At 43.9% G+C, this 127,057-nt stretch overlaps 4 protein-coding genes, 1 non-coding gene and 1 pseudogene across 6 annotated transcripts; 2 read left to right on the top strand and 4 right to left on the bottom strand.

Moving 5' to 3' along the window:
* Nucleotides 1-9,051: 9,051 nt before the first annotated feature.
* On the bottom strand, nt 9,052-9,945 carry LOC101553345 (selenide, water dikinase 1-like; annotated as a pseudogene).
* Nucleotides 9,946-11,795: 1,850 nt separating this feature from the next.
* On the top strand, nt 11,796-29,260 carry RMDN3 (regulator of microtubule dynamics 3). The gene is made up of 13 exons (XM_004609773.2): nt 11,796-11,941; nt 12,285-12,490; nt 14,582-14,774; nt 15,169-15,312; nt 23,453-23,732; nt 24,456-24,558; nt 25,617-25,677; nt 26,971-27,046; nt 27,205-27,282; nt 27,492-27,590; nt 27,979-28,032; nt 28,255-28,335; nt 28,571-29,260. The coding sequence occupies exons 2-13, from the start codon at nt 12,292-12,294 to the stop codon at nt 28,622-28,624; spliced, it is 1,422 nt and encodes a 473-aa protein (XP_004609830.2). The 5' UTR covers nt 11,796-11,941; nt 12,285-12,291; the 3' UTR covers nt 28,625-29,260.
* A 578-nt stretch (nt 29,261-29,838) lies between these two features.
* RAD51 (RAD51 recombinase) lies at nt 29,839-46,375 on the bottom strand. Of its 2 annotated transcripts, XM_055132583.1 has the most exons (11): nt 45,888-46,375; nt 42,697-42,772; nt 42,263-42,365; nt 40,626-40,763; nt 38,654-38,771; nt 36,525-36,616; nt 35,143-35,237; nt 32,549-32,662; nt 31,934-32,063; nt 31,638-31,759; nt 29,839-31,202 (listed from the first exon to the last, which is right to left on the bottom strand). In XM_055132583.1, the coding sequence occupies exons 3-11, from the start codon at nt 42,347-42,349 to the stop codon at nt 31,079-31,081; spliced, it is 1,020 nt and encodes a 339-aa protein (XP_054988558.1). In that variant the 5' UTR covers nt 42,350-42,365; nt 42,697-42,772; nt 45,888-46,375; the 3' UTR covers nt 29,839-31,078. The 2 variants fall into 2 exon arrangements, with proteins under 2 accessions (XP_054988558.1, XP_004609628.1); XM_004609571.2 differs by lacking the exon at nt 42,697-42,772.
* A 7,749-nt stretch (nt 46,376-54,124) lies between these two features.
* On the bottom strand, nt 54,125-111,288 carry KNL1 (kinetochore scaffold 1). Its single transcript, XM_004609772.2, has 26 exons — nt 111,196-111,288; nt 108,766-108,818; nt 104,061-104,100; nt 99,875-99,934; nt 99,225-99,286; nt 98,967-99,019; nt 98,474-98,507; nt 96,036-96,073; nt 94,971-95,023; nt 88,063-92,601; nt 85,859-85,982; nt 85,404-85,471; nt 82,446-82,544; nt 77,673-77,788; nt 75,213-75,303; nt 72,976-73,092; nt 70,929-71,016; nt 69,339-69,416; nt 68,575-68,614; nt 66,303-66,404; nt 65,508-65,608; nt 62,188-62,256; nt 59,369-59,478; nt 58,964-59,082; nt 55,515-55,637; nt 54,125-54,266 (listed from the first exon to the last, which is right to left on the bottom strand). Exons 2-26 carry the CDS (start codon nt 108,798-108,800, stop codon nt 54,125-54,127), a joined length of 6,501 nt encoding a protein of 2,166 aa, XP_004609829.2. The 5' UTR covers nt 108,801-108,818; nt 111,196-111,288.
* A 316-nt stretch (nt 111,289-111,604) lies between these two features.
* Nucleotides 111,605-111,686, top strand: TRNAS-GCU (transfer RNA serine (anticodon GCU)). Its single transcript has one exon. It is a non-coding gene; the product is annotated as a tRNA-Ser (tRNA).
* Nucleotides 111,687-121,946: 10,260 nt separating this feature from the next.
* RPUSD2 (RNA pseudouridine synthase domain containing 2) lies at nt 121,947-126,534 on the bottom strand. Its single transcript, XM_004609771.3, has 3 exons — nt 125,869-126,534; nt 124,203-124,499; nt 121,947-122,890 (listed from the first exon to the last, which is right to left on the bottom strand). Exons 1-3 carry the CDS (start codon nt 126,472-126,474, stop codon nt 122,156-122,158), a joined length of 1,638 nt encoding a protein of 545 aa, XP_004609828.3. The 5' UTR covers nt 126,475-126,534; the 3' UTR covers nt 121,947-122,155.
* Nucleotides 126,535-127,057: the final 523 nt, after the last annotated feature.

The following is a 127,057-nucleotide window of genomic DNA, read 5'->3' as shown; positions in this document are numbered from 1 at the left end:
TCCCAAGACGCATCCTCCAGAGAATCCTCAGCGCGTGGGACACCGGCTGAGGCACCTGGCTAAGAATGAAATCCCACCTCGGGGGTGAGGCGCATTCCCCCGCTCTCCCCGACTGGGATTTGCGCCACACAGCGCGACTCATGGCGTGCCTGTGGGTTTATCTGCAGCGGAATCCAGTGCTCTTGCACGTATCCCGCCTGCAGCGACTTGCACGAACCGGTATCTCCCCCACACTGTGTCCCCCAGCCCCCACCCCCATCTTTCTCGGGGCAGAGGCGACACCTGGGACAGCTGCCGCGCGGCAGTCTCGAGTTCGTTGCAGGGGGTCATCAGAATTTGAGTGTTATCAAAATCAGACAACTCCACATTCTTTCCCTCTTGTGATCTTTCAGAGTAATAAAGCAAAATTAGCCTTGACCCTAGCCCTTGAAAAATCATCTCCAGGGAGCATTCCTAGGGTTTACTAGTCTGTGACAGATCCAGGGAGAGCTGTAAGGGACGTAGGAAATTGTAATCCTAAAGATTTACTTGGTTGAGTCGTTATTCTGTAGTCCCTGCTCATTTTCTGTGCCATCAGGGCTAACGTTTAGCTAGAGATTTATTTATGCTTAACAGAGGATTTGTTAGACTGACAAAGGATGAATGTCAGAAACTGGGAAGATGATGCAAAGAGCTGGACCACATGCTCTGCATGTAGGAGCCCCAAGTTGGATCCCCAACACCACAGAACTGCCAAGGAGAGACCCCTGAGCGCAGTCAGGAGCATAAACCCTGAAAACCACTGGGTAAAAAATTAGGCAATTACTAAAATGGGCTTTAAAATTATCTTTTAAGTTAATTTTATTTTATTTTCTGCACTTGTGTATGTTTATTGGGCTGCAGCGATAGCACAGCTGGTAAGGCATTTGCCTTGCATGCAGCCAACCTGGCTTTGGTTCTTCCACCCCTCTCGGAGAGGTTGGCAAGCTACCGAGAGTATCTCGCCTGCACGGTAGAGCCTGGCAAGCTATTCGTGGCGTATTTGATATGCCCAAAACAGTAACAAGTCTCACAATGGATACGTTACTGGTGCTCGCTCAAGCAAATTGATGAACAATGGGATGACAGTGACAGTATGTTTATTGCAGCACTGTTTACAATAGTCAGAATCTGGAAAAAACCCGAGTGCCCGAGAACAGACGACTGGTTAAAGAAACTTGGTACATCTACACAGTGGAATACTATACTATAGCTGTTAGAAAAGATGAAATCATGAAATTTGCATATATGTGGATGGACATAGAGAATATTATGCTAAGTGAAATGAGTCAGAAAGAGAGGGATAGAATGACTGCACTAATTTGTAGAATATGAAGTAACATAATAGAGACTAACACCTAAGGACAATAGAGATAAGGGCCAGGAGGCTCGCACCATGCTTAGAAGCCAGCCTCATATGCTGGGGGAAAAGGCAGCTGGGATAGAGAAGGGACCATTAAGTAAATGATGGTTGGAGGATCATTCGGGATGGGAGATCTGTGCTGAAAGTAGACTATGGACCAAATATGATGGTCTCTTAGTAACTGTATTGCAAACCATAACACCCAAAAGGAGAGAGAGAGTAAGAGGAAATGTGCCTGCCACAGAGGCAGGGGGTTGGAGAAGGTGGGGGTGGGGGGAGGGATACTGGGAACATTGGAAGTGGAGAATGGGCACTGGTGGAGGGATGGGTGCTCCATCATTGGACCGAAACGAAATCATAAATAAGTTTATTTTATTTTATATATTTATTTATTTTGCTTTTTGGGTCACACCCGGTGATGCACAGGGGTTACTCCTGGTTCTGCACTCAGGAATTACTTCTGGCAGTGCTCAGGGGACCATATGGGATGCTGGGATTCGAACCCGGGTCGGCCGCGTGCAGGGCAAACGCCCTACCTGCTGTGCTATCACTCCAGCCCCTATTTTATTTTTAAAAAATTATTTCAGGGCCAAGATGTGATCCCGGGGGCTGCACGTGTGCGGCCTCACCACAGCTGCACGAGCATGATTCCAGAGGCCAGCTCAACTACTTTTGATACCAGCAGCTCCTTGCAAAGTGTCTCCAGACTGGGAACTAAGTCTCGGCCCCATGCCTGCACAGCAGGGGAAAGGTTTTTCTCTCTTACCTTTTCCTTGCTGGGGGGTGGGGAGGGGAGAGTGTGGTGACTGCCATATTATGAGGACCACAGATGAGAATTACAAGCTTGCAATGATCCAATTTCTGGAAGAAATTTCCCTGGACTTAGTTGCTAAAATACAGAAATCCAAAACCGCGCGGCCGCTATTGCCTCATTTCTCTTCACAGCAGGTCTGACTCTAGTAGGGAACTCCTAACAATAATAGTGAGTTTTTTTGGGCTGGAGTGATAGCACAGTGGGTAGGGCGTTTGCCTTGCATGCGGCCGACCCGGGTTCGATTCCCAGCATCCCATATGGTCCCCTGAGCACCGCCAGGGGTGATTCCTGAGTGCAGAGCCAGGAGTGACCCCTGTGCATCGCCAGGTGTGACCCAAAAAGCAAAAAAAAAATAGTGAGTTTTTTGTTGAAATATTGAATGTAACCAAAGTAAATAGAAAGTAAAGTGGAATTTATCAGTTACACAGGTGGGGGGTGGGGGTGGGGAGAATGGGAGGTATACTGGGTTTTTTTTTGGTGGTGGAATATTTACACTAGTGAAGGGATGGTTGTTTCAGCATTGTATAACTGAGACTTAAGCCTGAAAGCATTGTTATTTTCCACATGGTGATTCAATAAAAAAAAAATTATTTTAGGCGGGACTGGAGCAATAGCACAGCGGGTAGGACGTTTGCCTTGTACGCGGCTGACCCGGGTTTGATCCCCAGCATCTCATATGGTCCCCAGAGCACCGCCAGGGATAATTTCTGAGTGCAGAGCCAGAAGTAGCCCCTGTGCATCACCAGGTGTGACTCAAAAAGAAAAATAAAAAGTTATTTTAGGCACCATGGTTTACAAGACTGGTAATAGTAGGGTTTCAGGCACTGAAGAGATAGTATAGCGGGTAGGTCACTTACCTTGCAAATAACTGACCCAGGTTCAATACCAACACCCCATGTGGTCCCCCAGCCCGCCTGTGAAGAGCCAGGACTAATCCCTAAGCACCACCTTGTGTGGCCCCCAAACAAAAACAGAATACTAGGGTCCCATCCACAACACATTCCAGTACTGTACCCATCACCAGAGTCGCTTCCCTCTACCACTGCCCCAGTCCTCCCCTTCGCTGCTTCCCCAGCACCGCCAAGCTTTCCACTGAAGGCTCCTCTCTTTGGATGGCTTCCTGCTCCTCTCCATTCTGGCTGCCTTTGGTGCTGCCTGTGAAGGAGCCTACCTCTGAAAGCCTTAGTCTTCCTCAGGCTGGCAGAGAGCAGTGGCCCAGCCAACACAGGAAACTGATTGGGCCGCAGAGATAGTACAGGGTGATGCTTGCATGCCAATGACCTGGGTGGAGACTTGAGGACCCCTGAGCATTTATCAGTGTGGTCCAACACCCCCATCCCACCAAAAATCTACTACTGTGGATTTTTTTGTTTGTTTGGTGGCCACACCCAACTGTGCCCAGGGCTTTACTCTTAGATCTGAGCTCAGGGACAGTCCTGGTGGGTTCAGGGGACCAAGTTTTTTGTTTTTTGTTTCTTTTATCAAGTTCAGGGGTACCAAGATCAGCCTAGGTTAGTTTTGTGCAAGGCAAGAACCTCCCCCTCCATACTGTCTCTCTGTGCCACCACCCCCCAAAACAACTCTTAACGATACCGTGATGATTAGAAAACTAAAAATAGTCCTATGTCTGTCAAAAGTGAATATATTTGGAAAGATTCATTCAGACAAAGGCCACAATGGAAGGCTGAGTGAAAAACCTGATCTTGGGAAAAAGTTTTTTATAAAAAAAAATCACAAAAATGCAAAACTAGGAATTTTGTCTAGGAATTAAAACATCAAATTTTATAGAAAAGGGAATAATAAATATAATATTCGGAGGATGGAACAGCTCTGAGGGTGGGAGGGGTCAGACACGCAGGATTGTTCAAAGGTAAGGATATGCCTTCTTTCATAGCCAGGATGTGGGTGAAATACACTTTTTGGGGGGTGGAGGGATGCATCTCCCTGGCCCCATATGAATGTTTTTTGTTTGTTTATTTTTATTTTTATTTTAAAGTTCATGTTCATTTGGGGCTGGAGCGATAGCATAGCGGGTAGGGCGGTAGGGCGTTTGCCTTGCACGTGGCCAACCCAGGTTCGAATCCCAGCATCCTATATGGTCCCCTGAGCACCACCAGGAGTAATTCCTGAGTGCAAAGCCAGGAGTAACCCCTCTGCATCGCTGGGTGTGACCCAAAAAGCAAAAAAAAAAAAGTTCATGTTCATTTATTTATTATTTATTTTATTTTTTTGCTTTTTGGGTCACACCCGGCGATGCTCAGGGGTTACTTCTGGCTCTGCACTCAGGAATTACTCCTGGCAGTGCTCAGGGGACCATATGGGATGCTGGGAATCGAACCCAGGTTGGCCACGTGCAAGGCAAAAGCCCTACCCGCTGTGCTATCACTCCAGCCCCTGTTTGTTTATTTTTAGATCACACCCAGCTTGGTGCTCCCAGGTCACTCCTGGTAGTACCAAAAATCAAACCTGGGTCTCCTACATGTGCTCCAGTCCTTTGAACTATTTCCTTGGTCCATTATAAATGTATTTGAGGTATAGGGATATTTGGCATTATCTGGCAGTGAGGGGCTACTCCCAGTTCTGTGTCTGGGTATTGCTTCTGGAGGTGCTCAGAGGACCATGTGGTGCTGGATCAAACCCAGACCTCTTGCACATAGACTTTCTCTTCAGTCCTGTAAGTGTATTATTATTATTATTATTGTTTGCTGGGGGTGCACATCCTGCAGTGCTTGGCTTACTCCTAGCGCTGCACTCAAGGATCACTCCTGGAAGGCTTAGGGGATCATTTGGGGTGCTGGGGATTTAGCCTAGGTCAACAGCATGCAAGACAAATACCTTACCTTATTCCAGCTCTCTACCAATGTATTTTTTTTCTGCTTTTTGGGTCACATCTGGCGATGCACAGGGGTTACTCCTGGCTCTGTACTCAGGAATTACCCTGGTGGTGCTTGGAGGACCATATGGGTTTCTGGAAATCGAACCCGGGTCAGCCGAGTGCAAGGCAAACGCCCTACCCACTGTGCTATTGCTCCAGCCCCTACCAATGTATTCTTTTTTTTTTTTTTTTTTGGCTTTTTGGGTCACACCCGGCAATGCTCAGGGCTGACTCCTGGCTCTGCACTCAGGAATGACTCCTGGTGGTGCTTGAGGGACCATATGGGATGCTGGGAATCGAACCTGGGTGGGCTGCGTGCAAGGCAAATGCCCTACCTGCTGTACTATCGCTCCAGCCCCTACCAATGTGTTTTTAATCTTCATCCATGTGCTATAAATATTCTTTTGTAACCACTAAATCATAACAATAATTAAGATATGTTGCTGTTAGTTGAATCCTGTTGAACCCATGACTCAAGCTTGCAAGGCATGAGTCACATCCCCAACCCAACAAGAACATTTTTTTGTTTTGTTTTGGTGCCACTCCCAGTGATGCACAGAGCTTACTCTCAGCTCTTTGTTCAGGGGTCACTCCTGGGCGAGTGTACACTCTCTCCAACCTTCCAAAAAAGAGCAATATGGTTTTTTGTATTGTTTTTGGCTATACCCACCTGTGTTCAAGGCTTACTTCTGGCTCTGTGCTCAGGGGTCAGTCCTGTCTGGGCTCAGGAGACCACATAAAGCAAGTACTTTACCTGCCTTACTATCTCTCTATCCTCAGAACAATTTTGTTGAATGTGCACTGGTGGAGGGATGGGTATTTGATCATTGTGTGTTTGTAACTCAAACATGAAGGCTTGTAACTATCACGGTGATTCAACAAAAAGAAAAAAGAAAAAAAAACAGCGGGTAGGGCGTTTGCCTTGCACGCGGCTGACCCGGGTTCGATTCCCAGCATCCCATATGATCCCTTGAGCACCACCGAGAGTAATTCCTGAACGCACGAGCCAGGAGTGACCCCTGTGTATCACTGGGTGTGACTCAAAAAGGAAAAAAAAAACTAACCCAATTTTGTTTATTTATTTTTGGGTCACACCCCGTCATGTTTAGGAGTTACTCCTGGCTCTGCACTCAGGAATTGCTCCTGGTGTCCACTGGAGACCATAAAGATGCTGGGGATTGAATCCAAGCAGGCCACGTGCGAGGCAAGCACCCTATGCACCGTACTATCTCTCCAGCCCAGAGAACAATTTTTAGAAATAATATCAAGATTTTTTTTCTCACATCCAGCTGTGCTCAGACTTATCCCTGGCTCTGCATTCAGGGATCACTCTTGGCAGGCTCAGGGGACCATATGTGATGTTGGGGATTATGCAATGCAAGAACCCTACCAGCTATATTCTCTCTCTGACCCTATTAAGAAAGTGTTTTTCGTGTCAAGTACTTTAGAAGTTAGGCACAGAAGCAAGCCCATCGTGCCACAGCTGTGACACCACTTTGTCACCTCTCTCGGGAGCCTGCAGATGAGGTTTTCTTGTTCTGAGCAGGACTGGGGCAGGGATGGGGGTTGTCTACTCAATGCCCCTCTCTCAGGCTGGGTTGTGGAAGGGACACAGCAGCACAGGCTGCTGGGGCTTTATTGCATTTGCAAAATTGGTCTGCAGATGCAGCTGAAGATAGCATGCTCCTTCCTGAATCACCCACCCTTGATTGCCTGGCAGCCACAGGCCTGCCAGATAACATCTTTAATATCCAGAGGGAAATGAAATTCCCCTGCTTGGTCTGAACATCTTCTTTTGCAAACCACAATCAATTTATCTGATATATTTTCTTCCTCTGTATAAAGCACATACATACAACACACAACACATACAACACACTGTTGTAGCACTGTCGTCCTGTTGTTCATCAATTTGCTCGAGTGGGCACCAGTAACATCTCCATTGTGAGACTTGTTACTATTTTTGGCATATTGAATAAGGCACAGGTAGCTTGCCGTGTGGGCGGGATACTCTCGGTAGCTTGCCGGGCTCTCCTAGAGGGACGGAGAAATCAAACCGGGTCGGCCACGTGCAAGGCAAACGCCCTACCCGCTGTGCTATCGCTCTGGACACACACATATATGAAAAATGTTTTTCTTCATTATGAAAGCACTGCCCAAGAGACAGGGCATTGCTTCTTGCTTCGGCTTTTCCAGTGGCCTCTTCATTAGAAACATGCTAAGCACCAGAGGGTGGAGACTAATTGAGCCTGGACCGCACCCTGAGAGCATGAGAAGAGGGGGTGCGGGCGGGGGAGCTTTTATTTGTATTTAATTTTTTTAATTTAATTTTTTTCCTGTTTCTTAGTCAGAGTGTTACAACACGTTTTATTTTGCCGACCACTGCATGTTGCTTTGGAGGGCGGACAGCGGGCTCAGTTGCTACAAGTGTCCCTGCACATGGATGGGGCCCCGGCCGCTAGGGGCGCTGTGCTCTGGTTTAGGGCTTTGAGTTTCAGTTCCACGTGAGCTAGGCGGTGATGGGTCCTGCAGGAGGCCTGCCAGAGCCGGCCCCCACCCCCGCAGGCTCGTCTCCAGGGGCTGCTTCCTTTGGTGAGTGACTGGGGCGGCGGCCAGTTGCGCTGATGCCACGGCAGGCTCCGGCCGTCTGGACGGGCTTGTGCTTATTGCCGAAAGGAGTTGCTCCTCGGGCTGGGATGAAGAAGAAAGCCTCCGTTCTGGGTGACAAATAAACACCTGTGGACAGCGCCTATTTGCGCTAGAACTACATATTTTAATTCAAGAAAATATAGGTCCCATGAGAGACTTAAAAGTTTTGTGAAACTAAAATCTAGTTTTTCCCCCAATAAATTATATTTTAGTCAAAACCCTCCCCACGCTTCTAAAATAATATCTGATTATACAAAAGCAATAAAAAATTAAATATTTGTTTGAATAACAAGCTTCAGTTCAGACTGCTGGCGATGTAGTGTGGTTGTTGGGTTATTTATTTTTTATAAACAGATCATAGAAGAATTGTGCACAAAAATTGCAGCGTAAAGGATAATAAAAAAAAATGGTTAAGAATCAAGCGAAATGGCAACTGATTTGAAGGAAAAAAAGGCCTGCAAATCACTATACAAAATATAAAGGGCATTTTTAACACTACCATCCATTGGACAGTCCTTATCATAGATTACATTAAAATTATTGGAGTAATTAATTATCTTGAATGTGAATGAGAATTATACAGGACACATGAAAGGCAATACTTGTACTATAGAGCATCTAATCACAGTTACAAAATGTATTCTTTTTTGCTACCAATAAAGACAATGGTGTTACTGTATAACTGGTTAATGGTATTACTGTAAATATCAGGAAGGCTACAAAGTGAGGAATGACTTCTTTCCCCCTGTCTTCAAGGTGCTTCCCATGCAGGATGAAGCACTGGTCACTGAGCAATGAGTAGACCTTGAGAGATGGGCTGGCCTCAGATACGATGACGATGGATGGGGCTTTACGCACCAGAGATGGGAAGGAACCATGCAACCTTCCTGTGGACCACTGAGCTAGCGTGTCACTGGCCTCTCCTGTCTGTCCAGAGTGCCATCCCAAACGCTGATGTGTGATAAATGTGCACTGAGTGAGAAGACGGGGGCTGCAAAAGGCACTGGGACCTGTAATGTCTGTTGTGGGGAAAGCACCGTTCGGAAACACCTGTGTTTCAAGAGATTAAGTGTCTAAAGATTCAAAATGAATCAACAGTATTGGATAATAATATCATTCTCAATTCAGAAGCCACCTTGAGAAGGGGTGCAGCTTCAGTTTAATAAAACAGGAAAAAAGAAAGAAAGAAAAGAAGGCAATGGATTCTATTCTGCCACTCGCATCTGTCTGCACTGACCCAAGGTGCCAGCTGTGCTGTGCAGTACAGTGAGATTTTGCTGCTGCTGCTCTTGTTCATAGTCTTGAACCAAAGGGACGAGAGAGGAAACAGATCTACTGAGAAACCAAACAGCAGAGACGTGGGTCTCGATTTAGAAGTGGCACTGGTGTGGGGTTGATGTTCTGCGTGGCCACCTGGGGGGTGACCTCAATGATCTGAGGCTTGTCTATGATCCTGGCCGTGTGGTTGTCCTTCTCATGCCAATGACCCATGCCTGATAACCCTCCCCATACTTGGACGACTTGATCTCGTGCAGGAAACAGATCAGAAGCACTCCTGAGGTCTTGGAGCAGGTGCTGTGCATGAGGCCAACCATGTGGTTGTTTTTTTATCTTTATTTATTTTGCTTTTGGGGGCACACCCAGCGATGCTCAGAGGTTACTCCTGGCTCTGCACTCATGAATTAGTCCTGGTGGTGCTTGGGGGACCATATGGGATGCCGGATATCGAACTCAGGTCGGCTGCATGCAAGGCAAACGCCCTCCCCGCTGTGCTATCTATCTGGCCCAAAGGTCTAAACATGTTGCCGTAGGCCTTGCTTATGGCCACCATCTTGGCCAGCACAGGCAGGTTGTGAATGACAAAGGACAGCTCGTTGTGTTGCTGCCTGGTCAGGTTCTGCGCGTGGCCCGGGATGTCCAAGCCTGTGATGTCCGTGGCTGTGTGGGTGTTGAACATGTGCATGAGGCCCTGCAGCTGTCCTGTTGAGCCTGGCCATGTTCATCATGGCCTCTTGGTACACCAGTCCACATTTTCCTTGTGTGACCACCAGCTTTATTTTATTCCACTTGTCAGGGATGTCCAGCCACTGATGCACGGCCACGGCCACTTGTGTCTCTAAGGGACTTGATCAGCAGGAGCACATCGCTGGGTACGGTGTTGTCTGGCATGATGAACTCATTGGGTTCAGGGGAGCTTTTAGAGAGACTTTGAAAGCAAATAGTCATAGGACCAAATGCAATAGAGAAGCAACGAAAGCAGAGAAAGATAAAGAGATTAACTCCACAAAGGAGGTGGTCTGAAAAAGTTTCTCAGCGGAAATAAGTTTCTGTTCCCAACAATATAAGGTTAATATATTTATTACAATAGAAATGTTTAATTCATAAAAGTGAGAAAAATGTGGGGAAATATGTTAAAATCATCTACACCTAAGAGGATCATAATTTTTGTTTTTTGAAAAAAGTTATTTTAAAATTGAACTGCCATGAAATACACAGTAACAAAGTTATTCATGATTGGGTTTCAGTCAATGTTCCAACATGATTCCTCGAGGATCTTACTCTCACTATAGCTTAAGGGATGCTAATTGAGGGGCTAGAGAGATAGTACAGTGAGTATGACACATCTCCAGCACCCCAGGTGGTCTCCCAAGGCCACCAGGAGTGATCCCTGAACATGACAGGTTTTGAAAAACCAAAGAGAGAGCTTGAGAGAAAGATAGAAAGACAGACTAATTGCACTGAATGTTTTTGCTTACTTATCCGTCACACCCTGCAGTATTCAGGAGTCACTTCACAGCCTCATGCATACTAAGCACATGCTTCACCTCTCTCTCAGGTCCTAAACAGAAAGACTGGCCTGAATTCAAACCCAGTGCTGCCAGCAATTGCTGAAGAAAACCTGACAGCTAGAGTCTGCATTGAGCAAGTGTGAGGTTCAAGTTTAAACTTTGATGCACTGAGTTCATGCTAATAGGACTGTGGTCTGGGGTTCCCTGGGAGGCAAGAGAACACAATTATTATTAAAGGAATATTTTTTGTTAGTTTATGTTCTTTGGGCCATAATAGGCAGTGCTGAGGGTTTGCTCCTGGCTCTGCACTCAGGAGGCACTCCTGGTGGAGTTCGGGGGACCATATGGGGTGCTGGGGATTGAACCCAGGTTTGATATGTGCTCTGGCCCTAAAGGAATAAATTTATTGACTTACTGGAAATAGCTTATAACCCTGTCCTGATTAATGTGATAATTGCAACAAAAGTCTTAAACTTGCTTTAAAGGTGCTAGAGAAATAGTTACAGTGGGTAAGGTGCTTTCATTCATCCAACCAGGGATCAGTCCCCTGTACCCCATATGATCTCCTGAGCCTGCCAGGACTGATCCCTGAGTGCAGAGCCAGGAATAAGCCCTGAATACAGCCAGATGTGCCCCTTCCCAAGTAAAAACTTGTTTTGGAGCTGGGATATGCATCTGTGTGTTTTTCTTATTTTAAAATTTTTATTTTGGGGCCACATCTAGTGGTGCTTGGGTGCAAAGGGTGTTCAGGGCACCAAACCCAGGCACTATCATACCTACTCTCAAGGCCTGTGAACCCCAGTCTTTGGGATAAGTTTTGTTCTTGTTTTGATTGGGGGATCACAGAGAAGTCCGGGATCAAACCAGTCCTCTTGCATGCTGAGCTGTTTGCACGATCCCTCTAACCACCTTTCAATGAGTCTTCAAGAGTCAGCTGATGGAATTGTGGACAGTCAATGACTGATTTTAATTTGAATCGCCAATGACATTATTGTTTAGTGCTTAGTATTGTTAGAGTTAAAAGAAATGGACACTCTATAAAATTAAGCCATCATCAAATAAAATGAGCTGTGGCAGTGTTCAGGGAAAGAGCAGGCGTGTGTAGACGCGAAGGTAGATAATTACATATTCTGGGAACAGCATGTAATCTTGTATGACTGGTGGGCACTAGAATTTAGAAATGGCCAAACCTAGTGGATTACCGCTGGAGCACGCGGCCCAGTAAGTCTCCCAAGCTCTCTCCCTCGCTTTCCTTTCCCTCTTCCAGCCGACCCCGCCCTCCGGCGGGAGAAATCGACCGAGGGGCGGAGCTTCTGTGGTCATCTCCCTGCGCCAGCCTCACGGAGCGCGGGGCTGGTGGCGCCGTCTAATGACGTCACGATCATTGACAGCATGAGGCGGAGGCTGCTGCCATGGTGGTGGTGAACGTCCAGGTAAGGGTCCGAATTCTGCTGGGACCTGGCGGCGTCAGAACGCGTGGGGGGAGCCGGGATCTGTTGCGCGCAGTGCCCTGAGGCGGGGCAGCGGGAATTAGAGGCTCAGAAGCGAGGCTGTGGGGTGAGGACCAGGGGTCGTGTGGAAGCGGCGGGCGCCCTGGGCTAGGTGAGAGATAGGGGCTCAGGGGGGCTGTCGGAAACGTGACCGTCGGCACAGGGGTCAGGGCCTCCTGGGAAGTTGGGAGCTCAGGCTTTGGGCAGAGGGCGACCTCCGGGGGTTCGGCTTTAGGGGTTGGGGTCGGCGCTCACCAACCTCTCCCTGACCCGGCGCGGGCTGCAGGTGCGGCATGTCTAGACTGGGGGCCTTCGGCGACGGCCGCGTCCGACTGGGACTGTTGTTGGGCACAGCCGCGGGCCTGGGAGCCCTGTGTGCCCTTTACAGCCAGCGGTGGAAACGGACCCAGCGCCATGGCCGGAGCCGGAGCCAGAGCCAGAGCCTGCCCAACTCCTTGGACTATGTGCAGACCGTGGAGCCCCGACGCCAGGGTAGGAGGCCCGCGAGCATCTGTGGGACAGGACCAGGAGGGGGTCACCTGAGCGGGGGGGCACCCTTTCTGAAAAGTTATTGGAAAGGAAAACAGCCTTCTGTGCCCTTTCCCTATAAAACCTGGAACCCCAATGGTGAAGGAGTTTAACTTTCACTTTTAGTTTTTGGCTACACTTGTGCGTGGCAGTGTAAAAGGCACATGCTTCATACTGGGTGAGGCGATTACTATTAAGCAGAGGAAGAGTCCGACAGAAAGGGAAAGGAATAACCAGTTTCGTGGGAATTTGTAAAAACAGTACGGTGGGGTAGACTTGCCTCCCACATAACTTTCCAGGGTTGGGTGCACTGACACCGCCTATGGTTCCCCGAACCCTGCCAGGAATGATTCCTGAAGTCAGAGCCAGGAGTAAGCCCTGAGCACTAATGGATATGGCCTGTCCCACCCCAAAAATGTCTTAAGATTTGGGGCCTGAGGGACGGGAGTGATAGCACAGCGGGGAGGGCGTTTGCCTTGCACGAGGGCGACCCAGGTTGGATCTCTGGCATCCCATAGGGTCCCCCAAGCACCACCAGGAGTACTTCCTGAGTGCAGAGCCAGGAGTAACCCCTGAGCATTGATAGATGTGACCCAAAAAGCAAAAAAAAAAAAAAAAAAAAAAAGATTTGAGGCCTGAAAGAGGACTGAATTCTATTGTACCATCACATGGTTTTCTGAGCACTGCCAGATGTGAGCCTAGATCAAAATTAAAATAATAGTCATATAATTAAGATTTACAATTACATATCAGAACTAGAAAGAACCTTGGACACTGTCGACTAGTCTTTCTTTTTCCCTTTATGAGGAAATCGTAATTTAAAAAGATTGTGTAATTTTCCTGAGATTGTCACAGAGCAATTCAAAGGCAGGGTTGAGCCTGGTCACGGAGGGCAGTGGACTTTCCACAATCCGGGTTAGGCCTGCTCTTAGCACGGCTGAAACCGCTGCTGACTGGAAGCCAGCCACTGCCACAGCAGCTTAAATGCCTGGTGCTTTAAGTGTGCAAAACATTTTCTCTGAGGTGGGAGTCACACCCAGAGATTCTGGGGGCCATTCCTGGCTCTGTTACTCCCAGTTCTGTGCTACCCAGCGGTGGTATACCCATAGTACAAAGGATTGAGCCATGTCAGCTGCACACAAGGTCAGCACCTTCACCCCTGCATGTTCTCTGACCCCTGCAAACCTTTCATGTTAGCTCATTAGAGTAGAGCATCTACAGCTGGTTCAAATCATCCCTGCAAGTTCCTATAATAGAGTTTCATCCAGCAACTCTCACCCCATGTTTATTGGGAGTGAATATTTTTCTCTTATTACAAAGCCAGATGGTCTGGAGGTTAGTTTTACGAGAGGCTGCAGCTCGGATTGCAGCGCCTTGTCAGTATTTTTATGACCTGGTAGTAGCTTGTTTTCCCTTCCTTTTCCTTCTCTTTTGTTCACTTGTTTGTAATTTCCTTGCAGTAGTCTTTCTTCTCCTGAGGCTGGGAAAAGTCACTGCGTTCCCAGGGATCTTCCTTGCCCTGTGTTCTGAAATATTCTTGCTCATCTGGCCAAGGTTGCTACTAGATTTTACTCACAGATCTATGCTCACCTCCACCGTGCACACTGTTTCCTGGTTTCTTTCTTTTACAGTTTGCAGTCCAGTTGCCTGAGGCAACAGTACTAGCATTGCCTTCAGGGTAAGAGTTACCAGCTCAGCCCTTGCCCTGAAGGGCTTGGAATCCATATTTGTCCAGTGGGGCTGGGATGGAATTTTTTCCAGGGTAGCTTTTCTCTTTGCCCCCTGTCTGATGACACTCAAGTTTTCTTTCAGCTTGGTTTTTTTTTTTTTTTTTGGCCACATCTTCTGGTGCTCATGGTTTACTCCTGCTCAAGAGTAACCCCTGGTTGTGCTCCGGGGACCCTTTGTTTGACCCTTGGATCAGACAGAGCTTGGCACATGCAGGGCAAGCCTTGTCACTGGACTCTGGCCCCAGCAGCGTGTGTTTCTTTTTGGTGCATGAGTCTTTCCTCCGCTCCCCCGCGGGTCTCACCTCTCCTGTTCTCCTTTCCTCAGTGCCGCAGCTGCGGGGGGTCCCCGGGGAGGCCGGAGATGCCGCCGTGCTGTCCAGCCTCTCAGAAGCGGGGCAGGTTCAGGTGCTGGAGCGCCTGGACTTCGTGCTCAGCAGTCTGGTGGCCCTGCGGCGGGAGGTGGAGGAGCTGAGGAGCAGCCTGCAGGGGCTCGCAGGGGAGATTGTTGGGGAGGTCCGGTGAGTCACGCAGCCCCTCTTCCCACATGGTTCCCTCTGCCCCCCAGCTCAAACCTCCTCTACAGCTTCTTCAGCTCAGATGACTTCCAGCCTTTGCTGTGTGTTTCTAGGAAGAAGCCTTTGGAGCACCCCATTGGCTTGGTCCTTGGCCTTCAGCAAGTTCTTTGCTGCTTTGGGGTCCTGTAGTCCGTAGTTGCTGCTAAAGTGCCATATTCTAACTTGCTCTGCTCCTCCTGGCTGGGGCCTGGGTTCTGTCCTGCCTGCTTTCCCGGGGGCAGACACCCGGGGTTGGCTCCTCTCTCGTCCCTTTGATGAGAAGACTCCCCTTCTATCAGGGACAGAGGCTGGGGGCCTGAAGGCACCCTCTAGAAAGGGAAGGGGGCTGTTTTTTCAGATCCCACTTGGAAGAGAACCAGCGAGTGGTCCGGCGGAGAAGATTCCCGTTTGCCCGAGAGAGGAGCGACTCCACCGGCTCCAGCTCCGTCTACTTCACAGCCACGTCCGGAGGCGGGTACACAGATGTGGAGAGCGAAGGCGGGTGAGTCGCATCCCAGGAGACCTCAGGGCCTCCCACCTGCTCAAGGCAGGAGTGTGTGTCCATGGAAAATGCAGAACAGGCTGCTGTAAGCCATACTGGGAGGGAGGTGTGACAGAAGCAGATCACCTGAAACCAGGACCGCCATTTCCCATATGTCAGTTAGAGGGAATGTGGACACGGATTAGTGCTTGCATCTGGCAAGTTCCTCTGCATTGATTTTTTGGCCCTTACATTTACTTGTTATTTTTGTTTTCCCAAGACACTGATGGGCCTATTCCTGGGTTACCTTAAGGTCTGGGTAAGATTAGGATTATGATTGCTTCCTTGGCTGGGTGACTGGGCCAGGTTTGCGGTTTTGTGAACACTAAAGGGCACTGCTTGTGCTCTCTCCGAGGTGCTTGTCTTCCCTGGGTTGGGGGGAGCCCCAAGCTTGTGCATGTGCCTGGCCATCTGTACCGGTGGGTGGGGGGCAGGGACTGTCCTTTGGAGTTAGTGACAAAGCAACTCTGACCACAGGCTTTCACTTCCTAGGAGGTGGTGGGCAGTCTTCCTGCCCAACCAGTGGAAGGGCTTTTATAGTATATAATTGAAAAATATTTTTATTTGGGAGCTGGAGAGATAGTACAGCGGGTACTACTTGCCTTGCACATGGCCAACTCTGGTTCTATCATTGGCACCACATATGGTCCCCCAGTCCTTGCCAGGAGTGATCTTTGAGCACAGAGACTGAAGTAACCCTGAGAGCACTGTTGGGTATGGCCCCCCCAAACAAAAACAAAAGTAAACCAGGGTGATCTGCAGAACTGTCTCTTTAACGGAAATACTTTAGAGTATTAGGCTGCGTAGAGGCTCAGATTCTAAAGCATGTGCTTTGCATCAGGGAGTCCAGCATTCCTCCCTGACCCTTGGGAATCTGACTCCCAGGCACTGCGCCAGGAGCAGCTGGACTTGGTGAGCTTCTGTGCCTTGCTCAGGACTGGGTCCCCTAAGTACGGGCTTCACCTGTCCTGTCTGACTCTGGGTCTTGTTCTCCTGACAGCACAGTTCATCTTGTGCGGATGGGGGAGGGGCTCTGCTCCCAAGGCAGGACTTGGTGGTCAGGCCCAGAAGGGTTTTCATAGGAAGGCAGGTCCTGACAGACCTTGCTTGTTCTTCCCATTGACCAAGAGCTCATGTAGCAATACAGTTTGTTCAGTACACCTTGTGATTTTGGCCACACCTGGTGGTGCTCGGGGCTTGCTCCTGGCTCTGTGGGACTTGGGGGAACCCTATGGGGTACTCAGGATCAAATCCAGGCTGACTTTGATTGAAAACTCTGTGGCTCAGATCCATAGAGCAAATGCTTTATCCCTGTACTGTCTGGTTCTTAGCTTGTTTTCTTATTTGGGCTGTTATACTTCCTGCCTTTCCTCATTGGTTGGTAAGAAAATTAAGTATTGCACTCTTTTTCTGGGTCACTGCCATTACCCAGATAAGCTCATTGTTCAGGTCCTCTTAAAACACTTCTTGATGAGCTTTAGTCCTCTAGGCGTTAGTCCTTCACACTTGCTGTTTCCTGGGCTGCCTGATCCCTGTTGTATGCTCAGGGGGCAGCAGAAGTAGGGCCGTTTTCTTACCTCCCACCTCGGGCCAAGTTGGTTCCCAAGGGCTGCTAGAGGAAGTGAGCATTGACCGTGGATTGCAGAGAAGGCTGAAGCAGAGAGCAGATTCACAGGCATTGGAGCATCTGTGCGCTAAGGAAGAAGGTCCCTTGGGTGAGGAGTTGACACTGGAGATTTTTCAGAAGGGACAACAGAAGCTGTTACAACTCTGCCCAATTAAGGATGCAGAACTCAAGGCCCTTAAGGACTTTTAAGAATTTGAACAGGGCTGATGTGGCTCAGTGGTAAACACATGCTTGGGTTCAAGTCCTCACTGCATCAAAACAAAAACATATAGTGTTCTAAGTTATCATTTATTTATTTTTTTGGGGGGGCGCTGGAGCGATAGCACAGTGGGTCGGGTGTTTGCCTTGCACGAGGCCAACCCAGGTTCGATTCCTTCGCCCCTTTCGGAGAGCCCGGCAAGCTACTGAGATTATCCCGCCCGCATGGCAGAGCCTGGCAAGCTACCCGTAGCGTAGCATATTCGATACGCCAAAAACAGTAACAAGTCTCATGATGGAGATGTTACTGGTGCCCGCTTGAGCAAATCAGTGAGCAACAGGATGACAGTGATACAGTGACAGTGTAGGGAGGGGGGGTCATACCTGGCTCTTCTCAGGGCTTACTCCTGTCTCTGTGCTCAGGTTCACTCCTGGTGGGGCACAGGGTATCACATGGGTACCTATATGCTGGGAATTGAGCCTGGGTTGGCAGCCTGCAAGCTCCTTACCTGCTGTTCTATTGCTCTAGTGCCCCTTCCCCCATGTTTTTTTTTTTTTCTTTTTGGGTCATACCTGGTGATGCTCAGGGGTTACTCCAGGCTCTGCACTCAAGAATTACTTCTGGTGGTGCTCAGGGGACCCAGCATATGGGATGCTAAGAATCGAACCTGGGTCAGCTGCGTGCAAGGCAAACACCCTACCCGCTGTGCTATCACTCCTGTGGTATCACTCGAGCCCCCATGTGTTTGTTTTTTTGGTAGTGCCCTGGATTGAACCTAGATCTCAGGCATATAGTTGTACAGACTTCTGAATTAGTGAAAACCAGTTTTTAGCCAGGGAACTTGTGGGTGCTTCATTGCTCAGGGTGTTTACCAGGTCTCCCACAGCCTTAAGGCTTAGAACCAGCCCACAGCCATGGAGGATGGGGTGTGTGGAGGGAGGCTTGCTTTTCCATTCTGGAGTACCCAAGCTGCTCCAGATCTCACATACAAAGCATGCCCTGTAGCCCTGAGCTCTTTCTGGCTCAAGGCCTGCCTTTCTCTCTCTCCTGCTCCTTTCCTCCTTCTTTTTTTTTTTGGTAAGGGACTGGGGCCACATCCTGAATGTTCTGGGGTTCTTCCTGGCTCTGTAGTTGTTAAAAATAAAATCGTGCACGTGTGGAAGGGGTGATATGTGTTTGTGGGCTCTCGGGGTGGCGCTCTCTCTCTCTCTCTCTCTCTCTCTCTCTCTCTCTCTCTCTCTCTCTCTCTCTCTCTCCCGCTCGCGTTTGGTGCTCTCGAGCTGCTGTGTATGAACTGGATCGGGATGGCTCCTCCTTTTGCTCTGCTTCTGTGTGTACCGCTGTGCTCTCTTCTGTCTGTCTTTTAATCTCTGACTCTATCTCTGTAGTCTCTTCTCTGGTCTCTTCCGATCTCTCTTCATCCGATCTCTCTCTCTGGAGTCCTTCTGCTTCTCTCTCTGGAACCCTTCTCGCTCTCACTTCTGACTCTGACTCTCACTTCTGACTCTCACCGCTACTTATGACTCTGACCCCCTCCACTCTTACAGTCTTAGTTTACATAATGTGACACAAAGGTGGGTTGAACATTAACAAATCAACAAAGAGGGGTAAGACCACTCCTCTAGGAGATTAACTCAAGGACAAAATCTCATCTAAGGAGATTACTCTAGATTACTAGGAGATCTGTTTAAGGGTGGGATCCCATCCAGAGTGTGTCACTTTTTTCTTTCCTCAGCCAGTAATCCACTTAAATAGTTACAGTAAATTTTCTTTTTAATATTTCTAGCAATGTCATTCTGTATGAGCACAGTAAGAGATATATCAAATTTAAAGTTTGGTTCTTCCTGAGGACATCTCACTGTATATTTCAGACCACAGTCCTTAGGCCAGGTTAGTCTTCCTAACCCCAGCAGGGTCCTAGTCTCGTCGTTACTTTTGGATCATGACAGCATTTGTCCATGACCATGCTCTCAACTTATAGTTGAGTATTGTGGTGCTTTGGCCTGGCCCATATTGATGCCAGGATAGCTCACAGCTTGCCCTGGATTCCCTCCCTGGAGTCCATTCAGTCCCTCATCGGGACCCTGCTTTTGGGGTGCTAGGAACTGAGGGCAACTGAGTTGAGAAAGCAGGTGCCCAGGAGTAAATATGATTCGGAGTCAATCATCTCCCAATTTTACAAAGTATAATATTAACAATCTTCCTGTGTCCATACAGAAAGGATATTGCTTTAAGGTAAACTAAGTTCCCTGAGGCAAGGTTGAAAGGACATACCCAATGTTATCCTACATGTACTCAGGAATCATTTCTGGCTGTGCTTGGGGGAACCATTATTTAAGTAATTTACAGTATTGATAATGGTAAAGTATCAATGTAAAATGTAAAACTTCAGCACACACCCTCTGCCCAGCCAGAATGTCCACTTCCCTCCACCACTGTCCCAGTGTCCTGTTCCCCTTCATCTCCTTTGCAGTATTATACTTCCTACTAAAGATCAATTCTTTTTTGTTTTTTGTTTTGTTTGGGGGCCACACCTGGCAATACTCAGAGGTTACTCCTACCTCTGCACTCCTGGCAATGCCTGGTGTTTCGTGCTTGGGGGTGGGGGTTCGGGGTACCGTATGGGATGCTGGAGATTCTGGCTTTGTGCACGGTAGTGCACTACCCATGATACGATCCCTCTGGCACCTAAAGATCAATTCTTAATTTCTGTTGCCTTTGAGCATTTTGTTCTTGTCATATTTTGGGAGAGGATGGCTCATACTTGGGTGCTCAGGGATGCCCCTAGCTTCGTACTTAGGGGTGTTGTCTGCAGTTGTTGGGTGTGTGCATTTGGGTGGTAGGGGGGTGTGGCTTCCGCTGCAGCTCCAGCACACTAGCTCTGGTGTAGGATTCTGGCTGAGCTGCTGCTCCCTGCGTGGCAGCTGTGCTGTAGGATTCTCCTTGCCTCTCTCAGGGCCCCTGGGTCAGAGGAAATTCTGAGGCAGACACAGGAATGGCTTTGAACATGGGGGCAGGGGAAGGAACTCATCTGAGGGGTACATGGGTAGGATTTGACAGGCTCCTCCACTGCTGAAAGCTGTTGGCCCTTTCCCCAACTACAACAGCAACTCGAGCTCGCAGGGACTCAACACCTGTGGACATGTGAGGCCCATGAACTAGTCCCCTGAGCATTGCAACGACCACGGCTTCCTCCTGGCAAGCAACCTTCCTGAAAGCAGCTCCTCTGCCAGCTTTCCGGGCGCCCCAGCAGGCCACTGCCTGTCCTCTTAGGCATTTAGCTCTCCTCTAGGCTGGTCTTATCTTCCCTACCATTGAGAGTTAGGGTAGGGTTCATGCCTGGTTGTCTTTGATTGGCACAGCCCATTCCGTCTGAATGAGACTTAGAACTGAAAGAGAATTGTCAGGAGGAAATAAGTGATAAGTGCCAGAGAGAGAGAGAACAGCGGGGAAGGCAGTGCCTAGCATGCAGCCAACCCCTGTTTTCCCCCTGCCACTGCAGATGGTCCCTGGGCCCCACCCGGAGTGAGCACTGAGCATGGGCGGGTGTGGAGCAGCTTCCCCACCCCCAAAGGAGCACCAGCGTCCTTTATCACTGACACAGTGTCTCAGGTTGAGTGTGGCACCCTGGTTCCTTGCCTACTGTGGGAATTGTGTTCTTTCTGGGCCCACAGATCTTAGCAGGGCATTCCAGAGACCCCTGCCAGTCTGTGATCACCCCCAAACTACAGGGCATGTCAGACTGAAGGAGCGCTTCCACAGCTGGCAGACTGCTCCTGGGCTGGCTGGGTAGGCAGGGAAACGAGGCAGGTGAGGCGCTCAGGGCTGCAGAGCTGGGACCTGTAGCTGGCCCGCACTGCCTTCCTGCTCACTGTGTTCCAGGCAGCGGTGTATCAGGGAGACTGAGCTCTCTGAAGTGGGACAGGCGATACTGATGGTCTTACTGCTGCTCTCCATGCTCACAGCTCTCAGCGGCAGCAAGTCCCCTGATGCCTGATCCCTGACTCTGTGCTCCCTGGCCCGTGGGACCCAGAGTGTCACAGCATTGTGGACTGTGCTGTCCTTGGCTACCAGACACTGCTGAATGCTGTGAGCACTAGTGGGGCTCCGAGCAGGGGTCCCTCATGCTGGACTCCTCATTAGCCAAGTCAGCCTCCTCTCAACAGGGACTGGGGAGATGGCTATATTCAAGCTTTCTACCCCAACACCCCACTTAGAACACTGTGGACTCTGGACTGGTTTGCACTTGTGGGTCCATGTTCGAGTCTTAGAGGCTGGGCTGGAAACGAGGTGCCCTGTATGGTTCTGCTCAGCTCCATGCAGGGAGCAGGGAGGTTGTAGATTCGGATACCTTGCTTTTCCTTGAGGCTTGATCTCAAGTTTTTACTGAGATGGGGGTGGGGACACTTGGCTAACCTCTTGGAGCCCTCGGAGAGGGGCTTACATCCCAAATGGGCTGCTCTGTAGTGACATCCTTGGGCACTTTGGTTCTGTAGGCCTGGAAGCGCCTCTCTGAAGCACTGCCATGTGTTGGGCACCCCGTCTGCGTGCTTTCAGGGAGTCTGGTTTCCTGGTGAGAACAGTGTTTGTCCTGCATTTCACTGCTGGCTTTAGGTTGTCTTGCTTCCTTGATTCGTACATATCTCCTTCATCTGTATTGTGCTCTGGCCATAGTGCAGAGCTCCCATGCCATGTTGCAGATGGAGGAAGACTCCAACCTAAATGATCCTGCAGTATCTCTTCCCTGTTTCACTTTCAGCCCTGAGGCTCCCCTCTACCTGACTCTGTCCCAGGAAGTCTTCCCCTCTCCCCTCCTGTACCTGTCTGTGCCTGTTCAATTCTTGTGGCAGTTACAAAGTTGGTTGAGGCTGAGATCCACGAGAACCCGGGCCTCCTCTTTAGGGGTACATCAGGGTTGGGGGCCCCTAGGAGGTCATCTGCCATCAGACATTGTGGTAGCCCCCAGAATGCCTTCTCAGGGACTTGTTTACATCTTCCTCTCTTACCTCTGCTGCAAAGGATACCCCTCCCCCCTAATTCCCAATAGCGCCTCGCTTGATTGCTAATTCGGGACAAAGGTACACAGTGAGTTGAGAAAGAAACTGGGTAAATGTGGCTGCCCATAGCCTCAGAGACTGGCACCCATCCATGTTGGTTCTGGCAATCCTTTGATAAAGCAAAAATGATTGGCAAACTCTTCACTCAGATTAGCTCCTCCTGCATTTTTGGCTTGTTTGGCTCTGGGGCCTCACCTGGCAGTGCCCCAGGGACTGTGCGTGCCCAGGAGTGAATGAGGAGCTTCTGCATGCAACGCATGAGTCATTTTTCCACTTTCCACCTACATTTATTTTCTTTTTATTTTTTTTTGCTTTTTGGGTCACACCCGGCGATGCACAGGGGTCACTCCTGGTCCTGCACTGAGGAACCACCTCTGGCAGCACTCGGGGGACCATATGGGATGCTGGGAATCAAACCTGGGTCAGCTGTGTGCAAGGCAAATGCCCTACCCGCTGTGCTATTGCTCCAGCCCCCTACATTTATTTTCAAATCTTAAATGTTTCTTTTTTTTTTTTTTTTTTTTTTTGCTTTTTGCTTTTTGAGTCACACCCAGGGATGCTCAGGGGTTACTCCTGGCTTTGCACTCAGGAATTACTCCTGGTGGTGCTTCGGGGGCCATATGGGATGCCGGGGATTGAACCCGGGTCAGCCTCATGCAAGGCAAAAGCCCTACCCAACTGCTCTATCGCTCTGGCCTCAAATCTTAAATGTTTCCTCTTTTTTTTGCAGGGGTAGAGGGAGTGGGTCACACCTGGTGGTGCTCAGGGCTTACTCCTGGCAGGGCTCGGGGGAATCATATGTGGTGCCAGGGATAGAACCTGGGCCGGCCACATGCAAGGCCAGCGCTGTACCTGCTGTACTCTCTCCAGCTCACATTTCCTTTTTTATTTATTAAGAGTAATAAATGCTCACTAAAGCAATCATATGCACCAAAATCTTAGAGTCTTTGATCTTGCTGAGATGTACTGGCAAGATTTTTATTGGGCATCTTTTCTGTCCTGGCAGTCTTGGTGGCATCTAATCAGGGTTCTCACCATGGCAGCTGTCACACGGCCTCCAGGTGGTCATTCTTACCCCACCGATGGGACCGTTTTCCCAGCCTAGAGTGCCCAGACTATTGATCTTTCAGGAATCCACGTTTGTCCATTAGTGGGGTAGGGGGCAGACTGAGCCAAGCCCCTTCCTTTGACCTTGTTCCTTCCATTTCTCTGCCCCAGCTATACCACAGCCAATGCCGAGTCTGACTATGAGCGGGAGTCTGACCGGGAGAGTGAGGATGGGGAGGATGAAGTGAGCTGTGAGACTGTGAAGATGGGAAGGAAGGATTCGCTGGACTTGGAGGTGGCTTTGGGCCCAGTGCCCGGAGTGTTGGAGACAGGAGACTCCCCTGGCCTGGAGGACGCGCTTCCCCTCCTGCAGCAGGCTGACCAGCTACACAATGGCAACGCGCAGGACAAACGAGAAGGCTTCCAGCTGCTGCTCAACAACAAGCTGTCGGTAAGGCTCCAGCCCTACTTGCAGGCAGACCCCTGCGATTGTTGACCCTGGATTGGCTGTTAGATGCAGCTGGCTGTGCTGCTCCCGGTCAGGGGCACACCTACTCTTAAGTTGTGTGTACTGCTTGGGCCATCGTAGCGCCTGTCCCAGAGCTGCCTCTAGAGGGCACTCTTTCGCCTCCCGAGGCCAGCACAGCCGGAGCCCAACCCCTCACTGCCCCTGGTGAGAAGTCACTGGAATATGATCTTCCTTTTATTTCCCTGAGGCAGAGCCCAAGGGGTCTTCCCAGTTAAGTTTCAAATATGTCATAGGTAACTATGTAGAGGTCATTAAACCAGATTCCTTTTCCTTAAGTTTCCCACAAAAACGTAGACTCACCCAAGTGTACAATAGCCCCAGTGTTAAAAATGTTCATGTTTCTTGGATAATTTTGACTTTTGTCCCCTGGTTCAGCAAAACTGTCCTCTTGCTGAGCCTCATGACAGCCAGGCATTGCCTTTTCCTTAGTGTTAGGAGCCCTTACGTGGTTGTGTGGCCTCTCGGTTGGAGGTGTGACCACAGGTGATTGTACATGAGGTGTATGGTGGGGAGGGCACAAAGCCTGTTGTGATGTTTGGTAACACACTCGCTTAGAAACACAGAGCTAGGCTGTGGGGGGAAGGCAGAGGTCCGAGTCTGTGCAGCTGAAGGAAGTGGGGCCTCCCCCCTCTGTTTGGTCTGCAGTATACGGGTCTGCAGGACTTCCTCTGGCGCCTGGCCAGGGCCTACAGTGACATGTGTGAGCTCAGTGAGGATGTGGATGAGAAGAAGTCATATGCCCAAAATGGTAAGTGCTGATAGCTTCCTGGCTGATTGGCCTGTCCACTGGGGACCCAGTGGAAGGTTCTCAGAGCACTCGTGGCTCAGTTTTTCACTAGGAACAAACCAGCCCCAGGAGACTCTGCTTCCTGGCACAAGGCAGTTCCTTAGTAACAGAAGTGCATGGGTTCTCAAGAGTCATTCACTATAGGAGAGCCTTTTTTGGGCCACACCAGGTGGAGCTCAGGACATACTTCGCTGCTTTTTTTTTCTTTTTCTTTTTTCTTTTTGGGTCACACCTGGCAATGCATAGGTGTTACCTCCTGGCTTTGCACTCAGGAATTACTCCTGGCGGTGCTCAGGGGATCAAATGGGATGCTGGGAATCGAACCCAGGTCGGCCATGTGCAAGGCAAACGCCCTACCCACTGTGCTATCGCTCCAGCCCCTCAGGACATACTTCGGCTCTGTTCTGTTCAGATATCACTCCTGGTTGGGCCTGGGGGACCATCTGTGGTACAAGGGATTGAACCTGTGTAGGCTGTGTGCAAAGCAAGCACCTTACTTACCCCCAATATCGTCGATCCAGCCACCTGCATGATTCCTTCTTAGTCTGGAGGGCTGGTTTGGGTTGTTGCTTGGGAACCTGTTTTTATGGATGGTTGACTATGGGGCAAAAGCTCTAAGGATCTGAGTGCCTGGAGGGAGCATGCTGCTAGCTCAGAAATCCCTGAGGCGTACACAGCACTGCTGCCTATTCCTTGGGTCAGGGGACATTCACAGCTCAGGTTTTACAGCTACCTCTGAAGAGTCCCAGCTGAGATAGTAGAGCAGGTAGGCTGCTTCCCTTTCACGTGGCTGACCCAGGTTTGATCCTTAGCACCACATATGGCCCTCTGAACTCTGCAGGAGTGATCCCTGAGCACAGAGCCAGGAGTAAGGTCTGAATACTATTGAGGTTGGCCCCCAAACAAAACAGGCCTAGCTGGGGAAGGGTTGGTGGGAACTACAGCAGTCCTTCCCACAGCTCTTATGATAAAGCATGAATGGGAGTCCTGATCAACTCTGGTTTTCCTTTGTCCTGCAGGGAAAGAAGCAGCAGAGGCAGCTCTGGAGAAGGGAGACAAGAATGCTGCGTGTCACCAGTGGTAAGAATACCCCACAGGGTCCTGGGAGGAGCCAGACCAGTCTAGCAGGAAGAAGAACCCTTTCCTGTTTTAGCCCTAGGCGCATTGCCAGAGTAAACAAAAGAGGGAGCTCTGGCCTTTATTTTTAGTTTAAGCCCTATACTGGTCCCAGTCAAGATTTCTTTGAGATGCACCTACCTACTTGTGAGGATGTAATGAAGGGGAGTGCAAACTTTTTTTGCTGGGGCTTGGGAAATGAGTAGCTTTTATAAGAGCCATCCTAGCTAAAATTTGTGGGCTTTTGGCTTCTCAGGGAAGCTGGGACAATTTGCAGCTTCCTGCACAAGCATCTTTCCCCCAGCTCTGATCCCTGGCTATCGTGGATATTGGCTTCTTTGCTTAGCTAGCAACAGGAAAAGCAGATATGAGCTCACTCTGGAAAGTTCACAATTAATTAAAATTTATTAAGTTAATTTATTGCTTATAAGACATAAGCCCTGTTTGTGACCTCATGAGGCAAAATTACGACAATTTGCAGATTGTTCCCTGGTTCCACTACCTCAGATTTTAATTTTGTTGGGCCACACCCAGCCCAGCTGTGCTGTGGGCTTGGGGGCCTATATTTGTGGTGCCAGGAATTGAGCCTGAATCAGTAGCATGCAAGGCAAATACCCTACTCACTATATTTTGGCTTTTTGGGTCATACCCAGTGATGCTCAGGGGTTACTCCTGGCTCTGCGCTCAAAGAGTTATTCCTGGCGGTGCTTGGGGAACCATATGGGATGCTGGGGATTGAACCAGGGTTGGTCCATATGCAAGGCAGGTACTCTGCCTGCTGTACTTTCTTTGGCCCAGCACCTCAGGATTTTGAAAAAATGTGTTTTGGGGCCATACCTGGCTGTGCTCAGGGGACTATATATGGTGCCAAGGATTGAACCTGGGTTAGCCACATGCAAAACAAGCTCCCTACCCAATGTACTTATCACTCCGTGGCTCCAGAACCTCAGAGTTAAAATTTTTAAAAAGTTTTTCTTTTTGAGAGAGAGAGAGATCGATCTGCTTTTTAGTTTTTACAATACCTATAGGTATATACAAGATGGGAAATTTGGGTCTAGACTTTGCCTAAAATATTAAAGAGAAATTTACTATGGAAGACCCAGGGTTTTGAACAACTGTGAGCCTATCACTGCTTACATACACGAACTGGGATAGCATTGAGTGATAGACGGGGGAGGTATTTTCAGCTCTAGTTGAGGGGGAAGTGCAGTTAAGCCCAGCCCTTGTCCTTGAGTGTGCTGCTGCTTTTGCCTTTAGGTATGCAGTGCTTTGTGGTCAGCTGGCTGAGCATGAGGGCATGCAGAAACGCATCCAGAGTGGCTTCAGCTTCAAGGTGAGGAAAGGAAGTGTCCCTTGTGCTAGACTATCTCATATGCCTTGGCTCTGTCCTAAGTCCTTGTGAAGGATGCTTCTATGTTTTGATGACTTGTATCTTTTTCAGTCATTCTTTCATCTCTGATGTTAGTTTTGTGTTTGCAATTTCCTCTGCAGGAGCATGTGGACAAAGCCATTGCTCTCCAGCCAGAGAACCCCATGGCTCACTTTCTCCTTGGCAGGTGGTGTTATCAGGTGAGCTATAGTTCAGAGCTAAACTATTGTGTCCTGGAGTGAGTGGCCTCCTTGCCAGGGTCCTGTCTGGCTCACGTACCATTCTTCTATGAACAATTTTAGTAATGACTGGACCCAGGCCCATTTAACTTTGTTTTTAGTAGAGAATATTCATGTACCTAAAGATACTTTTAATATTTCTGTTCACACTTTAATTCTTTTGGTGCCAGGTCTCTCACCTAAGCTGGCTAGAAAAAAAAACTGCTACAGCCTTGTTTGAAAGCCCTCTCAGTGCCACTGTACAGGATGCCCTGCAGAGCTTCCTAAAGGTATCAAAAGGGAGGGAGGGACAGGAGCTGAAAATACCAGGATGGGGGCCAGAGAAATGGTTTCAAAGCTAGAGATCCCGGCACTGCTGGGCCCAAGCAGGATGGCAATGCCAGGGCCCTATGTTCAGGCAGTGACTACAAGAGCCTGATTGGCCAGCTCTTTCTGGAGGTGTTTCCCCTGCCCCTAAAAAGGCCAGGATGGATGATTTTGCTTTTCATTGGGAGGGACTTCCGAGATGGGGATATTGTACATCTACTTGTTGTATGGAAAAGTCAGAACCATCTGGAAGACTTAAAAAATATAGAAACGGATTCCCGGACTGACTTAGTGGGGATCTAGGTTGGGGATTGGAAACCAGTTACTGAGTTCCACCCTCTTTTTTTCCAGGCAGAAGAACTACAGCCAGGATTTTCCAAAGCTGGAAGAATATATATTTCCAAGGTAAACTCACTGGCCTTTTTACAACACAGATGAATATTTTTTGGTTTTTGAGCCCTACCTGCTGTACTATTGCTCTGGCGCTGAGAAAATTACAGATGGTGTTTCTCCTAGGTTTTCTTTTGTTGTATTTTGGGTATTACCTGGTGGTGTTGGGGATTGAACCCGACCTTGTGTTCTCCCAGGCCCCCATTCCAATTTGTTTTCATTATTGTGTCTTCTCAGTGCTATAAAGAACTGGGAAAAAACACTGAAGCTAGAGAGTGGATGAAGCAGGCTCTGGAGCTGCCAAGTATCACTAATGAGGTAACAGGAGTTTTTCTAATACCGAGTCCCATAAATTTTCCATGGAGGTATTTTTGTGTGCATTTAACAAAATGAAATACTATAACAAAGCTCAGGAAGGAAGCAAAGGGCCTTTTGTCTCATGCACCGTGGTTTGGAAAATGTTGACTTAGATTTTGGGTTTTAGTCTTTTTTTGGGAGGCACTCCTGGCAGTGCTTTAACCCCTATACAATCTTTTTCCCTTTGTTTCCCTAGGACTCAGCTTTCCAGAAGGACTTGGAAGAATTGGAAGTACTTTTAGGAGAATAATTATTTTGATGGCCTTTATGTTACTGTTTGCAGGAAGAAAATCAAGTCTTTTTTCCTTAGGCCCTGCTTACATAAGGAAAACGATTAAGAGTGGTTATTGGAGAATCTCAACTCCTGAGTCTTGACTGGTACCTTCTAACATTCCACCAATTTCTTGCTTTTATTATTGATGGTTAATTTATTTCAATCCTTACCTAATTTGAGATTGGGGAAATACTTGCGACCCGGGATTCTGTTCTCAATTCCTTAAGTGAATTTAAAAAATCAAGACTAGTAGAGCACTGAAGACTGCTTTCTGACCTGCTGCTGAGGCAGGTGAACAACTAAGAGCGATAGGAACAAAATACAGAACTTGTACTTTAATATTTAACACCAAAGTATAAAATCCTAAGATAACAGCCTACCTGCCAAGATAAAGATGTAGGCAAATAGCTTGGTCGGGGAGACACGCCCTCTTCTCACCTATCATGTAGAATCTAATGATATTCCTGGACAGACCATTTGGCTTCCAGAGTCCTGGCAGCTTTTGGAACAAGGGCATGTGGTAGAAAGTTTATGAGACTGTGAAATCATATGAAGAGTTGCCTGAAATATATTTTGGTATAAAATGTGAATAAACCAAAGTTGAAGTAATCATATTCTTTTTTTTTTGTGGTTTTGGGGCCACACCTAGAGGTGCCCTGTGGGGGGACTATATGTGGTGTTAGCCACGTGCAAGGCAAGTGTCTTAACCTCTGTACTATCTCTCTGGCCCTAGCTCCTTACTCAACACCTCCATGAATGTTTTCCACTATAGACGCTATTGCACACAAATAGAAAGTCACAACCAAATAATTTTAACTAGAGAATTGTTTCTAATGAAATTCTAGTTGTCATTTGTAAATACAGGCAAACAGGTTGGTCTAACTAGGTCTACTACAGCTAAACTGGTATTTATTAAACCTGACCCCAACTATAAGAAAAATTAAGACAAATATTTTTGGGGGGGGCCACACCCAGCAGTGCTCAGGGCACTATTTGGGATGCTAGGGGTCAGCTGTGTGCAAGCAAACACCCTACCCACTGTACTAACCCTCTGGCTCCAAGACAAATTTCTAAGTCACTTAACTATTTGAGGTGCCTTTATACAAACCAAACTTCATTCCAGAATCTGTGGCTTTACTATACCACCCCAGGTTTGTTTTCTGACGTGCATGCCATTCTCTAAAGAAGTGGTTTCAGTCTGACCCAGACTGGAAGTTGAGAGCCACTGCTCTGAAGGAAGTCAAAGAAACAGAACTTAGAACACTGTTTTCTAAGAAGCAACCTTCTGATAGGCATTTGAAAAGCAAGAATATGGGGCTGGAGCGATAGCACAGCGGGTAGGGCGTTTGCCTTGCACGCGGCCAACCCGGGTTCAAATCCCAGCATCCCATATGGTCTCCTGAGCACGGCCAGGGGTAATTCCTGAGTGCAAAGCCAGGAGTAACCCCTGTGCATCGCCAGGTGTGACCCAAAAAAAAAAAAAAAAAAAAAAAAAACAATGAAAAGCAAGAATAACACCTCAAATCCCTGAAGTAGAGTATCTAAGCAAGTACCATATCTTTAACTCAAGGCTATTAGGATACAAAGGCTATGGTATATAATTATATTACCAAATATGTTAAGTGACAAGTAAACTCAACGATTTGAATATGGGTTTTTCCCTTCTAAATGTTAAAGCAGTAAGAACTGATCACCCAATCAGAAAAGGGCATAATGAATAGCCTAATTTAGCAATATTAAGCTTGGACAATAACGTCTGTACATAGTAATTAACTATTAGCAGTTCCACGCTGAACCTACTAATATGAAAGTACTGAATCTCTGAAATGCTTACATTGCCTTTCATATCTTTTGGACGCCTCCAAACTATCTTGAGTTGGTCTTAGCAACAAAACCAAGCAAGTAGATGCTGATGGACTGGTGGCCAGTATGCCTTAACTAAAAAGAAATTTTTACATGAATTAATTCTGCCATATAAACTTAAAAACCTGCTCTTAATTGGCAGGTAAAGTTTTACTGACAGGAAAAGAACCTGTGAGGCCATCCATTCCTTTTGCTATAGAGTGCAGGCATACTTTTCCAGCTCATTCAGGTGAAATGAGAAGAGACAGATCTCCCAGATTTAGTTCTTTTGAATTGTTCAGTAGACAGCTATTAGTCCTGTGTCGACACCATACTAAAGGTATTCTGTACCCCTCCACCAAACAATTCATATAGAGAATATACTCCAGGAGGTGTAGTAAACATTCCAGGTCAGTTTGTGACTACCGACCTATCTCTTGTTTACACCATCAAAAAGGCTGGTACATTAGCTGTTTTCCCGGAATTTTTTTTCCTGGCAGTCACAAGAGGCGTGTGAAGAACCTGAGGGAGTAGTATCTCCATTAGGCTGCAGTTCTTAAGATCTCTCACAGGAAAAATCTGAAAGATTTAGTCTTTGGCATCTCCTACTCCATCGGCATTGATGGCAAACATAGCTTCTGCCTCAGGAAGACAAGGAGAATCGTAGATTTTGCAGATTCTGGTTTCCCCTCTTCCCTTCCTCAGGTATAGTCTGAACAAAAACAGAGCAAAGCACCAGTTCTTATAATTAAAACAATACTATTTATAGTAGATTTAAAAATATATACCTATATGTAAATTTCTAGAAGGACTCTGGGTTTCTTTCTGTTTTCATTAAGGTATTTCCAACCTGAATAAGTTATTATTTCTGCCCATATATTTCATGTGGAGTTTCCATATGAAATACACTCAGAGAGAAGCATATCTATTGTTTATATACATATTATTTCCTCATTTTAGAGCTCTTAATCCCTTTGTGAACTAAAAGCAAACACTCAAACCAGACAGGGTTAGATTTAGCAAAGACTTCTGGGCCTGATCACACAACAGTAGCTTTAGAGAATTTAGATGAAAATGTATTGCATCTTCATGTCTACTTCAGTAAATAGAACATTCGAAGATGAAGCAATCTATCCCATCACTTTACCTGGTTGTTGATGCATGAGCAATAATATTTCCTCCAATAGGTTTCTTAGGATCTGCGGCAAACATGGCTGCTCCATCTACTTGGGCTACCACCTGGTTGGTTATTACCACGGCTACCCCAAACTGAAGGGAAAAGAATAAGGGTCATTTTTCTGGGGCTGTAGACATTTGAAGAGCCTCATTGCCGCCATCCTTCCCCACTAATATCTCTCTCCATATCTGATAGCTGATAATACCAGGCTCCTAGAGTTCTTGCCCCTGAAAGTAGGTATGCTTTGTCCCTACCACACAACTTACCTCATCAGCAAGTCGCAGAAGCATCCTCAAAAATCTGGCCAAATGCATTTGCCTGGCTGAAAGCTCACCTCGACCCGAATAGTCTGTTCTGTAGAGGGCGGTGGCACTATCTACAATTAGCAGTGCGTACCTACATGGAACAAGGGCTCTATGAAGTCTAGCATATGCGTTTCCTCAGTAGCCTAGTTACTGTTGTAAATAATTTTAACCTATTTGTATTGCATTCATGTCTAAGACACCATACATTAAGGTAAGATTTCTAAGTAGGGGCCAACCATGGCCTTTTTCTTTTAGATACCAGGGATCAAACCCAGGACTTCATACATGCAAGGCAAGATTTCTATAACTGAACCACATCTTCAACCCCAGGTTTCCATACATGCTAAGAATGCACTCTACCAACTGAACTACATTCCTGGTCCCTATTGCTTCATTTAAAAAAAAAAAAAGATTTTTTTTTGGGTCCCAACCTAACCACAAAGCAGGATTGTTAACATAGAAACTGAAACTTCACTCTCCCATTTCTGCATCAAGCTATTATAATTTGAGTCAAACAAGTTATACCAGATTCAAGGTAAAGGTTCTAAAAGCACATTCAATGTTTTTTGCACATACCTGGACTCTACCATCATGGCTGATGCTTGATAAAGGAGCTGGGTCTGATGGTCTGTGTTGAATCCCCGAGCATATGCTACATTATCCAGCACATCACTGCCGGAGAGACCATACCTAGAAGAAAGCACATACTTAACTGCATGTAGAACTTGTATGAGACACTTATCTTTAACAAAATTATCTGGATGGATAGGTAAGAAGTGGTATTTAAAGAGCATAATTCCTTTTCTACTAGAAGACCAGGTAAAGTATGTAGAGATGACAGTTTCGGTTACTTTGGAGTAGGTCTACCTTGCAGAACTTAGGAAAAACCAACACCGTTCTTTGGGAAGTTCTGAATTCTACAGAATGAGTAATTCTCATATAAGTAAACAATGCTCCTCTGGAAAAGCCAAACAGAACAGGACAGAATTGGGATTGAAACAAAAATCCATATAAACTATTGTTATATAGAAACAAACAAAATTTTCATATTTTTTGCTTCTTGGGTCACATCTGGCAATGCTCAGGGATTACGCCTGGCTTTGCATTCAGGAATTACTCCTGGCAGTGCTCGGGGGACCATATGGGATGTTGGGAATCAAACCTGGGTTGGCCATGTGCAAGGCAAACGTCCTACCTGCTGTACTATTGCTCTAGCCCCAGGAACAAAATTTTAATTTTTCTTTTTGGGTCACACCCAGTGATGCTCAGGGGTTACTCCTGGCTTTACTTAGGAATTACTCCTGGCGGTGCTTGGGGGACCATATGGGATGCGATTGAACCCAGGTTGGCTGCATGCAAGGCAAATGCCCTATTGCCTGTACTATCGATCCGGTCCTAGAAACAAATTTTTTAAAGCAAAGACTCAATTTGTGAGGGTGCAGTGACAGTACAGCAAGTAGGGTACTTGCCTTGCATACAGCTGACTGGGGTTCAGTCCCAAGAGTCCTGCCATATATGATCCCTGAATGCCACAAGATATGGTCTGTCCCCCACCCCCAAAACAGTCAAAATTTATACAGGAAGTTCAAAAGCAGCAAATAAGCATATTTAATTTCTCAACTCATTTTTTTCCTCATGAATATACTTACGACTATATTATGAATCTATTATGTTAAATGAGTGATAAATCTTTTTGTTTGTTTTGTTCTTGGGTCACACCTTGCAGTGCTCAGGGGACCAGATGGGGTGCTAGGGATTGAACCTGGGTCAGCTGTGTGCAAGGCAAGTGCCCTACCCACTGTACTATCTCTCTGGCTCCTTTGCATTTAATAAAGGCAACAGATATCCTGTTTTCTTGGAAATTTTCTCACCTTTGAAATTGCTGCATAAAACATGAATGCTCAAGGCAGATTATGACAATTGTTCTCATTAAGAATACTATAAGCCCTGGATGTGTGTGCTCCCTCACCCCCCCCAACCCCCAAAAAATAATCTCCAGAAGGGAAAATCTAAAGACACAATAGATTAGAGGTTACCTGCTATTGGCAGTGGGAACAGGAAATAATGGCAAATCACTTCTCTCCCCACATCTCCCCTTTTGGGTCACACCCAGGGCTTACTCCGGGCTCTGTGCTCAGGGAGTACTCACTGTGAGGTTCCAAAGACCAAATATGGTACTGGGGATTGAACCAGGTTAGTCCCTATCGGCAGTCGTCTCTTAGCCCTGAACTCTCAATTCTGTTCCCTTGATCTTTCTTTTCCCCCATGTGTGTGAAGATAGTTTTTACTGAAACTTACTTAGAAAGTTGTGAGAGGAGAGAAAGGAGAAGTGTGTGTTCAGGAGAGAACAGTCTTCTCTAGAGTGGAAATGGCAAGCAAAGAAACAGAAGCGAGACATGTAGTTCAAGGGGGAACACGGGCTTGAAGAGCAAGCCTGTTCCATTGATCTTATGCCTACCCTTATGCCTGCAACATTTTTGGGGATCAGGGCAGGGTTTGGGCAACTCAGAGGCTAGTTCTGATTTGGTGCTCAGGGGAGCATATGTGGTGCTGGGGATCTGAAGCAGGGTTAGAGCCACCATAGCCAGGAACAAGGCAAGTTCCTTATCTCCTCCTGTACTGTGTCTGACCCTGCACTTAATCTTGAGTGATTATGGATTTACAATAAATTTTTTCATTGAAAAGAAAAAGATGTCCAGTTTTGTTCTTTCTCCCCCCAAAACAGTCACCTTTGGAATGTTGGGACAAGATTTATAGAAGATTTCTCACATGAGATCTGAAGACAGTGGTAGGATATAGTAAACTCAATGAACAAACATCTCACCAAGAATACTTTAGACTCTCAGTCAGATTTGAAGGAACCACACACAACTTCACGTATAAGCAACAGCTCAGGAACTGCACTGAGTTAAAACTGTTCTAAAGGATGTTTAAAAAAAATTAATATTTCCACATAAATTTGATAAGCTTGTTAATTTCTGCAGAAAAGCTTACTGAAATTTCAGTAGGGACTGTTGACCAAACAGTGCTTTTCTCTACTGAAGAAAGTCATTCCTCTGAACCACACACAGAACTTTGGAGTATGAAGCAATACGGTAGAGAATTTCAGACTGTGGCAGTCGCTTCAGAAACACATGCACCCATGTCTCTTACCTAATCCAGTAACTTACCTTTCAGCCACTGCTAGCAGACGTTCAGGCCTAAAAGTACCCTCAGTGTCAATGTACATGGCCTTTCCCTCACCGCCACCGCGATCAATGGGAAGCTAGAGAGAATACAAAGAATAGCTGAAATAGACACTAATTTCTTCACGACCACGACAGGCATCTACTCACTGCTACCTATAATGCAAAAGATACAAGCACTTAATTTTTTTAATTTTAATTTTTTTGGCTTTTTGGGTTATACCCAATGAAGCTCAGGGGTTATACTTCTGGCTCTGTACTCAGGAATTACTCCTGGCAGAGCTCAGGGAACTATATGGGATACTAGGGATCAAATCCAGGTTGGCCGCGTGCAAGGCAAATGCCCCATCTGCTGTTATTATCACCCTGGCCCCAAAGACACAAGCACTTCATTTTTATTTTTTATTTTTTGCTTTTTGGGTCACACCCAGCGATGCTCAGGGGTTACTCCTGGCTTTGCACTCAGGAATTGCTCCTGGCAGTGCTTGGGGGACCATATGGGATGCCGGGGATAGAACCCAGGTCGGCCTCGTGCAAGGCAAACGCCCTACTGGTTGTGCTATCGCTCCGGCCCCGAGACACAAACACTTTAAAGGGACATTTGCTATATATCCCAATATAGCAAAGTTGTAAAACATAAGCCTCACATGTGTGAAGTCCTAGGTTTAATCTCCAGCATCTCAACAAAAACATTTAAAAGAATAAAGTGGCAATCAAAAGTAGGGCGGAAAACATTCCCTTCTGACAGAAATTGTCACACCAGCATGTGAGGTTAGAGTTCTGCCAGAGTTGAATTGCTCAGATATGAAGTCCAAAGTAGAGGTTAAGTTCTACGACTGTATAAACAACACCAGAATGATCAGTTCTTGCAAGTGTACAAATACTTGGACAATCATTTACCTTAGCCTTAACAGATAAGGAACATTTATCCAACACCCAATTAATTTTACCTATACAGACAAAACAACACTCTACTGAGGAGAGTTCATCCCATGGGGGAAGATGGAAAGAGGTGGTCATAATTACTAAAGGGGACTGGCAATACTCCACGTACATTCCTACCTACTTTAAAGTATAAGCAAGAAAATAAAAATGTTGCTCGGTAGTGATTTAAGAACACTTGCTTTGGATGTGAGGGGTTTGACTCTAGTGCCAAAAAGAAAGAAAAGAGAAATGGAAAGGAAGGGAGAAGGGGGAAGGAGGGAAAGAGAAAAGAAAAAAATCAAAGACCTAAAAGTTCTTTAGGAGGGAGTCACAAGACTCTCTCTTTTAACTAATATACCATTCTAAAGGACAGAGAAAGAATCCTGTGTGCCTTTCCCTACAGATTCCTGCTGATTTGATTAGCTAGAACCTCAACAACTCACCTGACATGTTACAGCCAATGTATGACAGATCTGGGTCTTCCCAGTTCGGAATTCTCCAAACATTTCTGTGATTGATCCAGTCTCAATTCCTCCTAGAAGAGCAATAAGAAATATCTCTTAGTGTAATACAATGTTTAGAAATAATAGCACAGCGGGTAGGGCATTTGCCTTGCACGCGGCCGACCCGGGTTCGATTCCTCCGTCCCTCTGTTCCTCTCGGAGAGCCTGGCAAGCTACCAAGAGTATCCTGCCCGCACGGCAGAGCCTGGCAAACTACCCGTGGTGTATTCGATATGCCAAAAACGTAACAAGTCGCACAATGGAGACGTTACTGGTGCCTGCTCGAGCAAATTGATGAGCAATGGGATGACAGTGACAGTAACAGTTATATAAATGTCCTTGGATGGGGCCAGAGCAATATTAAAAATGGGTAGGGTGCTTGCTTTGTATGAGGCTGACCTAGGTTTTATCCCTGGCACCACATATGATTCCCAAAGTATCCCCAGGCATCCCAAAGATCCCTGAGCGCAGAGCCAGATTAAGTACTGGGCACCACTGAGTGTGACACAAAAACAAACAAAACAACGTCCTTGACATCATCACAAAGATGTTCACACTGTTTAGAAATCCAGTTTCTAACAAGGAGCTCCAGTGTTTGGGGGTGACCAGGAATATACTGGCAGTGCAGGTAACAAAGGGTAGAGGAAGAGCATGTGTGCAATGCTGGGAATGAAACTCAAGGACTTGTATATATATATATATACCAGGCATGATATACTCTCTTACTTTGAGCCATATTCCCTGCACCCTTCAACAACAGATTAGTGTATAGAGCAACATATACTAATCTATCTTGTAAGTGAACTTGGAATTGTCTTTTCTTTGGTTTTGTTTTGCCCCTGGGTCACACCTGACAGTGTTCAGGGTTTACTTCTGGCTCTATGCTCAAGAACTGGTCCTGGTGGGGGCTAGGGGGGGGCCTATGGAGTACTGGGGATTGAACCCAGATTGAAAGTATGCAAGGCAAGCAAGTTACCTCACAGCAAGGTATTATGGCTCCAGCCCCTAAACCAGGAATATCTTAATTAGATTTCCAACTTTATGGTAGGTTTCAATTTCTAGCACCAAAAAAACAAATAAAACCTCTATAACCAACTTTGTGGTAGAGTGACTTATAGTTATTTCTTTAGGCAGAAGAAGTTTACCTTCTGTATTCAATATAAAATGGGGCTGGAGCGATAGCACAGCGGGTAGGGCGTTTGCCTTGCACACGGCCGACCCGGGTTCGATTCCCAGCATCCCATATGGTCCCTGAGCACCGCCAGGGGTAATTCCTGAGTGTAGAGCCAGGAATGACCCAAAAAAAGCAAAAATAAATGAAATAAAATGAAGATTAAATTCAATTAGTAGATAATTTTAGTGTTGTGGGGCAATTTTTTTTGGTTTTGGCACTCTTTTGTGTTTGAAGGCTAGTCCCAGTCTGCTCATGGAGCCACTCCAAGTATTGCTCAATTACCATAAAGTACTGAGTTGGGGGCTGGATCAATAGCACAGCGGGTAGGGCGTTTGCCTTGCACACGGCTGACCCGGGTTCGATTCCCAGCATCCCATATGGTCCCCTGAGCACCGCCAGGGGTGATTCCTGAGTGCAGAGCCAGGAGTAACCCCTGTGCATCGCCAGGTGTGACCCAAAAAGAAAAAAAAAAAAACATAAAGTACTGAGGATCAAATTGCAGTCTCCTATATGCAAAGCATATGCCTTAACCTCTATCTCTTTGGCCCAGTTTTACCTTTCTTTTTTGTTTGTTTTGGGGATCACACCAGGCAGTGCCCAGGGCTTATTCCTCACTCTATACTCAGGGATTACTCCTGGCGTACTCGGGGGACTTTATGGGATGGACGTGGATTGGATTGAACCGGGTCTGCAAGGCAAGCATCGTACCCACTTTACTATTGCTCCAGTCCCCCAACTTTAATATTTTGAAAGACAGATCTTATTTCTTTAATGTGATTATCTATCTTAGCTCTCAACCACATCTAAAATGTTACTCCTATCCAAATATTTTAATTTTGTTCTAAGACCTGGACACTACACTGAGGTTTGTAACATATGAGAGGGGAAGATATACCTTGAAGTAGTTTGTCAAGCTCTTTGGAACCAGTGGTAATCTGTATGATCTCTGATCGCCGCTGGTGGAATTCAGTTGCAGTGGTGAAACCCATTGGAACTAACTTAGCTGCTTCAGTCTGGGAGAATTAAAAAAATGTCAGATTAATAAGCTTTGTAAAACAAGAACAAGGAATGTAATATCTAACGAATCTTCACGTGATTTTCTTTAAAAAAGACAAGGGCCCTAACCCACCGTACTATCATTCCGGCCCTCTCTATTTTTTATTACTATCACCCATGATTACATTCTTTCCACCATCCCTTCACTGTTGATGCTGTTGTGATGACAGGTGGTTGCATACATGACTAGCTAAGTGCATGCACATCGAGTTGTGGTTCCTGCACATTCAGCCACTGTGTTCACCCAGTTTTGCACTCCAATTATGCTTGTTGTGGGTTTACCTGAAACACCAAGTTATGGTTATAATCCTTTTTAGGGATCATGCTTCTTAGAGTGGCACTTGTACATCTCTTCAGTGTGGTGTGGTGTTCCCCTAGGCCATACCTTCTGTAGTGTTTAGATACACCTGGCTCCAGAAAGGCCAGAAATTGCTTATAGGAATCTCAGACAGCAGAGCTGTTAGGCTCAAACAGCAGTGCTTTTAAGAATCATAGTCAATATATGTGGTAACACCAGAATTTAATTTACTTGAGGATCATATGGTTGCAAAACAGGCATTCTAAGCCACTGTATTATTCCTCTGAGCTCTACATGTGTTTCTCAGCCTTTTCTGACTATAGCCCCTTCTGACTGTTTTCTTCCTGTGGTCACTCATCAGTTCCCTAGTCTTGTACTATGCACCCCATATTTAGTTGGTTTTTCACTTGTGGTCCTCTTGTAGTATCCTGGGAGTTCATAGGGGGTTTTATATAATTCCTAATCAGTTAATTTTCTGCATTTATCCTGCAGTACTTTTATAGTGTTATTATTCTTTACCCATAAAAGTTTATTTATTTATTTTGGCTTTTTTTTTTTTTGGGGGGGGGCGGTCACACATGGCGATCCTCAGGGGTTAGTTACTCCTGGCTCTGAACTCAGAAATTACTCCTGGCGGTGCTTGGGGGACCTTACGGGATGCTGGAAATCAAACCCGGATCAATCGCATGCCAGGCAAACGCCCTACCCACTGTACTATCGCTCCAGCCTTAACCCATAAAGGTTTATATAGTGTAAAGCAAAGTATTTTCAGGGCCAAAGGGGTTAAGGCACTTGCCTTGCATGTGGCTGATGCTAGTTAAATTCCTGGATCAGACAGTCCCCTAGGCACCACTGGGACCAACCCCTGAGCAATGAACAAGGAATAACCTCACCACCATCAAAACAAACAAACAAAAAGCCCCACTACATTCTCTTATGTTGATTTAAGTATTATCACCTGAATCCAATTTCTCTGTAAAAGTAATCTTCAAAAGCTAAAGAATCTTTGGCACCCAGATGAATTGTGCTGGGGTTTATAGTACCTATCTTGCAAGCATATAGTCTTGAGTTCATCCCTGGTGTCAATATGTCAAGTACAGTCCTGACAGTTCTGATGTCTGAGATCCCTGACACCTGTGGCAATATCCAGGCACAACACAGATTGGTCTATCCAAGTATCACAAAGGGATGTGAACATGGGCAAGCGCTGTGACTAAGATGTCCAAGTGCTAGGCTAGAGATGTGGAAGGATGTGTGTGTGTGTGTGTGTGTGTGTGTGTGTGTGTGTGTGTGTGTGTGTGTGTGTGTGTGTGTGTGTGTGTGTGTGTGTAAGTAGCTGGGGGGGGTGCGGGGCGGGGCTGCGGCAGCTCAAGAAGCCTCTACCCAATTTCCAGATTTGTTCCTGAAACCATCTTTTTGGGGAACAAAAATGGCTGAAGACCACTGCCTTTCACTGTAATCTATTTGTATCATTTCCACTGATAATTTCCTGGTTCACATAAGTAGTACCTACCAGAATTTTATCAGCTTTGGCTTCACTAATTCCCTTAATATTTATTAGCTCCTTCTTTGGTGCATAAGCAACTGCCTCCACCGTATGGAATCCAGCTTCTTCCAGTTTTTTCACATCATTGGCATTTATACCACATTGCTGCAAATGAGAAAAACCATGCATAAACTTAAGCTTCTGTTCTCTTATCTAATACAATATTTACTGACCCACTTCAAAGAGCTTTTAAAAAGAATTATATGCAGAAGTGTGCCCGACACATGAGGTACTTAATAACAATTTCTAACCTTTCAAAAACAATATTTTGGGGTTTTTTTTGGGGGGGGCAGGTGGCCCCACACCTTGGGTTACTACTGGCTCTGCATTTAGGAATTCCTCCTGGCGATACTCAGGGGACCATACAGGCTGCTGGGGATCAAACCTGGGTTGGCTGAGTGTATGGCAAGTGCCCTACCCACCATACTATCGCTCTGACTCCTATATTTCACTTCTTTTTTCTCTTTTTTTGCTTTTTGGGTCACACCCAGCAGTGCACAGGGGTTACTCCTGGCTCTGCACTCAGGAATTACTCCAGGCGATGCTGGGAGACCATATGGGATGCTGGGAATCGAACCCGGGTTGCCCACGTGCAAGGCAAACGCCCTACCCCATATATTTCACTTCTTAAAAGAAGGCACCGAAAGGTAGTTTCTCTGTCTCTCTAAAGCCTTTGGCCTTATTAGCCACAAAAACACTATCTCTGGGGAAGTATGACATTGGCTGGGATGTACATGTATTTTAGAGATGAGGGGAGGTTTGAGAGAAAAAAGAAAATAGTATTTTACCATAGGAACCATGTCTGAAATTAATATTTAAGCAATAAACATGTATAGACATAAGAATACCTTGTTTTATTTTGGGGACCATACCTGGCAGTGCTCAGGGGCTTGCTTTGGTTTTGTGCTTAGAATCAATCCTAGAGGGACTCAGGGGAACCATATAGGGCATTGGGGATCCAATCCAAGTTGGTTGCACAACAGAGCAGGTGCTCTACCCACCGTACTATCTCTCCTGCTCCTAAGAATACTTTTGAGATAGAAATTTTAACTTTATACTCTCATATTTACTGAGAACTCATTTAAGTAACTTTTGAAGTCTTAAAATTTAACTTTGTGCACACAGCTAACTCCAGTTTGATTTCCAGAACACCACCAGGAAAGCACCTGAGCAGAATCAAGAGTGAACCATGAGCACAGCTGGGATGTGGCCAAATCCAATCTCCATTCCCCTCCCCCCAACTTGGCTCATGAGCTGGGGAGATGTGCATGGTCTGCATTCAGGAGTATCCGATTTGATATCTGTTATTACATGCTTTCCTGAGAAACACTGGGAGTAGCCCTCAGTCATCACCAGGTATGTTCTCCTAAATACCCCACCTTCCCGCCCCAATTAGCATGTAATGGGAGGATTGTATGTAAAAAGGTATAAGAATAAGGCTTTCCCTGCAGCCCAAATCAGATGCACTTACACTGAACTAATATGAGTTTTGATGTTAAGTTAAACCAATGGTCAATGTACAAGCTTCAATTTCTCCCATATGATAGAAGACTCTAGTCCAGCATTCTAGTTCCAAAATTAGTAACATAAAATTAAGCATATACCTCTAATCGTGAAATAGGCTGTGGGCCAAAGCTCTCTTCTTCCACTGAAGTATCTGCATTTGCTTCAAGCTGCATCTGCATAGCCATTACTCAATGTTCAATACTGAAAAATAGAGAGGGCATCAGGAAGAAAACCAGAGAAAAGTGCAGCAAGCTTGGTATTACAAAAAAAATGAAATTACTTGATAAGATTTTTCTAATCACTGACTTACCTGTGCAAGAAAAGGAACAAACCTCTTACTAGCTTTCCTTCCACTTAGATCAGAAGAATCAGCACTGTATTTAAATATATCAACTATGTCCCCGTGCTTTATATTTTTTGAGGGTAAAGAGAAGTCTTATTATTATTTTTTTTTTTGCGCAACACGTGGCAGTGCTCAAGGACTGCTCCCAGCTTAACGTCTGGGGAAGCTCCGATAGCGCTTGATACTGACCTCAGGCCTCCCACAGACAGAAAGTGGTCCAGTCCTTTGAGTTATATCTCCTGCCCCCTGGGATTGATTTCTGGCACTGCCAAAAAAAAAAAAAAAAGGAAGAAAAATTTATTGGGCTAGGCAGAGAGCTCAAACTCAAAGGGCCCAACACCATACTTAGCCTGTGAGATCCCGGCACTGCCTGGTTCCCTGAGCACTGCAGGAAGAGACACTCACCACCGAGCTAGAAGCAGGGAATAGAACCTGAACATTGCTGGATGTGGTCCCTCAAATAAATTTGTTTTTTATTTATTTATTTATTTTATTTTATTTTTTTCTTTTTGGGTCACACCTGGTGATGCACAGGGGTTACTCCTGGCTCTGCACTCAGGAATGACTCCTGGCGGTGCTCAGGGGACCATATGGGATGCTGGGAATCGAACCCGGGTTGGCCGAGTGCAAGGCAAACGCCCTACCCGCTGTGCTATCGCTCCAGCCCCTAAATTTGTTTTTTAATAAAAATTTATTAAAATTGGGTATGGCTCTGGTGGCCTCCAAGAATGGCCAGTTGTGATCTCAACAACAATTAATTATGCTGGTCTTCTCTTTTTTTTGGGTCAAACTCGATGGCTCAGGGTTTTACACCTGCTCAGAGGTTACTCTTGGCTCTGCACTCAGGAATTTCTCCTGGTGGTGCTCAGAGGTCCATATGGGATGCCAAGGATCAAACCCAAGTTAGCCGCATGCAAGGCAAATGTCTTACCTGCTGTACTATTGTTCCTACTCCTAGACTGGTCTCTATCTACTGTCAGTTCCTATAGCAAAAGTTTCTTTCCAGCCATATGAACATAGATAGGATGTTGAAGATTTCCTTCACTACATTTTTTTTTTTTTTTTGCTTTTCGGGTCATACCCAGAGATGCACAGGGCTTACTCCTGGCTCTACACTCAGGAATTACTCCTGGCGGTGCTGGGGGACCATATGGGATGTTGGGAATCGAACCTGGGTTGGCCAAGTGCAAGGCAAATGCCCTACCCGCTGTGCTATCGCTCCAGCCCCTCCTTCACTACAGTTTGTTTGACAATCAGAATATATAAAGAACTCATTAAAATCTTCATGAAAGTGGAAAAACCCTCTGAGGCCCAATACGAAGAGCATGTTTCACACACAGGAAATCTGGTTCAATCTCTGGCACTGCCTGGTTCCCCAGAATAATCAAAAGTCACCCTGTATCTCAGGGTGATTAAAAAATAATAAAAATAAAATAAAATTAGCATTCTGAATAAGAAAAAGAGTAATGTGGAGTTCATGCCCAAATCAATCAGCTTAATCAATGGTGGAATAAATAGCAGTACTCCTACATTAAAAAAAAAAAAAAAAGGTTACCCCCAGCACTGCCAAGAGTGAACCCTGACCTGGAAACACTCCCAACCCCCACCCCACACAACCAAGTATGGCTCCAAACACAAAAACAGGGTAATAAAAAAGTAAATTAGCAGAAAAATAACCCAACAGAAAAACAGGTAAGAGCCTTTAATAAGCCAGTAGCAATAGAAAATACTCTATGGGGCAGATGGTGGTCAGGAGTGATAGTACAGCAGGTAAGGTGCTTGCCTTGCACCCACAGCCTTGCAAACACATCCAGGTTTGACCTCTAACACCCTATATGATCCCCAAGCCCCTCCAGGAGTGATCCCTGAGCACAGTCATTAGAAGTCTCAGCACCACTGGGTGTGGCTCCCAAACCAAAATAAACAAAAGAGATGAGATGGGGGTGTTCAGGGTGCTATAGCCATAGACTAGGCACTGTAGCACTGTCATCCCATTGGTCATCGATTTGCTCAAGCGGGCACCAGTAATGTCTCCACTGTGGGACTTGTTACTGTTTTTGGCATATTGAATATGCCACGGGTAGCTTGCCAGGCTCTGCTCTGTGGGTGGGATACTCTCGGTAGCTTGCTGGGCTCTTTGAGAAGGGTGGAGGAATCAAACTCGGGTTGGCTGGGGTTGGCCGAGTGCAAGGCAAACACCCTGCCTGCTGTGTTACTGTTCCAGTCCAGGCCATAGACTAAACAAAAAAGAAAACAGTAAACTGGTCAGTAAACGTGAACAGATGGTCAACCTGCTTGATGATTAGGAAAATTTAAATTAAAAGCAAAATACTAGTCTCTCCCACTATAATTTTCTAAAGACAGATAGGAGCAAGTGTCAGCAAGCAAGTGCAATAATTGAACTGAAACACAGCTGGCTAGAGTGCAAACTGGCCTCAAGTATGGGAGCTGAAGCCTGAGAAGGTAATCTCCCGCTGCTCAGGCTGCATATTAGACAAGGTGGGGCACCCAAATAAACACAGTGGCCGTTACTTATGTATAGTCAGGCAATCCAGTCACTGCACGAGAAGCCAGTGCAGGGGCTCCTTCCAGGCAGGAGAGGCCGTGTGGGGTGCTGACATTATTCTAGATCTTGACTGGATCCTGATCAACTAGGCTCCATTCATTCTGTGATCACTCCTGGGCGTCGAGTTACCCGGGTGGATTTTACCTTCCCTTCAGGGGTTTAAAAAACAAAAGCTCAGGGCTGGAGAGACAGCACAACAGGTAAGGAGCTTGCTTTGCATGCAGATAACGCGGGTTCATTCTCTGGCATCCCATATGGTCCCTGGAGCACCAGCAGAAGTGACTCCTGATTGCAGGGCCAGGAGTAACCCCCGGCGATTGGCCTAACCTCCCCCATCCGCGATAAATAAATAAATAAATAAAAACTAAGAAAGCTGGGGGCAGGGCACTTGCCTCGCAGGTGACTGACCTGGATCCAATCCCTGCCACCCCATATTGGCCCCGCCGCCACCAGGAGTGCTTTCTGAGCACGGAGACAGAATTGAGCCCTGAGCACCGCGGGGTGTGGTCTCAGACCAAAACAAAAGCAAAAGAAAAAAAAGAGACTCAGCAACTGGAGGTGGGAACCACGGAGGGGAGCGGGCTGACCGGAAACCCAGGCCCGCGGCCGACACGCATCGGTCACCGCGTGTGGGAGCATTTCGCGTACCCGCTCGGGTAAACGGGTTGAGTAAAGGTCGCTTAGGGGCCTCCCTGACGCGGAGACCCGGATCCGCTCGCGGGGCCAGCTGGGCCTGAGGACGCCCCTGCCGCGCCCCGCCATCGCGGTGCTCCTCAACGGCCCCTCAGGGACCCCACAAAACTTCCACACTCACCCGGGCCGCCGCGCAGCTGGCTCAGGGAGAGGCGCGCTCAGACGTGGGCCGACGGCCTGCGGCGCGCCCCGGGCCCGGAGGGACCCCAGACCCACTCGCTCGAGGCCGCCCCCTCTGCCTTTTCTTGGCCTTCCACACACAAGCCCCGAGGGCGCCAGCTCTCAACTGCGGGCCTCAGGGTGCGTGTCCGCCGTCTGGCCGCCGCCGCCTCAGATTGCCGGGAGCGCTCCCGGCCTGGCGACTTTCAGAAATCCCGCCAAACCCTCGGCACAGGCGCGGGCACCGGCACGCCCGCGTCGTCGGCGTCACGTCGCCCCCGCCCCTCTCGGAGCCGCCTTCCGGTTGCCTCCGCCGCCGCTCCCGAGGAGCTTGAGCTTGCGCGACAACGTGGATTGACCTCCTGGGTCCCACCATTAGTTTCCTCTGTGAAATCGAATTCAAACATGTGAGAGTTGCTGCCTTCGCTTGACCGGATTTAGGATCACAGGTTCCCGAGACGGTGTGGGAACCGGCCCGAGACTACATTTCCCATGGTGCACCGCGGGGCGGACGCCGCGCTGTAGTAGCCACGCCCCCCTCGGGAAAACGCTAGTAACCCCTGCAGGCCCGAGCCATTTGGTTTCTTGAGTCGAGTCCGGCGCTCAGCTCCTCCGCTCCTTCAGAGCTTTCGGCTGAGTTAACTTCCTTAAGCCAGGATCATTCGTGGCTCAGGAGGTGACGGAGTTTAGGAAATGGATAACGATGGGAAATAGAGGTCGTGGATAAGAAATAATTGGGGAAAAAAAGAGAAATAATCAAGCCATATAACTTTACTGACTGGAGATTTGCAAGACTCCAGCGGGAGGAGGCATTGAATTTGATAAGGTAAACATTGTAGTTTACTTGACAGACTGCCTCTGAGGGCCTGGAGCGACACATAGTTAAGTGGGCAGAACGCTCGTCTTGCACGCCTCTCACTCAGGTTCGGTTCCTGCTATCCCAAAAGGTTCGCCAGGAAAGATTTCTGAGTGCCGAACCAGGAGTAATACCGCTGAGCATCGCCGGGTGTAGCCCAAAAACCAAAAAAAGGGAAAAAATCTGACCTGTGATTCTAAACGGCGCGATGTGTGCGCGCGTGTTTAATATTCTAGTTTTAAAGGGTGAATATTAGTCTGGGAAGAGGAGATTGCGTTAAACAGTTGGTCAGGATAGTATTGTCTGAAGAGGGAAGAGGGAAGGATAGAAGAGGGACCGAGACTGAGAAGTTACATTTAGTTTAGGCTGTGATGAAGCTTAAGGATGAAGAGCTTTGTTCTTTATTCTTTTAGGTAATGATTGAAATCATTGAACATTGTTGAGCAGATAAGTCACATAAACTATTTTTTCCCCACCACTACTATATAAAAGTTCTCAAAATTTTATTTAATCCTCATTATTACCTTGTGGCATTGAGGGATAGATTTCAGATGTATGGGAATGAAGACACAAAACTGCCAGAAAGCTTTTGCAGTGTTTCAGGCAAGAAATGAACAGGCATTAGAACAATGTCAGAGGAGATTCAGGAAGTATTTTGGACTAGAATCACCCTAAATTAATGATCATAGTAGCACTTGGAGGCAATAATGAACTGCTTTCCATACCAAAGATGCCTAAATTTGTTTTCTGTTCGACAAACCCACATCCTCTCTTAGCTGAGTGAAGTCTTATGAATTTGACCTTCACTAAAATGACGTCCCTGTGATTGGATGTCAAAGGAAAGATATCTGTAGATGGGGCTGGAGCGATAGCACAGCAGGTAGGGCATTAGCATCCCATATGGTCCCCCCAGCACCGCCAGAGTAATTCCTGAGTGAAGAGCCAGGAGTAGCCCCTGTGCATCTCCGGGTGTGACCCAAAAAGCAAAAAAAAAAAAAAAAAAAAAAAAAAAAATTAAAAAACAAAACAAAACAAAAAACAAACAAAAAAGATATCTGTAAAGAATTGAAGCAAGTAGGAAAGTGAGAGTCGACATTTTGAAATGGTAAAGGACTTGGGGCTGGAGCGATAGCACAGCGGGTAGGGCGTTTGCCTTGGACCCGGCCGACCCGGGTTCAATTCCCAGCATCCCATATGGTCCCCTGATCACCGCCAGGGGTAATTCCTGAGTGCAGAGCCAGAAGTAACCCCCGAGCATCGCCAGGTGTTACCCAAAAAGAAAAAAAAAAAAAAGAAATGGTAAAAGACAGGAGGTGGGGAGATGACTCAAAAGGCTGGAACACATGCTTTGCATGCTGGAGCCCCAAGTTAAGTTCCCAGTATTCACATACTGCACACACCCCTGTCCCCAATCCCAGCAATGAGCCAGGAGCAGTCCCCAGCACTGCAGTTCTCCCTGCTTTAGGTCTACGAGATAGACATTCCTATAAATGTCCCCTTTATTTTTTCTGTTGGGCTGAAGCGATAGCACAGCGGATAGGGCGTTTACCTTGCACTCGGCTGACCTGGGTTTGATTCCTCCACCCCTCTCGGAGAACCCAGCAAGCTACTGAGAGCATCTCGCCCGCACAGCAGAGCCTGGAAAGCTACCCATGATGTATTCGATATGCCAAAAAACAGTAACAACTAGTCTCACAATGGAGATGTTACTGGTGCCTGCTTGAGCAAATTGATGAGCAACGGGATGACAGTGATACAGTGATTTTTTTCTGTTTAGACCAATTTGAGTAGTTTTCTGTTTCTTTTTTCCAAGACAACCCACTAAGAAATTGGAAATAAGAGGGAATTAGGGGTGAGAATAGGGGAAAATGGGGATGTGGGGGTAAAGTTTCTACCTTGTGACACAGTCCCACATGCCAAGAGTGATACTGTGAGCATTTCCTCTTAATTCCCAGCACCATAATGCATTACAGCTAAACTGTGCGACCTCCCCCTGCAATCATTGCCACCAGTGTTGAACCCCCAACTTTAGGACTGAGCACTGCAGTCAAGCTTATGCAAACCCTGGTCATCCAAACAATGACAACAAAAACAAAGGAAAAGAGGAAACTAAAAACAAAAGGGGGTTGTTGAGATAGCTCATGGACTGAGTTCATTCTTTGCATGCAGGAGGTCTGGGTTCAATCCCCAGCACCTGTATGGTCTCCTGATCACCACCAGGAGTGATCCCTGAGTACAGGACCAGTAGTAAGCTCTGAGTACCACCACGTGTGGCCCCAAAACCTAAAGAAAGGACTGAGTGCATGCTTTGCATGTTGGAGTCTTGGGTTCAATCCCAGCATTGCCAGGAACAACTCTGAGCACAGAGTAACTCCTGAGTGCCCCTGAGTGTGGCCCCCAAACCAAAAAATTGGAAAAAACTGATGGGTTGGTAAAGAACCACACATGCTGTCATCTGCTAAACTGATGAAATGCTCAACACATTAGAATTTATTGAAATGAAGAATAAGTCTTTCCTCTCTGTGCTCAGAAGTGACCTTTGGTAGTGCTGGAAGGACCAAATGGGGCACTAGGCATCAAGCTGCGGGCAGAGTGGGGGTCAGCTGCATGCAAAACAAATGCTTTAACCCCTTTACCATCTCTCCAGCTCATACATCTTCATTTTCTTGTTTTACAGTTTTAACCTTTACATATAGAAGTCTGATACATTTTGGGTAACATTTTAAATTTTTTGCTGGTGATAAAACCCAGGCTTCATATATGCAAGGCAAGTGCTCTACTGCTAAGCTTCATCCCAGATCCTTAAGTTAATTTTTTTTCTTTTTGCTTTTTTTTTTGGGTCCCCCATCGATGCTCAGGGTTATTCCTGGCTCTGCATTCAGGAATTACTCCTGACGGTGCTCGGGGGAACAAAAGGGATGCTGGGAATTGAATCCAGGTCGACTGCGTGCAAGGCAAACGCCCTCCCTGCTGTGCTCCGGCACCCCTTGAGTTAATTTTTATATATGGTGTAAATTTATGGGTCTGGCCCCACTGTTCTGTATATAATTTTCCCAGAACCATTTGTTAAGACTGTCATAATCTACCACATACTTGAGGATGTTTCTGACTTCTTTACTTCGTTGATCTTTTCACTGTTTTTCCCCCATGTTGGTGGTGCTGAGGACTGAAGGTAGAGCTATCCCTGTGCTACATCCCCAAGCCCTATGTGTTTTCATGCCAGTGTCAAATGTTTGGGTTAGGAAATATTAGTCCACCAACTTGGTTCTTTTTCACAACCAATGGTGTTGAGTTGGGCACCCCCTTGTGGCCAGGCGGTGGCACTGGCCACACTCCTTGTGGCAGTGCCAGGGAGCAAACCTGGGACTTACGCTTACAAAGTGTATGATTCAGCCCTTTGAACCATCTTGTTTTTTCTTTTTTTCTTGTAAGCCACCAAGTCATTTGTGGACTCAACTGAGAACAGTCTCAAGTTTTAGAATCTTTATTATATGGTTTTTAAAATTTTTTTTAATTTTATTTTTAAAATAGGGTATTTCTTGTAGCGATTCTTACTCAGTCTTGGTCTAATTGTAAACTTGGATTGCTCATTTTAAATTTGATCAAACCCAGGACAGCTGCTTACCCTCTGTATTCTCTGTGGCTCAAGAATGAAGGCCATATATTTCTCATTGCAGCTGGTTCAAATTCAGTGAATTACCACCTCTGGATTTGTGGATCTCTTTCTGATTTTCTTATAAACAAACCCTGACTGTGGAGCAGCTTCTTTTTTTTTCTTTTAAATTTTAGTTATTTATTTAGGCTTCTTGGGTCGCACCCAGCGATGCACAGGGGACCATATGGGGTGCTGGGAATTGAATCCGGGCTGGCTGCATGCAAGGCAAACGCCCTACCCGCTGTGCTATCGCTCCAGCCCCCTGGAGCAACTTTTTTTTTTTTTTCTTTTTGGGTCAAACCCAGCCATGCTCAGGGGTTACTCCTGGCTTTACACTCAGGAATTACTCCTGGCAGTGCTTGGGGGACCATATGGGATGCCGGGGATCGAACCCGGGTCGGCCGCGTGCAAGGCAAACGCCCTACCCACTGTGCTATCGCTCCGGCACCTGGAGCAACTTCTTTATTGGTTTTGTGTTTTGCGTCACACCTAATGGTGCTCTAGAGTCATTCGTGGCATCATTAGAGAAATGTGATGTAAGGGATCAAGTATGCTCACCAGTCTGTGAAGCTACATCCCAATCTCAATTTATTTAAAAAAATTTTAATTACTATGAATTACAGAGTTATTCATGATTGGGTTTCAGGCATACCATATTCCAACATTAATCCTTTCACCAGTGTCTCCAGTTTCCCTCCCATCCACTGGCCTGCTTCTGTGACAGGCATCTTTTTTTTTTTGCTTTTTGGGTCACACCTGGCAATGCACAGGAATTACTCCTGGCGGTGCTCAGGGGACCATATGGGATGCTGGGAATCGAACCCGGGTCAGCCGCGTGCAAGGCAAACGCCCTACCCGCTGTGCTATTGCTCCAGCCCCCTATGACAGGCATTTTTAAAAATAAATTTTGGGCACCTGTGTTGCACAGTTCTGTTACTGGTAGGGTTTCATGCATAACAATTACCGTCTTTTAGCAACTCTCCTACTTATGAGTGACCACTTCACTCCATCATTATTACAGTGTTCCTTCCCTGTCCTACCAACCACCCCCCACCTTCCTCTCCCCTTTGGCTAGTTTCCTACTGAAGATCAGTTCTCATGTTCTTTGATTCTTTTTTTTTTTTTTTTTGCTTTTTGGGTCACAACTGGTGGTGCTCAGGGGTACCATATGGTGAGATAGCAGGGATTGTACCTGGGTCGGCTGTGTGCAAGGCAAACACCCTACCTGCTGTACTATGGCTCTGGCCCTCATTCTTTGAATCTGTTGCTTTTAACTGGCCTCAATTTTTTAGCTTTTCTTTCTTTTCTTTAAAATTATATTTTCACAAGGTTGTTCACATTACTTGATTACATTTAATATTTCAACACCAATCCCACCACCCTTACACCTTCCCACCACCATTATTTCAAATTTTCCACCACCATTTAAGCCTGCCTGCCAGGGGCAGATGCTAGATGATTTTTCTATTATTTATTATGAATATCATGAGAGGTTTTGGAATTCTGGGATTCTAAAATTGTAAATGGTTGTGGTCCAGAGACATCTCTGTGGGGAGCAAATCTATTTTGAGATTCATTTGGCAGTCTCTGGATCAAAGCAGTTGATGCGCTGAGATGGCACCTGGAGGCAGATCATGGGCGTGACAGCCAGGACCCCCGGTGGGCAGGAAGGGATCACCTGTCTCCACTGCCACAATATTGGCCTCAATTTCTGAACTGACTTTTTCACCAGAAAGAGAACTGATGCACCACGAGGTGAGCAGGAATAACTGCAGTAGCTCTGCTGCATTTGTGACTGTGTTTTTAACTTAGATCTATTTTTTTTTTTTGCTTTTTGGGTCACACCTGGCGATGCACAGGGGTTACTCCTGGCTCTGCACTCAGGAATTACCCCTGGCCGTGCTCAGGGGACCATATGGGATGCTGGGATTTGAACCCGGGTCGGCCGCGTGCAAGGCAAACGCCCTACCCGCTGTGCTATTTCTCCAGCCCCTTAGAACTATTTTTTTCTTTTGATGTAAAAAATCTGCTTCCAATAAATGAAAGACAACCTCCCCCACCTTTCGTTGTTGTTGAGTCATACCTGTGGATGATCAGGGGCTACTCCTGGCTCTGTACTAAGGAATTACTCCAGGTTGCTTGGAGGACCATATGGGATGCTGGATACCAAACTTGGATAGGCTGTGTGTAAGGGAAATGCCTCATCCACTGTAGTACTTCTCTAGCCCCAAGTATACTCAATACTTTGAACATATAAAAATGCAAATAGCTAATAAAATATTACAGTGTGCACACTAACCAAGAAAGCAGAGCTCATCATTAAATCATTCTTGGAGCTAGTCAATCATTTCAGGTTATCAAAATATTCATTTTTTTTGTATACAGAAAAAATAAACACTGCAATAAGATAAATTGAATTTTCATGGGAAAACAAGCCATAAACAGAAAACATCTATATCAAATGAGTTTTGTGTTGAGGCTGGTACAATTGACAGAGCACTTACTTCTCTTGTATGAGGCTGACCCAGGTTCAATCCCCAGCATCCTATATGGTCCCGTGTATTGCCAGGAGTAATTTCTGAGGGCAGAGCCTGAAGTAACCCTTGAGCATTATTGGGTATGGCCCTAACCCTCCCTCCTTCCCCTCCCCCCCAATTTTTTTTTACATCTGGCAATGCTCAGGGGTTATTCCTGGTTCAGCACTCAGGAATTATTTCTGGCAGTACTTGGGGACCATATGGGATGCCAGGAATCAAATCTACATTGGCCACGTGCAGGGCAAGTGCTCTACCCACTGTACTATCTCTCCAGCCCCAAGAATGAGTATCTTGCTATAAAACATCTTTCAGAAAGATGGAAACTGCTAGGCAGAAAGAAAGGTTCTCTATATATCTATGCATTTATGTATATTTCATATATATATTTACATTACAAATACAAAACAATATATTTACATTTTAGGTTTAAGTACAAAATTAATTTTTCCTACAAAATTACATTAATTACATTACATAATAAAAGAAGGCAAGTCCCTTACAAAAAGATGGCAAACATTCTAATAGCTGAATGCTACTGCTTTCTTTAATATTTCTGGAATGGAGAATATGGAAGATGACTGATTTGTAGATAGACATGTCTACTCCAGAAACATTTGCTAAGCTCAAGCCAGGCAACTAAAACTCACAGCCCTTTATACATGATACAGTCCTTTATACAAAATTGTATACAGCCCTTTATACAAAATTGTCAGTGGTGATACCTTAGGGTGATTCCTTAGGGCCTTTACCAAAGCAGAGAGCACCACTTCAGTTAGGACAGATATTCCCTATGTGTGGAAACCTTTGGTAGAAAGGTGAGCAAGTTGATAGACTATTTTGAGTGCTTTCATCATTCCTGAATGAATAATATTATTATTATTTATTATTATTTTTAACCACACCTGGTGGTGTTCAGGGCTTCTGTCTTTGTGCTCAGGGGACCTTATGGGGTGCTAAGAATTGAACCCATATTAGTCATTTGCAAGTCAAGTGCCTTACTCATGGTACTATCTCTCTGAACCTGTTACTGAATATTTTAAAGTAACCAATACAAATTAAATTTAACATTATCAGAAGGAATTTTACTAGTCTTTCTATGACATAAAAACAAAGATTAAAGAACAACAAAGCTCTGATATATATTAAGCCAACTAGGCTTGGTATTGCCGTGGCCCATCGATCGAGTAGAAACTGCAGTTTTGAAGCAGATCTTGGTAAATTTGCTTGACTACATTCTTCAAGTAGTTGTCCTCCAATGGTACTTTAGATAGAATGGCAGTGATTTTATCTTTGCTGAAAATAACAAAAAGTTAATTAGTTAATTAGTTATCCTGGATACTTCCATGTCTGTTTCAGTTGGATGTCATATTTTTGAACTGGGACAATATGCTGTCGGGACCTAGTGCATACACAGCATGAATTTTAGTTCTTCAAGCTATCTCCTTGGCCTAATAATTCTGTTTTTGTGGTCATAAAAGGTGTTTATATGTGATTTGGGCAGTTTATGATTCCAATTTCAGCTAACAAGGATAAGAAAGCATAAAAGAACAGATCAGCAGTCTCCAGTGCCACTGAAATCATAGAAAAATGACATTTGGCTCTCACTATGATCTATATCCATTTACTCATACTTTGTGCATCCTCCTTCCCTCCTTCCCTCCCTTCCTCCCTGACTCCTTCCTTCCTTTCTTTCTTGCTCACAACCAGTGATGCTTAGGCGTTACTCCTGGCTCTGCACTCAGGATATTTCCCTGGCGGTGCAAGTCACTCTACCAGCTGTACTATTGCTCCAGCAGCTGTGTATCTTTTTTAAGTATCAGAAAACAAAGCCGGGAGAGATAGTACAGTGGGCAGGGTGCTTGCCTTGTAAACTGTGGACCTGGTTTTAATCCTTTGCCCTCTATATGGTTCCCCAAGCCTTGCCAGGAGTGTCCCGGAGCTCAGAGCCATGAGTAAGCCATGAGCACAGCTGAGTATGGCCCCAAATCAAAAAACAAAACAGAAGACAAAGCAATATAATGCCTTATCATTGACTATCTGCAAGTTCAGGGTTTTCCTACAAATCAAAATTATGTAAAACATTTATAAGAATACACAGAGAGGTGCATATGCTGCCTGAGCCCATGTGCTGCTTGTGCCGAGCACATGCAGTGCCTGAGCACATGTGTCGCCCACATCTCCCCTCTTGAGATGTGTACTTTCATGCTTTTGTGTCCAGTGCTGGGATGTGTGTAGAGCTCTCTCCACCCTTGGAGAAGCCCGTGTTCTCTCGAGTGCATTATTCTTACTATTCTCTCTCCCACTTATCCCTTCCTCCTTCCCTCAGAAACCTCTAAAATATGTTTACTTCAAAAAAAAAAAAAAAGAAGAAGAATACAAAGAGACTAGTCTGAAAAGAATTGAGAACAAAAAATTTTTGGAATCTTTCAAATGATACAACAAAGGTGTGTGTGTGTGTGTGTGTGTGTGTGTGTTATTTTTTTAAAAAGGGAAAAACAAAAAACCAAGTTGGAAGTCTTAGCTGGCTGGCTCTTTACTCACCCAATGTTTCCAATGTGATTTTGAAATGTGAAAGGTAAGGGAACAGATGGGTAACAGGCTGAGAGAGACAAAGTTATTTCAAATTTCGCAAATGCTGCGGAGCTGGAGAATAAAAGCTTCAATCTGTTAAAGACAAAAGTTTCAATTAAAAATATACAATAAGCTGACAAGATAGTTCAAAAGGCTATACACATGGAGGCCCAGGAGTTGGATCTTTGAGCACTTTTGAACACAGAACTAGGTGAGTCCCCAGCACCTTTAGGTGTGATGCAAACCTTCTCCCACTCTTCCTATCTCCTGCCAAGAAATAAATCGGTGTATATATTTTTTTGCTTTTTGGGTCACACCTGGTGATGCACAGGGGTTACTCCTGGTTTTGCACTCAGGAATTACTCCTGGCGGTGCTCAGGAGGACCATATGGGATGCTGGGAATCGAACCCGGGTTGGCCGCGTGCAAGGTAAATGCTCTACCCGCTGTGCTATCGCTCCAGCCCCCAGGGTGTATATTCTTATTTTTCAAAATGTATTTAAGGGGTCAGGACAGGGCAATAGTACAGCTGGTATAACATTTGCCTTGTACGTGGCCAACCTGGGTTCAAACCCAGCATCCCATGTTTCCCCGAGCACTGTCAGGACTAGTTTCTAAGTGCAGAGCCAGGAGTAACCCTTGAGAATCGCCTAGTGTGACCCAAAAGTAAAAAAGAAAAAAAAAATTCAATTTAATTAAGTAATTTAAATGATGGGGCTGGAGTGATAGCACAGCGGGTAGGGCGTTTGCCTTGCACGCGGCCGACCCGGGTTCAAATCCCAGCATCCCATATGGTCCCCTAAGCACCGCCAGGGGTGATTCCTGAGTGCATGAGCCAGGAGTGACCCCTGTGCATTGCTGGGTGTGACCCAAAAAGAAAAAAATAAAAGAAATATAAATGGAAACTTCAAAAAATTTAATTTAAAACTTCCCTTCTTCCTTTCCTTTTTTGTTGTGATAACCTCAACCCTTTTTTTATAATATTTTTTTTTTCTTTTTGGGTCACACCTGGCAATGCACAGAGGTTACTCCTGGCTCTGCACTCAGGAATCACTCCTGGCGGTGCTCAGGGAACCATATGGGATGCTGGGAATCGAACCCGGGTCAACTGCGTGCAAGGCAAACGCCCTACCGCTGTGCTATCGCTCCAGCCCCAACCTCAACCCTTTGGTATTGCTTGTGTGTGTTGTACACACATTTAGCTCTGCACTTTGTCGGACTTAAACCATCAGTGGTTTTGGTGCTCAGACTCTCAGATGCAGTGTTCAGCAGTGTGCACTTCTTTAACTGCAATGCTTGTATGCATTCACGGGGGGTTACTCTAGTGCATCTGTTCACATCTACTCACCAGTGCTTAACTTCCTGGCTATGCAGCTTGCATTCCTTCTGGTATAATGTTCACACCTGGCTGTGATGTGGCAGAAAACTGCTAGCCATACCAGTGTCCCTCCGCCCCCATTTATATTTTTTGTAGTGGTCATGGATATTTTGGTAGTGCTTAAAACGTACTGTGCTGAGGGATCACTCCAGGTTGAGCTCAGGGGACCAAATATAGTGCCAGGGATCAAACTGGGGTCAGATACATACAAGAAAATCACCTTAACTTATATACTATTTCTCTGCTTTTCCCCATTAAAAAAAAACAAACTATTTACCCGCCCCCCCTTTCTTACCCCCTCATCCAGTGACGCTTCAGGGATTACTCCTAGTTCTGTGCTCAGGATATTTACTATTAAAGGAGGAAACTGTCTCCTCAAAAACTCATACATTTAAGCCTTAGTCTTTAGGACCTCTGATTGTAAAATTTTTTTCTGGAAATAGAGTCATTGAAAATTTAATTGGGTAAGATAATTCCTCCGCCCCTCTTGGACATCCTGGCAAGCTACCAAGAGTGTCTCGTCCGCACGCCACAGCTTGGCAAGCTAGCTGTGGAATATTTGATATGCCAAAAACAGTAACAGCAAGTCTCACAATGGAGACATTACTGGTGCCCGATCGAGCAAATCAATGAGCAATGGGATGGCAGTGATACAGTGATTATATAGTGAAGATCAGGTTCTATTGGAAGCAGGCCCCTAAAGTAAAAGAAATTTGGAACTAGAAAGATAGTACAGAGACACTTGTCTTGAATCCTTGTACTCTTACTTATGGCTGACTCTAGTTTGATTCTCAAGCACCACATCCCTTCACAAGCAATTTCAGAAGCAATGAATGCCTGAGCCTAGAGCCAGGATTAGGTCCTGACCACCATTAGGTGTAGCCTAACACCGCCCCACCCCTCCACTGCAAAAAAAATTTTTTTGAACATAGGTATGCACATAGGAGTAATATCCTTTGAAAAGTTACAGGGATCTGGAAGAATAATACAGTGATGTAAAAGGCTTGCCTTGTAAGCACATGGTTACATGTTCAAATCCCTGATGTTCCACAAGTGTGATGCTAGAATTCTGATATTATATAAGCCTAACAGTTAGACTGCCTGTGATCCTCTATACCACCAGCAATTTCTGGCCACACTGCTTCCAGATCTTCATAAGCACCACAAAAAGGGGTATCTCCTGTCAAGCATGTATGAGAGCACTGCAGAAACCCCTAGTGAACACAATAACCATAATTTGTGAACTTCAACTAAATGTGTGAGCCCAATAATAGCATGTATACAAGCAATACAAATGAGGGCAAACCCTGCTAAACATCATGGATGAGTGTGTAAGCCTTGGTCATCAAAACAACATCTAATCAATGTGGGGGAGGGAAGAAGAGTGAGGGAATAGTTATTAAAAAAGATATTGGAGTTATGTATTTACAAGCTAAGAAACATCAAAACTGCCAGTGAAGCACAAGGTTAAAAGATAGTCACAGAACAGGTTCTTTATCACAGTCCGATGAAGAAATCAGCCTGACTGACACTCTGATCTTAGATTTTATCTCAGATACTGTGAGCCAAAGCCTGGTGTATCTGCCTAGTCATTATGAGGCCTAAAGTTCAATCCCTGGCACTACCCCTTAGGCTAAGTGTGAACCCAGTAGCATCACCACTGCTTAATCCCCAATGCCCACAACAAAAAACTGAATGATCTCTGGCATACTGTTGCCAAGACTGTGTAACCACCACACCTGAAAAAGTACTGTGTGACCACTGATTATATATATATATATATACACACACATATATATATACATATATATATTATGTTATATCTAATATAATATATTAGATGTAATATATAACTGTAACCAACTACATGCAACTTCCCAGTCACCATAACAACAAAGCGGGAAGGGAAAGGGAAAAATAAATTTAAAAAAAGAAAAAAGAAAAAGAAAGAAAGAAACTGAGAGGCAATATATTTCTGTGGTTTAAGTTACCCAAGTCTGTGATACTTTGTTATAGCCATCCTAGGGAACTAATGCACTTACTCTGTATTATTCACATCTATGCTCATAAGGTTATAATTTGCTCCCCATCTCTTTAAAAACTCAATCTCTTCTCCAAGGAGTCTGCAATGGCTCACTATTAGTGAGATTTCCTGAAGCATCTTGGAAAAAACAGAAAAAAACAAAACAAAACAAAATTTTTGTTTTTTCATTACTTTTTTGTTATTACTTTTTAGTTTTTTATTACTATTTTTTATTTATTATAAAATAAATAAAATAAAAAATTTAAAAATTTTATTTACCATGAAATAATTAAAACATTTCATTTGCTTTATAAAGAACACTCCAAACTTAAATACTTCATGTATCTTATTATTTCATATATGAAATGTAATTGCTTTTTAGTAAAGATAAAATTTTCCTTTAAGTACTTCAATCAGAATTTACCTTGGGTACTTGAAGCTGTGTTGCACATTTCTTCTTCCAGGATTCCTGTCCCTCAATATACTGGAAAATAAGTTTATGAACTAAAAGAGAGGAAGAAGGCGCTTCATTCTCTGAGGAAGGAAAAAAAAACAACCCAGAAGCAGGGTATTATTATATGTATATAATTATTATTAGAATAATATATCATTATATATTACATTATTATATATGTTATGTGTATATAATATGTATATAATTACTATATGTGTATTTACATTAAACAATTTTTTTTTGCCAAGTAGTTTTAAGGCATATTGCCACCAGCTTTGCACATGGGGTTACTCCTCATGGTGCTCATGGGGCCCCATGTAATGCTGGGAACTGAAGCTAGGAATTCTGCATGAAAGGCTATATGTTCCCAGTACCTTATATATATTATTTATGTGTGATTGTTTAGACAGATATCTAGCATATAAATAAACTATCAGTCTGTTCAAATTGCCAAGTATGTTAAGTATCCATTCCCATTATTATTATTATTTTTTTTTTGCTTTTTGGGTCACACCCAGCGATGCTCAGGGGTTACTCCTGGCTTTGCACTCAGGAATTACTCCTGGGGGTGCTTGGGGGACCATATGGGATGCCGGGGATCGAACCCGGTGGGCCTCGTGCAAGGCAAACGCCCTACCCTCTGTGCTATCGCTCCAGCCCCCAATTCCCATTATTTTTTAAAAAACATAAATCAGTGTATTTGTGAAAATGTCTGGTGAGGGGCCGGCGTGATAGTATGACGGGTAGGGTGTTTGCTTTGCACGTGGCTGACCTGGGTTCAATCTCTGGCATCTCATGTGGTCTCCCAGAACCACCAGGAGCAATTCCTGAGTGCAGAGCCAGGACTAACCCCTAAGCATTGCTGGGTATGACCCATAAAACAACTCCCCCTCCCAAAAAAAAAAGTATGGTGAACATATGACAGTCATAAAAATTAAAAATTAAACTTATTATTTTGTAAAGTTATTTTAGTTTTTTGGCCATGCCCAATGTTGCTCAAGGCTTACTCTTGGCTCTGGGCTCAGGGATTGAACGTGGATCAGTCAAGTGCAAGACATGTACCTTAACCTTTGTACTATTTCTCCGACCCCAAAACTCAAGGTTTTAGTCAAAGACATACTAGAACCTAGTTAAGAACTTAAGCTGCCATTAGCAGGTCAACCTGTACCCGTGTGCGAGTGCATCAGCAGCCTGATGGTGCCTTCAGGCTTCCTGATAACCCCCAAACTGCACCTCTGGCCAAACCTCAACAGCTTGGGGCCAAGTTTCCTGAGAAATTAGATGGCCAAAAATTAGGTATGTAGGAACCACACCCACAAAACACCTCTGGCTCAGCTATACAAGTTCATTTATTGACCTTGCTTCAGAGACCCATAAATAAATCTCAAAAGAGACCACAAGTCACGGTTAATCTTGGACCCCCACAAGGCTGAATGGACCAGGGTAAATTGGAGGGGGGCAGGACAGCCTGGTGTGCCTGCCCAAGCAGAAACCCTGGCATCTGCTTACTTCCACAGTCCAAAATTGCTTCCATGCCCTGGCCAGACTCTACCATCTCGGGATGGACGTCACCAAGATATAATCTGCTGAAAATTTGGGTATGTGGGTTTTGTGACTGAAATCTCCAGGCTCTCTTGGGATCGGTATGAGCTACCTCCCCCACCTCTATATATTTCCAGAAGCCAGGGCAGTCACATCCACAACCCAAAACTGCCACCCAGTTAAAAAAGCTACTCTAGGGCTGGGACGATAGCACAGTGGGTTGGGTGTTTGCCTTGCATGCGGCCGATCCGGGTTCAATTCCCAGCATCCCAGATGGTCTCCCAAGCAACGGCAGGAGTAATTCCTGAGTGCATGAACCAGGAGAAACCCCTGTGAATCGCTGGGTGTGAGCCCCCGCCCAAAAAAAAACAAAAAAATTAAAAAAGCAAAAAAAACTACTCTAACTTTACCTTCCCAATAAAAATACTGAACATCCTGAACAAACACAATGATCTCTTAGTACCTACACTGCAAATCATAATGCACAAAAGGAAAAGGAGAGAGAGAGCAAGAGGAAAGTGCCTCCCATGGAGGGAGGTTCGGGTGGGTTGTGCCTTGGGGGATGGTGGGAGGGAAATGGGGTGGGAAATGTACATTGGTGAAGGAATGGGTGCTGGGTCATTGTATGACTGAAACCCAATTATGAACAGCTTTATAGTGGTCTATTTCACAGATATTCAATTAAATATAAAAAAGTAATTTGGAGTTCATACCCAATTCAATCAGCTTAATCAATGGCTGAATAAATAACTGTACTCCTACATTTAAAAACAAACAAAAAATACTCTTACCAAATATGGGGAAGGATTTATAGTTCAAGAGGCTAAGAGAATTCAAAGCATGCTTCACATGCTCCCAGCATGGCATGGTCCTTTGAATAAAATAATTTATGGGTATACCACCCCAACTCAATCCCTGCCTGAATACTATCAGGTGTGGCCCCAAAACGACAAAAACAATAAAACAAACTTCCTCAACATTTGGCATATTACCTTAGGAGTAGAATTTTTTGAGAATAAATTATTATTTTTATTTTATATTTTGTTTTTTTTGGGCCACATGTGGCTGTACTCAGGGCTTACTGAGGCTTACTTAAGGCAAGGCAAGAACCATACCTGCTGTACTATCTCTCTGGCCCCAGATTATTATTATTATAATTGTTGCTTATATTTGGTCTGTGAAGGAGTTCCCGTAACAATTTACATTTAACATTTCTAAAAATAGCAGCTTAAATGTTTAGAACTTACCATCTAAGAGAGATTGAAAATTCAGGTCAATGATCTTCCTAGAAGACTTGTCCAAGAAAGGGAGACCAACTAGGAAGAATCAAATAGGGCAGAATACTGTTTATTATCTGATTTTAAATCATATGAAATTTAGCAGTCTAGAATCCTACTGATTCTGAGAATCAGTTTTTTTCATAGGTAGTAAAATGTTTATCGTTGATCATACTCTACATGTTAAGGTTCTGCTTATCAAAATCTGCTGAATTTGCATTATTAACAGTTCTCTGAAGGATAATTAAGGTAATATACATATTAATAGATTTACCCCTAATTTCTGTGAAAAAATAATTGTGTTTTTTAAAATTTTTCTTTTTTTTCTTTTTTTAAAAGTTTTTTTGGACTGGAGTGCCAGCACAGTGGGTAGGGCATTTGCCTTGCATGTGGCCAACCCGGGTTAGATTCCTCCGTCCCTCTCAGAGAGACTAGCAAGCTACCGAGAGTATCCCACCCGCATGGTAGAGCCCGGCAAGATACCCGAGGTGTATTTGATATGCCAAAAACAGTAACAACAAGTCTCACAATGGAGACGTTACTGGTGCCCACTCGAGCGAATCAATGAACAATGGGACAACAGTTCTCCTACAGTGCTCCTAAGTTTTTTTTGATCCAGAAGATTGAACTTGTCACCTGCAAGTAAGGAACTTTCTCTCTGACCCCTAAAAATACTACTAGTTTTAAAAACCATATAAATAAAAGGGCTATGATCTCTTCACACCTATTATCTTTGTACTAAAACAGTAAAAATTATTTACAACTTAGCATTACAGTAAGAGTTATTATCATTACCATTTTTTTTTTTTTTTGGTTTTTGGGTCACACCCGGCGATGCACAGGGGTTACTCCTGGCTCTTCACTCAGGAATTACCCCTGGCGGTGCTCAGGGGACCATATGGGATGCTGGGATTAGAGCCCGGGTCGGCCGCGTGCAAGGCAAACGCCCTACCCGCTGTGCTATCGCTCCAGCCCTCAGTACCATTATTTTTGCCACAGCCTCATGCTGAGGCTGAGGGATTATGCTGTGGTTCTACATTCAGTAATTATTCCTGGCAGTACTTGGAGGACCATATGGGATACCAAGGATCAAACCCATGTCGGTCTTGCATGTGACAAATCCAGGTTTGACCCCTGGCATCCCGGAGTACCACCAGGGATCACCAGGAATGATTCCTGAGTACAGAGTTAAAAGCTAACCCCTAAGCATTGCTGATGTGGCCCAAAAATCGAAATAAGTAAATAAATATGTGAATCATATGTGTCAGTCAGTTGAGTTGTCTCACTAGTCTTAGTTTTTCTGTTCTGTTTTGCTATCTTTTAGGGCCCCCAAGCCTGTTTCTTTTTTTTTTTTTCTTTTGCTTTTTGGGTCACACTTGGCGATGCACAGGGGTCACTCCTGGCTCTGCACTCAGGAATTACCCCTGGTGGTGCTCGGGGGACCATATGGGATGCTAGGAATCGAACCCGGGTTGGCTGAGTGCAAGGCAAACACCCTACTATTGCACCAGCCTCCTAAGTTATTAATGTAGTAATCATAAGGATTATTGACAGAGATCTATTTAGTTAAAAGGAGGTGCTGTGTCTTCATGTTTGTTTTCCCCCAGTTCATATGTTGAAATCCTAGTGCCCATTGTAAGGATATTAGAAGAGGGAGATAAGGCACATACTCTACCATTGAACCACATCCCCAGTTCAAGGTGGGAACTTTACAAGGTGCTTAGATTCTAAGAGTAGACCCCTCATGAATATGATTACTATAAAACAGATCTTGCAGAGTTAGCACTGGCTTTCATCATGTGAAGATACAAGGAGAGTTCGTAAACTAGAAGACTGATCATCTACTCCCCAAATATTTCAAGCCTCTGAATTGTAATAAGTAAAATTTCTGTTATCAATTACCCAAATAGACTAAGAGAGATAGAAGAGTTTTTAAGCATAAGTAACACTGGTATGAATATCCTGAGATAAGTATAATGAGCTTATAAACTATCCTTTGTAGTAACAAAAGAAATCCACTGTGACCAGTTGTGCAGAAAACAAAGGAATGTGGTATAAAGGAGAGAGAGAGTAAAAGGAATGTGCCTGCCACAGAGGTAGGGGGGGTGAGGGGAGGGGTGGAGGGAGGATGAGGGGGGTGGTGGGTGGGATACTAGGAGCATTGGTGGTGGAGAATGTGCACTGATGGAGGGATGGGTACTTGATCATTGTATGACTGAAATGTAAGCATGAAACTTTGTAAACCTATAACTGTACCTCACGGTGATTCATTAAAAATATATATGTAATAAATTTTTTTTTTTAATGAATGTGGTATAACATACAGGGAAAGAAGGAAAACTTCAACGTATTTATAGGTCAATATTTAAATCATTAGTCTAATAATAGTATATCCCTGATTAGTCCAACGGTTGTAGTTACAGGACAGATTTTCAAGAATCACTATAGCTACTGGAAAAGAAAGAACTAGAAAGAAAAAAAATGGAATGTCATTAATAAATTAGTATGTTATTATAGTCATCTAGTTTGATAATTATTAATAGAAGTGAGGAAGAAAATTAGGTAAATATTAAGAAATTAAGGATCAGAGTGAGAGCTCAATCAGCAGAAGTGCGTGCTTTGCATTCAAGAGGCCTCTGGGAAGAGCATTCAATCCCCAGGACTACATGATTCCCTCAAGTAAGTACTTTCAAAATCAATTCCCAAGCAGTGAACTGGGAATATCCCCGAGCACCACTGGTTGTAAGCTCAAAAGCTTAAGTTTAAAATAAATTGAAACCATTCTTTAAAAAGAAAAAGAAATTTAGTTGGGTGTTAGGGCACACCTGAAAGTGCTCAGGGCCTACTCCTAGAACAGTACCCAGGGGTAGCTCTGGGCATTGCTCAGAGACCATGTAAAAATGCACTTCACCCTTTGGGTTATCTCTCTAGCCCAAAGATTTGAATTATTATTACTATTTGGGGGGTGGGGATGGGTCATCTACACCAGTGCTCAGGGATTACTCCTGGCCGATTTGATTTCTTTTTTTTTTTTTCTTTTTTTTGGGTAGGGGTACAGAAAGGATCTGGGGCCATTCCTACCAGTGCTCAGGATTACTCCTGGCCCTGTGCTCTGGGATCATTCTTGATGGTTCAGAGTTGACCATATATAGTACCAGGATTGAACATGGGTCTGCTACATGCAAAAGAGCTTTAATCCCTACATTATCTCTTTAGCTCAAAAATTTGAATCTTTAGTGAGTTAGTCACACATATTATTCTGCAGAATTAATCTGAATTTTGTTACTTACCTTCTGTCTCTCCAAAAATTATATTGAGTTCTATTGTGTCGTAAAGAAAGGTAAATACAGCTTGATCATCACTCCATTCAATGACATCCCACTCAGACAAGCTAAAGATAAAGAAGACCCCCAAATTATTTTTCCTATTAATAAAGAAGAGTCACCTTCTAATATCACCCAAACAGCCAGAAGCAATTGTTATAGGTTGGGAAATTGTGTGTATATGTGTGTATGTGTTTCTTTTTGGGGATCAAACTCAGGGACTTTCATATATTCATATATACATCAGTTTGATCCTCACTACCACTGAGTCACATACTTGGTCCTGGCTTGGGAAACACTATTTGTTTTGTTTTTTTTTTTTTGGACCATACTTAGTGGTTCTCAGAGCTTACTCCTGGCTCTGTGCTCTAGTATCTATCCTGGTAGGACTCAGGGGACCATTGGGGTACTGAGAATAGAACCTGGGTTGGCCATGTGCAAGGAAAGTGACCTACCTACTGTACTATCTCTCCAGCCCCATTATTTACTATTTTAACTCAAATTTATGAATGTACAGTTTAAAACTTTTGAGAGAATCAATTCAATCATGAGTTGTAGAGAAAAACTAAGGGCAGACAACTTGTCACATATAGCTCTCCTATTTAATATACTTTTAGTATAGTGTTGAGTGCATTATTTTTTTTGGAGGCTGTATTATAGGTCATAAACTGATAGGCAATATAAAAGCATGCCAACTGCTTTACTAGATTTAGACAACCATCAAGACACTGATAAAACACAAATAATAGTACTTTTCCTTACCTCAGCTGATCCAGCAGCTCGTTAGTTTTACTTGTTTGCTTTTGTATAGAGTCTATTTGATTAAGGATCTGTCCTCTCTGAACCTCCAATTCTAAAAGATTTCTGCAAATAAAACCAAACATTCATGATATAAGACCTTTGATTTAGTAAATTTGGATTTTGTTAAAATAAAGCTTAAGACAAAAGCCACATGACAACCCCAGTGAGGTGAATGACACTCATTTTTTATATTTTTAATTTTAATATTTTTAATATTAAACACTACAAAGGAAAGACCTAAATCAATGAGTCTCAAACTGGGATACCTGAAAATATCCTTGAAGATTTACAAATTCTTTAAGATTATATTAAAATTTATGCTCTTAAGACAAAAAACATTAACATTATATGAAGGTACATCTTGAGCTAGAGGGAAAGTACAGGCTGACCACAGTTCGAACCCCCCAGTACTGCATATGGTTTTAAGAGCATAGAGGCAGAAGGTGCCCTTAAGCAAAACTAGATGTGGCCCAAAACCCCAAAACTATAACCACTCCCCACACATATTTCGTCCCACACACACATTATAAAGCAAGACATGATGTATTGTTGGTAACTTATATTTGATTTATTAGCACTAAATAGGTTTTATGCTTCATTAGTTTAATTTTGCTAGCATCAATTTAATTTCAAACATTATCACCTGTCTACCTATCAAATCAATGTTAACTGGAATTTCATTGATTTTGATATACTTTTTATTTATTTATTGTTTATTTATTTATTTATGGCTTTTGGGGTCACAATCACGGCGATGCTCCGGGGTTACTCCTGGCTCTGCACTCAGGAATGACTCCTGGCGGTGCTCAGAGGACCATATGGTATGCCGGGAATCGAACCCAGGTTGGCTGTGTGCAAGGCAAATGCCCTCTCCACTGTATTTTATTTTTTTTGGTTAGTGGGCTACACCTGGCAGTGCTAAGAGCTTACTCCTGGCTCTGTGCTCAGGGATCACTGCTAGTGGGCCAAGGGAACCATATGGGGTACTTGAACACATGCAAGACAAACTCCCTACCCTCCATACTATCTCTCATGCATGTATTTTATTTATTTTTGATCCATGAAAGATCCATGAAATATATAGCTCATTTTATATCTATTTATACTTATTTAAATATAAATTTGATGCTAGTGGCTGGAGAGATGGTAAGGCATTTGCCTAGCTAGTGGACAAACCAGGTTCAATCCCCAGCAACCTATGTGGTCCCATCGAGATCCACCAAGAGCGATCCCTGAGCACAGAGCTAGAAGAAAGCTCTAAGCACCGCTGGATGCAGTCTCAAAATAAATGAACAAACCAAAAAATGTGATGCCAGGTTTATTTTCTTCAATTAAATCCTAATATTTGGCGAAGGGGGCTCAAAAGGGTTTGAGCATATGCTTTGCATGCAGAACTCTGAGTTTGATCCCTGAGCACACTCAACAACTACCACTGAGCACTGTTCAGTGTGGCCTAAAAGTAAAACAAGAACAAAATAAATAAAATCAAAGCTTACTAATATTACTTTAAGAAATACTGCCTTGGTAGTGACAGAAATGCTCAATGGATATAGCACAAGATTTGAATGTGGAAAGACTGGATCGATCTCCACGTCACCTAGTTCCCTGAGCACAGAACAAAGAATAGCCCCTGAACCACTACAAGTGGACTCAAGGGCTGGAGCAATAGTACAACAGGCAGGGTGCTTGCCTGCCCAGAGCCAGGAGTAAGCCCTTTCTTTTGAGTGTGGTCCCAAAAGAAAAACAAACAAAAGCTGAGTGGACCCCCAAAAAAGGAAAACAACAAAGCAAAAGAAATATTGGTGGGGCTGGAGCGATAGCACAGCGGGTAGGGCGTTTGCCTTGCACGCGGCCGACCCCGGTTCTAATCCCAGCATCCCATATGGTCCCCTGAGCACCGGCAGGGGTAATTCCTGAGTGAAGAGCCAGGAAGTGAAGATCCACAGGGTAATTCCTGAGTGAAGATCCACAGGGTAATCCACAGGGGTTACCCTGTGGATCGCCGGGTGTGACCCAAAAACAAAAAAACAAAACAAAACAAAAAATTGGTTTGTGTTAATGGTCTATACATATTAAGTGCTTAGAAACTAAGACAGTCAAGTTCAAAGGAAAACAGAAGCCCTGAGTCAGCTTCAATCAATACTCATATTCCCATCTTGTCAACATCTGGAAATACAGTCATTTAGTTTTATAACCTTTAGCATGTTTTCTAACATCAAAAATGAAGACTGACCTTTTAAGTTCTTCTTCTTTAGTTTTCAGCTGTTCCAGTTCTTTGAAAAGAAAACCACAAATATATATTAAAATGAACACAGTAAATATTTCTTTGTCTTTGGGCCACACTCAATGGTACTCAGGGCTTCCTCCTGGCTCTGTACTCAGGGATCATTCCAGATGGGTTCAAGGAACCCATATGGGGTGCCAGGGGTCGAACCTGAGTCAGCTGTGTGCAAGGGAAATGCCCTCCCACCTGTACTCTCTAGCCCCCAACAAACTTTTTTTGTAAATATTTCTAAAATCTACAAAAATCAAGGGCCAGGGGCTGAAGCAATAGCACAGCAGGTAGGGCGTTTGCCTTGCACGTGGCTGACCCAGGCGCGATTCCCAGCATCCCATATGGTCCCCTGAGCACTGCCAGGGGTAATTCCTGAGTGAAGAGCCAGGAGTAACCCTGTAGAATCCCCCCCCCACCAAAAAAAGCAAAAAGCTAGTGCCAGAGAGATAGTACAGTGAGTAGGGTGCTTGCCTTACATGCAGCCAACCTGGGTTCAATCCCTGGCACTCCATATGGTCTCGAGTCTCGCCAGGAGTGATCCCTGAACACAGAGCCAGGAATGACCCCAAAACAAATCTACAAAAATCTTTACCCACGTAACCATTTACTTAATGTCTATCGCAATCCCACACTAAATAGTAGAGTGTTCACTATTTTAAGAAAACAAAACAAACACTAAACATATATAAATAAGAACAAGTCAATTATCTCAAACCAATTACCTTTCTCAGCAGCTCTCATTTCAGAATCCCATCCTTTAATAGTATTATCTTTCTCTTCACAGTCCAAATCCTTAGTTTCTAAAATAAACTATATATTAGTGTAACTCACCAAAAAAAGATTTAGCTGCTGTACTATCACTCCAACCCCCACATTATTCTTTCTTAAACATAACAGCCCAGGGGCTGGAGTGGGTAGCACAGCGGGTAGGACGTTTACCTTGCGTGCGGCCGACCTGGGTTCGATTCCCAGCATCCCATATGGTCCCCTGAGCACCGCCAGGGGTAATTCCTGAGTGTAGAGCCAGGAGTAACCCCTGTGCATTGCAGGTGTGACCCAAAAAGAAAAAAAAAAAAAACCCATAACAGCCCAATAATTTCTTAACTTCATACACTTGCTCTTGTTTTTGGACCACACCCTGAACCCCTGTGAAGCTCAGAGGTTACTACTAGATATGCACTATATATGCACTGAAGAATTACTCTTGGTAATGCTTGGGGACCATATGGGATACCAGGATTGAACCCAGGTCAGCTGCATACAAAAATGGTGAGTTACCCACTGTACTATCTCTCTACCCCATCACACCCTTACTCTTTATCTACACATATCCAATCTCTACATTCCAGAAAACTGAGTAAAGACACTAAAAAGGAGTGTTCACTATTTTAAGAAAACAAAACAAAACAAAACAAAAAACTCCTTGAAAGTCTTTATTGTCTGGTTCCTACCAACACCTTTAACTTTCCCTCAGACCATGTTTCCTTTAGCTCTCTATTCTAATTATACTGGGATTATTTCAGACCATTGCATTTGTTAGTTCTTTCCCATAAAAGGGCTTCTGTGTGTGCTATTCATATTGAATTATTAGCTCTCTCCCTTCTCATTTAACTCCTATTTACTCTTTAGATCTTAGAGGAAAACTACTTCTGACAAGATTATGTCAAATTTGTTTCAGGAACGTAGAAGAATTTATAAACTTTTTCATAGCACAAAATTATTTTGTATGAGCCAGTACTGTAACCTAGGGCTCAAAACCCATACCTTATGTCCTTCCAGTCATTGCCAGGTGTAGCCCTGGAGGCCCATGAAGATCACCAGGGTAGCCTGTGTGGTCCCTGGCAACACAGGACCTAAGCAGAGCTGCATACTTGGGACAGACTACTGAACCACTATTCTGGTTAGTTGTGTATTTCTGGGATTGGACTCTAGGTGCCCTTAGCAGTTCTTGACAGCCCATCTACAATATTCTCCTTTACCACCATAGCATAAAGGTTTTATCCCCATTCCCTTTGTGCTCAGAGATGAGTCCCAGCAGTGCTCAGGGACCATATGCGGTACTAGTGATCAAATTAGGGCTGGCTGTAAGCAAGATTATATATGGTCTGGGCTATGATGAATTTACCATATATTATATTATCTTGAATTGCCTCATTGTTTATGAAAGACTAAAGTACCTGAGCATTAATTTGCTCTACTTTAATTTCTCAAGCTGCTAACACGAGGTTTCAAACATAGTAGTACCAACAATCTATACTGTAGAGAAGCATTTAGAAAAATTCTTCTCTTGGAAAACTGTTCAAATTACGTACCTATCTCCACCTCAGTGAGACAGTTATCAATCTTCTTAAGTGTGTTGTCCATCTTGTTTATTCTTATCTGAAGTTTCTCCCTCTCATTCTATACACAATATTATAAATTGTCAATTTAAACCATCAAACAAAACATAGCAATATTACAAATGGCTCAATCACTGATAAAACTGCTATATTTTTTCTTTGCAATCATACATACATTTATAATTTATAAAAATAAAAAATATACAAAAAATAAATAAAATATATATACAGAGAGAAGAAAAATATGCTTGCCATAGAGGTGAGGAAGGGGACAGGAGGGAAACTAGAGACACTGGTAGTGGGAAATGTACACTGGTGAAGGGACGGGTGTTGGAACATTATATGACTGAAACCCAATCATTAACAACTTTGTAACTGCGTATCTCACTATGATTCAATTAAAAAAAAACTGCTATGTTTAAATCATATGGGTAAATTTTAAAATGAAACTCAAAACTTCTATCTCAGCTCTAAAAAATTATTATTTTTGGTTTGAGGCCATACCTTGCTGTGCTCAGGGCTTACTCGGCTCTGTGTTCAGGGATCAGTTCTGGCAGGGTATGGGAGACTATGATCAAATTTGGTTGGCTGTGTGCATGGCAAGCACCTTACTCCCTATACTATCACTTCGGCCCCTAAAATTGTTTAAGGCATACATAACATAAAAACAAAATCTTTTCTTTCTGATTTTAAACTTTAACATCCTATTTTCTTCTTCAAAGGATAACAATTCATGTAAATTTTCATGGCAAGAGCTATAGTACAGCAGGTACAGTGCTTGCCTTGCATGAAACAGACCTGGGTTCAATTCCTGGCATCCCATATGGTCCCCTGAACTCCCCCAGGAATATTCTTGAGTGCAGAGATAGGAGTAAAGCCTGAGTGTTGCCAGTGTTCCCACCCCTCTCTCCAAATAATACAAATAACATTTCCCAGACTAATTTGTCAATGTATAGTTCTTCTATCCATTTTTTTTCTTTATTTTTGGGTAGGGGCTATACCTGGCAGTGCTCAGATTCTACTCCTGGCTCTGTGCTCAGAGATCACTCCTGGTGGAGCTCAGAGGACCATATGGGGTGCTGGTGATTAAATCTGGGCCAGCTGTATGGAAGGAAAGCACTTGAAATGCTGTACTATTGCTTCAGCCCTTTGTGAAGTCTTTTTTAAAAGAAAAAAAGTTTTGAGAGGCCTGAGAGATAAAACAGCACATAAGGACTACAGAGCCAGAAGTAAGCCCTAAGCACCCACCCCCCTCCCATTAAAAAAAAAAAAAAAAAGAAGTATTTTTGGGAAGACCCTATAGTTCAGTGGTAGAGCACTTGTATGAGACCCTGGGTTTGAGCCAAGACACTGCAAAGAAAAAAGAAAGAGAAAATCTACTTTAATTTGGGGTCACACAAACAAATAGTGCTTGGGGACTACTCCTAATACTGTGTTTCTGGAAGTGCTCAGCGGACCATGTAGTGCCTAAGGATTGAATTATATGCCTGCTTGCATGCAAGGCATATACTTAGTCATTGAGCTTCTTCTCAGCTCAGGAAAGGCTACTTTAAACACAGGGACACTCACACATAGGTGGATATGCACTATGAGGAAGACAATACTATGTATAATCCTTAGGAATGGAAGATAATAATTCCGTATTGTTTTATTTCAGTGTATAGTGGAGATGAGACACAGGTCTATATTAGCAAATCTATTCTAGTATTACTAAGATGATATATATATATATATTTTGCTTTTTGGGTCACACCTGGCAATGCACAGGGGTTACTCCTGGCTCTGCACTCAGGAATTACCCCTGGCGGTGCTCAGGGGACCATATGGGATGCTGGGATTCGAACCCGGGTTGGCCGCGTGCAAGGCAAACGCCCTACCCGTTGTGCTATCGCTCCAGCCCCTAAGATGATATTTTTGCTAAATTGACTTGACCTTTCTTAAACATTATTATGTTTTTACCTGTGCAGGTGTATCCTTCATATTTCGAGCTTTCTTTCTATTCTATTGTGTATTAAGTTACCTTAGCCGACTGCACCAGCTTGCTATAAAGAGTCACTTTTCCTTGATGAGTGAAGACTTTAGTCATCTTTGTAAAACGTGATTTTATTTTGTTCAAGTAATTTCCAAAGGCCTTCAACTGTGAAAAAAAAAGAATAAAAGACTATATTAACTAGAGTAAATTACTTAAAAAAGGCAAAATTCAAAGTTTTTTTCCCTTTTTTTGTGCAGGGGGAGCAGCACCTGGAGGTGTTCAGGGGTTAGTCCTGTCTCTGCACTCAGGAATCACTCCTGGTGGTGCTCAGGAGACCATAAGGAATGCCAGGGATTGAATCTGGGTTGACTGCAAGCAAGGCAAGTGCTCTACCTGGTGCTGTACCTCTCAGGCCCACTAGACTTAATACATTTTCAGTAGGCAGGAAGAGGGTGCCAAACCCAGTGGGGCGAGGGACTGAATCCAGGGCAAACACTCCAGTCCTTTGAGCAGTCTCTCCAGCCACCTATACCCAACTTTTGAGGCAAGGCACTTCTCATTTATCTGTACTTAATAGTTTAAGAACAGAATAAAAGGGGCTGGAGCAATAGCACAGCGGGTAGGGCGTTTGCCTTGCACACGGCCAACCCGGGTTCGATTCCCAGCATCCCATATGGTCCCCTGAGCACCACCAGGGCTAATTCCTGAGTGCAGAGCCAGGAGCAAACCCTGTGCATCACCGGGTGTGACCCAAAAAGAAAAAAAAAAAAAAAGAAAAGAATAAAAGATTTTTAAAAAATCTTGATTCCTTTACAATAGCCAGAAACTGGAAAGAACCCAAGTATTCAGGTATCTGGATAAAGAAATTGTGGTTAATATGCACAGTGAAATACTGCTTGGCTATAAGAAAAGATAAAATCATGCAACGTGTCGCTACATAGATCGATCTGAAGAATATCATACTTAGTGAAGTAAATCCGATGGAAACGGTCAGACACTGCACTATTTCTCTTATTCGTGGTATATAAGGAAACATAGGATGGGAATAATAAATGTCCAGAGACAAAGGGGTGTGAACTGGTCTATAAAACTGAGCTTACTATGAGAACAACAAGCTGGTGATGGGAGTTTTGGTGGTAGAGAAGGAACAGTGTAGTGGAGGGTGTTGTGTTGAAATATCATATTCATGAAAATATTAATTAAAAGTATTATTAATCATGATGTCTAAGATAAAATTGATTAAAAATTAAAATACATGTGAAAGTGTTATTATATAAGTGGTTTTTAAGCATTTTAAAAAAAATTTATGTTATATGTACAAACATTTCTTGTGTACTTACTATGTGTAAAGCACTGGAAAAGCAAAATAAATAATTCACATTTCATATCCTAAAGAATTCAAGGTCTAGGGGCTGGAGCGATAGCACGGCGGGTAGGGCGTTTGCCTTGCTTGCGGCTGACCCGGGTTCGACTCCCAGCATTCCATATGGTCCCCTGAGTACTGCCAGGAGTAATTCCTGAGTGCAGAGCCAAGAGTAACCCCTGTGCATCACCAGGTGTGACCCAAAAAGCAAAAAAAAAAAAAGAATTCAAGGTCTAAAAAAGGAATCTGTCATTTGAAGAGGTATTACAATAAAATATGTTTATTAAAAGCTAAAAAAAAATCTTGATTCCGATTTTTAATTAATATATTCATATTGCAAATTAGAAAACAATAAACCAAATTAGACAACAAACACAAATAAATTTGTATTCATATCTTTTTTTTTTTTTTTTTTTTGCTTTTTGGGTCACACCCGGTGATGCACAGGGGTTACTCCTGGCTCTGCACTCAGGAATTACTCCTGGTGGTGCTCAGGGGACCATATGGGATGCTGGGAATCGAACCCAGGTCGGCCACGTGCAAGGCAAACGTCCTACCCGCTGTGCTATTGCTCCAGCCCCTGTATTCATATTTTGAATTAGAAAACAAGAGCACTGGAGACATAGTACAGTGGGAAGGCGTTTGTATTGCATGCGGTCCACCCGGGTTTGATCCTGGCATCCCATATGATTCTCCAAGTACCACTAGAAGTGATTCCTGAATGCAGAGCCAGGATTAACCCCTGAGAATCGCTGGATGTGACCCAAACCTCCCTCACCCCAAAAATAAATAAATGAGACTCTGGTAATATTATATTTGAGAAGTTAAAGAATATCACTATCAAATAGCAGTTATTTATATATATCACACATTGTTTAAATTATTTACACTGATTTCCATTCACAAAATAAAGCAAAAGTACCTCTTCATCAGAGCAGTGTTTCATTTTTTCCCAGAGATTCTTATTTACATCAGTTAACAGTTTGTCTTGGTTCAATGCAGAAAGCTTTAATCTAAAATACAGAAAAGTTACTTAATAGGAGTTCAATGCATCAATTCAGAACTATAAGTACACTTAATTTTTCTTTAGTCTTTTCAACAAAAAAGGATGGGAATTCACTCAAGCATAATGATCAGCCTAATTATTCACAACTTATAATCTGTACAAGAATGTTATGAATCAATAAAAATTTTCTTTAAAAAAAATTATTATTATTATTATTATTAATTTATTTTTTGCTTTTTGGGTCAAACCCAGTGATGCCAAGGGGTTATTCTTGGCTCTGCACTCAGAAATTACTCCTGGCAGTGCTTGGGGAACCTTATGGGATGTCGGGGATTAAACCCAGGTTGGCTTCGTGCAAGGCAAACGTCCTACCAGCTGTACTATCGTTTGAGCCCCAATAAAAATTTTCTTACAAAGAGATTTCTAATTTATCAACTTCTTCTGACATGAAAATATGTTACTTAAGAGTCCTTAAGGTCTATCAATGTACAACTGTTGTGAAGTTGTAGCTATTATATTAGTAAAAGTTCCAAATTCAATTTAAAAGAAAAAATCTTATCTCTATAGAATAGTATTTATAAAAATAGCAAAGTAATATATCAGTCTATTGTTAAGTAGAAGAAATATATTTCTGTCAGAGTTAGAAAATATAAGTTATAAAAAGTTAGGGGCTGGAGCGATAGCACAGCAGGTAGGGCGTTTGCCTTGCACGAGGCTGACCCCGGGTTCAGATTCCCAGGATCCCATATGGTCCCCTGAGCAACGCCAGGGGTGATTTCTGAGTGCAGAGCCAGGAGTTACCCTTGTGCATCTCCAGGTGTGACCCCCCAAAAAAACAAAAAGATTAAAGGAGGGCTTTAGGGTTCTCCAGTAATTTTCTTAAAAAAAAAAAAATGTTACAAGAAGTTAGAAGTCATAGTAGTTTGTTTTGTTTTTTCTTTTTGGGTCACACCAGCGATGCACAGGGGTTACCTCCTGGCTTTGCACTCAGGAATTACCCCTGGCGGTGCTCAGGGGACCATATGGGATGCTGGGAATCAAACCCGGGTCAGTCACGTGCAAGGCAAACGCCCTACCTGCTGTGCTATTGCTCCAACCCCAAAAGTCATAGTAGTTAGAAGATATAGGTATGCACCTATGTGCAAACCAAACAAATCACTCTTGGTGGTACTCAGGGGACCACAATGAGTGCTGGGGATCAAACTCAGGTCAGAAATGTGTCAGGCAAGTGCTCTGTACTTTCTCTCTGGGCCCTAATGCCTTTACGTAGTACGAAGAAATTAATCTACCTAAACTTATGTATCTAAAACACAAAACTTATCTCAGTGTGTAGCACATAAAAGATGTTTAACTTATACTTACTGATTTAACAAATCAGAATAAGGCAAATCTATATTTCTGTATAAAATTTAGCAGTATCTTCAGTTTCTAGGTTCATTCATTCATTTTTGGGGGAGTCTCAGGGTCACAGCCAGTAATACTCAGAGGCTACTCCTGGAACATTGCTTGAAGATGATTCCCAGTAATAATCTTGGGATCCTATGGTGATGGGGACCTAATCTGGATATCCCACATGCAAAATACTTATGGTACCCTTTTGAGCTATGCTTGTTCTGTGCTCAGAAATCACTCCTGGTGGGGCTCAGGGAACTGTATGGGATGCCGGGGATTAAATTGGAGTTAGCCATGTACAAGTAATGCCTTATCTGCTGTACTATCACTCCAGCTCCTTTGAATCTTTTAAATCTTTTAAGTTTTGCCATCAATTTATAAAATCATAATTGTTGTGGACTTACATTTTTCTAAGAATGGCATGGAAACATATTTATTACTCATTTCTACTACTGAGTAGTATTATCCCCAATTTATGGATATAGAAATGAAGGTTGAGTCTTAAATAAGATTATATAGCAAATAGCACACAGCTGACCTGGATTTGATCCTCATCACCTATATCGTCCCTCCCAAGTGTAGAACCAGGAATAAGCCCTGATCACTTCCAAGTGTGGACCAAAAACAAAAACAAAAGATCCTACAGTTAATATTATAGCTAAACAGCTAATATTATAACAAAAATTGAGGTTTTTATTTCTTTATTTTTTGTGCCACAGAACCTGCCGGAGATCAAGGGTTTAAATGTGATGTTGAGGATTAAACCTCGGTTGACATGTGTAAGGCACTACCTAGTACCTACTATACAATCTCTCTGGCCCGAGGGTTGAATATGACTGCATAGTAGAAAATCTCCACATACCACATTATACTGTCACTAAATGCCATCAATTTTCTTGTCAATATTATTTCAATCAAAACCTTACTGCACAGATTATTCATCCATTCAACAACACATACACACACAAACACAAATATTCATACTCTTCTATCTTTTGGTGAAGAGCATCACAATCTTCTTTATAAATCTGTATCTTGGGTCGATAAACATATTGACTTAACATCAGGTCTTCTGGGGTAGCCGGTGAGTTTACAGTAAACTGGAAAAAAAATCAGAGATCAAAACCATATTCAGAAATTGTTTCAGCACACTTATTTTAAAAAGTTCTCCAAAACATATATATATATATATATATTTTTGCTATTTGGCTCACACCCGGCAATGCACAGGGGTTACTCCTGGCTCTGCACTCAGGAATTACTCCTGGCAGTGCTCAGGGGACCATATGGGATGTTGGGAATCGAACCCAAGTTGGCTGCGTGCAAGGCAATTGCCCTACCCACTGTGCTATCGCTTTAGTCCCAATATATGAATATTCTTAATTAATTTACCTCATTGAAATGTGAATTCAAGTCTCATCAAAGTTTAGTTCTAATAGACATTTATGGCAACTATAGGTGTTCCACTCATAAGGATTGAAAGTGGTTTGAAAATGGCTGTGCATTATTTTATAAAACCAAAACCTAAAAAATAAAATTTACTAGAAAACTATTCATTAAAAGGAAGGAAAAAAAGGGATCGGTTTTGGAGGCTGAAGCAATAGCACAGCGGGTAGGGCATTTGCCTTGCACGTGGCTAACGTTCAATTTCCAGCATCCCATACGTTTCCCGAGCACCGCCAGGAGTAATTCCTGAGTGCATGAGCTAGGAGTAACCCCTGTGCAACACCGGGTGTGATCCAAAAAGCAATAATAAAAAAAAAGAGACATCAGTTTTGGACAACCCTTAGAAATAGCTTGGGCCTTAAGAGTCACACACTTTACACAAGTTCAAATCCTCAGTGTCCCATATTTCCAAGAGCAATCCTGGTGATTTTTGGTCTGGTAGCTCTGCTGTCTGCCTTTCTTGTTTCTATAGCAATTTCATCCAAATTGCCATCAAGAGGTTATGACCTTCTGTGAGTACCTACAATGATAAGTGAGCCCTACTGCCAGGAAATGTGTTATCTGGCAAGCACATGTGTAAGCACAGCCGATAGCACCATAAGCTCCATTTTTGAGATCTAAGAGTGTGACTCCTGTGAGCATGTGTGCGAGCACTAAAATCTGAAGGATGACCCCTGATGAATGCCAGAGTTAGGTGTCTATACAACCTTCACTATCATAACATCATCAACATCATCAACAATGACACAATGGAGTGGGGTAAGGACGCCAGGGGCCTAGCTCATAGATCTACTGTATTTGGGGGAGCTTGTATCACACAGTTCCCTAATAATTAATCCTAACCACATGGTGCCCTAAGCATTACCAGGAGCATTAAGTTGGGAATAGCCCCTGAGCATCACAAGGGCTATTGTAACTCAAACTTCCTCCACCCAAAGAGTCAGTCTCCCAGGTAATCCTTTTCTATTTCTGTTTTTTAGCACCAACCATTCCCACTATTCTTAACTATTTCAAACTTTCTCAACAAGTGTAAAATAAAGCAAATAAATTTTATAGATTTAAACAATGAAAACAAAAATCTTACTGGTTCTAATTCAATGTCTCTGTCTCTCTGTCTCTCTCTGTCTCTGTCTCTCTCTTTCTCTCTCTCTTGCGCACGCGCGATGCCAAAAATTGAACCTAGGGCCTGCATACACAATGTTTTTGGGCCATACCCAAACCAAAGGTGCTCAGAGGCTACTCCCGATTCTGTTCAGGGGTCACTCTCACAGGTTGGGGGATCATGTAGTGCCAGCAATCAAACCTCAGCATTCAAGGGCCAGATAGATAGTACAGTGGGTAGAGCCTTGCATGCAGCTGACCTAGGTCTGATCCCCAGAACCACATGACTCCCTAAGCTCCACCAGGGTGGCCACCCCTGCAAAAAAAAAAACAAAAACAAAAACAAAAAAAACACCTAAACAACAACAAAACCAAATCCAGGCCTTCTACATGCAAAGCATGCCTTCAGCCCATTAAGATCTTTCTAGTCCCTAGTTTGTCTTTATATTGATGAAGTGTCCCGGTTTTTTGTTTGTTTGTTTTGTTTTTTATTTTGTATTTTATTATTTATTTATTTATTTTTTCTTTTTGGGTCACACCAGTGATGCACAGGGGTTACTTCTGGCTCAAGCACTCAGGAATTACTCCTGGCGGTACTCGAGGGACCATATGGGATACTGGGAATGGAACATGAACCTGAACACGGGTCGGCTGCGTGCAAGGCAAACACCCTACCTGCTGTGCTATCGCTCTGACCCCTGTTTTGTTTTTAATTCAAGCATTCTTTATATATTCTAGATACAGCATCTATATGATTTATAAATGTTTTCTCCCATTTTTAAGACCAACTTTACTTTCACTTTCTTGATTATCATTTGTAGCAAAGTTTCTAGTTTTGATGAATTCTAAAAATTTTGTTGTCTAATTATTAGTCATACCGTTATTAATTCTGTTGTCTACTTATTTATTGTCTAATAAGTAAACATGTGCTTCTGGCACTTATAACTTTTTTTTTTTTTTTTGGGTCACACCTGGCAATGCACAGGGGTTACTCCTGGTTCTACACTCAGGAATTACTCCTGGCGGTGCTCAGGGGACCATATGGGATGCTGGGATTCGAACCCGGGTCGGCCGCGTGCAAGGCAAACGCCCTACCCACTGTGCTATCGCTCCGGCCCCTATAACTTATTTTTGTATACAACGTGAATTACAGATTATTTCTTTTTGGTTTTGGACCACATGTGGCAGTGTTCAGAGATGGTTCCTGTCTCTGTGCTCAAAAGTGACCCCTGGGGGCTAGAGCGATAGCACAGCGGGTAGGGCGTTTGCCTTGCACACGGCCAACCCGGGTTCTAATCCCAGCATCCCATATGGTCCCCTGAGCACCGCCAGGGGTAATTCCTGAGTGAAGAGCTAGAAGTAACCCCTGTGCATCGCCGGGTGTGACCCAAAAAAAAAAAAAAAAAAAAGTGACCCCTGGCAGTGCATGGGAGACCATATGTGGCGCCAGAGATCAAATCAGGGTCAGCAGTATACAAAGCAAGTGTCTTTCCTCCTGTACTTTTGTTATTTGTTTGGGGGGTGGTCACACCTAGCAGTCCTTGGTGGACCACATGAGATTCCAGGGATTTAACCCAGATTGGCCATGTGCAAGGCAAGAATCTTACCCATTGTACTACAGACATACACATATATTCAATAGCATTTATAGAAAAAAAACCCTGTTTTTCAGGGGTAGATTTGTCATAAAAAATGTCTACACGGGGTGAGAGCAGTAGTATAGCATGTAAGATGCTTGCCTTACATGTAGCTGACCCAGGTTCTATCCATGGCACTCATACCATCCTGAGCCCACCAGGAGTGATCCCTGAACGCAAAACCAGGAGTCGGCTCTGAGCACTGCCAGGTATTGCCCCCAAACAAACCAAACCAAATAAAGTCTACACATATGTGGGTATTATCTTGCAAGTTAGAATTCAACTGGTCCTAGTGACTTTTTTTTGGAGGCAGTATGCCAAACACTGAACCTAGGGCCTTACACATTGACAAAGTTCCACTGAGCCTTAGTCTGACAATTTGTGGCTGAGGGCAACATAGCAGCCATATGTGTTCAGGGAAACCATATTCTGGTAACATGCCAGAATTTTAACCAGGGTCACTGTTAGCCGAATGCTAAGCAAGCACCTTAACCTTTGTATTATCTCACTGGCCTCCAACAATTCTTCAATCCTTCCTTCCCTTCCCTTTGTTGTTGTTATCATTGTAATGACCATGGGTTACACACATGCCTGGCCATGCTCACACATTTTTACCTGTGGTGGTCAATGGGGGACACACATCAGGTTGTAGTACTTGTGCTATGTACAGTTCTCACCAAGGTTTTCACTTATTTGATCATAGAACTTGTACACTTGCTGATCAGAATAAGCACTCTGACTGTCTAACATACAAGTTATAGATAATGGTGCTTGCCAGGGGTTGCTGTAGAGTAACTGTGTTGCCCACACACATACCAGAGGTAGTATTTACTAGACATGGCACTCACATCTTTCCAGTTTTGGTGCTTTTCATAGGTCATACCCCTTGTTGTGGTATGTAAACACATCTGGCTGTTCTCCAGTGTGGCCAGAAATTCGTTGCAGAATTGGGGATGGCAGATGGCAGAACTGCCAGGTTCAAACAGCAGTCACCAGAAACATACTTGGCACATATGAAACATCAGGGATTTGAACTTATGATCATATACTTACAAGATGCCTATAAGTAAATATTTTGTGGGAAGGGGAATGCACCTGCCAGTACTCAGAAGACCACTCCTGGTTGGTCATATCTGGAGGTGTTTTGAAGACATGCTGTGCAGGGATTTGAACCACTCTCACAGCTGCAGCCACATGCAAGGCAAGTGACTTACCCTACATACTATCTCTCTGAACCCTCTACTTGGATTTTTATGGTAGTGGGAAAAGCATATGTATAGGGGGAAAAAAAGGTAGAGGAGGGGTGTCAGATAGTATAAGAGTAAAGCCTTGCATATGTATGTCTCACTTTTGATCCCTGGCTCTGTATATGGTCCCTCAAGTACCACTAGGCCATATCCAGAGGTGCTCAGAGCTCTGTGCTCAGGGATCACTCCTGAATATATTTTGAAGTGCCAGGGATTGAAACCTGGTCAGCCACGTGCAAGACAAGTACGCTGTTTGCTGTCGTATTGATCCAGCCCACAAATATACTTCAGTTGAGATAATTACTTTGCCAAGAAACTGCACTTACTTTGGCTGGAAGCTTGCTCTGTCGAGGTTTCTGTATCAAAATGTGAACTTGGAGAAGTATAAAGAACTCTTTTAATGTTATTCTCCCATCTTTAAGTTTCTGAGAAAAGAAAAGGTTTGCATGAATATTAATATTCACTGAGATTATTTTGAATATAGTCAACTATTCACTTCTAAGTAGTTTGAAATACTTTGCATATATTTATGAAAATCTTATTTACTTGTAGGCTATACCATAAGCATATTTAAAAAATAAGACAGGGGCCGGAGCCATAGCACAGAGGGTAGGGCGTTTGCCTTGCACATGGCAGACCTGGGTTCGATCCCTGGCATCCCATATGGTCCCCCAAGCACTGCCAGGAGCAATTCCTGAGTGCAAAGCCAGGAGTAACCCCTGAGCATGGCTGGGTGTGACCCCAAAAGCAAAGAAAAACAAACAAAAAATAAATAAATAAAATGACTTTAAAAAAATAAAAAAGAAAAAGAAAAAATAAGACAAAGGCAGTTAAATAGTAGGTCTTATCCCACATATCTATCCTATTAGGTTCTTAACAAGAAAACTAGGAGAGGGGCTAGAGCGATAGTACAAGGGGTAGGGCACTTGTGTGGTCGACCAGGTTTGTCACCCAATATGGTTCCCCAAACCCAGCAGGAGTGACCCCCCAAGCCTGCCAGGAGTAAGTCCTGAGGACCACCACTTATGCCCCAAAACAAAATAAGCAATCCAAAAATAAAACTAGGACAGATATGGCTCCCTGAGTATCATTAAGCACCAAGGCAGGAAGGAATAGCACCTGAACTGTACCATATGTGGCCCAAGACAAAAAAGGAGGGAGGGGGAGGGGGGAGAGGGAGGGAGAGAGAGAGAGAGAGAGAGAGAGAGAGAGAGAGAGAGAGAGAGAGAGAGACGGGGCGGGGGAAGAGAGAGAGAGAGAGAGAGAGAGAGAGAGAGAGAGAGAGAGAGAGAGAGAAAGAGAGAAACTAGTTCTGGAGACAGAGTACATATAGCTCAGTATTATGAGTGCACGTTTTTGCCTGCATCGCACCTCATGATCCCCTAACCACTGCCATAGTAACAAATAAGCACAGAGTAGCATCTAAGGAGTAGCTTCCAAGCACAACAAGTGTAGCCAAAAATAAAAGAAAAATGGGGCTGGAGAGATAGCACAGTGGGTAGGGCGTTTTTGCCTTGCACGCGGCCAACCCAGGTTCTATTCCCAGCATCCCATATGGTCCCCTGAGCACTGCCAGGGGTAATTCCTGAGTGCAGAGCCAGGAGTAACCCCTGTGCATTGCCAGGTGTGACCCAAAAAAGAAAAGAAAAAATAAAAGAAAAAAAAGGGGGGTGAAACTAGTCTCTATAGTTTCAGTAAGAGTTGAGAGCAGAGCCAGGCGCCCAGAAAGATAGGGGTGAAGGCACTTGCTTTGCACAGAGTTGACCCCAATTCAATCCTTAGGACCACATATTGTCCCCCTGAGCAGTTCCAGGAGTGACCCCTGAGGACAGAACCAAGAGTAAGTCCTGAGCACTGCTGTGTGTTGTTCAAAAACAAAGCAAAACAAAAGTAAAAAGAGTTGAGAGACAGATCGAAATGGTTTGCTGGGCTTGGAGCACAGTCAAGATCGAATAAGGTTATACTGGGGAATGTGCACTAGTTGAGGGACGGGTGTTTGATCATTGTGTGATTTGTAACCCAAACATGAAAGCTTGTAACTATCTCACAGTGATTCAATAAAATTAAAAAAAAAAAAAATCTTTGCTCACCAGCTTAATTGACAGCCAGAGCCAGAAGACAATTTGATTGCCTTAATGATTGGTGTCAAAAGTTGGTGGTTTCAGTCATAAAATGATTAGACAAGCTTTGTAACTGTATGTCACGGTGATTCAAAAAAAAAAAAAAAATCAAATAAGGGGTGCTGGGGCGATAGCACAGTGGGTAGGGCATTTGCCTTGCATGCAGACGAACCTGGGTTTGATTCCCAGCATCCCATATGGTCCCCCGATGCCAGGGTAATTCCTGAGTGCATGAGCCAGGAGTAACCCCTATGCATTGCCGGGTGTGACCCAAAAAGAAAAAAATAAATTAAAAAGAACGAATAAGGAGTTACTAAGATCCCTAAAAATTCTTATCATAAGTGAGAAAGTTATGGACTTTCATAACTTGAGAAAGTTATGGACTTCCCAAGCTTGGCTCTTTGGACTTTTGATAATACCTTTGATTCACAATAATAAAAGATGATATTTCTAAATTTAAAGAAGGGGGAAGGATGTTGGGGAGGTGGTCTGAAGGACTAGAGTAAATGCTTTGCATTCCAGAGTCCCAGTTTCAATCCCCAGTACCACATGACCCCCAAGCACCACTGGGCATGGGTTCCCACAGAGAATTAAATAAATAAGAAAACTAAAGGCTGGGGATATAGTGCAAGAGAGGTAATTGCCTTGTATGTGGCCAGTTTGGCCCTGATTCAATCTCTGGTACCATTTATGTTCCCTGAGTATCACCAGGGTCACACCTAAGTACAGAGCTCCTGAGCACTGATTATGGCCCCCACCCATCCCCCATAAAAATAAAGAAATCAATTGCATGAGAAATAAGAAATATCCTGGGGCCTTGAAAATGGCTCATGGGTTTATAAAGGGCCTAGGACCAGGCTGTAGTAATAGTATAGCAAGCAGGATACTTATTTTGCATGCAACTGACATGGGTTTGATCTCTGCATACATATGGTCCCTTCCAAGCCTACCAGGAGTGATCCCCGAGAGAAGATTTACGTGCTCAGATTTAAGCTCTGAGCACCACCAGGTGTGATCCAAAATTGGACCTAGGGTCAAGGGACTATAAACTTAATCCCTGGTGCCAGTGCAGCAAAATGAACCAAGGTGATACAGTTAGCCTCTCCACCTGGAGATCGATGGTGAGGGGGAAAGCAAATAGAAATGATAAATACTTTATCGTACCTCCTTCAAGCTCTCTTCACAAATTGTGTCTGTGAGAAACTGAGATTCCATTTGACTATTTCGGTGTGCTAAAAAAGTAAATTCAGTCGATGAGTAAGTCAAATTAAATAGTAAACTTAACTCTAGTTATCCTTCAGTTTTAAGGATGATTCATGTTCCTGAAGATATCCTTTAGGATCTTTGTGGGAAATAGTTATTTTCAGAGTAACATTAGTTTTAAGGCTTCATTTAATGTTTCTCTAACAATTACAAGTCTGTAAAGAAATGACTGTCCCATGTAGGATATATCAATGAAAGAAATTTAAGAATTAAAAAAAAAAATCTGTTATTTTGCTTATTACTCCTAAAAAGCTTAGTTATATAACTTCCCAAAACACTCAGATAACTCCTAAAATAAAATACATTATTAGTCAAATAAGTAAATGGCTTCTATAATTTATCCTTGAAGATCTTACTGCTAAAGTCCAGAGAGGTTCCATCAGCTTTGATTGAATCCAGAGAACTGCTGCAACTGGATGGGGTCCTGCTCACACTATTAGTAGTCTTATCTATATTCCCCTCAGCATGGTCATCAGAAATCTGAAATTATCAATTGAAAGACATCAGAATAGTTAGGACACTATATGAATAAGGACTAAATCGTTAAGCTCTAACAGAAATACTACTTTTAACATAAAATTTATCTCTAATTCAGGCCATTGCACAGCCAGGTATGGACCAGCAGTGACAAGACACGCAGGGCCTCACGGGATGGGGGTGGAGCTGGCTCTTGTCCTCCCCCACTGCAGCAGGACCCCAAGTTGCTGCCCACTAACGGCCCCTCCAGCTGATTAAGCTGCTTTACGGACATAATCCCAGAGACACAAGGAATGAATCTCAGAACCCAGCGGCTTTTGGCAGAAATCCCTCCAGGTTTAATTATTAAAATTTCAGAATTTCAAAACTGTGCGGCTGCGATAGCATATGATATCCATGATCAGCAATAGAAAACAAATTGTCTAATGCTGCCTTTTCGGCAGGTCTGAGTGTTGGGGGAAAATCCCAAATAATAATGGTGGGTCTGGTGTCGAAATATTGAATGTAATCAAAGTAGAGAGACAGTAATGTACAAATCATCTGCCACACAGGTAGGGGGAGGGTGTGGGATGGGGATACACTGGGGTTTTTTGGTGGTGGAAAATGTGTAGGGACGGGTCTTTCATCATTGTATGACTGAGACTTAAATCTGAAAGCTTTATAACTGTTCTCATGGTGATTAAATAAATAAATTTACAAATATATAAAAATTTATCTCTAATTCATAGAAAATGCCCAAGGCAACTAGAATAATATGCAATCTTGGTATTTATTTGTTTTGGGGCCACACCTGACACTGCTCACGGCTCTGCAGTCAGGGATCAGTCCTGGTAGGTTAGAGGGACCATTTGTGGTGCCAGGGGGTCGAACCCAGGTTGTTGCATGCAAGGAAAGTGCCCTACCTGCTGTATTATTGGCCTGACCCCAGAACCCTGGCATTTAGAGTTAAAATTTTATTTTATATGCAGAAATAATAGCTTTATACTGTGCAAGCAAATTGTTTTTTAGATTTATTTAAATTATAGCCAGATTCCTAATCATCAAGCTACTTTCCACAAGGGTCAGGGTTTCTGCCCCAATGAAGAAAGCCAGACCGAATACTGCTGTACACAGCAGTTCTAGCCAGAGTACAGAGAAGAAACTATTTTGGGGGGTGGGAAGGGTCACACCCAGCAATACTCAGGGATTAATCCTGGTTCTGCACTCAGGAATCACTCCTGGTGGTACTCAGGAAAACATGGGTTGCCAGGAATTGAACCTGGGTTGGTTGTGTGCAAGGCAAATGCCCTATGTGCTATACTATCACTCCAGCCACATAAGCTTATTTTTAAACTTTAGTATTTCCTCCACTAGGTAACCAAGAATCTTTTGGTTAAACTCAAGTTTTACCATTTAACTATTTTCATTTATAACATTACATGTAATTTCCATCTGCCTACCAATACCTATGCTTTTAAAGGCAATATATATATTTTTTGTTTTGGGTGTGTGGGGGGAGTGGTCTCCCAAGCAGTTCTCAAGGGCTCTGGGACACTCCCAGTTATATTCAGCAATTGTGTCATATGTTTCTAAACTAGGCCCACATATGCAATCCTGGTTTGGGATCAAACATGGGGTTTCACACATGCAAAGCAAGGGTTTTATCATTTAGCAGCATCCCTGGCCCTACCAAGATTCTTATATACAAAGCTATAATGACAAACCATTAGAGAGGAAAATATTTAGCCCATAATTCCAACATTAATTTTTACAATTACTTGCCACTTCAATTTTTGGTAATCATTTGTCAATTAAAATTGTTTTAAGTCTTGCTGATAATTAGTATTCTATGTATTTCAGGGGCACTAGGCATGTATTGGTCAATCTGGGTTTGACCCCAGGCAGCTCATATGGTCCCCCAAGCCCTTCTAGGAGTGATCCCTGAGCACAGAGTCAGGAATAAGCCCTAAACACTGCCAGATGCAGCCCAAAAACCAAAACAATATTTTTTTAGTCCTATAATTAGAAATAATTCTGTCTTATCCAAGACTAAAATTAAAATTCAAGAATTCATACAATTAGAAAAATTCAAGACAGAGCTCACCTTCTGATCTGTTGTAGTATCAGTAAACCTAATGTCATGTTTCTTAATTTTTTTCTCATTTTGAGTATCATACTCTTCTTGTACCCAGGTTCTTTTATGACTGTTGCAGTTTTCTTCCATTTTATTTTCAGATGATGAAATCTCTTTTTGGTTGGTCTCAGACAAAGCCTTTTCATCCATTTCTAAGCTAATAGAGTCTAAGAAATTAATCTCACCAGGATCTATAGGAAGATTTTCCTCGTTTATATACTGAGACGGACTTAAGTTCAGTTCAGTAGTAACAAATCCAATGCCTGAAGCCTTGCCAGAGACTGGTTGAGTTTCTACACAATTTAAATCAGCTGCATCAGCTGGCATCTGATCCAGGTCATCCATATCAGTAACACTACAGTTTCTCTTGTTTGGCAATCTGGGCAAAAAAATTCCCAAAGAATATCTCTTCACTTTATCTTTCCTAACAGTCCTTGGTACAGGGTTGGCCTTAGCTACATTATGAGAAGTGTTATTTTCTTTAGCTCCATCATCATTAACTTTGTTGGTCACTGTGCTAATATTATGTATTTCTGTAGCTTGCACCATATTACCATGTGCCCTATTTACTAATTCAAATAATTGTTCTGGAGAACATGATATAGGAGCAGTTTTAAAATCTGTTCCATTCAAATCATTCAGATTTGGCTTGATATTATAACTTTCAATATTAGATGAAATTATAGAATCTGATTCTTCTCTGGGGTTGGCAAGAGTTTCATTAAATTGTTTGGTCAAGTCTGGGTTATTGCTGAAATCTACAGCGGTATGATGTTGAGCTGTTTCAATGTTTTTCTCCTGTTCTTTTTCACAGGCTACAGCAAACTTTTTTTCACTATTTAGGATTTTGGATTTATTTTCGAATGCGGGTACAGAGGAATTTCTTGGAACAGTATCTAAATTGTTTACAGCTTTAGAAAATATTGTTTCATCTTTATTAACAATGCACTGTCCTTGTTGAAGTGATGGAAGTTGCTGGGTTGTAAAATGTGGTTGAGAAACAAGACATACATTATCAACAGATATCTTCTTTACATCATGTGCAGCATTATTAATAAAGGGCTCCTTCTGAGCTTCTGGAATCTTCAAAGATACTTGCTCAGAATTAATTATAGTCATCTTTCCCAGATCTTGACTATATACCAAAGTTTGATCAGCTAATTGATTTTTTGAATCTTTAATCAGATCTTGATCTTTGAACAGTGTTATGGCATAGTCTAACTGTCCTTTGGTTTGAATAAATTTTTCCTTCTCTGATAAACAAGCAGAGAGAGGCTGCCCCTCAGATTTTGAGTAATATTCAACAGCTAAATTGTTTGCAAAAGTAAGGTCATTTTGCATTGGGTAATCACTAGATTTTTTTGTTTTATCACTTAAGAATTTGTCATTCCCATGCAAATTCTTAAAACAAGAGACATTTGATAAAGAAGAATGATTATCAATGGATCCGCAGATAGCAGTTTCATGACTGCTTTCTCTAGCCTCTTCTTGGTTTTTAGTGACATCTTGAACAGACCTACCACCTTCAGGAAAAGAGGCATCCAAGGTTTTTCTTTTTGCTATTCCAAATTCAGGGCACTTCTGAAGAAAATCCCTTGTGGCTGGACAATCAATGAAAACAGTATGGGACTTAGTGACTTCCAAAGCACTCTGATTATCTACAAACATTACAGAATTGTTCATAGGTCTAGTTGTTTTTTTATCTGGTGACAGAGTTTTATATTCTAAAGCAGTAGTGTAACTTTTAGTGATCTCCATGTCATCCGTATATAAAATAGTTTTAGAAGTTCCAGCCAAAGGAAGCAAACGGGAATCCTCTCCATCTTTCAAGGCACTTTCATTATTTCTTTTCATCATACAACTTTGGCCGATATCCATATCATCGTCACTCTTAGAAAATGCAATAGTCTTGTCATTTTTTAACCTAAGGCTTTTCCTTTTCTGACCTTTGCCTGGAGGTTCATTCAGGAGCCCAGGCCTTTGTATATCTTGGTTATATTCCCAAATGTTTGATTTAGATACTTTCATGTCATCATCTATAACTTCTACAGCTTTAGTAATAGAACCAGTATTAGACCACTCCCCAGCTAGAGTTAAGCGGCTGACTTTTGCTGCTGAATGATCACCCTCATCATTCTTTTGAAAGAAAGCACTTTCCTCAGCAGGAACAGATACTACTTTTGGCTTTTCAAGGCTGTTCTTTTTGTACAGTTCACAGTTAGATCTATCTAGAGGCGCAGTTTTCTCATTTGTATGGAAGACATTAAAAACAGTGTGGGACTTGGTCATTTCTAGTTCATCTTGATTATCTACAAATATTATTGTTTTATCCATAGGCCTAGTAGTTATTTTATCTGGTGACAGAGTTTTACACTGTAAGATTGTTGTATGACTTCTAGTGATCTCCATGTCATCCTGCCCGCATGAATACAAAACAGTTTTAGATGTTCCTGCCAAAGGCATCAAACAGGAATCATGTTCTAAGAAAGGTCTGTGATTTGTTTCCACTGTACAACTCTTGGTGATATCCATATCATTTTCATCAATCTCTGAAAATACAATAGTCTTATCAACTTTTAGGCTGCCACTTTTCCTTTCACAAATTTCAACATCTTTCTTTTCACTCAGAAGTCCAGATTTCTGTACACTTTTGACCTCCAATATATCCATATCATTAGCAATACATTTTTTTTCTATAGAAACATTAATACATTTTTCAACATCTACAGCTATCTGTCTGCTTACTGTTGTTAGTTGGCTGTTAATGTATTCTAAATTAGTCTTACCAAGTTTTTGTTCTTCAGAAGGAACAAATCCAATGACAACAGTGTGACTCTTGGTTAGATCCATATTCTGCTTCTCCTCTGAACAAACAGTTGCCTTGTTATGCAAACAGCCAGGTATGGGGTTACCTAAACTTTTCCTTGGTGGGTCAGGCAGTTTAGAATTCTGGTCTGGTATAGATTTCAACGTGTGACTGTTAACAGTAGTATTTGGATTTTTCAGAGCAGACTGTCCTTCTGACAAAAATACCCATTCATCTGAAGGACTTTTGCTGTGAGAGTTACGTTTACAGATATTCTCAGGTGCTGGATTAGAAGATGTAAGAGATGGCTGACATCCTAAATTAGTTGTGTGACTTTCAGTCAGATCCATATCCTCATTCATAAAGATTTCAGTCTTTTTGTCAATTAATGAAATAGATAAAGGATTTCCCAGGCTCTGTTGTAATCTTTCCTTAGATACATGAGAAACTGAGCTACAATTTACAATCATTCCCCCATTCTCTGATATGGCTGGGGTTTTTTTAGCCACTTCTTTTTCAGATACTGGTATGGCTGCCATCTGTACATTTGTCTGATCTTGCTTAAATATTTGGTTATCTATTGCAACTGTGTGACTCTTGGTAATATCCATGCTAGTCTCTCCTGAGTAAATAGTTTTGTCTATGAAAAGAGAGATGGCATCTGGATTAGGATACATGTTAGAAAAATTACTATCATGATTCAGCAAATTATTCTTCTCTTTAATAGAGACACATTTGGTCAGTTCCATGGCATCATTACAAGTAGAATAAAAAACTGTCTTATAATCTTGTCTCCCTGGACTGAAAAGTGTAGATTCTGAGGTCATGGCCAGTGTTCTAGTCTCTTGGTTAGAAGATGGTGTAACTGTGTCAATTTCTGTCCTTATAATATGACTTCTGCTAATATCTGTTTTGCATTCAGGGTTTAAGGCATCATTCAATTTATTCTTAAAGACTGTCTTCTTTTCGGGAGCATCAGTTCCACAATGTGTTGTGCCATCCATCCAGACATCCTTAGTTTGACTTTCTGACTTGGACAAGTTATCTACCGAAGGTAAAATCTGTATAGTATGATTAACTGTCAAATCCATAAAGTCATTGCCATAAATTGTAGTATCATCACATTTAAATTCCCTTAATCTGGCTTCATTGGCTGAGGGAACCAAAGTCTGAATATTGGCTGTGTGACACTGGGTAAAGTTCATCCCATCATCTTGATCTCTAAAGATTCTAGTCATATTAGTGCTATTTTCTTCAACATTAAGAGACGCATGCTTCTGATACATAGTAGAGGTCCTATTTGAATTTTTGGAATATGTATGTACCTCGATATTTTCCTTATCAGAAGAAAAATAATTTTCTTTATTAGAAGAAAAACTAGAAGGAAAATCATTTGATTTTTCTCTTTTTAAGTTTTTTATAAAGTCACTAAAATTTATTTTATTTTCTGAAGAAGTGTTTTGATCCATGGAAATTTTTTTAAATTCATTTTTCATTCTTGAATTCTCAGTATGGAGCTTTAAATTAGCCAGAAATGATGAGGTATCTATCTTGTTGGACTTTTGTCCTTTGGTACAATCTAATGGGTCATTATTAATAATTACTGTATGACTTGCTGTCAGATCCATCTGGTTTTCATCAGAAAAGATTACTGTTTGATCATTTTCATGTTTTCTTTCATGATTAAGTTCAGTAATTGAAATCTACAATGAAAGCAAAACACAAGAGTTGACCAAACACAAAATTTTCTTAAGTATTTAATATGTACGCTATGTGTGTGTATATACACACACACACACACACACACACACATATATATATACACATATATATATATATATTTTTTCTTTTTGGGTCACACCCAGTGATGCACAGGGGTTACTCCTAGCTCATGCAATCTGGAATTACCCCTGGCAGTGCTCAGGAGACCATATAAGATGCTGGGAATCAAACCCGGGTCAGCCTCATTCAAGGCAAATGCCGTGCTATCGCTCCAGACTCATATGCTATATAGTTTTATATAATTAATCTTCAGTGAGGTTTCATGATAGTTTTGTTGTCTGAATCAATAATACAGTATATAATTTGCCATTAAATTGTTTCCCAGTTTTAATCCCTAGCACTACATGTTCCCCAAAGCTCTTCTGAAAGTGATGTCTAAGCACAAAGCTGAAAGTAGCCCCTGAGTACTGCCAGATATAGATCATAAACATAAAACAAAAACTGAAGTTGGAGAGACAGTATAGTGGGTAGGGTGCCTGCCTTGCACATGGTTGACAAAGGTTCAAATCCCATCACCCCATATGGTCGCCCAAGTTCCACCAGGAGTGAACCCTAAGCACAGAGCCAGGAGTAAGCCCTGAGCACCACGGAGTGTGATTCAAAACCCAAACAAACAAAAACAAATCTATATTTTAACAAAATCCAGAGATAATTCATGTGCCTGTTAAAGTTCATGTGCCTGACTGCATCTCATTGTGATTCAATTAAAAAAAAAAGTTCATGTCTATTAAAGAACTCAAATGCTTGTTATAATACAAATGCCTATTATAATTCATATGTCTATTAAACTTCTGATATAATTTATGTATTTCCCTAACTTTATATTGAGAAGGCCAGAGGAATACAGCAGGAACTTAGAGAATCTGCCTTATAAGCTTATGGTCACATGTTCAAATCTCATGTGTCACGTATGCCAATCATGATGCTGCTAGCTCTTCTGTTTGTAAACCACAAAATTACAAATGATTCCCTACTGCAACACAACAGGTATGTTTGAACACCACAAAAAACGTGTGTATCACCTATAAGCAGTGCAATTTAAAATATGTGTAAGCTGGGCCCAAGAGAGAGCACAGTGGGTAAGACACTTGTACTGAACAAAACTGACCCAGATTCAGGGCTGGAGCAATAGTACAGTGGGTAGGATGTTTGCCTTGCACACGGTCGACCCGGGTTTGATTCCCAGCATCCCATATGGTCCCCTGAGCACCGCCAGGAGTAATTCCTGAGTGCAAAGCCAGGAGTAACCCCTGTGCATCGCCAGGTGTGACCCAAAAAGCAAAAAATAATAAATAAAAACTGACCCAGGTTTAATCCTGGGCACCAAAGATAGTTCCCTGAGCACCATCAGGAGTGATCCCTGAGCTAAGAACCAGGAAGAATAAGCTCTAAGCATTGCTAGAAACACTGAGTAGGTCCTGAGCATGTGGTCCAAAACCGAAAAAATTAAATTAAAATATAAAAAGTGCAAGCAGTGGAGCCAAAGTGATAGGACAGAGTAGATAGGGCACCTGTCTTGCACATGGCTGATCTGGTTTCAATCCCTGGCATTCCATATGATTCACCAAGACACACCACAAGTAGTCCCTGAGCATAGAGCCAGGAGTAAGTCCTGAGCACCACCAAGTGTGGCACCCATTAAACAAAAACAAAAAAAGTGCAATCATCAAATATGTGATGATCCCCTTAGTACAACTGATAGTGACCCTCGACCACCATACCAGGGGTAGCCCTAGGCATGGTGCCAGTAGTAGCTTTCTAAACACCACCATAACAATGTGTGACCTCTATTAAGCACATGTGTAAACATTGCAGCATTCTCCAGGGAGCACCACAACTATAATTTATATGCTTCAACTGAGAGTGTAAGCCTCAGCAATCATTTGTGCAATCACAGCAACTAAAGGAGTGCAAACTTACCTCAGTAGGATGTAAGCACAACCTGATGTGCAATTTCCAGAGAGCAACAGTTAAAAGTGTTCAACATCACAACCAGGGGTGTGTGTGTGTGTGTGTGTGTGTGTGTGTGTGTGTGTGTGAACCCAGTCATCACAACATCAACACCAACAAAGGAACGGAGTGGGGAAGAAAAATGAATTTCAAAAATAATAGTGATTTAACCACCTTAGGTAACTGAAAAGACTTGAAGTTTTTCTAGCCTATCTTAATCCATTTTTTGGGGAAAAAATAATATCCCTAAATTGTAATAGTCATTAAATTTATTATATTTAAAAATTTTTAACTATCAAGAGAAATTAAAAAATATTAAATTAGTTCCACAAACTCATACCTCTCTGTGCTGCATTTGGGCCTGAATAGGAGCACAAAGCAAAGTGTCCATCCCTATTGAGAAAAAGAAAAAAAGTATAATTAATGAAAATAAGTTTCCATAAGCCTGATTTTCCTTCTTCATAAGTTACAATATTCTCAAAGTTTTGTTACTCAATTTTTTTATAAGAACTTAGGTAATAAATCTCATTTAGAAAAAAAAAGTCCTGTGCCCAGGAATGTAAATCATATAGCACCTACCTTCCATTTGTGAGGTTGTAGTGTAATCCCCAATACCTCCCCACATGCTGAGTGCCATCTCAGTGGCATTGCTCTTGGTGATTTACAGTGCTTCAAATATGTGATGATCTCCTTAGCACTACTGAGTGATCCCAAATATCAGACCAGGAGTAGCCCCAGGCATGGTGCCAGGAGCACCACCAGGTGTGGTCCCAAAACAAAACAAAAGATTTTTATACATCTTCAATTCTATGTTAAGGATTCTAAAGACACTCCTATGCGTTATGTATTTTACAAAGTAATTCCACAGAAGGAAGATTCATGAGAAGATGAATCAATTAGGAGCTTCACCATAAAATGATGATTTTATGCTAGGATAAAAGATGATGAGAAAGAATCATATACAAAATATCTTAGAATAGAGGTTAGAGTGACAATATAGCAGATGGGCTCCTGCCTTGCATGCCAGGACTAAGCACAGAGTCAGTTGGGCATCACCGAATGTGACCCAAAAAAACAAAACTAAACAAAAAGACACATTGGAACATGTCTTTATGTATGTGTGTGTGTGTGTGTGTGTGTGTGTGTGTGTGTGTGTGTGTGTGTGTTCTGGATGAAAAGAAAGGTATAAGATAAGAAAGTATTCTATGATTAGAAAGACAGTACAGGAATTGAGGCACTTGCCTTGCATGTGGCTGATCCTGGTTTGACCCCAGCACCACAAGATCTTTCAAACATCACCAGGAGGGACCTCCAAGAACAAAGCCAGGAGTAGGCCCTCAAGCACCACTAGATGTGGCTACAAGACACACACCCCTCCAAAAAAATGTACTCTAGTCATACTCACCAGTAATCTCGCAGTAGTTATCATCAAGATTCTTATTCCTAAAAATTAAAAGATTTTTTCAATACTATATTCAGCAAAAATCAACAAGAATCACATCAGTTGAAAGATTCTTCTACAATTGTCAGAAAAAAATTACAAGGCAATTCAGTATGGTTTTAATAAAGTTCACTGTTTTTTTTTTCCCTTCCCCCTTGATGGGGACCCGAAAACACCAGGCATAGAATGGGGTGGGGCTGGCTCATGGCCTCACACCAAGCTCTATATACCACTAACTCTTTTGTTTGTTTTGTTTTTAGATCACACTCAGGAGTGCTGAGGACTTACTTCTAGCTCTGCACTCAGGGAGAGCACTTGACTGTAATTGAAGGATCAGATGGGGTATCAGGGATCAAACCAGGGTCAGTCACTTGCAAAACAAGCAGCTTACCCAGTGTTCTTTCTGGCCCAAGTCTTCTGAGCCCTGTTCTCATCAGAATCACCTCTGCATGCATGCTAGAGGTATTTTTTCTTTTTGGGTCACACCTAGTGATGCACAGGGGTTACTCCTGGCTCTGCACTCAGGAATCACTCCTAGCGGTACTCAGAGGACCATATGGGATGCTGGGAATCGAACCCGGGTCGGCCGCATGCAAGGCAAACGCCCTACCTGCTGTGCTATTGTTCCAGCCCCTGCATGCTAGAGGTATAAGGATTTGATTCTCAACCATGTTTCCTGGGCAGGTGATTTAAGCCACTATGCCATCTTTTGGGCCTTCTTAATGGTGGTTAATTTCAAGGGTACATGTCTGTAGTTCAGTGACATATGACTTATATATGTGAGGCCCTGGGTTTGATGTCCAGCACAAAACCAAACAAAACAAAAAAATAACCCATCTGTCGAGAGAACATGTCCAGGAGGAAAATATTATCTAGAGTCAATTAACTCCCATGTTAGGAAATCATAGCATTGTCTTCTTGTGTTCATACAAAAAGGACATTGCTCTGAATTAACTATGTGAAGGACTTAAGGAGAAGAGAAAAACATTTACAAGTCAACAAAGCACAAAGAAAAAAGTTACAAATAAATACAGAGGAATGGGAGCACTGTGATGGGAGTAACCCAATAAACTAAGCTCCCTTCGGCAAGGCAGAAAGGATAAACCAATGTTATCCTACAGGGGAGGGACATTTGGGGGATTCTGGGGAGCTATTCCCAGCTTGTGCTCAGGGGACCAGGCAGTGCCAGGATCTAATACAGACCTACTCTGTATGCAAAGCATGTATTCAGCCCATTGAACGTTCTCTGAATGCCTCTCCCTCTTTTAAAGTATTTTTTAAGTTAAAAATGTACTCTGGGTCAGGGAAATAGTAGAGCAGGTAGGATGCTTACCTTGCATGAGACAGACTTCAGTTTGATCCTCGAACCACATATTGTTCCCTGAGCACCACCAGGAGTGATCTCTGAGCACTGTCAGGTGTGACCCATGAACCAGAAAAATAATTTTAAAGTACTTCTTTAAAAGTACCTGGGACATGGGCCGGAGCGATAGCACAGCGGGTAGGGCGTTTGCCTTGCACGCGGCCGACCTGGATTCGATCCCCGACATCCCATATGGTCCCCCGAGCACCGCCAGGAGTAATTCCTGAGTGCAAAGCCAGGAATAACCCCTGAGCATCGCTGGGTGTGACCCAAAAAGCAAAAAAAAAAAAAAAGTACCTGGGACAGGGGCTGGAGCGACAGACAGTACAGCGGGTAGGGCATTTGCCTTGCACGCGGCCGACCCGGGTTCAATTCCCGGCATCCCATATGGTCCCCTGAACACCGCCAGAGTGATTCCTTAGTGCAAAGCCAGGAGTGACCCCTGTGCATTGCAGAGTGTGACCCAAAAAGAAAAAAAAAAGTACCTGGGACAGAGAGTTAGCTCAAACGGCTGGTAAGCATGCTTTGAAAAGAAGAGGCCTGGGTTTAATACCTTACACAGCATGGTCCCATGGGTACCATGAGTGATCCCTGCAGGTACTGTCAGATGTGGCCCCTAAGCCTCTCAATACACAAAATTAAAAGACTAATTTCAAAAAACACCTAATTTGGGGAGCTGGAGAGACAATACAGCAGGTAAGGCACTTGCTTGCTTTGCATGTAGTCAATTTGGGCTCAATCCTCAGTCCCCATATGGTCCCCTGAGCACCACCTGGAATGATCCCTGAGCACAGAGCCAGGTTTGGCTTAAAACACATATTCCACCTCCAGTTCCCCCATCAAAACAAAAAACAAACAAAAAAACTCAGCAGCACTTCATTAGGAGCCTAAGATCTAATTCAACAATAGAGCACTTTTATTGCATGTAGTATGCCCTGGCTTTGATCCCAAGCACAACAAGACCCCAAAAAATCTCACTTCATTTAATAAGAATTAAAAACTTCTAAAATATAATTTTAGTAGCATTTTCATTACTTACTGTATAAAAGGAACATTTTCTCCTGCTTCTGTTTCTAAAAATAAAATAAAAATTTGAAAATTTCAAGGATACACTGATACAGCTTTAGAAAACTTCTTTAGAGTTCAAACATTAACAAAGGAACAAAAGAAATTATTAGCTACCATCTTATTTTCTGACACCGTTATTTGTTACAATGTTTAAGAAATAAGATGTATCAATTGGCTTATTAGATAACCAGGGTAAACTTTTAAACAAAACAGACTTAGGGCCTGAGCAATAAATAGTACAGCAGGTAGAACTATAAAACTAGATCAAGAGGTAGTAGAGGAGCTAAAGCATTTGCCTTGTATGCAACAGATATAGGTTCAATCCCCAGAACCCCATATGTTACCCAGCCCCAGAGTGATAGAGTGATCCCTGAGTGCAGAGCCAGCAGTAATCTCTGAGATATGTTTCCCACCCCCCAAAAAGAAAGAAAACAGACTTATTGGCTTTTCAGCAACAAATTTACCTGCATGTTCTGAATTTCTTTTGAATTTGACATGAGATTCTGTCTGAAATACCCTAAAAGAGAAAACAAAAATTACTGAAAAATTGTAATTTTTAATTAGAAACTAATGGTGACTCTTTATAGCTTGTGTTAACATAGTTGATTAATACTTTAAGCTTCAGCCCTCTGATTCATCTCCACAGCCTCCAATAAATTTGTTTTGATGTACCAATAAAGCTTTACTTATCCGACATTTTAATTATTTTTCTTCCAGCTCACTTTATAGTATCTGCAAAGCTGACTCGACGAGTGTTTTTCTTATTTCTCAAAGCATTGGATTCCTAAGGGCAGAAAATAGGTGGTATGATTCTTAATGAAACCATTGTGAACTAATTTTCCAAAGTACAAGAATTATTATTCTTATTTAATTTGATTCTCAAATACCTTAATTGTATCCATGTAAGAAACATTATACCCACAAAACAAATTTGGGGACTTATGAAATCATGTACTCCAGCCCTCTGAGTGATCTACCCAGCCCCCAAAGATCTCTTTTTGACCTGTTCAGTACCAGTGATCAAACTTAGCTAAGGTCTCACACATGTAAGACAAGCCTTTTACTGTTAAGTAATATTCATACTATCAAAATCACAATCTTTGTTTTACTTCCTTTTATAGACCACCAATGGAAAATCTGTTATTTCATTCTTGTTCTCTGTTTTTCCTATTTTTTCAACAACACTGGTATCCTCCTCTTTAATCAGAGGTTTAAAGTTTTGCTTTAAAAGCCAGTAAACATAAAACATATTGTTCAAATGCACTAAAGAGCATAATAGGCTACAATGCTGAGATGTTCGGGAGTTAATGAATAATAATAATAATATTAATGAAAAATAGTCATCTATAAAGCATTTGAACTACAGACTTACCTGGACTCTTTCATTTCCACCATTGAGGTCCTGAAGAGGGCTCCTTGGGGGTTTCAAAATCTAGACACAACAGAATTGTTCAAGAATAATTTCATTGGTAATCACATTAAGTTATACCACAAGAAGAAAGGCATAGATGCTAAAATACTTATAGAACCTCTATAACTCTTTAAATTGACTCTGTTCAGTGTTATGCTATGTGGCATAACATGGCATAAATATTTTTCAACTAGGGGCAGGGATATAGCTCAAAAGGCTAACATGCACGCTTTGAACACAGTAGGCCTGGGTTGGATTTCTAAATTTTTTTTTTCTTTTCTGTCACACCCGGCGATGCACAGGGGTTACTCCTGGCGCATGCACTCAAGAATTACTCCTGGCGGTGCTCAGGGGACCATATGGGATGCTAGGATTCGAACCTAGGTCAGTTGCGTGCAAGGCAAACGCCCTACCCGCTGTGCTATCACTCCAGCCCTTGGGTTGGATTTCTAGTACCACCTGGTCCCCCGAGCACCAAGGGTATGGCCCAAAAACTGAAAATAAGTTTTTGGCCTCTGTAAGTTTTTTTTTTTTACTGGAAGTTAAATATTTTATTGTAGGAATCATAATTAGTTAAACATAGCAATGAACTAACAATGATATCTAATAGAGTCTAAGATAAAAAAAATTCTGACATACTTTCTCCCTTAAAGTCACTTTGAGGGGCTAGAGTGATAGCACAGTGAGTAGGACGTTTGCCTTGCATGACCTGGGTTCAATTCCCAACATCCCAGAGCCAGGAGTATCCCCTGTGCATTGTTGGGTGTGACCCCCCAAAAAAGCAAAAAGTTAAAAAGGCACTTTGAAAAGTTATTTTGCTGATTTTTATCAAAATCATCTTATAACTTTGAGAATGTCTCCCCAAAATTTTAATGCATAGTGATGCTGTATGCCTTGTTGAGCTCTAACTCATCAAGTCAATAAATAAAGAAGAACCTCTGAATTCCATTGCTGTGTTTGTGCTGGTCCGGCCAATGACTGTCATAAGGACAGTGGACACGCTTGTTACTGAGAAATAAGAAGTCTGTGGGCACCACCAGGTCTGGACTCATGGCCTTACACTAGCAAGGCAGGCTGTTTCAGCCATGGAATCATCCTCTGGGCCCTTTTATGTTTTTCTTGATATGGAGTACAATAAAAGATTTAAAAATGTGTTTATATATCTTCCTAATTAAACAGAATTCTATTTTCTACAACATTTAAAAATATTGCAAAATTTCATTAAAATGGCTGGGGGAAAAGCAGGTATTATAGCAGTTGACTTATTCAGTAGGTATGAAATGAAACATAAGACCTTTTCCTCAGGGACAGAAAATAGTATAGTAGTTGGGGCATACGCCTGGCATGTGTGGCCTCTATAAGTTTTTGACATCTATCCCTTTCTTCTACCCACATCATTCAATACCTTTGTATATTTCATTCAAAATGAAGAGGAAGGTATCTGGATGAAGGTACATACCAACTCTATAGTATAAAATATAGCCCCAGTCTGAAAAATCTGGAGATGATAGTCTTATCAACAGTGAAGAGAACAAAGATTCAACCAGTTGATTCAACCAAAAAAAAAAATCAATATTTTTAAAGAAGGTGATAAAGGAGGCATATGAAGGCCAAAGACCACTTGCCTTGCATGTATGAGGCCCTAGCTTAGATCCCCAGCATCCCAATACTCTAAACAAACAAAAAATCAAAAAAGTAAAAATGCTTCCGTCTAGGAATTTTGTCTTTTTATCTTTAGGAAATAAGACACTAGTTTCATACAGGATTTGAACCTGGAATTTGGGAGTACATTGTCATCATCACTAGCAGACAGCCTATCCTATAATGGAGATTATCCAGAAAACACAGAGAAGAAAAAGTAAAAAGAAATCCTAACACCGTGATATTGCTGGAAATCCTCATCAGATAATTGTGCTTAAAGTCAACTTGTCTTCAATTAAATAACACAACAGATTTTGGGATTATACAGTTTGAGTTTAACTTTTTGCCCTGCTTCAAGATATATATATATATATATATATATATATATATATATATATACATACATACACACATATATGTATGTATGTATATATATGTATATATTTGTTTGGGGGGTCTCACCCAGAGTTGTTCAACATCTATGTCTAGTGTTGAACCACTTGCCGGAATATTCAGAAGAACAAGCAGTGGTGAAGGTTAAATCAAGGGCTCCTACAATAGAAAGCATGTACTCCACGCCCTGAATTATCCCCATGCCTAAATTAAAAATAAATAAATATATATATGTATGTAAACATATTTATGTATAAATAAATAATACCTAATATATATAATTTGCTTTAGACAATTATATTTTATTTGGGAGTCATATTTGTGGGAGAATTGGGAGAATTGTTGGGACTATTCCCAGCTTTGTGTTCAGGGGCTCATGCAGTGCTAACAATCAAACCCAGAACACCCACAAGCAAAAATATGCATTCAAGTCCTTTAGTGTATTGCCCAGCCTCTAAATAAAATTTTCAACAACTTTATTGAAATGTGATTTTGAATTAGTATAATAATTCATAAAATTACTATGAAATTAATATAAATTTCAGTATATTTGAAGAATAGTTTAGCTTCTTGGTTAAATATTTAAATATTTGGGACCAATAGGAATCAGTAAGAGTAGATGATAATTCACAAACCAAAACCAAATTAGTCTTTTATATAGCTATCACTCAACAAGAGATATTAATTATTAATTTAGAGGCCAGGTGTTGGAATATTTCCCCCTTTTCCAGCTGCCTTCTGGAGTTTTGTCACAGAAGCCTTTTGTCACAGAAACCTAGCTGATCTTTGACCTGCAGATTTTAGGTGCTAGCCAGGTTTGACTTGACATTGTAGATTCCAGGCTCTGGCCCAGCCTAGTCTTTGGGATGTAAATTTCAGGTGCTGTCTAGTTTGTAATTGACATGTAGATTTCTTGCTGCAGCCCAGCCTGGTCTTTGGGATGTAAGTCCGAGTGCTTTCAGCCCAATGAAGGCTTCAGTTTTGGTTTTGTATCTTCTTTCCCAGGGCCCAGATTAATGGCCTGCAGATACAAGAGAATTATGTTGCCTCAATGTTCTTCCTGTAAGATCTTTTGGTGCCTTTGGTGACGTCAATGTATTGCGCCCTTTAGAAGGGCCATGATCAATAAAAGGGGCAGAGAGTGTATAGGGGGCGGAAAGGTGTAGAGAGGACAGAGAGTGTATAGAGAGAAGATTGGAATAAACTGCAAGTGAGACCAACCATCATGGCTCCGTTCCTTCCTTCGCCTGCCACATCTTCGCCATCAACCTCCCCGGGGTGGGGGAAGCGGCTGGAGGCTACCGAACTAGGGTGGCGGGAGAGACAGCTGCTGCCCTAGGCCCTGTGCCTGGCTCGGTGCGGTGAGGCGTCCCTTCCCTCGCCCACGCCCTTTCTTTTTATTTTTATACAGCCAGGGATGTGGCTCAATGACAGAGCAATTGTGTTGCATGCATGAGGCTCTGGATTCAATTTAGTTCCCTGGGGACCATGCCATGTATTGCCCCAGAGTTCCACCAGAAGTGACACCTGAGCACCAGAATGGGAGTAACCCCAAGCAAAGCCAGGCCTGGCCCAAAACAACAAAAAAGAAATTTAATTTTTTCCTTTTTTTTGCTTTTTGGGTCACAACTGGCAATTCACAAGGGTTATTCCTGGCTCTGCACTCAAGAATCACCCCTGGCAGTGCTCAGAGGACCATATGGGATGCTGGGAATTGAACCCGGGTCAGCCGCATGCAAGGCAAACGCCCTACCCGCTGTACTATCACTCCAGCCCCAAGAAATTTAATTTTTAAAAAAGTGTTAACTGAAGTGTTACTTAGATATGTAAACTCCATGGCCAGGAATAGCTACCTCTGGCCAGTATATGGGTCAGCACTGTAGCAACCCTACAAGCACAACTATGACTTGAGTGCCTCAACTAAGAGAGAGAGGACATGAGCATGCACTGCAACAAAAGGAATGCAAACCTCGGTGAGCACCAGGGGAAAATGAGTATCCATCACAGTCTGATATTCGAGCCCAGGCAGTTACCACTGCCAAGCATGTACAACTCCCAGTCATTACAACAACAAAAGGAAGGGAGAGGAGTCATTTTTAAAAGTATTTCTTACTGAGGAACGTCGTGTTCTTACAGGTCTCTCTATACAGCCACTGAAAGAAAAAAAACAATTTGCATACACATTGGAAAAGATTTCAATGGTCAACATCATAGCATCCTTATATGCTTTTAAATTAGCATTATTCTAACTTAACATCAAACATCACTTTCATTTTAGCAAAATCCATAATCCGTACAATTCATATCTAGGAAGTCAGCAGTTTCAAATACAGACTGTAACAAGTGTTATCAAGGATGTGATGTAGGGGGAACAGGGACCTTCATTCACTGCTGGTGGGAATGTCAACTGGTCCAGATTTTTTGAAAATCAAAATGATCATTATTCAAAAAACTAGCAATTGGGTTTCCATGGGACCCAGTAATTCCATTCCTTAGAATATACCTGAAGGATCCAAACATATAATGCAGGAAAGACATCTGCACTCCTACATTCACTGCAGCACTACTCATGAAAGCCAAAGTCTGGAAACAGCCCAACTGTCCAAGAACAGATGACTGGATAAAGAAACTGTGGTACATAAGCACAATGGGATACTAAACTACGTGGTCCTGAGAAGATGAAGTCATACAATTTGCTGCTATGTGGATGAATCTGCAGAGTATCATGTTGAGTGAAGATGGTCAGAGGGAGAGGCAGACACAGACTGATCTCTCTCATATGTAAAATATAATGAAACTTTGTAGGGGAATAACAAAGTCCCAAAGGCAATAGAAACAAAGAGCTGGAGAACTGGTCTTCAGTAGGAAGCCTTTCACTAGAGTGGGGGGGAGGGGGGAGGGCTAAGATAGGGAAGGGAACACTAGAACAATGTGGGAGGGAGAAAGTGCCTGATATATAAACGCAGGCCTGAGGTAGGGGAGAAAAACCAGGGATACTGGTGGAAGGAAGTGGACACTGGTGAAAAGTGATTGGTGTTGGAACATTGCATGCCTGAAACTTAATAATAAACAACTATAATTCTGTAAGTAATGGCGATTCAATAAAATGAAAAAATGAAATACATACAGTAGGGCCAGAGAGATAGTATAGGAGTTAGGCACGTGCCATATGTATGGTCAAGGCTCGTTCAATATCAAGCATGGCAATAGTTATAAGCGCATCAGCAGCAGCAACCCAGAGCACAAAGCTGGGAGTAGCTCCCAGAACCACTGGGTATGGTTTAAAACCCCAAAACCCAAAATTAAATAAGCAAAGAAAAATATATTGTTGTTAAAACATGGAATGAACATAAATGCCCATTAATAAGATGACTTTATACAGAAATTGTTGTAGGGCTGGAAAAATAGTATAGCAATCAGGCATAATTGTCAGGTACAGCCCTGAAGGCCCTGGAGCACCACTGGGTGTGGTCCTGATGGATTCCCAGCACTTTCTGGATGTTCTGAATAATCCCAGGCTTAGTAGGGCCCAAATAGTACCATATCCTTGGGCCCTTGCATTGAATTGGCAGCCTGACTAGGAGAGTATTGCTGATGGGTTCTAGGGCATCCTGTGTTGAGAGACTGCTTGAGAGACTCACATCCAAGTGTGCCCCCCCAACCCCACCCCATGACAATAATGACAATAGATTAGATAGATATATACACATAAAAGAAGAGAGTCAGAATGTAGTTCTATGGTAGAGCACTTAATACATTTATGAGGTCCTGGGTTAGAATTCTGGCACAAAATGGGAAAAAAAAAAAAGATGAAATCATGCCTTTAGAACAAAAATGGGACTGATCTAGTGATTTTGTTAAGTGAAATAATGAAGCAAAACAACAGTTATCAGATGGTTTTGCTTGTACATGGATTGTGAATAAGGTAAATTAACTGGCAAAAAGCAACAAAACCAACTCTTAGACTTGGTGAAAACTATAATGTTAAGGAGTTCTGGTTAAGATGAGGTGGCGAGCAGCAAGCTGGCAGAGGGATGGTATCTCTGGATACAGCCGATGAGGTCATAAAATTTCTGTGTAAGTGAATGTGAACACCCCTTGGAAATTCTGTCTCAGAGAGCACCATTAAACGCGCGCCGCAGAGTGCTGGTCTGAAGTGGGACTTGTGAGGAAGGTGGCATGGCTGCCAGTAGGCAGAGCTACCACAACTATTGGCCGCTCAGCACTCTGGGCTGCAGCAGAGTTTTAAAGTGACTGAATAGGGCTCTTTGGATCCAACTAGGCATCACCACAAAGCACAGATCCCATAGCTGGCGTAGGAGACCCAAGTTTCCCACCATAGAGCAGCCCCGCCACCATTTCTTCCTGAGACCAACCTATGCTACCCACAGCGTATTATGGAGAGGACCTCCCTGAGAGACAACTGTCTAGAGACTGAGATTGGGGAGTGTGCCCTCTCGTCAGGTTCTGCAAGAGTGGTGGCTATGACCTGCCTGGAGTCCCCAAGACACAAACAGTAGCAACCCTGGCCCAGGTCCAGTCCTTGCCTGGACCGCTGCTGCCATTGCCACTGGGTCCCAGGGGTGCCACCTTCAGGTCAACCTGGACCTGCAGGGACCGGCATTGGCAGGCTGATGTTGTCCTCGGCCTTCCTGACACCCCAAAATCACTGCTATGCCTCTGGTCATACTCCAACAACTTAGGACCAAGTTTTCTTTTTTTTTTTTCCTTTTTGGGTCACACCCACTGATGCACAGGGGTTACTCCTGGCTATGCAGTCAAGAATTACTCCTGGCAGTGCTCAGGGGACCATTTAGGATGCTAGGAGTCAAACCCAGGTCAACCGCATGCAAGGCAAACACCCTACCAACTGTGCTATTGCTCCAGCCCTCAGGACCAAGTTTTCTGAGAGATTAAACAGCCAAAAGTAAGGTACACAGGAGCCACTTCCACAAACCATCTCTGACTCAGCCATACAAGCTCATTGATTGGCCTTGCTTCAGACACTCCTATATAAATCTCAAAAGAGATCAAAAGCTGCAGTTAATCTTGGACCCATGCAAGGCTGAACAATCCAGGACACATAGGAGGGGGGTGGGTGGGTTAGTCCAGTGCCCGCCAAAACAGAGTCCCAGCAGCTGCTTGCTCCCACAATCCAATCATTATCATGCTGCAGCTGGACTCCACCATCTTGAGATGGACCTTACCTGGATACTAATCTGTTGAAAATTGGGGTATGCTAGTTATGTAACTGAAATCCCCAGGTTTTCTTGGGGTCATGATGGGCTACCTCTCTCAACTTCCCTATACTCCCAGAAGCCCTGGCAGTCACGTCTACACCCCAAAGTTGCCACCCCGTTAAAAAAAGCTATTCCAATTGTATCTTCCCAACAAAAATACTGATCCCCCTGAACAAACATGATGACTTCTTAGTACCTGTATTGCAAACCATAATGCACAAAAGCAGAGAGAGGGAGACAGAGAGAGAGAGACAGAGACAGAGAGACAGAGAAAGAAGAAAGGTGCCTGTCATAGAGGCAGGAGCAGGGAGTGGTGTTAGGGAGATGGTGGAAGGGAAACTGGGGACATTGGTGATGGGAAATGTAAACTGGTAAAGGGATAGGTGTTGGAACATTGTTTGTATGATTGAAACCCAATCATGAATAGCTTTGCAATGTTCTATTTCCCAGTGATTCAATTACAAAAAAAGAAAGAAGGAAAGAAGGAAAGAAAGAAAGAAAGAAAGAAAGAAAGAAAGAAAGAAAGAAAGAAAGAAAGAAAGAAAGAAAGAAAGAAAGAAAGAAAGAAAGCTACAGTGGTTATCAGAGGAAAGGAGAGAGGGATAGGAGGAATGAGTAGAGACCTTTAGATGGTAGAATGACACTGGAACTTTGATGGTAGATGTGGCAAATATTATATATACTTAGAGATGTGATGCTAAACTTCTGAAATTCTATAATGTCTACCATAAATTGTTTAACTTTTGAAAAATATATATTGTATGCTAGCACAGTACAATTTACCATACTTATTGAGGTATAAAACTTTACCTCTTATTTTACTATGTGATTTTTAGACCAGGTTTTGAAAATGCAAATGTCTATGGGAACCAAGAGATAAGAATAGGTAGTGCTGAGATCAGAATGTAAAGTTCCTGGCATAAAGGTCATATGTAATACTTCAGGTTATTGCTAAGAAAATGAGCCCACCATTACAACATTAAGATTTTAAATTTTTAGCTCGAGCGGGCACCAGTAAGCAAGTCACTAGTTTGTGATGCCAACTCTGGACAAATCATTTTATTTCCATGATTTCAATTTTCTTTTTTCCCTAAACATTCCCTAAATTATTTTTTTTTCTTAAATCACAGTGAGATACAGTTACAAAGTTGTTTGTGATGGATTTCAGTCATACAATATTGCAACTCCTATCCTCCACTAGTGTACATTTCCTGCCACCAATAATCCCAGTTTTGCTCCAGCCATCTCCCCCTCCCTAGCCTGCCTGTCTTTATAGCAGGCACTTTTCTTTCTTCTCTCCTTTTGGGCATTATGGTTTACAATGTAATGCCTCCAAATTTTCTCATTCTTAAATTGAAAAGATGGTAACTAAATTTCTAAAGTTAATTTCTAACTTAATTTCTAAAGTTAAGTCTGATTCTAAGAGAAGTTTATCCAATAGTAAGGAGTCAATGACTTTGTAATACTTCTTTTCCGGAACAGAATAAAAAAATATTTCAGACGTTATAAATATTCATGCTAATTAGAAGAGCATCTTTCTATGTTAACAATTTAATATTTTTAGTTGCATAGACTTACTTTTCATCACTGGTTTCTGAAGATATCACATCCATTTCTGAAGAGAATTTTTTCTATAATAAATATCAGAAAAGGTGAGTGAATGAAGAGAAATTACAACCTATGATTAGATTGAGAACTATTGTGGGGTTGCATAGCCTCGCATGCAACCAATCCAGATTAGATACCTGAAACCATATTTGGTTTCTTTTTCTTTTCTTTTCTTTTTTTTTTTTTTGGCTTTTTTGGTCACACCTGGCAATGCACAATTACTCCTGGCTCATGCACTCAGGAATTACTCCTGGCCATGCTCAGGGGACCATATGGGATGCTGGGAATAGAACCTGGGTTGGGTGCGTGCAAGGCAAACACCCTACCGCTATTGCTCCAGCCCCCCACATATGGTTTTTGTTTGTTTTTTTTTGCTTTTTGGATCACACCTGGCTCTGCACAGGGGTTACTCCTGGCTCTGCACTCAGGAATTATCCCTGGCCATGCTCAGGGGACCATATGGGATGCTGGGAATTGAACCCGGGTTGATCACGTGCAAGGCAAACGCCCTACCCGCTGTGCTATCGCTCCAGCCCCCCACATATCATTTCTTGTGCTAGGAATGATTCCAGAGGCAGGGACAGGAAAAGAGCCTGAGCTCAGTCAGTTGTGCACCCTCCCCATCCCACTTCCCCCAATGAATTGTTTGGGACCACAGAATTGCTAGCTCAACAGGCTAGAGCAGTTGCACTGCCAGGAAGAACTCTGGGTTCAACTCCTGGTACCACATGATTCCCTGAGCACTCTTGCACTCTTTGGGGCAAGCCATAACACAAGCACTGAACCAGGAGTAGTCCTTGAGCAGGGCCAGGTATAGCCCACATACAACAAAAACAAAATAAAAGGCATGGTTGTGATTTCAGGATTATTTTCTGTGGTAAGACCAAAATAGAGAAAAAAGTACCACTCTACCCACACTACAGGATCCTAGAACATGAGAAATTATTAGAGCCCCTGGGACTTCTGGAAGCTCTGACAGCCACCCAGCATCCCACAACCCAGAAGGTCGACATCCCACAACCCAGAAGGTTCTCTGAGTCCTGTCAGGAGCGACCCTAGAGAGCTGAGCACCACAGGGTGTGCCCCTCAGACAAATAAAAAACCAAAGTAACAGCAGTTCCCTTCACTTTAATATCCTTCTCAAAGGCAACCACTTTCACTACTTTTACATTTAAAGAAAACTCTTGGGGGGCGGGTCTGTGCAATAATAACGGGTAAGGAGCTTGCCTTGCACACCACCGACCTGGGTTTGATACCCCCTTATCCCACAGGGTCCCCAGAGTCCCACCAGGAGTAACTTCTGAGTGCAGAGCCAGGAGTAAGCTCTGAATACAGCCCTGGTGTGGCCCCAGACAAATAAAATCTACATTCCAACTATTCAATAGTCACTTAAGTATACAACGCTGGGCGGTGCAGATTTAGAGCATCACTGCAAGTTCATTCACAGCCTCATATTAGCACCAGACGCACCCTTCCTCTGACTCTTATGAAATATCGCACATTTTTACTTGGGTGTCGCACCGGTTCGCACCGCTAAGTATTCCTTTTTCAGACTCCACTCGATAGGATCAGGGACTCCCGAGTCACCCACTCCGGGTCCTAGCACGAGCCAGACGAGGCACCCCCAACAGACGTCATCGATCAATTCAGCTCAAGTGAAAACCTGACTCTTAAGTGTCCCTAGCAAGCTCCGAGTTAGCCTTCCATGAAATACCTCTATAAACATCTTTAAATTTTCGCTGGCAATACCCTGTCCCCGGGTTTGTTTTTCTACTGAAACAGATTTGAAAACAAACAAACCAAAAGGCGCTTTAACTGGTGTCTAATAATGAGCGGGAAGATCCTAAGAGTCCTCACGCGCGCCCTGATAACTTCGTCAGGTCCCTGCCACGAGCACCCGATCAAGACACTGTCATTCCAAGAGTGTTTTTTTTTTTTTTTTTTAAATCACTCGCTGCGGTTCCCTTCAGAAAAGGCTGAGCCCGAAACGCAGAGCCGGGGAGCTGGCGCGGCGACGCGCCGGGAGCGCTGACGGAAGATGGCGGGGCGGGCGCCGCGGCCGGGACGCGCCAAGAGACCCCCCCGCCCGGGTTCGAGCCGGCCCGAGGGGGTGCGGGTGCGGCAAGAACAGGGCTAGGGAGGGGCCGGACAGCACATCTGCACGCCGAGGAGCGGAAAGAAAGGCGCCCGCGCCCGGGGAAGCGTCGGCTCCGGGTCCGTCGGCGTCGGAGACCGGCCGGCTGAGGGAGCGTCTCCACCCCTCACCGCGGGGCTTTTCAGGGCGCTCACACGAAACCTAAAATCCCCCCGGAACCCAGAACCAAAGGGATTCTCGTAACCCGCCGCGGCCCACCTTCCTGACAAAGCCTCCTTAGGTGAGTTTGGGGTTCGCGCGCTCACCGGAGAAGAAGCTCACACAGGGGCCCTCGACGTCACGTCACAACGCCCGAGCGGCCCAGACCAGCATTCAAATATAACCGCCCAGCTGATGCGCATGCTCAGAGCCGCCTCCGCCAAGGCCCCGCCCCCGGGTACCGGCGTCTCCCCTCTTCCGACTCCTTGAGCCAAATTTCTTCCTTCTCCGGGCCAGTTTCATTCCCTTTAGATTGTCTAACTTTACACCCAAATTCTTCTGGTCCTTTCCCGTTACTGGGATCCCTCACGACATGGGAGCGGCCATCTTACTTTTATTGGTTACAATGGAAATGATCGGAGCTTTGCTTCCGTACAAAATGGCGGCCTCCATGACATTGCGTCACGTCCCCCCGATGTTACTCCCTATAGCTACCAGGAAGGAGTAAGCTTCGGGGACGAGGTGGCCGAGTGGTTAAGGCGATGGACTGCTAATCCATTGTGCTCTGCACGCGTGGGTTCGAATCCCATCCTCGTCGAACTTAGCTTTTGTCTCAGATTTGAGGAAAAATGAACGTGAAACTTATTTGCGGAATGGAAGTACTTGATTAATACAGGTCTGATTTATTAGTCAATTTACCGTAACGCTATCAATCTCAGCTTTTAATTCGCGGAAAGCATCTGAAGAGTTCGGACCTCAGGTACAGAAAAGGGAGGGAGGGCACGGTCCGGAGTGACACCCGCCGCCAAAAAAAGAACCCCAAAAGATTAGGGAAAGTAATTAGAAAACGTCTGTGCTAGATCTAACTTATTTTAATTAAGCAAATAATAGTGCATCGACTTCACGGTAATTACCAATCCCCAAATATTCCAGGGCTGCTCAGCTCCACAGGAGCTCACCAAGCTTCTGACTGAGCCTCTTCAATCGTTGAGGTCTTCGCATTGCTGAGGACTGGAAGGCTTTGAATTGCTGAGAATTTAAATACCTTTCTGTACTCCGAAATATCCAAATCTATGGTGAGGTCCAGTGTTCAGGATTGACTGCAGGGACTCAAGGAATATGTTTACGAAATGTTAAAAAAAAAAAAACAAAAAAACCCGGAAAAACATGCCTATCTGGAAACTTGACGTTAAGTATCCTTAATGCAGAGATGCCAGACCTGAAACCTGACTCTGTCTGGAAAAGGAAAAGGCGGAAAGGTATAAGTACAGGGAAGGTGTAAATCCTCTCTTGGATTTAAGCAGAGAGGGAGCAGTAGGATGCAGAAAAAGAATAGAGGGAGTCTCCCCTTGAAAGGTCATCAGTCTTGATTATTCAACACACACTTAACAACCTTCCTTAACTCATGGACAAAACCAAATAGAAGACTAGAAAAGAACTTGTCAAGCCTTTCATATCAGAGGATATTGAAGAATCATTCTACACGGAGAAAAAGTCTCATTTTCATTAGTAACCAAAGAAATGTGAACAAAACCACAAGAAGGTATTACATGCACAACAGAATGAATAATATTGAAATGGCTAAAAATCCCACACATGTATGTAAAGACCAATAAAATCGTGAACATAGGATTCAACACACACACACACTTTAGTGTTACAAATCTCAGCATTTAAATATATGTATCTGGGAGACTGGGGTGTGTTTCAGTTTATCTTAATGTGTGAAGACACGAATTCAATTCTTGCCACTGAAAATAAAAATTCTTTTTGATTACTTATTAGTCCCCAGTGCAGATATCTCATATCATGGGAATAGCCATCTACAGGATTTATTATTTACAGGAGACTTACAGGAGACACATACTCTAACTCAACATCACTTTAAGAGACCATAACCTTATGATCATGATTTGTTTATTACTTCATTTTACTGATAAGACTATGAAAAGGTAAACTTGCCTAAGGCTCTTTTTGGTTTTGGTGTTTGATTTTTGGGTCACACCCAGAGGTTCTCAGGGGTAACTCCTGGCCCTGCATTCGGGAATTACCCTGGTGGTGTTCGGGGGACCCTATGGGATGCTAGGAATCAAATCCACAGGCACTTCTCTAACAGCAGAAAGAGCAGTGTAAGCTAAACTTGTTACTCGGGTGGCTCTCCAGCAACATTCCATATCTTGGCAGAGATCAGTTAGCAGTGCTCATCAATCCCATGCGCTGATTTGAAAATTCTCTTCCCCACCAACCTGTCTATAAGACACCATGCCCCTGACCAGAGGGTTGACAGGAATTTCAGCAATGTTTACTGTGCTGAGAGAGGAAGGCAGAAGCACCAGCTCCTCCAGCTTCACTGCCTTTTTCTCCAGAAATCCAACTGCCTTGAAATGTGGAGCCTTCCCTGCACTAAGAGCTGAGAGTCAATTTAGCAACTGGAATGTTGAGTCTTGAATGTTGCTCTCCATTCTTCATGCTCCCTTTACAGAAATGTTACATAGAAATGGACTGGAGTGATAGCACAGCGGGTAGGGCATTTGCCTTGCACGTGGCTGACCCAGGTTCGATTCCTCCGTCCCTCTCAGAGAGCTGGGCAAGCTACTGAGAGTATCCCGCCCGCACTGGCAAGCTCCCGATGGCATATTCGACATGCCAAAAACAGTAACCAGCTTCACAAAAGAGATGTTACTGGTGCCCACTCGAGGAAATCGATGAGCAATGGGATGATAGTGCTACATAGAAATGTTACTTACCAGGGGTACATAAATAGAATTTAGTTGGTTATTTAGTTAGAAGTAGGAGGGAAATTACATCTTCCCACCCCCTCACTATTATTGATTTGAAAGCACTTTCTTCAATAAAGGGAAGAGACAAATTAATAGCAACCTTACCAGTTATTTTGTCATCGATCACGATCACTATCACTATCATCCCGTTGTTCATCAATTGCTCAAGTGAGCACCAGTAACGTCTTTATTCTTCCCTGTCACATGCCAGTGCAGCCCAACGGCATCTGCTCGCTTCTGGAACATGAAGAGCACATTATTGTTTCTGTTATTGTTTTTGGCCTATCAAAACATCACCAGTAGCTTGCCAGGTTCTGCCATGCGGGTGGGATATCCTCAGTAGCTTGCCAGACTCTTCGAGGAGGATGGAGGCTTTTGGGGCGGCCTCTAGTCTACTGAAAGCAAGCTTTTGGTTGGCTGGCATGTTGTAATGATTCACACGCTGACAAACATGCACTGCCTGCATCTCTGGACAGCACCTGGGGCATCTGCCGCTTCAAGTTAAGGGTAAGGAAGGCGGGGCTGAAGAGCCCCCATGGGAACCATGGTGGAGTTAACATTCCATAGGTCAATCAACAAACACCACCTGCCTGATTTCTTTTCAATGACAAAGACAGGGGAATTCCTTTCTGAAAATGAAGTTTCAATATGTCCCAACTTCAGTTGTTCTCCTACTAAGTTAGTTTTTCACTGTTAAGGGGCCACTGGGAGGACCACACAGGATTGTGGGATTTCCAATGAATATGGAGGGGTGCTGGGCATAAAGCTGCAGCAGCTCCAATTAAAAGAAGGGTGGTCTCAGAATCAGAGCCCACAGCAGGAAATGGAATGGGAATCCTAATTTCCGCTTGCCATTGCTCAAGTAAATCTTGCCCCCATTAATTCAGAGGCATCCGTGCTACATAGGGCTGGAAAGTAGCTGTAATGCCCTTGGGACGAATACATTTTAACTGTATGGCACTCTGCGGGACAGAGGAAGAAGCATCACGCCTACTCCGTGCAAACCGTAGGATATTGCCTGCACAGCCCAGCTACAAGGCCAATATTAGGTAGAGATGGTAGAGGCTTTGGCTCCTGAGTCCATCAGTCCCTTAAATTTCTTTCCATGAATCTCAAGAGTTAGAAGTGGAGGGGCTGGAGTGATAGCATAGAGGGTAGGGCGTTTGCCTTGCACGCGGCCAACCCGGGTTCGATTCCCATCCCATATGGTCCCCTGAGCACCGCCAGGGGTAATTCCTAAGTGCAGAGCCAGGAGTAACCCCTGTGCATTGCTGGGTGTGACCCAAAAAGAAAAAAAAAAGAGTTAGAAGTGGGCAGGCAACATAGGCTATCAAAGAATTAGTGCTGCCAAAACCTCCCCTACTAGGGCAAATGGATTGGCCTGGCATAACAAGTGGAAGCAAGAGAAGCTGAGCAATGCGCTCTCCCTTATTAAATGTCCAAACAATTGGCACTGTAATAACAATTAGTATTTCTCCAGTACAATCAGAATCAATGACCCCAGTATGAACAGTCATTCCCTTAATAGTGAAACTGTTTCTCCCTAAGAGTAGGCCTACAGTGCCTCGTGGGATTGGTCCCTTTACACCAGAATTTAATTTGTAGGGACCCTGGGCAAGAGTTATAGTAATCATATCAGGGCATTAAATATCCAAAGCTGTGCTTCCTGCCGTCACTAGCTGCAGCAAGTCTACTGATTGGAGCTCTGAAACACCACATTGGGGAGAGGGCCTATAGCTGGGAACATCCCCTGATTTTGTGGGGCCTGGGGCTGGCTCCCTTTCAGGTTTTCTGAATTGGGGTTAACAGCTGCATCAAAATTGAAGCAACAATCTCTGGCCCAATGATTTCCTCTCTTACACCAGGGACAGGGCCTAGGAGGTGCTCTGGCATGGCAGTCTCTGGCCCGGTGGTTTCCTTCTTACACCTGGGATAGGGCCCAGGAGGTGCAATTCTGGGTCGGCAGTCTCTGGCCCAGTGGTTTCCCTTACGGCATAGTGGACAAGGTCCAGGTGGCACAGTAGCACGGTTGGGAGGCGCCCTACAATCTTTACGAAAGTGGCCTGGTTTTCCACAATTAAAACATCTTTTCTGAGCTTGTCTCTGTAAGGCATAGGCCTCAACAGTCTTCATTTGTACCTTATGTTTAACAGAACCAACATTCTGACATGCTTTCAAGTACCCCATTATGTCTTCCTTTTCTTTAATAAGGCGCGTAATGGCCTGGCAATCCTTGTTAGCATTTTCAAAGGCTAATTGTTTCAATAAATACTCTTGAGTTTCCTCACCCTTTGCCTGCCTTTCGATGGCTTCCATCAACCTTTCTATGAAGCCTGCATAAGGTTCTGAAGCCCTCTGGACAATCTTTATAAAACTTCCCTTAAATTCCGCATCTGAATCAATCTTCTCCCACATACTCAGGACTGCCTCACAGACATGAACAAAGACAGCACGAAGCAAGGTGACTTGCCTTTTTGGGTTGCGTCATTTCCCTTCACTTATTAACATCGGAGAGCCTGGCAAGCTACCGAGAGTATCTCGCCCACACGGCAGGGCCTGGCAAGCTACCCGTGGCGTATTTGATATGTCAAAAATAGTAACAACAAGTCTCACAATGAAGACGTTACTGGTGCCTGCTCAAGTAAATCGATGAGCAACAGGATGACAGTGACAGTGATATTAACATCTCATAAATCAATTTAATCCCTAAAAATTTTCATCCAGCATAGCCTAGGCCCTGAAATTTTGCCTTGGCCTGATCACTGAACCACATCCTCCACTGCATGTACTGAGAAGGGCTTAAGTATGTCTTAGCAACACGTGAAAATCTTGAGGTACCCAATGAGCCTTTTTACTCCAGTCTGTAAGATATTCTCTACAGTATAGAGATATAGGTCCGTACGAGGCACAGGCCTTTTTGAAATGACTGAGTCCATTCTTAACCCATGATAAGATGGAAGCTGCTTTTTCTCCATCTGGGCTGGGCGATTGCACATCCTGATCAGTCTGGAGGCCGCTTAGCTGAGCTACTCTCGGACTCAGAATCCGAGTGAGTGGCAGCAGACTCATCCACACTATTTTCACCTGATGCACTGGAAGTGGAGCTACATTTACTAGCCTTAGAAATACTTTTACTATGAAAACTCTTTCAAGACTTAGGTGCAGGAGGACCTGAGACTGTATTATTCCTAATATTCTCCTCCTCTTCAACTGTACTTTTCCAAAACAAGCAAATAGAATTAACAATCTCTCACGTAATCCAGAATTTCATGGGGATCTCAGTCCCTTCCTTAGATGACTTATAGACATTTTTCTTAACTTTTTCCCAAATCTTGGTTTCTAGAGTCCCTTCATCTGGGAACCATGGGTTTACCTCATAAACCAAAGCAGGACCGGAGCTGGTCTCTGGTAATGCAGAGTCCCAGGTCCCCTGTTCTGCAGGAGAGATACTGAATCAAATTCGTCAATGGCTTGGCATGTTCAACCTGGCTCGAGAAACTATAAAAGATCTTGGGAAAGCCCAGAATCTGTCCCATCTTAGTGGGGGATAGCTGCTAGGATTCTAACTCCCTGCACCCTAGAAAGTGAATGGGAGAATAGGAAAAAAAAACATTTTTTTTGTCATTGATAGAAATGTTATTTTTTATATCACCTCTCCTGATTGCTTGATGCTCATCACCTTATGATTTGATGCTCTTCAAAATAATGGTAGGGGCTGGAGCAATAGCACAGCGGGTAGGGTGTTTGCCTTGCACGCAGCCGACCCAGGTTCGATTCCCAGCATCCCATATGGTCCCCTGAGTAGCGCCAGGAGTGATTCCTGAGTGCAGAGCCAGGAGTAACCTCTGTGCATTGCTGGGTGTGACCCAAAAAGCAAAAAAAAAAAAAAATGGTAGTCTGGGGTGGAGAAATATACAGTGAGTAAGGCACTTGCCTTGCACCCCACCCAGGTTTGAGTTCCACCGCTGCATATGGTCAGGAGTGACCCCTGATTCAGATGTGGCCCCCAAACAAACAAATAAAAAAAAAACATAAAAACTTGTGATTAGTAGCTCACCTTTCTATTCCTCGGTTCTTTCCTACTTTTATACTTAGTTGATTGTACTTTCTTTCACAGGAAATTTGCAATAACAATCTCACTTTTCTGCATTTTATTGACCTCTCGATCAAGAGTAGGCCTACTCCTTCTTAAAAGAACCAAAACTAACGTGACAGATTACTTAAAAGCCCAGGAGATAAATATAATTGGACTAGTCACTGTCATCCCATTGCTCCTCGATTTGCTCGAGCAGGCACCAGTTACATCTCCATTGTGAAACTTGTTATTACTGTTTTTGGCATATTGAATATGCCAAATATGCCGCGGGTAGCTTGCCAGGTTGCTGGGCTCTACAAGAGGGGTGGAGGAATCAAACCTGGGTCAGCAGCATGCAAGGCAAACGCCCTACCCGCTGTGCTATTGCTCCAGCACCTGCAAAACCCTTCTAAAATTTTGGTGCTGTTCTCTTGTTCTCCCCTTGAGGGTAGAGCTTTTTTTTTTTTTTTTTTTTTTGCTTTTGGGTCACACCTGGTGATGTGCAGGGGTCACTCCTGGCTCTGCACTCAGGAATTACCCCTAGCTGAGCTCAGGAGAACATATGGGATGCTGGGAATCGAACCCGGGTCGGCCGCATGCAAGGCAAATGCCCTACCTGCTGAGCTATTACTCCAGCCCCGAGCTTTTTTTAAAAAGTATTTTATTTATTTTTAGTAGCACTCCATTCTGGAGATGCTCACATCCCAGAGGAAACTGTTGTTTTCCTATATGGGACTTCTAGGAGCTAATTCTTGGCACTACAGGGTCTTCTGAACACTGCTGGGAGTAGCCCCAAGCACTTCCAGGAGTGCCTCAACCCCCCCCAAAAAGACAACAACAAACAAAACCTCCCTCCCCAAACAAATGTTTTCTCTTTCCTTTCTCTCTCTCCTTCCCCCTCCCAGTGTTCTCTTGCTTCTGATATTTTCCTAAATAAAAATATTCACACACATAAGTATTTCTTTTAGTAGATACTGGGAAGAAAATGAAAGGAAATATGTGCATTAAAGCCATCATTATCCTGGAAGCATCCTCTCCTCAAATTTATTTTTCACTATAGATGTTCCCAGCCTTCTCTATGACTCTGCTTTCTCATCCTTCCCAAACCTGTTCTGACTTAACATTCCTGTTGTTATACATTTTCAAGAGAGAGAAAGATTAGTAGTAAAAAAAAAAAAATTATAATAAACTAAGGCACAAATGAGTTAGAGGCGCCATCTACTGGAGCAAGTGAGATTTAGATAAAATAGTTTTATATGTAGTATGTCTACTATATTGGAAAAGATCTGCATTATCCTGTCCCACATTTCTCTATAAAACACTGAGTGGGAAAAAAAATATGTTCTCCCTTAATACTTTTCACAGACTTATCCTGCACTATTTGAATAACCCCTCAGCCCCCTGGGAGGTCATGCAATACATAGCACATTCAAATGTATTACCTGGGGTATGGTGCCGTCAACAGGTCAACCTGTACCTGAGGGGTGAGTGCATCAGCAGTCTGATGGTGACACCCCAAAATTGCCACTGTGCTTTGGCCGACCCCCAACAACTTGGGACCAACTTTACCAAGAAATTAAACAGCCAGGGGGCTGGAGTGATAGCACAGCGGGTAGGGCATTTGCTTTGCATGTGGCTGACCCGGTTTCGATTCCCAGCATTTCATACAGTCCCCAGAGCACTGCCAGGAGTAATTCCTGAGTGCATGAGCCAGGAATAACCCCTGTGCATCACCAGGTATGAACCAAAAAGCAGGAAAAAATAAGAAATTAATAGGCCAAAAGTTAGGTATGTGAGAGCCATGCCCACAAACCACCTCCGGCTCAGCTATATGCACATTTATTGGCCTTGTTTCAGAGACCCATAGATATAAATCTTGAAAGAAATCAAAAGCCACAGTTAATCTTGGACCTGTGCATGGCTGAACAGACTGGGGTAAATTGGAGGAGGGCAGGTTGGTCTGTGCCTGCCCAAGAGAGCCACCAGCAGCCAATTGCTTCCAAAATCTGAAATTGCTGCCATATCCCCGGCCTGACTCCACAGTCTTAGGATGGACCTTACCAAGAAATAATATGCTGAAAATTCAGGTATGCAGGTTTTGTGACTAAAATCTCCAGGCTTTCACAGAGTTGGGGTGGGCTACCCCCCCCCCCACTTCCCAATACACATTGGAAGCACTGGCAGTCATCCCCACAAACTCCAGCGCCACCCTGTAAACTCTATTACTGGCCTTGCTTCAGAGAGGAAAGAGATCAAAAGCCAGAGACACAGTAGGGAGTCCCAGAAGACACCACAGAGCCAGAGATCCCTCTGGGCCCCATAGTGAACCAATTTTACCAGGACACCCAGATAGAGCAGGTGCAGTCTCCCTGCCTACTCCAGATGGAATCCTGGTGACCAAGAGCTTCCACAAGCAAGGCCCAGGTATGCGGGTTCCAGGACTAAATCTCCATGCTGCATGGCGGCAGAGGCACCAGGCTGTCCCTCCCTGGCTCCCCATCTGCTCCTGGGCCTCACAATGTGCCTCCAGGCGCCATTTTAGCACACCAATAGCCCTGGTCCAGAGATGCCCAACTGAACTCCAAAATGGATTAGTGCCCTACAGAAATGTCTCTGGAACCCAACCACTTAACAATCTAGATTCCCAACCACTTAACAATCTAGAAGTGCACAGCCGCGGCACCCATGATATTAAAAATGAGTAATGGACAATAAATGATCTAGCATCTGCCCCTAGCAGGCAGGCTTGAATGGTGGTGGGAAAATTCAAGCAAAACATAATGCCCAAAAGTAGAGAGTATTGGGGAAATTGCCTGCCATGCGTGGGGAGGGGGAATATACTGGGGACACTGATGGTGGAAAGTGTACACTGGTGGAGGGATGGGTGTTCAATCATTGTACAGCTGAATCTCAAACATGAAAGCTTTGTAACTATCTCACGGTGATTCAACTAAAAAAAAAAGTAATGTGGAGTTTATACCCAATTCAATCAGCTTAATCAATGGCTGAATAAATAGCAGTACTCTTACATTTAAAAAAAATGTATTACCAGCATATTACAGTTCTTACTATTTCAGGGCCAAGAAATAGGCTTTCATTCTTCTTGTCAGTTTCAAGAGGTAATGTCTCTAAAGAATGTGTGCCCTAGAAAGAATGGTCCTTCTGTGATATAGCTCAGAAGGAAGAATTAAAATTGCAATGAATTTTCTTTTGTGTATGCTTATATATTATTTTGGTTTTTGGGCCACACCCAGCAATGCTCAGGGGTTATTCCTGGCACTGAGCTCAGGAATTACTCCTGGTGGTGCTTAGGGGACCAAATGGGATGCTGGGGATTAAACCCAGGACGGTGGAGTACAAGGCAAACACCCTATCCACTGTACTATTGCTCTGGTCCTCCAGATTACTTTATTATTATTTTACTTAATCAGCATTAACTACAAAATTATTCGTGATTGGGCGTCAGGTGTACAATGTTCCAATGTCAATTCCTTCACCAGTGTCCATTCCACCAGTGTCCCCAGTTTCCCCTCTAATCTACCAGCTGCCTCGATGGCAGGCATGTTTTAGTTTTTAAATTTTTGTTGTTGGCCCACACCCAGCAGTGTTCATGGCTTACTCTCAGCTCTGTGTTCAGGGCTCACTCCTGGCAGGCTCCGGTACTAGAAGAGGTGCTAGGGATTGAACCTGGGTAAGCTGCATGCAAGACAAGCACCCTACGTATTGTACTATACTCCGGCCTTCAACTATGTACTTTTAAATGATTGACCAGTGGGCTGGAGTGATAGCATAGTGGGGAGGGTGTTTGCCTTGCACATAGCTGACCTAGGTTTGAAGCCCAGCATCCCATATGGTCCCCAGGGCACTGCCAGGAGTAATTCCTGAGTACCAAGCCAGGAGTAACCCCTGAGCTTTGCTGGGTATGGGCCCAAAATAAAATGATTGATCATATGATGTTTTAGAAGTGTAGTAAAAAAAACAAAAACAAAAACAGACACACAGGTGATAGAACAAAAGGATATATTTACAAGCCAGAGACCCTAAACTTTAGCTGGAGAGAGAGGAAGGAAAGTTATCAAATATGAGCAGGACTGCTTGGAGCCCAACCTCATCCATTCTTGTAAATGCTGAGTATCCACCATGTGGTCAGCAACTACTCCATAAGCCATCACCATCCCCTCCCCAAAAGCAATGTCTCTATTGACCAAGCCCTCAGCACTCTTGCCAGTCTTCCTGTGCCCAGGCAGGCATGGGAGAAAAGTACTCAAAGTCTGGCCCCTTATAGCACAGGGCATGCAGGAACATCACAAGGTCCTGTGGCAAAGGGTCCTGTCGCACCAGCCGACATTCTGCACAGAGTGGGTCTGTCTCCTGATTCCCAACACTCGTGTCAGCTGCCTTCTCTGGTGCCAAAGCCTCGGCGTCCGGATCCTGTGGGGCTGCCTCCACTGTTCCCTCCACCTTCGGGGCAGACACGGTCAACTCACTGAGGTGGTCCTTGCCCAGCTCTGAAGAAGAGGCTGCCGAGTCTGTGAGTCCTGGGGGCAGGTCACCCTCACAGAGGTCTAGCACATCCAGGCTCTGTTTCGCCTGGTGTTCTGCCACCAGGGCCTGCAGCAGCTCCTCATCTGTCTTGGGGATGTGGCCACCCCGGCCTCGTGAAGGGCCCCATGCAGCTGAGTTGTAGATGGGGTCATTGAGGATGGGATGGCCCAGGAACTGGAGGTGGACTCGGATCTGGTGGGTGCGTCCTGTGAGTGGCCGGCACCGCACCACGCTGGAGTGGCCGTTGTAGCTCAGTCTCTGGAACACTGTCTCGCAGGGCTTGCCCCGAGCATCCACACGACACACGCCTACCTTGTAAGACACCACCAAAATGGGCTCCTTGCAGATCACTTCATCGGAGGGGAACTCTCCCTCCACGCGGCACACATACTCCTTCTCTAGCTGCAAAGAAAGGAAGAGCGCAAGTCAGCACATGGACTGAACTCACAAAGCCCAGGCTCCTTACAGTGATGAAGAATGTTCCAAGCTCAGAGAATTTAGACACTTGTTCCTCTACCTGCCAGTTACATAATCCTGGGTATTTTCTTTTTTTTTTTTTTTTGCTTTTTGGGTCACACCTGGCGATGCACAGGGGTTACTCCTGGCTCTGCACTCAGGAATTACCCCTGGCGGTACTCAGGGGACCATATGGGATGCTGGGATTCGAACCCGGGTTGGCCGCATGCAAGGCAAACGCCCTACCCGCTGTGCTATCACTCCAGCCCCAATCCTGGGTATTTTCTTAGTCTCTTAAAAATCCCCCTAACTTGCCTAGAAAATGTGAGATTAGAAAAGCACTGACCTCACACAGCTGTTCAAAGGATTCAACAAGTTGGGCTTTAATATACTTGATACTGAGCCTTATATACAAGTACTTGATGGGAGATAGTACAGCTAGTAGAGTGTTTGCCTTGCATGCCAATGTCCCAGGCTTGATCCCCAGTGCCAGATTTGGTTCCCTGAGTTCCACTAGGAGTGATCTCTGAGTTCATAGTCAGGAGGAAGCCCTGAGCACCTCCGGGTATAGCACCCCTCAAAAAAAAAAAAAAGAAAGAAAAACAAGTACTTAATACGTTCATTACAAACAGATGCAGAATTTAAGGTTTCAAAACCATACTCACTACCATTTGTCCTCTACCCAAGCCTTTCAACTTCATCCAGAATCTTCCCATTAGTAGTGTTAAAAAACCTTGCTTAGCCAGCAGTTTAACGCTGGCATGTGCTTTGTATCTGGGAGTCGGGACCCGATCCCCAGCATCCCATGCTCCCCTGAGCACTGCAGGGAGAAGCTAGTAGTAATAGCTATTATTATTATAGCAATTTCAAGAGAGCAAACTAAAAACTGGAAAAATAGCATGGGGGTTGGTCTTGCATTTGGCTAACCCCAGTTCGATCCCCAGCACTGCAGAGGGTCCCTCAAGCACTTTCACAGGTCCCTCCTGAGCAGATACAAGAAAAGCCCCTGAGCACTGCCAGGTGTAGCACAAAACAAGTAAAAAGCAAAAGAGCAAACTACCAAGAGGGTGATGTCTGTAGGCCTAGAGAACTTTTGAAACATGAGATAATAACTGTTGGCATTTCAGAGATTAACTTTCTGGAGGGCAGGGCACTTGACCACACAACAGGAAGGCTCTCTTCAACTCTTAGGTGGAGAGGCCCTTTAACTCAAACCATTCATGAATCCACGAAGCAGCCTGCCAGAAGTCAGGCTCACCTGCCGGTCCCGAACCTGCTCATGGATTCTCTCTGAGACAGCCGCTGTCTTGGCAAACATGAGGACCCCTGAAGTAAGGCGGTCAAGCCGATGCAAGGGGTGTAGCTCCTTGAGTTGATGCTCCTTGCCCAGGATGAAGATGACTGTGTTGTGTCTGAAACGGCCGCAAGGGTGGACGGGAATGGAGGAAGGCTTATCTACAACCACCACGTCGTCATTCTCAGCTAGCAGGCGGATAGGCTCTGCTGTGACAGGAGGCTCATGTCTGTGCACTCTGTTCCGCAAGAAGTCATTGTCCTGCCAATGACACAGGGAAACTTACCAACTTTACACACAGCTTCCCCGGGTGCTTATTGATACAAATGGGTGGTCCCGGGAAAAGCTGTGTGCAGAGTGTATTGTCATTTAGTAAAACTGTAGCCAGACACAGGCCAATAGGATAGTAGGCACTGCTTAAGTACTAGAAGGATAGACACCAGGGGCTGGAGCAATAGCACAACGGGTAGGGCGTTTGCCTTGCACACGGCCAACTGGGGTTCGATTCCCAGCATCCCATCATTGTCCACTGAGCACTGCCAGGGGTCATTTCTGAGTGCAGAGCCAGGAGCAACCCCTGACCCCTGAGCATCGCCGAGTGTGACCCAAAGAGCAAAAAAAAAAAATATATAGACACCAAAATGTTGATTATCTCTGGATGGCAGGATTACAGGTTTATTTCACTTATTTGAGTTTTATCTAGAGTAAAGATAAACTTTTCTCAATAGTGGGGAGAAATCTCATTACTTATGATGACCTTGAACAAACACCACCACACTGCCCAAATCTACACATGCATTTGCTCCAAACTTAAGTGTGTGTACTTAGACAAATCATCTAACCATTCCAAATATTAATTTCCCTATTTGTCCAGAATATTAGGATGGGAGCATCAAACCACCATTCTCTAAATGCTAAAATCACCTTGTCTTGTACAATTGGGGTGAGCCAGTGTTACTGACAGGGGCTATGTACACTGCTTAGCTGCCAATAGAATTTTATTTCTTATAGTGCTGAGGGTTGAACCCAGGCCTCATCGAAGTCAGGCATGAATTTCATCCCCAGCCCCTGGAATGGATTTGTATTTGTTTGGTTTCGGGGCCACACCCTGCAATGTTCAGGGGTTACTCCTGGCTATACACTCAGAAATCACTCCTGGCTGTGCCCAGGGGACCATATGGGATACCAGGGATTGAATCCTGGTCAGTCAACACATAAGGCAATGAGGTGGTAACATCTATCTCATAAAGCTTTCGTTATAATGCTAAAAAAAGGAATGCATGAAAGAGATCAAACGTTAAAGTACATGAAATGTGTGCCTCTGTGCCCAGCACACATTAAGAAGATACATGTGTAAAAACTACAATGCAAGCGAAAGTGATCAGAGCTAGCGCCCTATGACAGCACAGAAAGGGCTATGAATTCCAACTTCTGCTCCTTGTTAAAGAGGCTGCCTTCGTGGAGACCACAACGGCAGGGACGGTCGACGGCTGAGACTGGGAGGCAGAGGCTTAAACAAGGGTCCCAAGAGAAAACGAGAAAGCTCGTGCATTCCCGCGATTTTACTCCAGGACCGAGACCTACTAACTGGAAAACCCTGGCCCCATTTCCTCGCCCATCAGGCCTCCACCTTGAGCACGATGCTGAGATCCTGTACCGGCTCTTCGTTTAGGTGCAGGCGGCCGGCCCGAACCGCGGCCTCATAGTAGGCCAGGGGCTGGGCACGGAATTCCGTGCTGAAGACGTGCATTAGGCTGTGGCCCACCCAACGGCCTTTGCAGTAGGTCCGGAAGTCGAAATAATAGGGCCGCACTTTGCGCAGGCCGCCCTCGAAGTAGTAGCTGGTCTCCGCGAAGTGCTCGTCGCTGAAGCTCACCCCAGCCCGCCGCTTCTTTGGGGGCGGCACGACCCGCTCCCCGCCCCGCCGCTTCTTCGGCTTGGCGGGACCCGCGGCCACTGCCTGGGCCGGCTTCCCTGCCCCCGAAGCCGACTCCGACTCGGCTCCGGGAACCGCCGGCTCCGGCTGCTCCGGACTCTGCTCACACTTCAAGTCGCCACCCACGTTTCCATTTTGCTCAGCCGGAGCCTTCGGCCCGCTCGCAGCCTGGGTCGCGGTCAGGACTGTTTCTGCCATCAGGCCCCTGAGGCTACCCCAAGTCCTGGGACCCGCGAAGCGCCGGAGGTTGAAGAGCCCGGGCGCAAGCAGCAGGAAGCAGCAGCGGCCACCCAGCCACATACCCACGCGACCAGGGCGTCGGCGGCGCGATCTGAGGACGTCACTGGACACCAGCCAATCAGCGAGTCCCGTGCGGAGGCGGGAACTGCGGAGGGAAAGGGGAAGAGAGAGTTGAATGAATGCTTGAAGAGGAGTTGGAGGGAGCTTTCGGCAGAAAAGGTCGTGAGGGAGCGAAAGAGTTGATCGAATGACTTGAGAAGAGGCTGGGGGTGAACAATTGGGTAGAACGAATGAAGAGGTTGTGAGGATAAGGTCTACAGCAGTGCAGATTCCATGTAGATATGCCCCAAGTTCCTTAGGTCTGAAAACTCTTGAGAGGGACCTGATTTAAAACAAAACAGAGGGGCTGGAGCGATAGCACAGTGCTGGAGTAAAACGCATAGGGCGTTTGCCTTGCACGCGGCCGACCCGGGTTCGATTTCCAGCATCCCATATAGTTCCCCCCCATCCCCCCACCCCCGCCCAGCACAGCCAGGAGTAATTCCTGAATGCAGAGCCAGGAGTAACCCCTGTGCATCGCTGGGTGTGACGCAAAAAAAAAAAAAAATGAGGAATGCTTATTCTGACTATATGAAGGTTTGTG

This window comes from Sorex araneus, chromosome 3, assembly GCF_027595985.1.
Source record: "Sorex araneus isolate mSorAra2 chromosome 3, mSorAra2.pri, whole genome shotgun sequence".
NCBI classification, from domain to species: Eukaryota; Metazoa; Chordata; class Mammalia; order Eulipotyphla; family Soricidae; genus Sorex; species Sorex araneus.
This window is presented reverse-complemented; position numbering and strand designations above follow the sequence as displayed.

Excerpts from the sequence above, each read along its gene's own strand:
- KNL1 (XM_004609772.2), bottom strand. The coding sequence starts at position 108,800 with ATGGATGTGATATCTTCAGAAACCAGTGATGAAAA. Across the intron at positions 104,101-108,765 it reads TCAGAAACCAGTGATGAAAA|TGGCTGTATAGAGAGACCTG; the intron begins GTAAGTCTATGC and ends TTTTTCTTTCAG. Across the intron at positions 68,615-69,338 it reads AATGAGAGCTGCTGAGAAAG|AACTGGAACAGCTGAAAACT; the intron begins GTAATTGGTTTG and ends TTCTTTTCAAAG.
- RPUSD2 (XM_004609771.3), bottom strand. The coding sequence starts at position 126,474 with ATGTGGCTGGGTGGCCGCTGCTGCTTCCTGCTGCTTGCGCCCGGGCTC. Across the intron at positions 124,500-125,868 it reads ATCTCAGCATCGTGCTCAAG|GACAATGACTTCTTGCGGAA; the intron begins GTGGAGGCCTGA and ends TGTCATTGGCAG. Across the intron at positions 122,891-124,202 it reads AGCAGGTTCGGGACCGGCAG|CTAGAGAAGGAGTATGTGTG; the intron begins GTGAGCCTGACT and ends CTTTCTTTGCAG.
- RMDN3 (XM_004609773.2), top strand. The coding sequence starts at position 12,292 with ATGTCTAGACTGGGGGCCTTCGGCGACGGCCGCGTCCGACTGGGACTG. Across the intron at positions 14,775-15,168 it reads GAGATTGTTGGGGAGGTCCG|ATCCCACTTGGAAGAGAACC; the intron begins GTGAGTCACGCA and ends CTGTTTTTTCAG. Across the intron at positions 23,733-24,455 it reads TGCTCAACAACAAGCTGTCG|TATACGGGTCTGCAGGACTT; the intron begins GTAAGGCTCCAG and ends TTTGGTCTGCAG.
- RAD51 (XM_055132583.1), bottom strand. The coding sequence starts at position 42,349 with ATGGCTATGCAGATGCAGCTTGAAGCAAATGCAGATACTTCAGTGGAA. Across the intron at positions 36,617-38,653 it reads GCTTGACAAACTACTTCAAG|GAGGAATTGAGACTGGATCA; the intron begins GTATATCTTCCC and ends TTGCTCTTCTAG. Across the intron at positions 32,064-32,548 it reads GCCATGATGGTAGAGTCCAG|GTACGCACTGCTAATTGTAG; the intron begins GTATGTGCAAAA and ends TGTTCCATGTAG.